Here is a 144,179-nt window from a genome sequence, read left to right on the forward strand (position 1 = left end):
CTTTAGTTTTGTGTCATGTCTGTGATCTGCTTTTTTCTACAAAATTAAACAACTGAATGAACATCCTCTGAGGCCGGTGATTCCATAATTATTGCCAGGGGTTGTACTAATGATCCTGACTTTAATGTTATTGTGGCAACTCATAATATGTGGAAAAAACCCAGTTATGTGATACCGTGATGCGGTTGTGTGTGAGACACATACAGGACTGTGCAGATAAGAGGAAAACAGGAATAGCCAAAACAGCAGGGGGGGGAATGTCACTCGTGTGGCCAAAGTCCACCAGCATTCTATAAAATCAGCTGCTCACCTTTAAAGGACTTAAAAGGTGCACAGAGTGTCCATGGATTGTCGGAATGGTCTCAGAGAGGACAAAATAGAACTAAGTATTACATGTAAAGTCTTACATATACATATGTGTGCGTGTGTGTGTTTGTGTGTTATACAGAGAGAGAGAGATGGCCATAGATGGATGGTATTTCCGTATACATGTTTACTTTTTACTGTGTTGCTGTGATATTGGATCTTATATTTGATTTTTATTTGAATTTTTTTTTATGGTTTTGTGGGGCACTGGTAATTTTAGTCAGACCTTCCATTATCATATTATTAAATTTATACCACTTGGCGATTGCTGCAGTACAATTGGTCATGCTGCTGACACTGTTTACTTCAAATTATAGTACGAAAAAATTTTATACTGTGTTTGTGTTCTGTCTATTCGGTATTTATTCTATTTATTATTAATTTTCATTGTGGCTTCTGAGACCTGAGTAAGTAATTTAGTTCTTTTATGTTTTACATGATTAGAATGACAATAAAGAATCCGACTGCATACACGCAACATCTCATGCGTTTCCACGGTTTATTGTTAAAGTAAGTACTTAAATGGAGCGGCTCATATGACACGCGTTTGTCTCTGAGCAACTAAAACCTATTATGTGCTCAATACATTTATTTTTATTGTTATGAACCAACACCCGTTTTGACACACAGGGTGTCATGTCTGGTATCATGTCTTTGTACACACTTAGCAGTTTAGCAGAGCGCAGACACATTTCATGCATGAACTAATCAAACTTGGGCCATAACTGACTTTCACAAACACAGAATTTTGTCTGTCACAACTGAGCTCTGCAGTAGAACTCACACTGTGCACTTTCTCTTCACTGGACAAACGACATGATTTTCTGCTTGATATTTGTTTAGCTCATACACACAGACACACAACAGTGGCCACCAGAATCCTGCGACTAGCAATGAGCCTTCATAGATTTTAAGTAAACAAAAGGTCGACTTTACATTTGCCTGCCTTGATTCACCCAACCTGTGCAACTCAACCTGAGTCCAGGAACCAGGAAAAATAAATGATTAGATTGATAACTCTGTTGATATCAAGCTCTGAAACCAACGTATAAGCATGTAGGTTCCAGACCACTGCCCCAGCCTGAAACAGGAGAGATAATCCAGCCTTGTATGAATTACAAGACAGCATTAATGCCCTGCACCAACCAAACAATCCCAGCACCCCTCAAACACGCACATTTCAGAGTCAGACTCCACCGAGAGCCTCCACCAGGGCCTGGTTTCATAAAGCGGTCTAATCTTTTAGTCTACTAAACTTACTTAATTAACTGAGGTTAGTGTCCCAACATTAGCTGTCAAATCTCTGTTTCACATCGACGGCTAAACTTGTACATTAACCATCTGATGTTAGTCGACGATATTCACATGGCCTAACGAGTGCCGTTGCCAAGAAACTCCTCCAATGCACGAGAGTTTTGTTTACTTGCTACAAACATGGCTGGAACTGGGCCCTGAGGAGAAGTGCTCCCAGCCTCTGCGTTCGTAAATATCTCCAATGGATTGTGGTCCTGGAACGCCTGCTCCCAGTGCAAGGCTCTCTTTCCTAACTCCTCCATCAAGTGACAGTACATGATAGCTGCGATTTTTCAGGTAAGACGCTCATGTTTTGTCGACTAAAATGAGATTTGTCTCCTCTGTAGCAGGCAAGAAACTTTAGTCGGGTCGTGCAAAACTTTAGCCGACTAAGCGCTTTTTTAAGCTAGTGTAGTTTGTTAGTTTTTCCTCCAAATGGTGCACTCGTAGCCGTTTCTCAGCTACTGCGCTTCACCACTCATCATGGCCGCACACCTGCTGAGTATGAGCGGCAAAATGTTTAAACTCAGACTTTGTTTACCTGTTGTCAGATACTTGCAGATTCTTCCAGAGACTTCCAGATCTTTGCAGGCGCTTGCAGATCTTCCTCGGCAGCCTCAACTGCAGATTGTTCCAGTCCCGCCTAGTGCTTTCCGAAGCTCCTGACAAGACCTCGTCTTCAGCTGCTCCCACATGCCAAGAAGTCAAAGCTTCCCACATCTTAACTCAAGGTAACCTGGCCAGCTCTCCCGTATTATTCCCGTATTAGAGGGAACTGTCTTTTCTGGTGTTCCAGACGCTTTCCTGCGTGGCTCCATGCTGTGCAGGAAAGCGCAGCATGAGAGCTCTTAAATGGAGAAGATTATTTCCAGAACTGTGAACACTCCTGTTTTAAGCCTCCTATGAACTGTTAAAGGCATCCTGTGTTACGAGTGCAATCACTCACCATCTTTCTCCTCCGTTTTCCAAGTTCCTTATCTCGGCTTTGTGCGTCTGTGCATCCCACCTGGTTCCTGGCTTTGTATATCTCAAGTCCTCAGTGCATTTACAAGCTTGGTTCAGGAACCTGCAGCTCCCCGTTTTCAACCGCGACGAGGGGGCTGACTCTCCACTCTGCTGGCACCCGCAGCACAGCAGTATGATTTGTCCTTATTGTAAATAAATATCTTTTCGTTCACAAACCGCTCTATTCCTTGCTCCCAGCATTTGGGTCCATAGCCTGAACTGGTACAGTCCCGTCCGGACCTCGAACCATAACATTTAGTCCACTAAATAAGATTAGACCACTGTATGAAACCAGGCCGAGGACTTCATTCAGTGAACACACTACACACCTGAACAGAGAAATAACCCAGGAACGCTCCAATCTGTGGCCAGTGCAGAAGTGCTGCTTCATGCACCTACCAGCCCCACTAATGAGTGTAGTCTGACAGGCAGAGAGTAACCACCACATAACAAAACCTTCAGCCTAAAAGTAAGGCTCTCCCACATAAAACAGACACCAATCTGCCACCCCCACTCATGTTAATGCTTAAGTGTGTGTGTGTTTTATTTGTGTGGCAAGTTATGCCCTGGACATGAGTTCTGTAGACTGGATCTATTCTATCTATACTTTCTTTACTGCTGAAGCAGAGCCTTAACATGTATATAATTTTGTTTGTCAATTACGTTTAAGAAAAAAAAATATGTAACATATTAGTAATTTGGCATTTAAACCTTGTTTCCACTCTGGTTTCCTGCCCACAGTTGGCCAATGTTTTTGGGAACGTCTTCAGCATCCAAGTGGGACGTGACAAGATGGTGTGTGTGTGTGTGTGTGTGTGTGTGTGTGTGTGTGTGTGTGTGTGTGTGTGTGTGTGTGTGTGTGTGTGTGTGTGTGTGTGTGTGTGTGTGTGTGTGTGTGTGTGTGTGTGTGTGTGTGTGTGTGTGTGTGTGTGTGTGTGTGTGTGTGTGGCTACAAGATGGTAAAGGAGGCCATAGTGACACAGGCTGACAACTTTGTGGATCGACCATACAATTCAATAGCTGACAGGTTGTTATATGGCTGGGGGGGCCTGGCTGCCGGTTTGTTTGTCTTTTTGTTTTCCTCCCAGGTGGCGTGCATTTGGGAATGAGTGGCTGTGTTGCTGAGGCTGTCAGGACCTCACCCTGATCACCTGCGACTCGTCAGGACTCACAGCTGAGGTGCATCTGGCTGGATTGGAGCATGTTGGCATTTAAGACTGGAGTGCACAGTGTGTATTTGCCAGAGACTCGACCTTGTGACCAGACGGGTGAGATCGTCGTCTTGGGAGCCATCTCATCAGCAGCGGACGCTGAGAATGTCCAGGTTTGATGCACGGTCTGTGAAAGAGGAGGGGGTGAGGTCTCACGCTCGTCAGCACACTTCCTGAGGTACGTTGGATTTTGTGACTAACAGTTATACAGTCAGTAAATGTGGTGTCCCTCACACCTTATTGTATTGAGCTGTATGTTAGTCATGTATCAGCTTCCACTGCGGTGGAGTTTTGTGAACGGGATGTTCCATGCCTGCAGGTTGGGAAGCTGATCAGTAATCAAGCCAGGAAGTGTTTGCTGTTTGTACACCTTTAAGTGTTCTGTGTGTAGAGTGTGGACTCACATAATGGTTCCTTCTTTCACAGACTCGGTTGTTGCGGCCACCTGGGGGGTGTCGGCGGGGTCCTTGGGTCCGAAACAGCTTCTGGCTCCGGACCGTTAGCGCTGCTGGGAGCGCACCACGCCAGGCCGCACCTTTCTGTTATTACATTTTCACTGTTATGTATTAAATTCAGTTAGCCTTTGTACCGTGCTCTGCTTATTTCATACTGGGTCCTTCAAACGCTGGTCGGTTCTCCGAGCTGCGTCCGACACATAACAGTAGTCTCTGGCCAAACATCACGGACCCAGCGTTAGCAGAGACGGTAACGCGCCGGGAAGGCGGCAGCAGACGTTCAGTGGTTCTCCGGATCAGTTGCGGGGCTCTCCGCCCGGAAGGTGCGTGTTTGAGACCCATTACTGGATACTAATTTGTGCTCTCTTGCAGCCGTGTTCCTGTGTTGTGCCTCATCCGTGGATCGTGGTGGAGTGTGACTGGCGACGGCTTCGCGTCACACTCCGACCGGATGGGAGGTGTAAACGGGAGCTGCAAGAGTGCGTTTGTAATGGGTTCACGCGCACGGCGGAGCTCTGTTAGCACGGGTCGCTGGGCTTCCTGTGTTACAGTCGTAGCCCCGTTTCCCCGGATAAAGGTAACTACTGCGTCTGTTGTATCAGCTCCGGCGTTATTTAGTTGAGCACATTTTGGTTGTGTGTTGCACTCAGCTGCGCACACAAAAGCAGCTCGTTTGTTTTTTTCTGTCGCCCAAGGGGTTTTTTCATTTTTAGCACTCTGGTTCCCCCTTGTGGTGACTGAATCACGGTACTGTCAAGCTCTGGAGTAGGAACAGGTGTGTTCCATTTGGTTGAGCTTGACGGTATAACTCACTGATTTGTTTTGTGTTAGTTCATTTTGTGTGGGTGTTTTTTTGAGTTGGTTTTTGTGTGGGCTTTTCTTTTTTGTTGTCCACTATTTGTCTGGGGGTGTGACCCTGTAGCCTTTGCTAAACAAGAACAAAAAAAAAAAAAAAAAAAAAAAAGAAAAACGGGGACCCAAACAACTGTGTGTTGGTCTGTTTTTTTTTTTTTTCTTTTGTTTCTTTTTGTTTCACATCCCCAGGGTTAGATGGAACGGTCCCCTGGGGGGTGATGGGGTGGTATTTGGGTTGTTTTTTCTCTTTGTTTTTTGTTGTGCCCTCTCTTCTCCTCTGACTCCAGCCGGGTGTGCCGTAGTGTCGGCATTGCTGGAGGGGTGCAGTTAGGTTGTGCTGGGCGTTTCCCAGGTGGCCTCTGCACCCGGGAGGGGAGGGGGGGGGGGGTTTGGGTTTTTTTTTTTTTGTTTTCCCTCCCCCAGTTTCCGCCCTCAGGGTTTGACTGTGGTGTCCTCTGGGGGGGAAAAGGCGTTGGGTCCATCTAGCCGTGGACGGCCGGGGCTGGGTCCATTGGTCGTGAGGGGAGGCGTCTCCTGGGGTTGACGAGTGGTCCTCTGGGGGGCGCTGGTAGTCCCCGTGGGTGACGGTGGATCCCAGAGGGACCTCGGCCGTGGTTATTACTCCTGGAGCTGGCGGGTGGCCCTCTGGGGGGTGTTGGTCCCTGCGTGTCGTTTGGGGGGGAGGAGGGGGGGTATTTTGGCATTTTTGTTTGTGAGCTTACATGTGGGTTGTTTTTCTTTTCTCCCCTTCCCTGGGGTTTGATGGAACGGTCCTCTGGGGGGTGTGTGTTTTAGTATTTTTGTTTGTAGGCTTGGGTTTGGGTTGTTTTTCCTTTTTCCCCTTCCCTGGGGTTTGATGGGACGGTCCCCTGGGGCGGGGGGGGTGTTTTGGTTGTTTTGTGTTATGACTAATCACACATGTTTGGTTAAAGGCTGACCGCACAGGTGTAGGAACTCCTGGCCACACCTGTGCTGAGACTGTCAAACAAGGGCAAAGATGCAGCCAGTTCAACCAGTCTGTTGGAGGACGAACGCAGACGCGGTTTCCAGCCATGGTCCCTGGAGGGGGGTGTTTCTCCTGGGCCAGGTGTGTGTGGTCGCCGGGAGGCTTCCCGTGAGGGTGGGGTACTGTTATATGGCTGGGGGGGGCCTGGCTGCCGGTTTGTTTGTCTTTTTGTTTTCCTCCCAGGTGGCGTGCATTTGGGACTGAGTGGCTGTGTTGCTGAGGCTGTCAGGACCTCACCCTGATCACCTGCGACTCGTCAGGACTCACAGCTGAGGTGCATCTGGCTGGATTGGAGCATGTTGGCATTTAAGACTGGAGTGCACAGTGTGTATTTGCCAGAGACTCGACCTTGTGACCAGACGGGTGAGATCGTCGTCTTGGGAGCCATCTCATCAGCAGCGGACGCTGAGAATGTCCAGGTTTGATGCACGGTCTGTGAAAGAGGAGGGGGTGAGGTCTCACGCTCGTCAGCACACTTCCTGAGGTACGTTGGATTTTGTGACTAACAGTTATACAGTCAGTAAATGTGGTGTCCCTCACACCTTATTGTATTGAGCTGTATGTTAGTCATGTATCAGCTTCCACTGCGGTGGAGTTTTGTGAACGGGATGTTCCATGCCTGCAGGTTGGGAAGCTGATCAGTAATCAAGCCAGGAAGTGTTTGCTGTTTGTACACCTTTAAGTGTTCTGTGTGTAGAGTGTGGACTCACATAATGGTTCCTTCTTTCACAGACTCGGTTGTTGCGGCCACCTGGGGGGTGTCGGCGGGGTCCTTGGGTCCGAAACAGCTTCTGGCTCCGGACCGTTAGCGCTGCTGGGAGCGCACCACGCCAGGCCGCACCTTTCTGTTATTACATTTTCACTGTTATGTATTAAATTCAGTTAGCCTTTGTACCGTGCTCTGCTTATTTCATACTGGGTCCTTCAAACGCTGGTCGGTTCTCCGAGCTGCGTCCGACACATAACACAGGTTTTATTTAGAAGGAAATACGAGGTCTGTCAATAAAGCAACGGTCCTTTTTATTTTTTTCAAAAACTATATGGATTTCATTCATATGTTTTTACGTCAGACACGCTTGAACCCTCGTGCGCATGCGTGAGTTTTTCCACGCCTGTCGGTGACGTCATTCGCCTGTGAGCACTCCTTGTGGGAGGAGTCGTCCAGCCCCTCGTCGGAATTCCTTTGTCTGAGAAGTTGCTGAGAGACTGGCGCGTTGTTTGATCAAAATTTTTTCTAAACCTGTGAGACACATCGAAGTGGACACGGTTCGAAAAATTAAGCTGGTTTTCAGTGAAAATTTTAACGGCTGATGAGAGATTTTGAGGTGATTCTGTCGCTTTAAGGACTTCCCACGGTGCGAGACGTCGCTCAGCGCTCTCAGCCGCCGTCGTCAGCCTGTTCAAGCTGAAAACCTCCACATTTCAGGCTCTATTGATCCAGGACGTCGTGAGAGAACAGAGAAGTTTCAGAAGAAGTCGGTTTCAGCACTTTATCCGGATATTCCACTGTTAAAGGAGATTTTTTTAATGAAAGACGTGCGGACGGGTCCGCGCGTCGGGACGCAGCCGACGCGGTGCGGCGGCACAGGAAAAACACCTCCGTGTTGATAACCATTTGTAAAATCCAGGCGGCTTTTGATGGCTTTCAGTGGAGTGAGTATATGAGAAATTGTTTAACAGCAGGACATGTTCCAACTTGTCCTTAAGGCTTTCAACAGGGGTGTTTTTCCTGTGGCGGAGCGTCGCGTCGGCTGCGTCCCGACGCGCGGACCCGTCCGCACGTCTTTCATTAAAAAAATCTCCTTTAACAGTGGAATATCCGGATAAAATGCTGAAACCGACTTCTTCTGAAACTTCTCTGTTCTCTCACGACGTCCTGGATCAATAGAGCCTGAAATGTGGAGGTTTTCAGCTTGAACAGGCTGACGACGGCGGCTGAGAGCGCTACACGACGTCTCGCACCGTGGGAAGTCCTTAAAGCGACAGAATCACCTCAAAATCTCTCATCAGCCGTTAAAATTTTCACTGAAAACCAGCTTAATTTTTCGAACCGTGTCCACTTCGATGTGTCTCACAGGTTTAGAAAAAATTTTGATCAAACAACGCGCCAGTCTCTCAGCAACTTCTCAGACAAACGAATTCCGATGAGGGGCTGGACGACTCCTCCCACAAGGAGTGCTCACAGGCGAATGACGTCACCGACAGGCGTGGAAAAACTCACGCATGCGCACGAGGGTTCAAGCGTGTCTGACGTAAAAACATATGAATGAAATCCATATAGTTTTTGAAAAAAATAAAAAGGACCGTTACTTTATTGACAGACCTCGTACATCTGGAAAACATGATTTGTCTCATTGTCACGCTGTGTAGAAATAAGCTCCCTGTGGAAATTAACATATTTTAACTACCCTATATTTGTTCTGGTACTGAGTAATGGTGAAAAATGGAAGAAGCAGCGGCGTTTTGCCTTGTCGACTTTGCGTAGCTTCGGTCTGGGCAAAAACATCCTGGAGCAGAGTATCTGTGAGGAGGTCCGATACCTACAAAAGGAGATAGAGAAGGAAAATGGTGCTTTAGAATGACCACAACATATGATTGTGGCCCCATAGGATCAATCACCACATATTCTCAGTAATACAGTGTTGTTTAAACAATGGCATTGTGTTCTGCAGGAAAACCTTTCAACCCAGTACGCTACTTCAACAATACTGTATCCAACATAATTTGCCAGCTGGTGATGGGCAAACGATTTGATTACAGTGACCATAACTTCCACACTGTGTTGTTTGGTGATTGAATTGGTGACAACAGTATCACAAAACAGAATGATAATCATGACTGGAATTTTGACTTGTTTGTTGTCTCCAGTTGTATGAGTCATTTCCTGGAGTGATGAAGTACTTGCCAGGTCCTCACAACAAAATGTTCAACAACTACAACTTCTTGATGGATTTCCTCAGTCAGGAGATAAGGATACACAAGCAAAATCTGGACCATAACAATCCTCGGGATTACTTTGATGCCTTTCTCATTGAAATGGAGAATGTAAGAACATCATCTGAATATCTGGGTTTTCCAAGTGCTCGTCTGCACTGTGTCCGTCTTCTTCACTTGAGTCACCAACCATTCCCAACTGTTTTCTCTTTACTTCTGAACAGCACAAACACATGTCTGATGAGAGATTCACTGAGACCAACCTGGCTATGTGCTCATTTGATCTCTTTTTGGCTGGAACTAAGACAACCTCAACCACTTTGCTCTGGGCATTAGTTTTCAACAATCATCCAGATATTCAGGGTAGGTGACATGTCAAAATGTTGCCACTGACTGGCCATTACAAGATATGAGCTTTTCTGTAAGTTTGACAGGCAGCACCATGGCTTAGTGCTTAGCACTGTTACTCCACAGCAAGAAGGTCCTGGGATCGATTCACACCTGGTCCTTACTGTGTGGAGTTTGCATGTTCTCCTCATGTTCATTTCCCGGCTTTCTCCCAATTCCAAACGTGCAGGTTAGGTGAATTGGAAACTTTAAATTGACCGTGGATATGAATGTGTTTTTCTGTCTATATGTTGCACTGCGGTTGACTGGTGTCCGGTGCAAGGTGTACCCCACCTCTCACCCTATGACCGCTGGGATAGCCTCCAGCAACCCACTCCACGGTCATTATTGGAATAAGCAGGTGTATAAAATGAATGAATGTAAATCTGCATGGACGGTGGGCAGTGAGACTCAGAGTATGTCCCGTATTTTCCAGACTATAAGTTGTGGGTGCTTTCTTTTTTTTCTTTTTTTTTTTTGGTAACTCCTTTGGCTGATGCCCAGACATGTTTCGATGCAACATATATATGAAAAATACTGCATTATTTCCTATGGCTACAAGATGGAAAAATCTACGTGTGAGAAGACACCAGTGTATACTGATCAGAAAGAGATACTGTGACTAACACTCTGGTGCAGAAGCTGGCAGTAATGCACTACTAAGTTAGAAGTCCACTGCCATTTTTAAAAAATGAAGTTGAAGAAGGTCTGAGTGAGAAGTACATGCTGGGTCTTAGAAAATGAATGAAATGTATAAATCATGCTCTTAAACTGAAAGACAATTCTCTTGAATGAAGATTGGGAATATGAGTTTCATACTTCTCAGCTCTCCACTTGTTTGGACTCTCTGGGACACCACTGCCTTTGTCTAATCCCTCTCAGATTACTTTTGTGTGTGGACCTCCTGTACTGTGCCTTTTGATTGATCCAGTTGTTTGTATGGCAGAAAAACCAGATACCAGTCCCTTATTTTATTTTTATTGTACACCTTGTCATGCATGAGTGATATGCATTTGATGGAGAGGTGTAAAATGATTTTATTTTTAATGCCTCATAAATTTGAAAATTTTATTTATTTCTGAAAAATGTTGTCACCAAAATATTACTCTACTATACTTATATTACTATGCTTACTTTTCATTGTACTTGTTACAATGACAATAAAAGATTTGAATCTGAATGAAAGCCCCAGTCACAATGACAGATCAACGAAAAGTATGAGCAACCGATTCTATATGTTAATGTTAATTTTTGTCTGACAAAAGTCCTTTTCCCATCTGCAAAATGCGCTCCTTGTCAGCTGATGTCTGCCAACTTGGTCAGAAAGTTTTGGTCGTGTTCAAAACTTTGAGCAGAGAACAGGCAGAAAACTTTCCTGCTATTTGCACATTTGTTTTTCATTTCATCCTCTGCATGTAATTTACTTTACTGTGGCTGTCTGACAGTTCATTCTGGTATTCTGATTAGTCAAATGTCCAGCGAGTAGAGAAAGGATCTACACAGTAAGCACAGCTCTGTGTCTTTAAGAAATGCTCTCATCAGCTCTCAATACAGCTCTCAGCACATACTCTCTCTCTTTCTGTCTATCCCGTTCGCTGTCTGTCTCTCGCTCTCTTTCTCTCTCTGTGAGGAGATGCAGTGGAGTTGTTCAAGTGAGGAAACATGACGTCATGCTTTCAAAGGGCCAAACTCTGCTCAAATGCAGCATATTTGTCTGTAAACTGTGAAAAATCCTTCTGTGCAGTACAGAACTCTGTGGAAATGCAATCATCTGTCCATTTGCACCCCTACTCCAAGAGAGTCTGAAGAATTTGCCAATGGAGAATATAAATGTGTAATCAATCCTTTTTCTGCATTTGACAGAGTGTGGCTCTGCCTTTAACTTGATTAAATTATTCACCACCACAATGTTGAGTAACGATGATTGTCAAAGACAATGAGCAACCACTCCCCTAATCAGCAGATCTGGCTGGAGAAATGTCACACCTGGGCACACCCTTCTAGAGTCCAAAGTCAACTACAACATGAAAGTCAGGATTTGGACTGCATCTGGATGAGGAATTTGTGGGGGCTTCCATCTTAATTAATATCCTTGCATTTTCAGAGAAGGTCCAGGCAGTGATTGGCAGAGTGATTGGATGGAGCCGTCAACCCACTATGGCCAACAGACCCAACCTGCCCTATAGTGACGCAGTGATCCATGAGGTCCAGAGGATGGGAAACGTGCCTCTGAATGCACACAGAGTGGCTGCAAAAGACACAACACTGGGAGGTTACTTTATCCCCAAGGTGCATTAATCACACAGCATAACTGTTCAAAAAAATAAATACAGACTTGTTTCTAAATCAGTTTTTGGTGGGATCAGCCCCTGTTGGTGCTTATGTCGCATTTGATGTTGACCTGAGTATTTTACTTTTAGGGCACTGCCTTGATGCCCACCTTGACCTCTGTCCTGTTTGACGAGACTCAGTGGGAGACTCCACACACATTCAACCTTGGACACTTTCTTGATGCTGATGGAAATTTTATGATGAGAGACGCATTCCTGCCTTTCTCGGCAGGTAAACTATATTGTCCACATACATGCCAAACCCTGCAGGACGTGTAACCAGATGAATCCAGAGTAATAGTCCAGAGCTCTCACGTGTGTGTTTGTGGTTTCTTCAGGGAAACGTGTGTGTCTTGGAGAAAGCCTTGCAAAGATGGAGCTGTTCCTGTTTTTTGTGGGGCTAATGCAGAAATTCTCTTTCTCAACACGTGACGGAGCAGCTTTGAATACAGAAGGAGTGACTGGGGTTACACGTATCCCCCATCCTTTTAAAGTTCAGGCCAAATGTCGCTGAACAACACTATGTAACCTGAACATTCAATGAGTTAATTTGTAAAAAATGATCATTACAGTCAGCAGCATTGCTAAAAATTTCGGCCTTATTATGACACAGTGTACTCTTGGGTCCCTCTAAGCTTGGGCAATGGTAAATGAAATGGTAAATGGACTGCATTTATATAGCGCTTTTCCATCTGCATCAGACGCTCAAAGTGCTTTACAATTATGCCTCACATTAACCCCGATGTCAGGGTGCTGCCATACAAGGCGTTCACTACACACCGGGAGCAACAGGGGATTAAAGGCCTTGCCCTTATTGATTTTCCGGTCAGGCGGGGATTTGAACCCATGATCTTCTGGACTCAAGCCCAACACCATAACCACTAGACCATCACCTCCCCTCCCCGCACTCACTTCGCTGTAACCTGTAATCCATCAAACCAAAACTTTGAGGGTCCCTTTCGATAGTCTGACTGAATAAAATGAGTGTTGTAATAATTTCCTATGTTGAGCATTTGTACACTTTTTAGCTGTAGTGTCAAAATTATTCATTTAATGCTTTACACATAGCCTGCCTAAAACATTTCCATTTAACTCTGTACTGAAGGCCCCATGTAACCTAATGAGCTAAGCAGCTGCATTAATAACCACATTGTTTCAGCCTGACGTTCCATTCCATCTCCTGTAAAACAGAAACTGATAACATTCATTTTCAGTGAGAGTTTTCATGGGAAACTCAAAGTTTCACTTTCTGAAAAATGTGTACGTGACTGTTTGCTGTGCCCCCGCCTTTCTCTTAATGTACAAATGAGCTCCTTGGAAATGCTGTGCACACACACATATTCAAACTCCTGCTGTTCAGATTTTTGACTATTATGTGTGTCTTCAAGGCCTCAAATTAAAAGCCTGTTATTTAATCTGTTCATTTCTTGATTTCATTTCCACAAACAGCCTCAGACACTTTGACTTAAAATCAAAGTTTGCCTCCACAAAGCCTCCAATTTCCCCAGATGCTATTTATAGTAGAGAAGCTTGAATCTTCAACTGGACTGGGTTGCTTGATGCGAGGACGTTTCGCTTCAACTCGCAGAAGCTTCCTCAGCTAAAATTCTTGCTCTGGTGGTCTGACTTCTGTCTTGACTCTTGTAGAGAAGAATAATCAAGAAGTCACAAAAGCTGGAGTTTTAAACCTAACCAGACCCCTCCTACCGAGAGGCAGACTGCTATAGGCTGGTGACTAAACAATAGCTCTAATTAGCACCTATTGTGCTCTAGTTAGCACCCTCCTAATGACAGGACAGCTGTCCCTCTCCTGATGGCTCCCTTGACGACTCTGCTGATGACGTGAATGACTCATTACCATGAACAAAAGACTGAAACTGCTTTGACCTGAGTACCCCATTGTAAACAGGGGATAAAGCGTGTCTCAGACCCCCTCCCCGGTTAAAGCTGGGTTTCAAACATTTCACAAAGAATGCCTCTTTGACCCCTCTCTCAAACCATTTCTTCTCTCTGGCTAATATTTTAACTTCCTTGTCCTCAAATGTGTGGTTAGTGTCTTTAAGGTGGAGATGAACTGCAGACTGAGGTCCACTGGAACCCTCTCTGCGGTGCTGGTATAGCCTTTTGTGTAAAGGTTGCTTATTCTCACCTATGTAGTGTTCGTTACAGTTTTCCTGACATTTGATAGAATACACTACATTGCTCTGTTTGTAACTAGGGATCCTGTCATTAGGGTGAACTAATTTCTGTCAAGGTGTTAACCGGTTTAAAGTAAACTGGGATTTTGTGCTGTCTGAAGATCCTCTGTAGTTTTTCCCCTACTCCTGCTAAATAAGGGAGAGACACTCCTCTTCTTCTTGTCTCCGTCTCCTGTCTATCTGGTCTCTTTGTTCTCTGGGACTTCTGCACTTTGTCCAGGGAACATCGTGGGTACCCACATACTGTGAGGGCTTTCCGGACAAGTTGTTGTTCTTTAGCCCTTCCCTCTGCAGTTGTGGGCACCTGTAGGGCTCTGTGTTGAAGCATCCTGATCACCCCGAGCTTGTGTTCAAGGGGGTGGTTTGAGCCAAAGAGCAGATATTGGTCAGTGTGAGTTGGTTTTCTGTAAACCCCTGTCTGGAGCTGCCTGTTCTCTCCAATCATAACATCACAGTCCAAGAAGGCTAAATGGTTGTTTCTGGCATCCTCACGTGTGAACTTGATATTGGCGTCCACTGAGTTGATGTGGAGAATTCGCGTGACGACGGAGACAATGCGAACAACGGCGTTTGATAATTTTTTAATCGCCGTTTCATCCTGCCCCTTCCTGTAGTGCCGCAGTTTACACTGCCATAATTGGCGGCCGGTGTTGTATCCCTAACCAACGGCATGTAAAACGGTGATAGAGCCCACATCGGCGTCCTCAAAGGCGTTTTAACCAGCAACAGAGGCAGACAAAACGGCGGTGCTAGCGGACAGTACGCCATTCTAAATACCACCTCCCGGTTAACGGCGTTCCAAACAGCCGATAGGCGGCCGTCAGTATAAAACGCTAGCGCGCTGCAAGCAGGCCTCTCACTCGTGGCCAGCTCCAGATATTTTTGCAGAGAAGCTCCAGTATGCCTCCTAAAAGAAAATTGGCAGCGGCAAGGACTTACCAAGAGGTCTGGTTCAGAAGCAGAGGGTAGCCCTGTGGTGGAGACGAGCAACACGCTGAGGAGGGGAAAAGGAAAGGAGAAGAAAAGGCTGAGAGATGAGCTCCCTCCCCCTGCAGTGACAGCTGCTTCAGCCTATTATACTCTGGGGGCGGTGCCTATATGCAAAAGTTCCTGGAGTAACGCAGGATTTGCCTGGATAAATCCAGCGGTACACAGGGCATTATCGGCGGCAGCAGAAAACCGCCGTTCTCACGCGCATCTTAACCTGCGATTGTAAAGGATAGAACTGAGTATTAACCCCCGTTGCCTGACGTGTGCCGGATGCTACGTTGTCAAAACTCCGCTTTATTCAGCGGATTTAGCTGCGTTTTATCTGCGTATTTGCGGCTAGTACAGCGCTCAAAACGCCGGCGAAATGCTCCGCCCCTTTCCTCCGCGAAAACAGCCGGAACTACCGCGAACTTCGGTCTACGTACTACCCGCCGACAAAACCGTCTATGTGTAACCTGGGCTTTAGTGCTTGTATCACCATTTGCACGATTGTTTCAGTTATCTGCTGCACTAGTATTGTCAACACAAAAGTCTGATATTTTCCTGTACAGACCTCGTAGTCAATTAATAATCCTTTAATATACTAGCATGTTGCCCGTGAGGATCCACAGGCTCTAGACTGAGTACTGTTTTTAAAACAGCTAACATTTTTCAAGGGTAGTAATAAATTAAGCAAATTTCTATATCAAGTTGGAATGTTGAGAGTCCAGACTGGTTTTAGAACCTTAGACCTCAGCAATGTTTACAAAAGGAACTCAACCCTTTTATTTTCTGTTAATTATGTAATTTTTTAATGTTAATTAAAAAACAATTAATTGGGGCAACTGTTTGTTGTGATTTGGCGCTATATAAATAAAATTGATTTGATTTAATTTACTGTCTTAACGTATTTACAAATTGTTTTGGTTCTTGTTATCATATACACACTATTATTATCATTATTAGGCAACACGGTTGATTAGTGGTTAGCACTGTTGCCTCACAGCCAGAAGGTCATGGGATCAATTCCTACCTGTGGCCTTTCTGTGTGGAGTTTGCATGTTCTCCCCATGATTGTGTGGGTTTCATCTGGGTGCTCAGTTTTCCTCCCACATTTAAAGCCATGCAGGTTAGGTGAACTGGAAACTTTATAATTGTCCAGTTCTCCCTTGCAAAAGAGATTTCAATCTCAGTGGGACTAACCTGGTTAAAAAAAATAGATACAACTCTGTGGTTTCTCCACATCAGGTTTCTTTTTTTAATGCACGTATGTGTGATTTTTATTCAGTGGATTCAAATACTGTATATTCTCATTTTTAAGTTTTTTTTATTTTTTTATTTTTTATGCTATGATGATGCTTAGTGCATAAATTGGCATCACTGTCATCTCATAAATTCAGTATAATTGTTTCAGACATGCACACATGGAGTGAACAGGACGGTACCGTTGGTACTGCACCGGCATTAAAAGTGGAGTGAGAAATAAGGTGGATTCACAGTTTTGTTTTTACTTAAAATGTTAATCCACACTTGGGCTAAAATCCTCCCTCTCTGCTCTGCGCTCACTGTCTCACATGCACCAATGTTCTCACCCTCACTCAACAGAATGCAGCCTGAAATCCTCTGAGATTTTCAAATTAAAAGATGCTGCTGCACACCAGGGGGAAAAAAAGGACTCACTGATATGGAGCCTTTAAGGTACAGGGAGCTGCTGTAGAAGTTTAAAGAGCCGCAGGTTGCTGACCCCTGCCCGAGAAAATTGGTCCTCTGACGTATCGAGTGTTAATACTAACTGTACTTCTGAGTTATCCTTGAGAAGTTTTTGCTCTTTTGAGTTCATGTATTGTGTTTTGACTGTGGCAAGTTTGTTGGCTGTGACGACACTTGTCTTTTGGAAAACTGTGGACCTGGCAATTTGGGACTGCTGCATACTTTTGTCTGCAGTTTGCACTTTGAGTTCTGACTCTGAGTGACTCTGCCACCTCCATATATGGAGTGTTCAACAAGTTTAAACTGGCTTCAGGATCAGATGTCCAGCCAGACATCTGACTCAGCAATCCGTTTGCCCCAGACATCCCCCCCCCCATGCCTCTTCTCGAAGCCCTTTCCCCCGCCAACTTCCCGAAGACCTCTCATGACCTCCTGGTCTCCCCCGGTTAACCAATCAGAAGACGATAACACCCCAGCTGAATTGAACTGAACCAACTCTACAAAGACTGTGGGTTTCCAGCATTCGAGGTTCTTTGCTGTAATAAATGTTCTTTGCTGTTCTTTGCGTAATAAAGTGTGTTGCATTGAACCCACCCTGCGCTTGGTGAATGACAATCCGCTGATCTGTTCTGCTGTATTCTTCAATAAACCCTTTAAGGTCTGTATTATTGCAAATTGAATTCTGATTTTTTTTTGTGTCTCTCACAATTCATGAACACGCAAGGAACACTTCCAGGTTCCAGGGATGTGGGAAGGGTGGTATCCTTAACATAACAACACTCAATAAGCGTTTGGGAACTGAGGACACTAATTTTGAGTGTAATGATTGGGTATAAAAGGCGCATCCCCAAAAGGCTCAGCCTTTCACAAGCAAAGATGGGGCGAGGATCACCACTTTGTGAACAACTGCATGAAAAAAATAGTCCAACAGTTTGAGAACAATGTTTCTCAATGTTCAATTGCACAGAATTTAGGGATTCCATCATCTACAGTCCATAATATAATCAGAAGATTCAGAGAATCTGGAGAACTTTCTACATGTAAGCGGCAAACATTGAATACCCGTGACTTTTGTTCCCTCAGGCGGCACTGCATTAAAAACCGACATCATTACGTAAAGGATCTTACCGCGTGGGCTCAGGAACACTCAGAAAATAATTGTCAGTTAACACAGTTCATCGCAACATCTACAAGTGCAAGTTAAAACTCTACCATGCAAAGTGAAAGCCACACATCAACAACATCCAGAAATGCCGCTGCCTTCTCTGTGCCCGAACTCATTTGAAATGGACAGCCGCAAAGTGAAAAAGTGTGCTGTGGTCTGATGAGTCCACATGTCTCATTGTTTTTGGAAATCATGGACATCGTGTCCTCCGGACAAAAGAAGAAAAAAATCATCCAGATTGTTAACAGCGTAAAGTTCAAAAGCCAGCATCTGTGATGGTATGGGGGTGTGTTAGTGCCCATGGCATGGGCAACATGATGGTGGTGATGGCACCATGAGTGCTAAAAGGTACATCCAGGTTTTGGAGCAACACATGCTGCCGTACAAGCAACATCTTTTTAAGGGATGTCCCTGTGCACAGGTGTGCCTTAGACTGTCCACAATAAAAGGCCACTCTGAAATGTGCAGTTTTGTTTTATTGGGGGGGGGGGGTACCAGTCAGTATCTGGTGTGACCACCATTTGCCTGAGATACCGTGATGAGATCCTGAGGCCCATTGTTGTGCCATACATCCAAGAACATCACCTCACGTTGCAGCAGGATAATGCACGGCCCCATGTTGCAAGGATCTGTACACAATTCTTGGAAGCTGAAAATGTCCCAGTTCTTGCATGGCCGGCATACTCACCGGACATGTCACCCATTGAGCATGTTTGGGATGCTCTGGACCGGCGTATACAACAGCGTGTACCAGTTCCTGCCAGTATCCAGCAACTTCGCACAGCCACTGAAGAGGAGTGGACCAACATTCCACAGGCCACAATTGACAACCTGATCAACTCTATGCGAAGGAGATGTGTTGCACTGCATGAGGCAAATGGTGGTCACACCAGATACTGACTGGTATCCCCCCCAATAAAACAAAACTGCACCTTTCAGAGTGGACTTTTATTGTGGACAGTCTAAGGCACACCTGTGCACTAATCATGGTGTCTAATCAGCATCTTGATATGGCACACCTGTGAGGTGGGATGGAGTATCTCAGCAAAGGAGAAGTGCTCACTATCACAGATTTAGACTGGTTTGTGAACAATATTTGAGGGAAATGGTGATATTGTGTATGTGGAAAAAGTTTTAGATCTTTGAGTTCATCTCATACAAAATGGGAGCAAAACCAAAAGTGTTGCATTTATATTTTTGTTGAGTGTAGGTTGAAGAGGATTTGCAAATCATTGTATTCTGTTTTTATTTAGATTTTATACAACGTACCAACTTCATTGGAATTGGGGTTGTAGGTAAAGCTGAGGCCGCGGCATGCTCCATTTCCTAATAAAATGAATTAAAAGAGTAAAAAGCGTAGAACGATACTATGCCAGTATGCTAGCCATATGAAAGGGAAAATACAGTGAGGAAAATAAGTATTGAACACCCTATGGTTTGTAAGTTCTCCCACTTTGAAATCATGGAACGGTCTGAAATTTCATCTTAGGTGCATGTCCACTGTGTATGGAAGCCCGTTGTGCCACTTGAAAAAAAAGGTTTTTTGATTAATTGCGAGCTAGTATCTCGCAATTCTGACTCATATCTCACAATTCTGACTCATTATCTCACAATTCTGACTTATTATCTCGCAATTCTGACTTATTACCTCACAATTCTGAGTTACTATCTTGCAATTCTGACTCATTATTTGGCCCACGACTAACATAAACACGACGTCTTAAGCGATGCCTTGCTCATAAATCTACGCCACCACCATCCATGAGTCTTAACAACAAACTGACAGTTTCGCTGTCCGTGGTTATGCCAGCCATCCAGCACTTCTGGTGCATCCATCTGTAGCCGTGTTGTTGACCTGACATCTGTAGCTGCTGATGGATGAACTCTGCCACCTCAACAACATCTGTTTTATTTTGCCTGTGCCAGAGATGGTTCCCTGCCAAAGTTCTTTGTAAAGTTCGGAGGCTTATTTCAGTGTCATGCTCCTCATGTAATAGCGTCTGAATCTCACTGTTTGTGAAACCACACCGAAAATGGCTTTCAGTAATCGAATCCATGGAATGACCATGTGGGGTAGGGGGCAATGCATTTCGTAACATAAAGTATCTCAGAATTGCAAGATAGTAACTCAGAATTGTGAGATAAGTCAGAATTGTGAGATACTATCTCGCAATTAATCAAAAAAACTTTTTTTTCAAGTGGCACAAACGGACTTCCATAACTGTGAGAGACATAATCTAAAAAAAAAAAAAAAAAAATCCGGAAATCACAATATATGATTTTTTTTAATAATTTATTTGTATGTTACTGCTGCAATAAGTATTTGAACACCTACCAACCAGCAAGAATTCTGGCTCATACAGACCTGTTATTTTCTTTAAGAAGCCCTCCTTATTCTGCACTCGTTACCTGTATTAATTGCACCTGTTTGAATTTGTTACCTGTATAAAAGACACCTGTTTCACACACTCAATCAATCACACGTCCAACCTGTCCACCATAGCCAAGACCAAAGAGCTGTCTAAGGACACCAGGGGACAAAACTGTAGACCTTGCACAAGGTTGGGATGGACTACAGGACAACAGGCAAGCAGCTTGGTAGAGGAAAACAACTGTTATGATTATTTATTAGAAAGTGGAAGAAACACAAGATGACTGTTATTCTCCCTCGGTCTGGGATTCCATGCAAGATCTCACTTTGTGGGGTAAGGATGATTCTGAGAAAGCTCAGAACTACACAGGAGGACCTGATCAATGACCTGAAGAGAGCTGGGACCACAGTCACAAAGATTACATTAGTACACATGATGCTGTCATGGTTTTAAAATCCTACAGCTGCTCAAGCCAGCACATGTCCAGGCCCATTTGAAGTTCACCAGTGACCATCTGGATGATCCAGAGGAGGCATGGGGAGAAGGTCATGTGGTCAGATGAGACCAGAATATAGCTTTTGGAATCAACTCCACTTAGCATTTTAAGAGGATGAGAACAACCCCAAGAAAACCATCCCAACCATGAAGCATGGGGGTGGAAACATCATACTCTGGGGGTGCTCTTCTGCAAAGGGGACAGGACAACTGTACCGTATTCAAGGGAGGATGGATGGGGGTCATGTATTGTGAGATTTTGGCAAACAACCTCCTTCCCTCAGTAAGAGCATTGAAGATGGGTCATGGCTGGGTCTTCCAGCATGACAATGACCCCAAACACACAGCCAGGGCAACTAAGGAGGGGCTCCTTAAGAAGCATTTCAAGGTCCTGGAGTCTCCAGACCTTGGCCAGTCTCCAGACCTGAACTCAATAGAAAATCTTTGGAGGGAGCTAAAACTCCAAACCTGAAAGATCTAGAGAAGATCTGTATGGAGGAGTGGACCAAAATCCCTGCTGCAGTGTGTGCAAACCTGGTGAAAAACTACAGGAAACATTTGCCCTCTGTAATTGCAAACAAAGGCTACTGTACCAAATATTAACACTGGTTTTCACAGGTGTTGAAATACTTATTTGCAGCAGTAACATACAAATAAATTATTAAAAAAATCGTACATTGTGATTTCCCGGATTTTTTTTTTTTTTTTTTTTAGATTATGTCTCTCACAGTGGACATGCACCGAAGATGAAATGTCAGACCCCCCATGATTCCTAAGTGGGAGAACTTGCAAAATTGCAGGGTGTTCAAATACTTATTTTCCTCACTGTATCTGCGGTTTTCACACATATGCTAGCAGCCAATCTAAATACAAAATAATGTTGCAAAATTGAGTTTTTATGGATATGTGGACCACAGTCACAAAGATTACATTAGTAACACATGATGCTGTCATGATTTAAGGGCAAGGCAGCAAGGTCCCCTGCTCAAGCCAGCACATATCCAGGCCCATGTGAAGTTCAACAGTGACCATCTGATGATCCAGAGGAGGCGGGGGAGAAGGTCCATGTGGTCAGATGAGACAAAATAGAGCTTTTGGAATCAACTCCACTTACCATGTTTAGAGGATGAGAACAACCCCAAGAAAACCAACCCCAACCGTGAAGCATGGGGGTGGAAACATCATACTCTGGGGTTCTCTTCTGCAAAGGGGACAGGACGACTGCACCGTATTGAAGGGCGGATGGATGGGATCATGTATTGCGAGATTTTGGCAAACAACCTCCTTCTTCATTAAGAGCATTGAAGATGGGTCATGGCGGGTCTTCAAGCATGACAATGACCTCAAACACACAGCCAGGGCAACGAAGGAGGGGCTCCGTAAGAAGCATTTCAAGGTCCTGGAGTGGCCTGGCCAGTCTCCAGACCTGAACTCAATAGAAAATCTTTGGAGGGAGCTGAAACTCCAAACCTGAAAGATTTGGAGATAATCTGTATGGAGGAGTGGACCAAAATCCCTGCTGCAGTGTCTGAAACCTTGTTCAAGAACTACAGGAAACCTTTGACCACTGTAATTGCAAACAAAGGCTACTGTACCAAATATTAACATTGATTTTCACAGGTGTTCAGATACTTATTTGCCGCAGTAACATACAAATAAATTATTAAAAAATCATACATTGTGATTTCCGGATTTTTTTTTTTAGATTATGTCTCTCACAGTGGACATGCACCTAAGATGAAAATTTCAGGACCCCTCCAAGATTTCTAAGTGGGAGAACTTGCAAAATGGCAGGGTGTTCAAATACTTATTTTCCTCACTGTAAGCGTGTCTTAAGTCTGACTTGAAAGTCTTCACAGAATCCGACTGTTTTATTGACGCAGGGAGATCAATTCCACAGAACAGGGGCATGATAGAGAAACTCTATGACCCACAGACTTCTTATTCACCCGAGGGACACAAAGTAGTCCTGCACCCTGAGAACATAAAGCCCGGGCCGGTACGTAAGGTTTAATTAGGTCAGTAAGGTAGGGAGGTGTCAGTGTGTGAACAAATTTATAGACTAGTAGCAGAACCTTAAAATCTGATCTCACTGGGACAGAATGCCAGTGAAGGGATGCCAAAATTGGTGTAATGTGGTAGAACTTTCTGCCTCGTGTCAAAAGTCTGGCTGCAGCATTTTGAACCAATTGGAGAGCCCTAATGCTGGACTGTGCTAAACCAGAAATAGAACACTGCAGTAGTCTAATCTTGAAGAGATAAACTCATGGATCAGGGTCTCAGCATCAGCCATAGACAGGATGGGACGAATCTTTGCTATATTTCGCAAGTGGAAGAAAGCAGTCCTTGTAATATTTCTAATGTGGAGGTCAAAGGACAATGTAGGATTGAAAATTAACCCAAGGTTCCTCACTTTGTCAGTGTGATGTATGACACACAAGCTGAGCTAGCGTTAACTGGTCAAATTGATGCCGATGTCTCACTGGACCAAGAACCATCATTTCAGTCTTATCAGAGTTTAAAAGTAGGAAGTTTCTAGACATCCAATTTCTCACAGATGCAAGGCAATCTTCTAAGGGTTTTATGTGAATGAGATTAGCAGCAATCGGCATGTATAACTGAGTATCATCAGCATAGCAGTGACAGGTAATCCCAAAACGCCGCAATATGTGCCCAAGGGGTGCTATACAAAGGGAGAAAATTGGTGGACCAAAGACGGACCCCTGTGGAACCCCAAATTCGTGTCACTAAGGTTAGAGTGCAAAACACAGTGAGAACGACTGGTCAAGTATGACGTCAACCATGCAAGGGCAATCTCCCAAAATGATTTTTCAGCCTATTAAGTAGAATTGATGATAATATGTGGACAAAAACCCAGTTATGTGATACCGCGATGCGGTGTGTGTGAGACACGTACAGGAGTGTGCAGATAAGAGGAAAACAGGAATAGCCAAAACAGGATGGGGGGAATGACACTCACTTATGGCCAAAGTCCACCAGCATTCTATAAAATCAGCTGCTCACCCTTTAAAGGACTTCAAAGGTGCACAGAGTGTCCATGTATTGTCAGAATGGTCTCAGGGAAGACAAAATAGAACTAAGTATTACATGTAAAGTCTTACATATACATATGTGTGCGTGTGTGTGTTGTGTGTTATACAGAGAGAGAGAGATGGCCATAGATGGATGGTATTTCCGATACATGTTTACTTTTTTACTGTGTTGCTGTGATATTGGATCTTATATTTGATTTTTATTTGAATTTTTTATGGTTTTGTGGGGCACTGGTAATTTTAGTCAAACCTTCCATTATCATATTATTAAATTTATACCACTTGGCGATTGCTGCAGTACAATTGGTCATGCTGCTGACACTGTTTACTTCAAATTATAGTACGAAAAAATTTTATACTGTGTTTGTGTTCTGTCTATTCGGTATTTATTCTATTTATTATTAATTTTCATTGTGGCTTCTGAGACCTGAGTAAGTATTTAGTTCTTTTATGTTTTACATGATTAGAATGACAATAAAGAATCCGACTGCATACACGCAACATCTCATGCGTTTCCACGGTTTATTGTTAAAGTAAGTACTTAAATGGAGCGGCTCATATGACACGCGTTTGTCTCTGAGCAACTAAAACCTATTATGTGCTCAATACATTTATTTTATTGTTATGAACCACACCCGTTTTGACACACAGGGTGTCATGTGTGGTATCATGTCTTTGTACACACTGAGCAGTTTAGCAGAGCGCAGACACATTTCATGCATGAACTAATCAAACTTGGGCCATAACTGACTTTCACAAAACACAGAATTTTGTCTGTCACAACTGAGCTCTGCAGTAGAACTCACACTGTGCACTTTTCACTCTGTTCATCGTTTGCTGTGCTAATAAAGGCGCACATAGTAACATGTATGTGCTTTGTACTGCAGTTCTTCTAAAATGTGTTTCTGCACATAAACACCCATAAACTTCACAAAGGTGCAAGAAGTGTCAGAAATCATGAGATAGGTGACAGGGCACCAGCACTGGGCCCAAGGTTCCCTCACTGATCAGGTTCCCAGAAAGTGAGAACAAGCAGGGGGAGGCTACCACCCCCTGGACTCTGAGACCAGTTCTGCTGGGAGGCTGCATGTACGCCCCAGATGATGCAACAAACCACACTACCTCCAGGCGCATCAGGCGCAAAGAAAACTGGACAAACAACATGATTTTCTGCTTGATATTTGTTTAGCTCATACACACAGACACACAACAGTGGCCACCAGAATCCTACGACTAGCAACAAGCCTTCATAGATTTTAAGTAAAACAAAAGGTTGACTTTACATTTGCCTGCCCTTGATTCACCCAACCTGTGCAACTCAACCTGAGTCCTGGAACCAGGAAAAATAAATGATTAGATTGATAACTCTGTTGATATCAAGCTCTGAAACCAACGTATAAGCATGTAGGTTCCAGACCACTGCCCCAGCCTGAAACAGGAGAGATAATCCAGCCTTGTATGAATTACAAGACAGCATTAATGCCCTGCACCAACCAAACAATCCCAGCACCCTCAAACACGCACATTTCAGAGTCAGACTCCACCGAGAGCCTCCCCCAGGGCCTGGTTTCATAAAGCGATCTAATCTTTTAGTCTACTAAACTTACTTAATCAACTAAGGTTAGTGTCCCAACATTAGCTGTAAAATCTATGTTTCACATCAACGGCTAAACTTGTACATTCTGATGTTAGTCGACGATATTCACATGGCCTCACGAGTGCTGTTGCCAAGAAACTCTTCCAATGCACGAGAGTTTTGTTTACCTTGCTACAAACATGGCCGGAACTGCACCCTGAGGAGAAGCGCTCGCAGTCTCTGCGTCCTAAACATCTCCAATGGATTATTGTGGTCCCAGAACACCTGCTCCCGGTGCAAGGCTCTCTTTCTAACTCCTCCATCAAGTGACAGTACATGATAGCTGCGATTTTTCAGGTAAGACGCTGATGTTTTGTCAACTAAAATGAGATTTGCCTCCTCTGTAGCAGGCAAGAAACTTTTGTCTGGTCGTGCAAAACTTTAGCCGACTGCAATGACAAACATCAAGCGATTCATCAACTAAGTGAGTTTAGTGTCAGGGTTTGCCTCCTGTCCATGTTTTTAAGCTAGGGTAGTTTGTTAGTTTGTCCTCCAAATGGTGCACTCGTAGCCGTTTCTCAGCTACTGCGCTTCACCACTCATCATGGCTGCACAGACTTTCAGTTTACCTGTTGTCAGATACTTGCAGATTCTTCCAGAGACTTCCAGATCTTTGCAGGCACTTGCAGATCTTCCTCGGCAGCCCCGACTGCAGATTGTTCCAGTCCCGCCTGGTGCTTTCCGAAACTCCTGACCTAGACTTCATCTTCAGCTGCTCCCACATGCCAAGACATCAAAGCTTCCCACATCTTAACTCAAGGTAACCTGGCCAGCTCTGTAATTCCCGTTTTAGAGGGAAATGTCTTTTCTGGTGCTCCAGACGCTTTCCTGCTCGGCTCCCATGCTGCGCAGGAAAGCGCAGCATGGGAGCTCTTAAATGGAGAAGATTATTTCCAGAACTGTGAACACTCCCATTTTAAGCCTCCTGTGAACTGTTAAAGGCATCCTGTGTTACGAGTGCAATCACTCACCATCTTTCTCCTCCGTTTTCCAAGTTCCTGGTCTCGGCTTTGTGCGTTTACAAGACTGGCTCAGGAACCTGCAGCTCCCTGTTTTCAACCGCTACAAGGGGGCTGACTCTCCACTCTGCTGGCACCCCCAGCACAGCAGTATGATTTGTCCTTATTGTAAATAAATATCTTTTTGTTCACAAACCGCTGTATTCCTTGCGCCCAGCATTTGGTTCCATAGCCTGAACTGGTCCGGTCCCGTCCAGACCTCTAACCATAACATTTAGTCCACTAAATAAGATTAGACCACTGTATGAAACCAGGCCGAGGACTTCATCCAGGGAACACACTACACACTTGAACAGGGAAATAACCCAGGAACCCTCCAATCTGTGGCCAGTGCAGGAGTGCTAATTCATGCACCTACCAGCCCCACAAATGAGTGTAGTCTGACAGGCAGAGAGTAACCACCACATACCAAAACCTTCAGCCTAAAATTAAGGCTCTCCCACATAAAACAGACACCAATCTGTCACCTACCACTCATGTTAATGATTAAGTGTGCGTTTTATTTGTGTGGTGAGTTATGCCCTGGACATGACTTCTGTAGACTGGAATCTATTGTATCTATACATTCTTTACTGCTGAAGCAGAGCCTTAACATGTATATAATTTTGTTTGTCAATTATGTTAAAGAAAAAAAAGTAACCCATTAGTAGTTTGGCATTTAAACCTTGTTTCCACTCTGGTTTCTTGCCCACAGTAGGCCAATGGTTTTGGGAACGTCTTCAGCATCCAAGTGGGACGTAACAAGATGGTGTGTGTGTGTGTGTGTGTGTGTGTGTGTGTGTGTGTGTGTGTGTGTGTGTGTGTGTGTGTGTGTGGTGTGTGTGTGTGGTGTGGTGTAGTGTGTGTGGTGTGTGTGTTGGCTACAAGATGGTAAAGAAGGCCATAGTGACACAGACTGACAACTTTGTAGATCGACCACACAGTTCAATAGCTGCCAGGTGTTTAGAAAGAAATACAGGTGGAAAACATGATTTATCTGATTGTCACACTGTATAGAAATAAGCTCCCTGTGGAAATTAACATTTTTTAACTACCCTATATTTGTTCTTAGGTGGTCTGGTACTGAGTAATGGTGAAAAATGGAAGAAGCAGCGGCGTTTTGCCTTGTCGACTTTGCATAGCTTCGGTCTGGGCAAAAACATCCTGGAGCAGAGTATCTGTGAGGAGGTCCGATACCTGCAAGAGGAGACAGAGAAGGAAAACGGTGCTTTAGAATGACCACAACATAAGATTGTGGCCCCATAGGCTAAATCACCACATATTCTCAGTAATACATTGTTGTCTAAACAATGGCATTGTGTTCTGCAGGAAAACCTTTCAACCCAGTACGCTACTTCAACAATGCTGTATCCAACATAATTTGCCAGCTGGTGATGGGCAAACGATTTGATTACAGTGACCATAACTTCCACACTGTTGAAGTATATGTCTGAAGTTGTTTACCTGGAGGGCTCCGTATGGGGTCAAGTAAGTCCAGAACACACTATATAGTTCATACAGTGAGAGTTGTTGGTGATTGATTTGGTGACAACAGTATCACAAAACAGAATGATAATCATGACTGGAATTTTGACTAGTTTGTTGTCTGCAACTGTATGAGTCATTTCCTGGAGTGATGAAGTATTTACCAGGTCATCATAACAAAATCTTCAGCAACTACAACTTCTTGATGGATTTCCTCAGTCAGGAGATAAAGAGACACAAGCAAAATCTGGACCATAACAATCCTCGGGACTACATTGATGCCCTTCTCATTGAAATGGAGAATGTAAGAACATCATCTGAATATCTGCATTTTACAAGTGGTCGTCTGCTGCAATGTGTGTCCGTCTTCTTCACTTGAGTCACCAACCATTCCCAACCATTCTCTCTTTACTTCTGAACAGCACAAACACATGTCTGATGAGAGATTCACTGAGACCAACCTGGCTATGTGCTCACTTGATCTATTTTTGGCTGGAACTGAGACAATCACAGTCACTTTGCTATGGGCTTTGGTTTTCTTCAACAATCACCCGGATATTCAGGGTAGGTGACATGTCAAATTGCAGCCACTGATTGGTCATTACAAAATATGAGCTTTTCTGTAAGTTTGACAGGCAGCACCATGGCTTAGTGCTTAGCACTGTTACTCCACAGCAAAAAGGTCCTGGGATCGATTCACACCTGGTCCTTACTGTGTGGAGTTTGCATGTTCTCCTCATGTTCATTTCCCAGCTTTCTCTCAATTCCAAACGTGTAGGTTAGGTGAATTGGAAACTTTAAATTGACCGTGGATATGAATGTGTTTTTTCTGTCTATATGTGGCACTGCGGTTGACTGGTGTCTGGTGCAGGGTGTACCCTGCCTCTCACCCTATGACTGCTGGGATAGCCTCCAGCAACCCACTCCACGGTCATTATTGGAATAAGCAGCTGTTGAAAATAATTGGATGTATATCTGCGTGGACACTGGGCAGTGAGACTCATAGAGTGTACCGTATTTTCCAGACTATAAGTTGTGGGTGCTTTCTTTTTTTTTTGTAATTACTTTGGTTGATGCCCAGACATGTTTCGATGCAGCATATATATGAAAAATACAGCATTATTACCTATGGCTACAAGATGGAAAAATCTACATGTGTGAGAAGACACCAGTGTATACTGATCAGAAAGAGATACTGTGACTAACACTCTGGTGCAGAAGCTGGCAGTAATGCACTACTAAGTTAGAAGTCCACTGCCATTTTTAAAAAATGAAGTTGAAGAAGGTCTGACTGAGAAGGACATGCTGGGTCTTAGAAAATGAATGAAATGTATAAATCATGCTCTTAAACTGAAAGACGATTCTCTTGAATGTAGATTGGGAAAATGAGTTTCATACTTCTCAGCTCTCCACTTGTTTGGACTCTCTGGGACACCACTGCCTTTGTCTAATCCCTCTCAGATTACTTTTGTGTGTGGACCTCCTGTACTGTGGCTTTTGATTGATCCAGTTGTTGGTATGGCAGAATAAACTTAATACACTCCCTTATTTTATTTTTATTGTACACCTTGTCATGCATGAGTGATATGCATTTGAAGGAGAGGTGTAAAATTATTTTTTTTTTTTCATTTTTAATGCTTCATAAATTAAAAAAATATTTCTGTCTGAAACATTTTTAGTCACCAAAATATTACACTACTATCCTTATATTACTATGCTTACTTTTCATTGTACTTGTTACAATGACAATAAAGAATCTGAATCTGAACTAAAGCCCAAGTCACACTGACGGATCAACGAAACGTATGAGCAACCGATTCGATATGTTCATTTTTGTGTGACAAAAGTCATTTTCCCATCTGCAAAATGCGCTCCTTGTCAGCTGATGTCTGCCAAATTGGTCAGAAAGTTTTGGGCATGTTCAAAACTTTGAGTAGAGATCAGGCAGAAAACTTTCCTGCTATTTGCACATTTGTTTTTTATTTTACCCTCTGCATGTCATTTATTTTACTGTGGCTGTCTGGCGGTTCATTCTGGCATTCTGATTAGTCAAATGTCCAGTGAGTAGAAAAAGGATCGACACAGTAAGCACAGCTCCATGTCTTGAAGAAATAGACAGCACATACTCTCTCTCTTTCTCTTTCTGTCTATCCCGCTCGCTGTCTGTCTCGCACTCTCTTTCTATCTCTGTGAGGAGATGCAGTGGAGTTGTTCGAGTGAGAAAACATGATGCCATGCTTTCAGAGGTCCAAACTCCGCTTAAATGCAGCATAATTGTCTGTAAACCGTGAAAATCCTTCTGCTCAGTGCAGAACTCTGTGGAAATGCAATCATCTGTCCATTTGCACCCGACTCCACGGGAGCCTGAAGAATTTGCCAGTGGAGAATATATTTAAATGTGTAATAAATCCTTTTGCTGCATTTGACAGAGTGTGGCTCTGCCTTTAACTTGATTAAATTATTCACCACTCAAGGTCAATGTTCAATAACGATGATTGTCAAAGACAGTGGGCAACCACTCCCCTAATCAGCAGATCTGGCTGGAGAAATCTCACACCTGGGCACACCCTTCGAGAGTACAAAGTCTCCTACAACATGAAAGTCAGGATTTGGACTGCATCTGGATGAGGAATTTGTGGGGGCTTCCATCTTAATTAATATTCTTGCATTTTCAGAGAAGGTCCACTTAGAGATTGACAGAGTGACTGGACGGAGCCGTCAACCCACTATGGCCGACAGACCCAACCTGCCCTACACTGACGCAGTGATCCATGAGGTCCAGAGGATGGGAACATTGTGCCTCTGAATGCAGACAGAGTGACTGCAAAAGACACAACACTGGGAGGTTATTTTATCCCAAAGGTGCATTAATCACACAGCATAACTGTTCAAAAACATAAATCCAGACTTGTGTCTAAATCAGTTTTTGGTGGGATCAGCCCCTGGTGCTTATGTAACATTTGATGTTGACCTGGATATTTTAATTTTAGGGCACTGCCTTGATGCCCACCTTGACCTCTGTCCTGTTTGATGAGACTCAGTGGGAGACTCCACACACATTCAACCCTGGACACTTTCTAGATGCTGATGGAAAGTTTGTGAAGAGAGATGCATTCCTGCCTTTCTCTGCAGGTAAACTATTTTGTCCATACATGTCCGACCCTGCAGGACGTGTAACCTGATGAATCCAGAGCAACAGTCCAGAGCTCTCACGTGTGTGTTTGTGGTTTCTTCAGGGAAATGAGCGTGTCTTGGAGAAAGCCTTGCAAAGATGGAGCTGTTCCTGTATTTTGTGTGGTTAATGCAGAAATTCTCTTTCTCAACACGTGACGGAGCAGCTTTGAATACAGGAGTGACTGGAATTACACGTTTCCCCCATCCTTTTAAAGTTCAGGCCAAATGTCGCTGAACAACACTATGTAACCTGAACATTAGATGAGTTAATTTGTAAAAAAAAAAAAAAAAAAGATCATTACAGTCAGCAGCATTGCTAAAAATTTGGGCCCTATGACACAGTGTACTCTTCGTCCCTCCAAGCTTGGGCACTCACTTCGCTGTAACCTGTAATCCATAAAACCAAAACTTTGAGGGTCCCTTTAGATAGTCTGCCCTACCTCCTCACTACAACACTCCTGATTACATTGCCACTTTGTAAATTCAAAATGTGATATCTTCTTTTACAGTACCAGTCAAATTTTTGTACACAACAGGCTTTCTTTATTTCAGCAATTGTTGCTTTTTAAACAAGAGCAATCAGAGATTTCTGATGTCCGCCAATCCTGATCCGGGTCGCCTCCAAATTGCCAAGTCTTCCATGCCTGAATATCTGTCTGTGGTGCAAATTTGATGAGAATCAGTGAAGTAGTTTTGAAGTAATCCTTCAACACCAATATGAAGGGAAATTTTGTTCCTGAATCCAGATCCAGATCACCTCCAAATTTCAGTGGAGTTTTCCATGACCTAATCTCTATCTAGGGTGGAAATTTGGTAAGAATCCATGAAGTAGTTTTGATGTAATCCTTCAAAGTGTGTATAAAGTAAAATCTTGATCCAGATCCCCTCCAAAGTTTACTGGAGTCTTCCATGGCATAATATGTGTCCATGGTGAGAATTTGGTGAGAATCCGTGAAATAGTTTTGAAGTAATCCTTCAAAGACTAGTTTTTGTACCATTCCACTCTGCGCGCACACACACACACACACACACACACATGCATGCATACAGCGTGCACGCACACACAAAATAAATCCACTGCGCTGTTTGGAGGCTGTTAGCAGGAAGTGAGAATGAAAAGCTGGACTAATATCTGTGATTTTTTTTTTCATTGCACTGAGGATGTACACAGTCTTCTTTTTTTTGTAGTAGTAGTAGTAGCAGTAGTACAAGTACACACGTGCACAAGTGCCGACCCAGTTGTGTGAATGCGCGCGCAACTACCTGATGTCTCTATGACTCCTCCATTCCTATTTCAACAGTCTGGGTTGCCGAAACACCGAAAGAGAGAGAGAGAGGCAGAAATGTTAATTTCACTACTGTTATTTCTCTGGTTACCTCCCAATCAAAAATCATCTATTTCAGCAAAGCAATGTTTCACTAATTTTATATGATGATAACAACTGTAAGCTGTAATACCTACAAACTGTAACTTTACGAAAAGCTAAAATAACACTGTAAGTTGGACACCAACCCTACTCATAGCATTATTTGAAAACAAACGCTATAAAGGCAGTTCTCTCTCTCACTCACACACACACACACACACACACACACACACACACACACACACACACACACACACACACACACTAGGGTGACCACCTCCAAACCAGCAAGGACAACGGTTGTGCACAAAACTCTATAAGTTAGCATGTTTTAAGTCTGACTGAATAAAATGAGTTGTAATAATTTCCTATGCTGAGCATTTGTACACTTTTTAGCTGTAGTGTCAAAATTATCCATTTAATGTCTTACACTTAGCCTGCCTAAAACATTTGCATTTAACTCTGTACTGAAGGCCCCATGTAACCTAATGAGCGAAGCAGCTGCATTAATAACCACATTGTTTCTGCCTGACCTTCCATTCCATCTCCTGTACAGCAGAAACTGATAACATTCATTTTCAGTGAGCGTTTTCATGGGAAACTCAAAGTTTCACTTTATATATATATATATATATATATATATATAAACGATTTATTAACCTCGCTTGCTTGGTCTGTACGGAAATATCAGACCAAGGTGTTGACAGCACGGACCAAGCGTTAGCGAGGTCTGTGCGAAAAATACCGCTAACGCTTGGTCCGTACTGTCAAAACATCAGTCTGATATTTTCCTGTACAGACCTCGTAGTCAGTTAATAATCCTTTAATATACTAGCGTGTTGCCCGTGAGGATCCACAGACTCTAGTTTGAGTACTGTTTTTAAAATAGATAGCTGACATTTTTCAAGGGTGGTAATAAATTAAGCAGAGTTTCTATACCGAGTTGGAATGGTGTAAGTCCAGAATGTTTTTAGAACATTAGACCTCAACAGTGTTTACAAAGAGAACTCAACCCTTTTATTTTCTGTTAATTATGTAAGTTTTCAAGATCCCACTAGACAGCGCCGAAGTGCACACATGATGACATCACAACTCTATCCAGTTTGGGAGACAAAGTTTCTTTCAATAACAAGAACTGTCAAAAAACTTTCTTGTGTGTACAAGTAGTTGCTGGAGTTGTGTGGCGATAGGAATCGCCTTTGAATGCTTGAATAACTATGTCAGTCACACAAAGAAATCAAATAATAGTGAAAACATGTTCGTTGCAGTGTATGAACAGATCAGTCAGTTGCTCCGTGAGGCATCATAACATCAAGGCTGGTTCACATGACAAAATAATTAGGCCGATATCGGACCCGATCTTCCCCTTCCGACAATCTTAAGGACGTCCCAACAATCGTGATGATGCTAAATATAATCTTATCAAATATTCCTGCCATGTGTGGTGTGTTAAGAAGGACATGAGGAGCTAAATATGGCAGCCAATCAGAAAGCAAGGTGTCTGACCTGGGAATGTTAGTGTGTGTTGTTTTTACCGTGTGGCTGACACCACACACTGTACAACTAAACCTGTCAGATCTATGATTTTTTTTTTTTTTTATCTCCACATGTGGGGTCTCTCTGGTTTTGGAAACCTACAGATAATTTTAAAATCCTGCAGTCGACAACACTGTGATATAACTGGTCGCCAATAGATGGCAGTGTTCTATGCATTTTGATGCTGGTTGGATCACACTGTCTGAATCACAATTAAAACAGACTTTCGGCATTTTTGCATAAAACAAACACAATAACAATGTCTATAAACCCAGAGAATATATTCACAAGAGTTTAATGCTTTTGTCCCTATGGAGCCTGATGAGAGCATCTCAAATGCATTTCTTCTGTCGTGCACGGTTCTGGGCACAGTTCGATAATCCAATAACCAATAATTAACAAAGATAATGTTTTCATTATTGGATTATCTTTTTAGATAACTTTAAAAACCATTATCGGACTAATTATCTTGCGATAAATTTTGTCCAATAATTTTTAGAACGATAACGTGGTAAATAAAGCTGAACAGCTACAAACATTTCTAAAATTTAAAATCAGTTGAGCACCTACCTGTTAAATGTTTCATAGCAGATGTGTAGTTCTATCCTCTGCAAAACAGAGGAGAACTGCTTCTCAAAGAAACCACTCTATCCTCTGCAGTCAAAAGAGAACTGTCCCAAAACAAAAAAAAAAAAAACAACTCATTTCTTTTAACCCCATACTAATACGAGGGCAATATCACCCAAGTCATCCAGAGGCATACATTTCTAACTTATGGTTTGACTCGTGAATACCCATAATGCACTGCGCACAAGGGCGCAGGTTTGGTCTCAGCTTTGGTAGGGACAATACCACCACCACCCCCTAACCCACTCATACCATTAGACGCACAAGTACAGCATAATACATAACATATGACGACATAATGCTGAATAATTTAACACTTTATTTACATTATTAAGTGTGTAGGCAAACAGCTTAAATAACAAAATTGCACCCAAAATCACGAATCTATTCTATAGGCCTACACCTGAGAGAACAAGACAACAAAAAATACTTGTGGAGCTAACAAAAAAAAAAAGTTTTTGCAACCAAAATGTATAATCTATTCTCTTCATCAATAATGCAGTTGTAGGTATCTGGCAACCTAATTTGCCAAAAAAAAAAAGGGCTTTACAATGATATATATGGTGTATTACGTAAGCGTAAGCCTGTGATGTCATAACGCAGAGGAAAAACACGGAAGTTTCACACTAGTGCGCCGCTGATTCTCATTACCGTAAGTTCTCATGTAAGCCCTCACTCTGAAAAATTTCAACACTGACAGCAAGCCAAGAACCGTGCTTTCCAACAGTGTGCTATATGTTGCATATATTACGGTAAAGTGCGTTCGGTGACTTTTGAAACGAGGGAAAAGTATGAAAAACAGCGCAAAAGTGACAGAAAAGTACAGAGACAGCAAACATAAATGTAGTAATTTTTGAGGAAAAGGCAGGGTGTTAGTGTCATTTGTGAAGGTGTGTTTGTGTGGGCACACAGCATTGTTCGCAAGCCCCCCCACCCTTCTTGTTTTTCTGCACCGGAGCCACCCATCCTCTGCGCTCCTGGACCTCCCACTTTACAAATGAAGCACTGACTGCCACCACGAGATGCGCTTTGTTTACGTCCATGTGAGAAGAACGTGAGCTAATGAAATTGCAACATGGGTAACCCTGTCACTCTGGCACGTCGAAAACACAAAACGTGACGACTAAAGTTATAGTATCGAGTTCGCAAAAAAATAGTGAATGATTTTGTTATATAAAAAAATGCTAAATATTGGTAGGGACTATTTTGCCATCCCAAAATATTGGTTGTGACTTGTCCCTATGGTCCATATGCAAACCTACGCCCCTGACTGCGCACACACCATGTCCACACTAAAACCTTCAAAATTAGTGTATTACTTTAAAAATGAAATGAAAATAATTATCTTCGATAATTATCTGTTAGTGGATTAGGGAACTGTGCCCACCACTGTGTAATTGGCAATGTCAGCTAATATCTGTTGTTTCTCCAAAAATATTAGTCGTATCAATGTGACATTTTGGTGCCGTTCAACCTTGACCCAAAATACATGTTGGGAAGGTGTCGTAGCACGGACCCACAACAGGGGGCGCTAAAGAACGGACAATGAATAAGCCAAAAAGTAACAATTTAATGTTGTGACAACACACAACTAAACACACAAATTTGTAAAGTTAATTACACCAGGTGACGTGTGGGCAGGCTCGAAGATAGAAGACCCCCGACGAGAGAGAAGCCGCGTCCCACCACCATCTGAAGAACACCGGAGCCACCAAGTCCCGCGTCCCCAGGTGGCCTCTGTCTTCGGCTGTCGACCCTGGTACTGCTGGCAGAAAGCAGAGACAATATGAATGAGTGTGAGTCCGCACACTCAGTAGTCCACAGTCTGTAGGAGGGAGCACCTCCACCTCCAATCACACACTTGTGCAGCTCCTGATTAACCACTTATCTGGTTTGGGGTGTGAGGCGAAGCCGTCGCTGTCACACCAAACGCTAATTCCGCAGATAAGAAAACCACCAGGAAAACGGCTGCAACAGAAGTTCAGATTATTACACAACGTATGTGTCAGCAGAGAAATTACCTGCCCGGCAAATTACCTTGCCGGGCAGGAGGCGGCGTAGGTCCCGGAGCACAGAGGGGCGAGGTGTGGCGTGGCTTCAGACGGGAAACATGAAAAACAGGGTGAATCCGCAGTGAAGCCGGGAGTTGGAGCTTCACTGCGGCCGGGTTGATGATCTTGAGGATACGGAATGGACCAATGAACCTGTCTTTCAGTTTTGGGGAGTCACACAAAGAGGGATGTCCTTGGTCGAGAGCCACACCTCCTGCCCGGGCTGGTATGTGGGGGCCGGGGAACGCCGGCGGTCCGCATGGGTCTTGGCCCTCGTCCGGGCCTTTAACAGGGCAGAGCGGGCGGTCCGCCACACCCGGCGGCACCTCCTGAGGTGGGCCTGGACCGAGGGCACACCGACCTCTCCCTCCACCAGCGGGAACAATGGGGGCTGGTACCCCAAACATGCCTCAAAAGGGGAGAGGCCGGTAGCAGACGAGACTTGGCTGTTATGGTCATACTCGATCCAGGCCAGATGGTGACTCCAGGCCGCCGGGTGCGCAGAGGTGACGCAGCGAAGGGCCTGTTCCAACTCCTGGTTAGCCCGCTCTGCCTGGCTGTTTGTCTGGGGGTGGTACCCGGACGAGAGACTCACGGTGGCCCCCAGCTCCTTACAGAAACTCTTCCACACCTGCGAAGAGAACTGGGGACCACGATCTGATACAATGTCCGATGGTATCCCATGCAGCCGCATGACGTGGTGGACCAGGAGGTCTGCCGTCTCCTGGGCCGTCGGGAGCTTCGGGAGGGCCACGAAGTGGGCCGCCTTGGAGAACCGGTCCACTATCGTGAGAATAACGGTGTTGCCCTGGGACGGCGGGAGGCCCGTGATGAAGTCCAGGCCGATGTGAGACCAGGGGCGATGAGGCACCGGCAGGGGTTGGAGGAGTCCCGAGGTCCTCCGATGGTCTGCCTTGCCCCTGGCGCAGATGGTACAGGCCTGGACGTAGTCCCGGATGTCGGTTTCCAGGGACCCCCACCAGAAGCGCTGCTGGACTACTGCCACGGTCCTACGCACTCCGGGATGACAGGACAGCTTGGACGCGTGACAGAAGTCCAATACGGCAGCTCTTGCTTCTGGTGGGACGTACATTCTGTTCTTGGGGCCGGTCCCCGGGTCCGGGCTCCTTGCCAGGGCCTCCCGGACGGTCTTCTCCACGTCCCAGGTGAGGGAGGCCACGACAGTGGACTCGGGGATGATGGTCTCGGTGGGGTTCGACAGCCCCGCTTTGGCTTCTTCTTCGTGCACCCGGGACAATGCATCTGATTTTTGGTTTTTGGTCCCGGGGCAGTACGTGATCCAGAAGTCAAAGCGCCCGAAGAACAGAGACCAGCGGGCTTGCCTGGGGTTCAGCCGCTTGGCGGGCCGGATGTACTCCAGGTTCCGATGGTCCGTGAAAACCGTGAAAGGCAACGATGCTCCCTCCAGCAGGTGTCTCCACTCTTCAAGAGCCTCCTTCACCGCGAGGAGCTCCCGATTGCCGACGTCATAGTTCCGTTCAGCTGGGGTCAACCTGCGGGAAAAATAGGCACAAGGATGGAGAACTTTATCAGCCTCCACGCTCTGGGACAGCACGGCTCCTATCCCTGAGTCAGAGGCGTCCACTTCCACTATGTACTGGTGATCAGGATCAGGCTGCACCAGAACTGGTGCAGTCGAGAACCGGCGTTTCAACTCCTGGAACGCGGCTTCGCACCGATCCGACCAGGTGAAGGGGACCTTGGTGGAGGTCAGGGCAGTCAGGGGGCTAACTACCTGACTGTAGCCTTTAATGAACCTCCTGTAGAAATTTGCAAAGCCGAGGAACTGCTGCAATTTCCTGCGGCTTGTTGGTTGGGGCCAATCTCTCACCGCCGCAACCTTGGCCGGATCAGGGGCGACGGAGTTGGAGGAGATGATGAACCCCAGGAAGGACAAAGAAGTGCGGTGGAACTCACACTTCTCGCCCTTCACAAACAGCCGGTTCTCCAACAACCACTGTAGGACCTGACGTACATGCTGGACAACGTATGTGTCAGCAGAGAAATTACCTCTTGGTAGTCGATTTCTCGGCGGGGAGGTGGAGTTGCAGTCCGGCTTATGTATTGGTGTAGATGAGTGACAGCTGGTGCGATGAGTGACAGCTGTCACTTCCTCTGGGTCTGGCGCCCTCTCGTGCTTGGAGCCCGCACTCCAAGCAGGGCGCCCTCTGGTGGTGGTGGGCCAGCAGTACCTCCTCTTCAGCGGCCCACATAACAATACATAAGCATACCAAATGGCAAATGTCAGCTGTCCTCAGCTGCACGCATGCAGGGCTTTTGGGGGGGGGGGGGGGGGGGGTCTGCATTCTGCTGCAAGCAGGAGCTTTTAATTTTTACACATGCACAGAGACAGTGGCTGAAGACATCAAAGCAATACTCATTTCACTCACGGTAACAACAACATGACACTTAACTAAACTGACTAAACCAATTGAACTGCAAAAACACAATAAATCAATAACATCAACAACACTAATAAACCAACATGAACCACAATAATAACATTTAAAACCTCAAAACTCCAATCTCTCTTCTTGGTGCATTGCAGGATAATGTCCATTGTTTACTGGTTAACTAAAATTACAAATTTCTCCAAAAAAAAAAATTAGTCCCATCAACTTTCCATTTTCACAGCATTCATCCATGACCCAAAATACAGGTGCTGGTAATATAATTAGAATATCATGAAAAAGTTGATTTACTTCAGTAATTCCATTCAAAAACTGAAACTTGTATATTATATTCATTCATTACACACAGATATATTTCAAATGTTTATTTCTTTTAATTTTGATTATTATAACTGACAACTAATGAAAATCCCAAATTCAGTATCTCAGAAAATGAAAATATTGTGAAAAGGTTCAATACTGAAGACACCTGGTGGCACACTCTAATCAGCTAATTAACTCAGAACACCTGCAAAGGCCTTTAACTCGTCTCTCAGTCTAGTTCTCTAGGCTACACAATCATGAGGAAGACTGCTGACTTGACGCCTTGCCTAGGCTAAAGACAAAAAGGTGGTCTGCTGCTGAGTGGTCCAAAGTTATGTTCTGTGATGAAAGTAAATTTGCATTTCCTTTGGAAATCAAGGTCCCAGAGTCTGCAGGAAGAGAGGAGAGGCACATAATCCATGTTGCTTGAGGTCCAGTGTAAAGTTTCCACAGTCAGTGATGGTTTGGGGTGCCATGTCATCTGCTGGTGTTGGTCCACTGTGTTTTCTGAGGTCCAAGGTCAACGCAGCCATCTACCAGAAAGTTGTAGAGCACTTGCATGTATCCTGCTGCTGACCAACTTTATGGAGATGCAGATTTCATTTTCCAACAGGTCTTGGCACCTGCACACAGTGCCAAAGCTACCAGTACCTGGTTTAATTACCATGTTATCCCTGTTCTTAATTGGCCAGCAAACTCACCTGACCTTAACCCCATAGAAAATCTATGGGGTATTGTGAAGTGGAAGATGCGACACGCCAGACCCAACAATGCAGAAGAGCCGAAGGCCACTATCAGAGCAACCTGGGCTCTCATACCACCTGAGCAGTGCCACAGACAGATCGACTCCATGCCACGCCACATTGCTGCAGTAATTCAGGCAAAAGGAGCCGCAACTATGTATTGAGTGATGTACATCCTCATACTTTTCATGTTCATACTTTTCAGTTGGCCAACATTTCTAAAAATTCTATTTTTGTATTGGTCTTAAGTAATATTCTAATTTTCTGAGATACTGAATTTGGGATTTTCATTCGTTGTCAGTTATAATCATTAAAATTAAAAGAAATAAACATTTGAAATATATCAGTCTGTGTGTAATGAATATAATATTCAAGTTTCACTTTTTGAATGGAATTACTGAAATAAATCAACTTTTTCATGATATTCTAATTATATGACCAGCACCTGTACAGTTGTATGTAAAAGTTTGGGCACCCCTGATGATTTCCATGATTTTCCTTTATAAATCATTGGGTGTTTGGATCAGCAATTTCAGTTAAATATATTATATAGCAGACATACACAGTGATATTTAAGAAGTGAAATGAAGTTTATAGGATTTACAGAAAGTGTCCAATAATTCTTTAAACAGAATTAGGCAGGTGCATAAATTTGGGCACCCCAACAGAAAAAATACATCAATATTTAGTAGAACCTCCTTCTGCAGAAATAACAGTCTCTAAACACTTCCTATAGCTTCCAATGAGAGTCTGGATTCTGATTGAAGGTATTTTGGACCATTCCTCTTTACAAAACATCTCAGGTTTGTTGGTTTCCGAACATGGACAGCCCGATTAAAATCACACCACAGATTTTCAATAATATTCAGGTCGTAGGAGTGAGATGGCCTTTCCAGAACATTGTACTTGTTCCTCTGCATGAATGCCTTAGTAGATTTTGAGCAGTGTTTAGGGTCATTGTCTTGTTGAAAGATCCAGCCCCGGCGCAACTTCAACTTTGTCACTGATTCACGAACATTGTTCTCGAAAATCTGCTGTTATTGACTAAAATCCATGTAACCCTCAACTTTAACAAGATTCCCAGTACCTGCACTGGCCACACAGCCACACAGCCACACAACATGATGTTTCGAGGCTCTCATGTTGCCACTCATTTGAAGAGATGCAAAGAGGAAAACATTTGCAAAAAATGACCTCCTTAAATACCCTTTCTCATGATTGGATTCATCTGTGTAAGGAGGTCAAGGGTGAATGAGCTTACCAAACCGATTTTGTCTTCCAATAATTAGTGCTAAATGTATTCAAATCAATAGAAAGACAGGGGTGCCCAAATTTATGGACCTGCCTAATTTTGTTTAAATAATTATTGCATACTTCCTGTAAATAGTAGAAACTTCATTTCACTTCTCAAATATCAGTGTTCCTCTGCTATATGATAGATTTAACTGAAATTTCTGATCCAGACAACCAATGATTTATGAAGGAAAATCATGAAAATTATCAGGGGTACCCAAACGTTTGCATACAACTGTATATAAGCATACCAAACGGCAAATGTCAGCTCTTCCCGATTTCTGCGTGATTGAAGCCATACGCACACACGCATGCACACAGAGGCCACTTGGCTGTTGCTATTATTATTATTATTATTATTATTATTATTATTATCATTATTATTATTATTGTTGTTGTTGTTGTTGTAAATCAAATAGTTTTGTTGCTTGAAAGGTTTGCTTTTTCTTCAGTTGAGGTCTGGCAACATGAGCAGTGGGTGTGACCACAAAAGAACCATATCAGGTGTGCAGAAGAAGAAATTCTTTTTAGAACTGATCTCCTGCTGGTTTGACACCATCTGACCATGTGGCTGACTGATTTTTTCTTGGTGTCTGACTTCAAGGCTCTTCTCCTTTTACTCTTTCTCTTCCTACTCTTCGTAGACTACCTCAAAAACAGGAATCCTCCGAATTATCCTCCAGGTCCCCTACGTCTCCCATTCGTGGGGAATTTCTTCAGTGTTTACAGCAAACATCCACACGTTTCTTTCACAAAGGTAAAGTTTTTCGTGCAAAAGCCGTTTACGTTTTCATCAGGAACCAAAAGTTATTTTATTACGAAATATTTTTTAAGCGTTTTCAGATTCTGTTTTACTTTCCAGTTTTTCATCTTGATTTCTTGACAAGTCACAGAAAGGGTATTTCCACTTAAATAGTTTAAGTTTATTCATTTTTTTAAAAATCATTAAACTTTTATAAATTCAACAATGTATTTAAAAAATACATTTGGAATGTTTTCTGTTTTTTTTTAATTCAAAACCTATTTTTCCATTTTACAACCTTTTCTTATTTTAAGATCGTATTTTTAACCCCTTAACGCCTGAATTTATATAGCTGTATATAAAAAATGTTTTGTGTGTGTTTTTGCCTTTAAGTAGATGGTAAATAATGTTGAGATTATTAATTTCACTTTTGCACAAAAAATAAATAGTAATTTTGGTATTTTGGTAATAATTTATGTTATAATGTTATAATAATAATACTGGTATGTTGCACATTTGCAACAACAGGCATACTGGGTCAATTGGTATGCTGCATATTTGAATCAAATATTGTAGCATATATGCGACAATAGGCGTTAGGGGTTAATGTCAGATCTTCTGTCCATTATTTTGCTGAGGTGTGGGTTGCATGATGTTGCCTCTGGTATGCTCAGGCTCAGAGTCATGTTGAGAATTGCGGCCCTCAAAAAGACCTGGCCCGTATTCACAAGGCGTCTCAGAGTCCATTCAGAGAGTTAACCTCTGATCCAGTAAGTGTCTGAGAGCAGGTCTGAGCAAGGAGGGGACAGAAACTTTTATCTTTGTGAGGAGGCGGATTTGACCCCATTGCTTGGTATGACACAGTCATCTAAGAGCTGTGATTGGTTGTCACAAATAGAGACAGAGAAAAAAACAAATGCACTCCGCACCCCAAGTTATTGATGGACAGCAAAATCAGCTGATCATATAACCTGAACTGTGTTAAGAAATGTGTAATCGTGAAAATAATTTGTCATGATGAGGAAACTCAGCAAAATTAAATGACTTGTTAAACAGTTTCAAAATGTTTGCACATACCTCATTCACATGCCGTTTACTATACTGATTAGCTTATTGTTGTGTTTACTCCCCATGCTGGTAATTGCACACAATGGAATTATCGGGTCACAATGGAAAGAAGTGCATCTGTTGCTTTTTTGTGTTACCCTGTATATTAATGTATTTTAGTTTTTACATTTTTAAATGAATTAAATAAAATCAAATTCCAAGTGATGAGTGTGAGAAGCGGAGGTATAGTGAGGAAAATAAGTATTTGAACACCCTGCGATTTTGCAAGTTTTCCCATTTAGAAATCATGGAGGGGTCTGAAATTTTCATCTTAGGTGCATGTCCACTGTGAGAGACATAATCTAAAAAATAAATGCCGGAAATCACAATGTATGATTTTTTTAATAATTCATTTGTATGTTACTGCTGAACACCTGTGAAAATCAATGTTAATATTTGGTACAGTAGCCTTTGTTTGCAATTACAGAGGTCAAACGTTTCCTGTAGATTTTCACCAGGTTTGCACACACTGCAGCAGGGATGCTGGTCCACTCCTCCATACAGATCTTCTCCAAATCTTTCAGGTTTGGAGTTTCAGCTCCCTCCAAAGATTTTCTATTGAGTTCAAGTCTGGAGACTGGCCAGGCCACTCCAGGACCTTGAATGCTTTTTATGGAGCCCCTCCTTAGTTGCCCTGGCTGTGTGTTTGGGTCATTGTCATGCTGGAAGACCCAGCCATGACCCATCTTCAATGCTCTTACTGAGGGAAGGAGGTTGTTTGCCAAAATCTCGCAATACATGACCCCATCCATCCTCCCTTCAATACGGTGCAATCGTCCTGTCCCCTTTGCAGAAGAGCACCCACAGAGCATTTGGACACTTGATCTCACCAGACCACATGTTGGTCTCTCCAGAGGATCATACACCCAGCCATCAGGTGATGCTCCAAGCCACGGTGCATCTGGATGAATAATTAGAATACATGGTGTTAGGTTGAGGTTCTTCATGGTCGCATAATCTTCTAAAGCTCCTGCTTCCATGTTGAGCCCTCTCCTCATCAGTGCAGTTTGTCTTGTGCCCTGGATGATCCTCTCTGCCAGATTCTCTGCAGCTTTGTCTCCTCGCACATGACAAACCTCTCGAAGTGTGATGCTGTTAGCCTCTCTCTTCGAAGAAGATGCCACTCTGGTGTTGCACTTTGTTTTCTGGGTTGAGGCTTCAATGTGCGGGATTGATAAAAGTTGATGTACAGTGAGCGCACATGAACAGCTCCTGGGATGTTGCACAAACTACAGTCACTTGGAGAATATGGGTAGTCATCAAGCGGTAGTCTTGGAAAAGGCGGGGCATCATGGTGCATGGTAAGTCCTTGAGGAGATGGTGGAGGATGATGATTAGGACAGGATGCAGCTAGCTTGAACTTTACCAAACACTGAATCAACGAGAGGTTTGTCAGCTGATATGTTCATGCCTGCAGATATCTGGGAGTTCTCTGGCTTAAAAGCAGCATAGTGAGCTGCAGGGTTCAGAGTTGAAGGAGCTGGACGCTCACCCCGGTATGCTCTGTAGTGTGTTGATCTGGGGGGGGGAAAAAAAATGATGTATAGTATTTAATTAATGTATCTTATTTATTGACTTATTATTTATTTATTAACTATTTGCTAACTTATTTATTGACTGATTCTATTTAACTATTTGCTAACTTATTTATTAACTTATTCTATTTAACTATTTGTTAACTTATTAACTTATTCTATTTATTAACTATTTGCCAACTTATTTAATTATTAACTTATTTTATTTATTAACTTTAAATTAACTTATTTCTTGACTTATTATCTATAAAGGCATACATCTTTGCTATAACTCATCTTAAGGTGATTTTGTTATTAGGTGCTGAGCCAATTAAATTAAATTGAAAAGTGAAAGAAACCTTATTCCAGTGGTTGCAGTAGCCCCTGGTTTGGCTTTAACAACTACCATGTTGTCCACTGGGCCAGGCTTTAAACCCTGTAAAATAACAAATTGTTAATAACAAAAACTATTGCAACTGAAATGGTACAACATTCAGTAATTTCAACCATGGTCCGAGGTTTATGCCACTTTTGCTCTGTTTCGGTGCATGACAGGACAGGTGGGACTACTGACATTCCACTCTCTGAGTAATGTGCAGTCTGATAGAGCAGGGCAACCAAATGATTACATAATGCCCTGCCAGCCACACAAGAACAGGAACTCCTTGCCATCACAACTTGAGATGAATCACGCAGGGCCATCTGCAGTATACTTTAAAAAAAAAAAAATCAGACAATTTAAGTGTAAAGGCAGCTGAGTAGTTGAAATAACAAATTACGAGGTCTATTATAAAAGAAACCGACAGTTTTATAAAGAAAAAAAGAACTATATGGATTTGAATCACGTGCGATTACACCAGCCAAGCTTGAACCCTCGTGCGCATGCGTGGGTTTTTTCACGCGTCGGTGACGTGATTCGCCTGTGGGCAGGCTTTGAGTGAGCACTGGTCCAGCCCTCTCAGCTGAAATCCTTTGTCTGAGACGCTGCTGGAGACGGCGCGTGTTGCTTTATCTAAATTTTTTCAGGACCTGTGAGGGATATCCGAGTGGACACTATTCGAGAAATTCTGCTGGTTTTCGGTGAAAAGTTTAACGGCTGATGAGAGGTTGTGGAGTTCTTTCGCTTTAAGGACAGCTCACAAAGCGGATCGGCGCGGCGCGGTCCGAGGTGGTGTCCGTCTGGCTGTTTGGAGCTGAAAACATCCTAATTTAAGGCTCTGTTCACCCAGGACGTCGTCAGAGAACAGAGAAGTTTCAGAAGAAGTCGGCATGAGGAGTTTATGCGGACATTCCACTGTTAAAAGAGATTTTGTAATGATAAAACGTGCAGGCAAATTCGCCGAGTCAGTTCCGTGACGACGCTGCAAATCCGTCTGCGCCGCAACAGGAAAAACACCTCCGTGTTGAAAACCATTTGTAAAATTCAGGCGGCTTTTGATGGCTTTCAACAAGTGAGTATGTGAGAAATTGTTTAACAGCTGGGCATGTTCCAGCTTGTCCGTTAAGGTTTCCAATGGAGGTGTTTTTCCTGTGGCGACCCCCGCGGTCGGGTCCGGCCCGACATGCGAATCTGCCCGCACGTTCTTTCATTACAAAATCTCCTTTAACAGTGGAATGTCTGCATAAACTCCTCATGCCGACCTCTTCTGAAACTTCTCTGTTCTCTGACGACGACCTGGGTGAACAGAGCCTGAAATGTGGAAGTTTTCAGCTTGAAACAGCGAGATGACGCCGCCTCGGAGCGCAGATCGCCGTCAGGTGCCGTGGGTCGTCCTTAAAGCGACACTTACACACCAAAATCTCTCATCAGCCGTTAAAATTTTCACTGAAAACCAGCTGAATTTATCAAATGGTGTCCACTCAGCTGTGCCTTACAGTTTTTGAAAAAATTTTTATCAAACAAAGCAGCAGTCTCTGAGCCATTCCTAAACAATGAAAAAAACGACGAGAGGGTGGGCGACTCCTCACTCAAAGCCTGCCCACAGGCGAATGACGTAACCGACAGGCGTGAAAAAACTCTCGCATGCCCACGAGGGTTCAAGCATGTCTGATGTAATCACACGTGATTCAAATCCATATGGTTTTTGAAAAAAATAATAAGGTCGGATACTTTTCTAACAGACCTCATATATGAACTGGGATAGTTTAAGTCAAAGAAGAAAACAGATCACATATTTTTAAATAAAACACACTCCTAATTATACTCAGTTTGCCCATGATCTGCATCACCATTTCAGCTGAATTCAGAGCTCATCTTAAATATAAATGTTTTAGAACGTAGAACAACAGAACAAGTCCAACCGGACTATGAACGTGACAGTTTGACAGCTCATCGTACTCTCAGTGTGTGTGGAGCCTCTGACTTCTTCATGGACCGATAACACAGCGCTCTAATGGTCACTTCTCCTAACAGACTGTTTTTACCTGACACTGAAACATTACAAATACATCATGTGATATCATTAAACGCGTTAACATAAGTCTATAGGTGAGCTATCATTGTGAAAAGTCTGAAACATTTTCTCAAGTTACGAGTTAGCGTTAGCATTAGCATTAGCAACTTACCTTCAAAGCCGGTTATATATCACATAAAATTTAAATCCCTTCTCCATCAGGCTCTGGGGTGTTGAGGCAGACAACCTGACAATCCGCCTCACATCATTTACTGATACTTGCGGAAGCTCCAGTAAACAGCGTGAAAACTCTGTAACCTCAGCCATGTTTGAAGTGCGCTCTTCTATTGTGTTGCCTCCACCGGAAGTTCCGCCGCAATCGAAGGTGGAATGCGGAAATAGACCGTGCATATAGACCATACAGCAGAATGGGGAACCTCAGGGTGTGAGCAGGGTTTCCCAGGTGTCATACAGCGCCCCCTGCTGTTGTTTTCAGTCACAGTTGAGCTGGTCCAGCTATCCAGTGTTATGATTCTTCAAGAGAACTTCATTATTTCGGACAGGTTTTTTTTTATAATTATTTAACTAATGTACATAACTCTGCACACAGGGCTTATAGGAGCTCATTTAAGCAGAGATTGTTGATTGTTTTATTGTTGTTCATGTCTGGTAATGTGCAGCCTAATCCTGGCCCTGGCTTTGATACACCTGCAGATTTTAAAGCAAGATCTGGTTTTGGCTTTCTCCATCTTAATGTAAGATGCTTGGTTAACAAAATGGACTTAATTCGAATCTGGGCACATTCTACAGATGTGGATATTATGATTCTATTTGAAACTTGGCTTAAATCTGCTACAGATAAGGACATTCATATCGATGGTTACAAGGTTTTTAGGGCAGATCGACCCAGGCGGGGTGGAGGTGTTGCAGTTTTTATCAAAAATAGGTTCCATGTGAATGTATTGGTCTCAAAGTCTAGTAAAGCAGTAGCACTGGACATTAAGGTATCTAAAAACTTGCACTTAACTGTTGTTGGCTGTTACAGGATGCCATCAGCTCACAGTACTGCTCTCATTTCCTTAATACAGCTTTTGTCAGAGCTGAAATTCAATGAAATTGTTGTTGCTGGGGATTTTAATCTGAACTGGTTGCAACCAGTATCCGATGAGTTTAAAGCCCACTGTGATGCACTGAATCTTTCTCAAATTGTCGGCAGTCCCACAAGACCAAACCCCAAAAATCCAGAAAAATCTACTTTAATCAAATTAGTTTTGACTAACGTTCCACATAAATATACTCCTGCTTCAATATTTGCAAATGACTTGAGTGATCATTGTGTCATTGTAATTGGAAGAGATACAAAAATACCTAAAACAAAGCCTCGCATTATCATAAAGCGCAATATGAAACATTTTTCAGAGCAGAGTTTCTACCACATTTTGTACAGTTTTGATTGGGATAGGATTTATTTGATTGCTGATGTTGAAAATGCCTGGAAGTATTTTTATGATGGTTTTAACAGCATTCTTCTGTTATCGTATTATTAAATTGATACCGGTTGTGGATTTCTGCAATACTATTGGTCGTGCTGCTGACACTGTTTACTTTATATTATATTACAGCCTAATTGTTTATACTATGTTTGTGTTCTGTCTATTCGGTATTTATTCTCTTTATTATTAATTTTCATTATGGCTGCTGAGACCTGAGTAAGTAATTTAGTTCTTTTATGTTTTACATGGTTAAAATGACAATAAAGAATCCGACTGCATACGCACAACATCTCATGCGTTTCCACCAGTGGTGGGCACGGATAACCAAAAAATTAACTTTGATAACAGATAATCTTTGATAAAGCTAAAACGATAAACCACCCAAAAATGTTGCGGGAGTTACAGATAACCAATAAATTCCAGTATTGTCTCCAGTACACTTGCAACTACTGTAGTAACAAGCTGATTTGGACTTTTAACACCACGATTGCTTCTGGAAGCATCAGAGTTGACGACAGACCCAAACAATGAGTCAGCACTTCTGTCAGCATCCTGCCCCTTGTGGAAGCTCCTGTTGACTACCTGGTTTCCAGCACAGAAGCAAGCTGAGAGGAGCCACAAAGCTCAATGCTCTAATCAATCACAATGCTCACATCAGGCGGAGGTCTTGGAAAATAAAGCAGTGCTGAGTTATGGTTTGGTGTATAAATAAAATGAATACTGATAGAATAACTCCACCAATGTCAATTCTGTCATTTGTGCAAAGTTAAAATATAACATATTAGATATTTAGATGTACCTTAGTATACTAGCATAGTTCCACCTTAGAATTGGAATATAATATATAAGATATACCTTACTGAATTTTCATATATCTTTTAATGTTGAATAATCCACTAATTCTGAAGTTTTGTAACAAACACAGACAGATGGCATTCTGGGTAAAATGTGCCTCCGCTAACACTGATTGGTTGACTCATTCATTATGTAAACCAACACGTTAATGTGAGGTGTGTCGTGTGTTGGTGTTTACAGATAAATGTGCTTTTGTAAAATATGCCATTTTTTATTTGTAAAAAAAAAAGGCATTTTCAAAAAAAAAAAAAAAAAAACGTCTGATATAACTGGTGTTAAAATAAATAGAACACTGCCATGATCTACTGGTGCCAGTACGAGTTTTGGCCCTTTTTCAGCTGATTTTTCATTCATGCGAGAATTCTTTGGATCGCACCGAGTTTCAGGTTAATTGCGCGTCCTGCATCATTTAGTATACATGGAGTAACGAACTGCATTTAACATCTCACAACCACCTCCTGATCGCCAATCGTATGTGATGTAATTTTGAGACATTCTTTTTGCGAAATCCACACAGATCCACAAACAAATGCCTACTGATTCGCAAATACACACTCACGCACACTGGATATCCACTAGATGGCAGTGTGGTTCCATTCATTGATGTGGCAAGCTGAAACTATATGCTCCCGGATGAGAGAAGACCGACATGATGACAGGTGTTTTACCAAAACACCCATCATCATTTTATACAACAACACATCATAATTTTAAAAAATAATTGACCTTGCAGACAATATCACCACATACATACCCATCCATCAGATGCCTCCATTATGGTAATGTGAAATGATTTACTCTGAAATGTCGGTCTTCTCTCATCCGGGAGCATATAGTTTCAGCTTGCCGCATCAATGAATGGAACCACACTGCCATCTTGTGGATATCCAGTGTGCGTGAGTGTGTATTTGTGAATCAGTAGGCATTTGTTTGTGGATCTGTGTGGATGTCTCAAAATTAAGTCACAGAGGAAAGCGATGAATGCGTGTAATTGGTGATCCACAAATGCTGAAACTCAATTCACAAATACAATTTCCAGTTTCACAAATGTAATTTTTTTTTTTTTTTTTTTTTTTTACAAATTAAGTTTTATATTTGCAAATACAACATTATTTGCAAAGAACAATTTACAAGTTACAAATATGAAATTTGTATTTGTGGATATCTGAACACATTTGCAAATCAATGATTATTTGTAGATCACCCTGAGTGCATTTACAAATATTAATGAGACAATTTTAACCCCATATTCAAGTCCCTACTTCACCAGACTGTGAATTCCTCTGATTATATTGGATTGTGGATCTATTGGACTACTATTGGATTAACCATGGAATTGATCAGCTGGTCTCTGAACGCTATTGACACCATTTTTTTTCGACAAGAAGGTCAGGACCGGGGGATCCTACCTTCCCAGATGGAACGTATTCTGCGGGCTATGTTCTCGATTCCTGGAGTTCCTGGCATGTGGCATGCTTGGCGCCTTTCTCCGTTAAGGACGTCGAGGATTTATTCATTTTTGGTCTTATGGTAGCAGGGTTGGTACTTTTTGGCTTATGTGCTGCCCTGATCTACCGGAAAATTGGCAAGACGGCGGCATCAAGAACCACGGCCCCTCGCTTGTCCGTCATGATTAACAAGGTTGGCAAGGCAGTGCATTCTCAGACTGCGATGACTCTTGAACTCAGACGCAAATTGGATGACATCTTGGAGCAGATGCGTGCCTTGCAGTTGAAGTTGAAGATTTCAGAGGCTGGTGAATATTCTTAATTCATTATTGGGATTTGGTTGTGCAAGTGAAACTGTTAAAAAGTGTTTTTCACTGCTCAAACCATAACATTACAGGCTTATCAAGCCTGAAGGTCAAATTGCGCGACTGCTTTCCTCCAGAGGAATTGTTTTCGGCCTGGGGAACATTGGCATTCTTATCTCAACTCACAAAGACAATAAACTGTTTTTCACAAGACTGAAGCATGCTACATTCCCTCCCCCCACCCGCCTCCCTGCCCCCAGCAACACTCCCCTTTCCGGCGCCTGCTTATCGTCACTCCCTTCCCCTTCAGCGGGGGCGGTGCAGTTTTAGCTGCAGCCCACGTTCCCCCCCCCCCCCCCCCGCCAAAGCTGACGGCTGTGCATCTCAGGGTTGCTGCGTGGCCTTCACCCACTTGCCTCAATTCGGATAACGGACTTCTTCAAACTTAGTGCACATAAACAATGTCAAATGTGTATGTGATGTCTTTAATTCTGATGTGTGCCATTATTACGGTAAACAAGCAATAACTGTGGACTGATTGCTGTCTGAGGTAACTGGAGTGTAAATATAATTTCTCCACTGTGAGATCAATAAAGTATATATCTATATCTATCTAAACCAAGAGAGTTTTAGGCACTAGAGTTTAATGCTGTTGTCCGTGAAGCCTGATCAGGGTGTCTCAAATGCATTTCTCCTGTCGTGAACATACCGAGATTACCCTAGCCTACCCACAATGCACCTGGACACAGCATTTCCGCACTAAAACCTTAAAAAGTAGTGCATTACTTTAAAACTAAAACATATATCTGATATTTTCACTTTATAAAACTGGCGTTAATTTAAATAACTTGTCCGAAATTAGTTTGAGTAAAATTTGAACCATAAGTTAAAAATGTATGCCTCTGGATGACTTGGGTGATATTGCCCGCCTCAGTATGGGGTTAAAAGACATGAGGGTTTTTTTTTTTTTTGTTATTTTTGTTTGTTTTTGGTGACCAGTTGTCCTTTGCCTGCAGAGGAGAGCGGTTTCTTCTAGAAACCTCTCTCTTCTGCTTGTAGAGGGTAGAATGACACAAAACATTTAACTTGTAGGTGCTCAACTGATTTTAAGTTTTAAGTGTTTGTAGCTGTTCAGCTTTGTTTACTACGTTAACGGTCTAAAAATTATCGGACAAAAATTTATTAGAAGATAATTTCGTCTGATAATGGTTTTCAAAGTTATCTGAAAAGATAATCCGATAATGAAAACATTATCTTCGATAATTATCGGATTATCGGAACTGTGCCCACCACTGGTTTCCACGGTTTGATTGTTAAAGTAAGCACTTAAATGGAGCGGCTCACATGATGCACGTTTGTCTCTGAGCAACCAAAACCTATTATGTGCTCAATACATTTATTTTTATTGTTATGAACCACACCCATTATGATACACAGGATGTCATGTCTGGTATCATGTCTCTGTACACACTTGACAGGTTAGCAGAGCGCAGACACATTTCATGCATGAACTAATCAAACTTGGGCCATAATTAACTTTCACAAACAGAATTTTTTAAGATGGCACTGCCGATGCAGCTGCTTGTTACTTCAGCTCTGCCCCCTCTTTTCCTACTTTCGCTATTTTTAATACTTCTTAATAGTGCTTTATTGTTTTTATTTGCAGTAGGTGGTACCCTGTGCAAGTGTGCACATGGGAAACCCACTTTTGTAACTCTTGTAATTAGTTTTCTGCTTCTTGCTGCACTATTTGAGACAGCGCGGCGAAATCCCTTTGTCTGCGACCTTGAACGTCCCATTGTTTATAGCCGGGATCAGCTGCTTGGACTAAGAGACTCTATGTACAGTGGGCCGGGTCCCCACTATGCTGAGCACCTGGACATACCTGGAGACATACGGAGGAGATGGAGAGGCTGCAGGGGTGGATGGACAAAGCGGGGGAAGGACTTATATTCCATCTGTGGTCATGGAGAATGTAAGTTCTCTCTGCAACAAGACAGAGGAGCTAGCAGCTCTAACCCGTTTCCAGATGCTGTATAAGGGCTGCAGTCTCATGTGCTTCACGGAGACGTGGTTGGATGAACATGGACCAGACTCGGTCATTAACATGGAGGGCTTTACACTCATCCGCGCGGACAGGACATAGGCGGAGAGTGGTAAGAAAAGAGGAGGAGGGCTCGCCGTTTATGTGAGTGAGAGATGGTGCAGCGCAGCTCATGTTCACATGAAGGATCAGATCTGCTCCTCGGACATGGAGCTACTCGCGGTGAGCATGAGGCCGTACTATCTCCCACAGGAGTTTGGAAGTGTGATTATCCTCTGCACGTATATTCCTCCCTCTGCAGACGCCACTACTGCCTGTGAGCGGATCCACAGTACAGTCACGTGGCTGCAGACACAACACCCCTGCACCCTCCTCCTCATCACCGGGGACTTTAACCATGCCCCCTCTTCGCCACCTTCCCGACGTTCACCCAGTACGTCACGTGTAAAACCCTGGACAATAGAATAGTGGACCTTTTTTATGCTAATGTGGAGGATGCTTACACCTCCGCCCCCCTCCCCCCGCTCGGACCCTCGAATCACAATCTCGTCTACCTGCTCCCCCAATACACACCCAGGGTGAGAAGCGAGCCAGTGCAGAAAAGGTCAGTGAAACTCTGGACTGAAGAGGCCACTGAGAGGCTGAGGGACTGTTTCAGAACCACAGACTGGAGCATGTTTCAAAACTCTTATGGTGAAGACATCAACGGCCTGACCCAGCGTGTCACTGACTACATGAACTTCTGTGTGGAGAGCACTGTGCCTACCCGGAGGGTACGGTGCTTTCCCAACAACCACCCCTGAGTGACCCCCGAGCTGCAGGTCCTGATGAACCAGAAGAAGAGGGCTTTCAACTCGGGAGACAGAGAGGAGCAGCGTAGAGTCTAACAGGAGCTCCAGTAGAAGATCCGGACAGCCAAGAAGGAGTATGGAAAGAAGATGGAGGAGCAGCTGGCCCGGAACAATGTCAGGGACATGTGGAGATGCCTCAAGACTGCCCCTGGATTTGGGCAGGGTGCAACTGCAGATGGAGATTCTTAGTTTGCAGAGGAGCTAAACAGTTACTTTAACCGTTTTGGCTCCTCCACACCTGCCCCCCTGCCTGCTTCCGGCTCTCCACACATCTCCAGCAGCCAGCCCTCCAGTCCCTCTGACCACCCCCCCCCCCCCCCACCTCCTTCCCCCTGTTTACCTCCACTGCACCCCGGACATTGTCCCTCCTCCCCCCGGACTGTATTCAGCACCAGCCCACCTCAGCTCACACCTCAGCCCCCCCCCCCCCCCCCCCCCCCCCCCCGTAACTCCGACTGAGGTGAGAGGCCAGCTCCTGCAGCTGAAGCAGAGGAAAGCAGCAGGACCTGATGGGATCTCCCCGAGGCTGCTGAGGACCTCTGCAGGTGAGCTCTGTGAGGTCCTCAGCCACATCTTCAACAAGAGCCTCAGCCTGGGAGTGGTCCCCACCCTGTGGAACACCTCCTGTGTGGTCCTGGTTCCCAAAACACCGCACGCCAAGGAACGCTGTCATCTACCTGCTGCAGCGAGTGCTCGCCCACCTGGAGACCAGCGGGAGTGCTGTGAGAGTCATGTTCTTTGATTTCTCCAGTGCTTTCAACACCATCAGACCAGCGCTGCTGGAGGTTGCGGGTGTGGATGGACATCTCGCTGCCTGGACAATTGACTACCTCACTGACCGCCCGTAGTACGTGCAGCTGCGTGGCTGTCAGTCTGAGGTGGTAAGGTGCAGCACCAGGGCCCCCAGGGCACCGTCCTCTCGCCTTTCCTCTTCACCCTCTATGGCCCGGACTTCACCTACAACACGGACAGCTGCCATTTCCAGAAGTTCTTTGATGACTCCACCATTGTGGGTCGTGTGTCTGAGGGGAACGAGCTGGAGTACCGGTCGGTCATCACAGACTTTGTGGACTGGTGTGAGTGCAACCACTTGTGTCTCAATACCAGTAACACCAAGGAGATGGTGATCGACTTCAGGAGGAAACCACCACCACACCCAGCGGTGAACATCCAGGGGGAGAACATAGAGACTGTGGACAGTTTCAAATACCTGGGTGCTCAGCTCAACAACAAACTGGACTGGACTCACAACACTGACGCCCTGTACAAGAAAGGACAGACTGAGATCCTTTGGAGTGACAAGGCCTCTGTTTAAGACCTTCTATGACTCTGTTGTAGCCTCTGCTCTCCTCTATGTTGTCGTCTGTTGGGCCCCGGGCAGCACAGAGCGGGAGAGAAAGAGACTGAATAAGCTGGTCAGGAAGTCCAGCTTTGTCCTGGGCTGTCTTCTGGACTCTCTGGAGGAGGTGGCTGAGAGGAGGGTGTTAGCCAAGTTCGCATCCATCATGGACAACTCCTGTCACCCTCTACACCGGACTGTAGTGGAGCTGAGTAGCTCGTTCAGTGACAGACTGAGGCACCCTCAGTGCAAGAAGGAACGATACCACAGGTCGTTCCTCCCTGCTGCTGTCAGACTGTACAATAACACTGTGAAATAACCACATGCAATAATATGTCCACAGATCACATGTATTATTAATATGTCCACAAATCATGTGCAATAACAATTCGTTTACAAATCCCAGCACTAATGTCACCTTATCACATCTAAATTCCACTTCACATATTGTAAATAAGATGCTCCTATCTTTTTTCAATTCCAGTCATGTTTATATATGCATATGTACTTCATATATATATATATATATATATATATATATATATATATATATATATATATATATATATATATATACGAGGTCTGTTAGAAAAGTATCTGACCTTTTTATTTTTTGCAAAAACCATATGGATTTGAATCACGTGTGATTGCATCAGCCAAGCTTGAACCTTCATGCGCATGCGTGAGTTTTTTCACACCTGTCGGTTGCGCCATTCGCCTGTGAGCAGACTTTGTGTGAGCAGTGGTCCACCCCTCTCATCGGGTTTTTATTGCGAATAAATGTCTGAACGATTTGGAGCTGTGCTACATCAAATTTTTCCAGAAACTGTGAGAGACCTCCAGCTGGACACCATTCGGAAAATTTAGATGGCTTTCAGCGACGATTTTATGGGGATTACACATATTAAGGAATGCTCCAGCCGGTTTAAAGACCGGCCGCAGCGTCTGAGAGCGCGGCGCGCTCCGAGCGCCGATCGACAGGCTGAAACCCCGCTGAAACAACCAGATCATTTCCAACATGAAGGCTTTGTTGATCCAGGACATCATCTGATTTTCACAAAAAAGGCAGAAGGCGTGGACATCAGCACTTTTTCGGCACATTCTACTGTCACAGGAGTTTTTTTCATGGAAAGAGAAGCGGAGGATTGCGCCACCGTGCCGCTCATGGCGCGGGACAAAACCACCTCCGTGTTGGTCTCACAGGACAGCTTTCAGGTGGCTTTCAGACAGCTTCCGGTGGCTTTTCAGTCGTGTGAGTATCCGAGAAATTGTGCATGAGCTGGACATGCCCCAACATGTCCTGTGAGGCTTCATCACGACGTTGCTTTGCGCCATGTGGCTCCGCCGCGACACGCAGAATTCCTCCGCATGTCTGTCTCAATGTGCCGAAAAAGTGCTGATGTCCACGTCTTCCGCAATTCCTGTGCTAGTCAGACGACATACCGGATCAAGACAGCGTCCAGTTTAGAAATAAACGGCACATTCCACTGTTACAGGAGTTTTTGTCATGGAAAGAGGAGCGGAGGAACTCCGAGCGTCGCGGCGGAACCGCATGGTGCAAAGCAATGCCATGATGAAGCCTCACAGGACATGTTGGGGCATGTCCAGCTCATGCACAATTTCTCGGATACTCACACAACTGAAAAGCAACCAGAAGCCGTCCTGTGAGACCAACACGGAGGTGGTTTTGTCCCACGCCATGAGTGGCACGGTGACGCATCCTCCTTTTCTTTCCATGAAAAAAAACTCCTGTAACAGTAGAATGTGCCAAAAAAGTGCTGATGTCCACGCCTTCTGCCTTTTTTGTGAAAGTCAGACGACGTCCCGGATCAACAAAGCCTTCACGTTGGAAATGATCTGGTTGTTTCAGCGGGGTTTCAGCCTGTCGATCGGCGTTCGGAGTGCGCCGCGGTCTTTAAACCAGCTGGAGCACTCCTTAATCTGTGTAATCCCCATAAAATCGTCCCTGAAAGCCATCTGAATTTTCCGAATGGTGTCCAGCTGGAGGTCTCTCACAGTTTCTGGAAAAATTTGATGCAGCAAAGCTCCAAATCGTTCAGACATTTAGTCGCAATAAAAATCCGACGAGAGGGGTGGACTACTGCTCACACAAAGCCTGCTCACAGGCGAATGGCGCAACCGACAGGCGTGAAAAAACTCACGCATGCGCACGAAGGTTCAAGCTTGGCTGATGCAATCACACGTGATTCAAATCCATATGGTTTTTTCAAAAAATAAAAAGGTCCGATACTTTTTGGACACACCTCATGTGTGTGTATATATATATATATATATATATATATATATATATATATATATATATATATATATATATTAGGGCTGGGCAATGTTAACGCGCTAATGTTGCATTAATTATTGAGGTTATTATCGCCGACAATTTTGTTTCTCCCCTTAATGCTGCAGGTTTTTTTTTTTTTAGCCTTTTATGACTGTTGCTCATTGCCTTTTATGTTGAAAGCGTCAGTCGGGGGTGAGCTTATGCTGCTGCTTCCTGCTGATAGCTGAGTTCACACAGAAAATGACATGAGGATCGAGAAAAGTACAGGCTATGCAATGCACAACAAAACAAAATGCAGAAAGACACCGAACTTTTGAATGGACATTTTCGGTACAAAGTTCTACAGGATCAGGCCCGGATCCAGACCGGGTTGGATCGGTCAAATTTTTTTTTACACATCGTTCGTCATCGGTAAAAAAAAAATCTTGAGAATAATCTCGAATAGCCGAACGTGTCCCCGCGGTGAACACAGCTTTTCGGTGGTTTTCATGTCAACCTATAGTCCATAAATTATACGGATTTTTCCAAGTTTCAGAGTCATACGGACGTACAAATAAAGTCGGATATTCAGGGTTTGGTCTGTAATAAACTATTTCTGCCGCGCGGCTCCACTTTGAAACCATGAACCATTGAAGCAATGCTTCGATCCAGTAGCTCGTTGGTTCTTTGATTCACTGCTCTTCAGAAAAGGCAAGCCGCTTCTTAACCCCTCGCAAAGCCATTAAAATATCGTCAGTCACTTTTGTGTGGATTAAAGTCACTAACTGGGACTCTTGTCTTGTTGCTGTCAGGAAACGAGAATCGCCCTCCGTTCCGTTCACACATCTCAAAACGCTGCACGGCTGAGACAGAGTCCGGTCGGAATTAATAACTTCAAAATGAATCGCCGCTTTAAATAAAATGACACCTCTTTCCAAATGTAATACAGACAAGAAACTACAATCAACTAAAACGTTTTTTTTTCCTCCCAAAATGAAACGTGCTGTATTTTCTTTTCTAATTACATCCTGAAGTGAAGCACAGCAGCTGTAAGCTCAGCTCAGATATATGGAAACATATTCATGCCAATGTCTGAAAGGAAATGCTTTTGACAAAAACTACAGATTTTGTTTATTCCTATTTATGTCCAGAGATCAAGGATTCACCATGTAGAGTTCATTATGTACAAAGTTTAAGGATCCAGTGACCAAATTCATATTTATTTACTTTAAGACTCAATAAAATGTTCAATTTCAATTCAATTTAATTGGCTTATAAAGTGCCAAATCACAACAAAATCTAAATATACTAAAACAAATACACCACAATTGTACACATATCAAATTGTGGTATGTGTACAATTGTGACGTATTTGTTTTAGTACATTTAGTCATGGACATGAATATTGTTATTTTGATATGAAACAAGATAACAAATGACCTGCCAGTGGTTTTATATTTGATTTCATTAGTGTGCTTCAGTTGAAATTTACATTTTCAAATTTATGCAATGTTCATTTACATTTTCAAATAAAACTGCTTTTAAGCAGCTTTTGAATTCATTTTTGGGTTTCACATATACCATGCGATTAATCATGATTAATCACAGAAAGTCATTGAGTTAATGCTATTAATATATATTGTGTACAAGGTCTGTTAGAAAAGTATCGTACATTTTTATTTTTTTCAAAAACTATATGGATTTGATTCATATGTTTTTACGTCAGCCAAGCTTGAACCTTCGTGCGCATGCGTGAGTTTTTCCACGCCTGTCGGTTGCGTCATTCGCCTGTGGGCAGGCTTTGAGTGAACACTTCTCCACCCCTCTCATCGTTGTTTCATTGCGAGGAAATGGCGGAATGATTTGAGCTTTTTTCCATCACAATTTTTTTAGAAACTGTTAGAGACAGGCAGCTGGAAACCATTCAAAAAATTTATCTGGCTTTCAGTGAAAATTTTACGGGCTTCACAGAGAATAAGGAGTGTTACTACAGCTTTAAGGACAGCCCACAATGGCGCACGGCGCGCCGCACTCCGAGCCACCATCGAGAGGCAGAAACCACCACATCATTTCTAAACGGATGGCTGTGTGGAGCCGGGACCGGCGTGTGCAATTTCTCTGCTTATCACAAGAGCTGGACATCAGCCATTTTCCGGCAGATTTCACTTTTAACAAGAGATTTTGTCATGGAAAGCCGCGCGGAGGCTTCGTGCGTCACGACCGATTCGCTGATGAAGCGAGACAAAGGAACACCTCCGTTTCGGAGTGCCAGAGGACAAGTTGGGACATGCCTATCTCGGCTTTCAGTGCTTACCAGTCGAGTGAGTATAAGAGAAATTGTGGAGAGCCGTAACGTGAATTTCTCCACTGTGAGATCAATAAAGTCTTATCTTTTTATGTCTGTCACAACTGAGCTCTGCAGTCGAACTCACTCACTCTGTGCACTTTTCACTCTGCTCATCCTTTGCTGCACTACTGAAGGCGCACACAGTAACGTGTATGTGCTTTGTACTGCAGTTCTTCTAAAATGTGTTTCTGCACATCAACTCCCATAAACTTCACATTCTCAGTCATGTTCATGCTCAAGTGGGCATTTTATTTGTGTGGTGAGTTTTGCCCTGGACATGAATTCTGTTGACTGGAATCTATTCTGTCTCTACTTTCTTCACTGCTGAAGCAGAACCTTAACATGCACATTATTGTTAGTCAGTATGTATGTTTGTTATCTTGCAAAAACAAAGTTTTGCAAGATATGATAGCATGTATGTTTGTTTTTTGTTGTTTGTAATTATTGCATTTTTCACTTTCAACTCACTGTGCAGCACAGAGTTTACATCGCGGACTCTTGCAACTTCACATATAGCAGCCCAAGCAAGGTATCTTTCACCATACAAAAGGATCAAGGTCAAGGTCACAGCAAGGTTGAACACTAAATTCAACGAAACAACTTTCTGAGTCGCAATTTTTTAACTCTGCCTCCAAATTTGGCATGGACACAGTGATTGGGATAAGCGATTGACTTTGACCTTCAGGGTTTCGCTAAAGGTCAAAGGTGACCTAAATAAGGAGAAATTTCAGATTTCAGTAATACATGTTGTGTAATACACCAAATCAAAGGGCTTGATGAGGGGATCCAGAATATATCCAGAATTGCTTTAGGTTATGACATCATTTGATGATATCACCATGAAAAAAACTTGCAAAATGTAGATTTTTTTAAGGGTGTGACAAAGCATGTAAATCATCATTGCAGACTCCTGGAAGTTCACATATAGCAGTCCTCTGAAGATACCTTTTAGTACACAAAATGATTACCCTCGGGGTCAAAGGTCAAGGTCACAAGAAGGTCATACACTAAATTCAACAAAACAACTTTGCTGGTCACAATTTTTGAAATTGTACTTCCAAATTTGACATGGATATAGTGATTGGCCTTACCCATAAGCTATTACCTTGGATAAGTGATTACCCTTGACCTTCATGGTTTACCTTGAGGTCAAATGTGATGTAAATTATGTCAAATTCCAGATTTGAGTAAAACATGTCGTGCCATAGACCAAATTAAAGGACTTGATGAGAGGATCCAGAATATATCTCCATCCAGAAATAGGTGTTGGACTCCCAGAATTTCCCAAAATTTTCTGTAAGTTGTGTTGGTAGCATTTACCCCTTTGAGTCTGGTCTGCTTGAGGTTTCTTCCTCAAATCATCAGAGGGAGTTTTTCCTTACCACTATCGCCTGTGTGCTTGCTCTCGGAGTTGGTAAGGTTAGACCTAACTTGTGTGAAACACCTTGAGACAATTTTGTTGTGGTTTGGCGCTATATAAATGAAAATAAATTGAAATTGAAAAAATAAATCAAAGGGTTTAAGTTATGATGTTATTTGGTGATATCATAATGAAAAAAACTGCAATATTTTGATTTTTTTAAGGATGTGAAAAAGAGTGCAAATCATTATTCCAGACTCTTGTAAATTCACATATAGCAGTCCTATGGAGAAACCTTTAAACACACAAAAGGGTCAAAGTCAAGGTCAAAGATCAAGGTAACAAGAAGGTAAAATGGTAAAATCACAAAAAAAATCTGCTGGTCGCAAATTGTGCTTTTTGCCTTCTCATTTGACATGAGTATAGTGATTGGCCTTGCCCGTCTTCATGGCAGTTGTTTCTCATGGTAGTCTCTCTTGTTCATCTTTTGGCAAGATACCCATCACCCACAGGGTGACAGTTTTCATTTTGTTTGTCAATTATGTTTCGGAAAAAAAATTATGTAACATATTAGTAGTTTGGCATTTAAACCTTGTTTCCACTCTGGTTTCCTGCTCACAGTTGGCCAGTGTTTTTGGGAACGTCTTCAGCATCCAAGTGGGACGTGACAAGATGGTGTGTGTGTCTGGCTACAAGATGGTAAAGGAGGCTGTAGTGACACAGGCTGACAACTTTGTGGATCGACCATACAGTTCAATAGCTGACAGGTTTTTCCAAGGAAATACAGGTAGAAAACATGATTTATCTCATTGTCACGCTGTACAGAAATAAGCTCCCTGTGGAAATTAACATTTTTTAACTACCCTATATTTGTTCTTAGGTGGTCTGTTTCAGACTAATGGTAAAAAATGGAAGAAGCAGCGCCGTTTTGCCTTGTCGACTTTGCGTAGCTTTGGTCTGGGCAAAAACATCCTGGAGCAGAGTATCTGTGAGGAGGTCCGATACCTGCAAGAGGAAATAGAGAAGGAAAACGGTGCTTTAGAATGACCACAACATAAGATTGTGGCCCCATAGGATCAATCACCACATATCCTCAGTAATACAGTGTTGTCTAAACAATGGCATTGTGTTCTGCAGGAAAACCTTTCAACCCCGTCCGCTTCTTCAGCAGTGCTGTATCCAACATAATTTGCCAGCTGGTGATGGGCAAACGATTTGATTACAGTGACCATAACTTCCAGACTATGTTGAAGTATTTGTCTGAAGCTCTTTACCTGGAGGGCTCTGTATGGGGTCAAGTAAGTCCAGAACACACTGTTTAGTTTGGATAGTGAGAGTTGTTTGGTGATTGATTTTGGTGACAACAATGTCACAAAACAGAATGATAATCATGACTGGAATTTCAACTCATTCGCTGTTTTGCTGTCTGCAGCTGTATGAGTCATTTCCTGGAGTGATGAAGTACTTGCCAGGTCCTCACAACAAAATGTTCACCAACTACAACTTATTGATGGAATTCCTCAGTCAGGAGATAAAGAGACACAAGCAAAATCTGGACCATAACAATCCTCGGGACTACATTGATGCCTTTGTAATTGAAATGGAGAATGTAAGAACATCATCTGAATCTGTACTTTACAAGTGTTCGTCTACTGCAATGTGTGTCCCTCTTCTTCACTTGAGCCACCAGCCATTCCCAACTGTTTTCGTCATGTTTCCACCCCGTTATGGTTGCTGTCATTGTTTGTCCTCTTTATCCACTGTCTGCCCCAATCTAGGTTTAGCAGTTGTTTTATTTTAGCCACTTAAGTCTCAATTTAGAGCCCCTTCACACATAGCTCGATAGATGCACAATGGCACACGAAGGAGAAGTCAAATGCCACTCGTGAAAAATCGGAGTCTGCCTATACCACCTCATATACCTGTCGCTACAACCATTCGCGCAAACCAGCAGCCGAAAGACAGTGAGTGCCCTGCTCGTGCTCATTCGATCCCCCTCTCGGCATGTGTTGGCCAAATTCCACGTGTCACACATGAACATCCAACACCACTCGCTGGACACTTAGAAAAGGTGGGGCTATTCGCAGTCCCGGGACGATAATAGAGAGCAGCTGAGCACATTCGACCTGTTTGTGCCCCACAAGTGTGTCGTCACCAAGCAACACACGTGGGTGTGGATGAAACAAACCCACCACCACCACCAACACGTGGTGTGCGTGTGTCACAGCGTCTCCACTCCCCCTAACACATGTGGCATGCCAGTGTGTCAGCTCCCCCCTCAACACATGTGGCATGCAGGGGAAGCACACTTGCATGTCATGCTGATATGTATGTACAGACAAGATCACCGGCTAGCCACTTCTGAGCGCACATGGCACAGAAAGCCATCTCACAGCTAATCACCTGGCAGCCACTCACTGACAGCTGGAAATGATGGCTCAGTGCACACGACGTTGTTATATGAAAAACACAGAGAACAAAGCCAGGACAAATATATAAATGAATACCTCAATAACTACATACATAATTACATAACAAATAACTAAAATAATTGATCACAGAAACAGAGAGTGACACTTTGTTCTGTGTGCTGCATGAACAGGTGGGCATGTCTGCAAGGCGCAGCAGCTGTTGAGATCTCTGGACCCACAAGTCAAAGTTGGAGAACACGTACCGTGTTTTGAAGGACATGACCTTACAACTCTACGCTGTGAGGCGCATTTGTGTGCTTGCTGTCCTCACATGGAAACACATAAAACATATATCGCCTTTGCCACTGGCTTGAGCAGCTGCTCAGTGTGCGTGCACACCAGCAGACTGCTACATGTGAAAGAGACCATATGATCATTTGAAAACTCAGCTGGCGATCTGAATGTCATGTCACCCACATGAGCTATGGTCCAAATGATGTGGTCTCTGTCCTTCGCCGCTCGATGGACACGCGCACGAGTCACTGGACACGCATGTGGGACCGGGTGGACATGCGGGCCAGCAGATGTGGACATCATCTACAGAGGAACAGAAGGTTCATACTTGTATTGGCCACTCGATACTAGGGATTCAATAAATTGCACTGTTTTTTAATGCTGAGTGTTTTTTTTTTTCTCCACAGCAGTGGCGTGATGTGGTGCCACACATTCCAGCTGCTTGCACTATGTTTGTGCACACGCATGCGCATGCACGAAAGGGTCACCGCTGTATCATTCACGCCTGCCCAACCGTGTGTCCCTCCCGACAGCAGGTGGAATGTTTCGCGCTTCCCCATTTTGTTTTTTTGTTTGCGGATTTTCTTCCGGTTTCTGCATCTTTTGCTCAACATTGTGTTATGTGTGATGGGGCCCTTAGTGTGGTTCTGATTGTCCCTTTTCTGTGTGTAATACTTTAGTCACTTGTTTTATTTTCTGTTCATAATTTGTTATCTGTTTATCATACTTTAGTCACGTGTCTAGTTTCTGTTCAGCTGTTTCAGTATTTTTATTTTTACTTTTGCCACATGTGAGTTCTGTTCTAGTTTTGTCGTAGCATCTATTTTCTTGTTGATCTCTTTTCAGGTTCATCTTTTAGTTGGGTCCTGTTCACTTTGCTTTGGTCTTACTGCACACCAGACCACTTGATGACACAGACTGGACTTGACCTGAATGTTTTGCGTACATACCTGAAAAATGTAATCACTTGCGTACAGTCTAAACTCATAAAACTAAGGTCTTTGTATCTCCGTGTGGGACAACAGGTGTCATGAAATATTCTGTTCTTTGCTTATCACGTTGACACAAACACAGGCAGCACAAAGTTTTGATATAACACACAAGCACAAGTTCAGATATAACAGTGTGAACCTGTCACCCGCATACAATGTCAAATGCAACACTTCATCCAATCACATATCTGCAGTGATCCACACAATAGGGCAAGGCCCGCCTACCTGGGGTCGACCGAGTGCAGGCTTAAAACGTATGGGGGCCGTAATGTCGGGGTCTTGTTTGCAACGTTGGGTGGGGTGCTTGTTTCAAGACTCCAGCGCTGTCGTAGTGACACTCTGTTCATTCAGTGAAGGCATCTTTTTAATACAACATCTGATTTTGAAGTCCGTTATCTGTCAGTCTTTTGAGTCTTTGAGTTTGCTCACCACATAAAACTAGCAGGAGGGGATTTGCCAGTCTAAACTCATAAAACTAAGGTCTTTGTATCTCCGTGTGGGACAACAGGCATCATGAAATAGTCTGTTCTTTGTTTATCACACTGACGCAGGCACAGGCAGCACAAAGTTTTGATATAACACGATTGTCTGTTCATATGTGACCCTGTCGCGTTTTCTGACCGTGTCTTTTTCTCAGTCTCTGTACTCCGTTACGCCGTGCTTTTTGAACTACACTTGTATGACCTCACCTCTGCCTTGCTGACTGCCTGCCTGTGTACTGCACCATAGCCTGTGATTTTTGGATAAAGCTTTTTTACTCCGACACCTGTTTCTGTGAGTCTAAGATTTGCATCCAGCCACTTAGTGCCTGTAAGTGTGACAGCTTTCTCTTTACTTCTGAACAGCACAAACACATGTCTGATGAGGGATTCAGTGAGACCAACCTGACTATGTGCTCACTTGATCTCTTTTTGGCTGGAACCGAGACAACCTCAACCACTTTGCTGTGGGCTTTGGTTTTCATCAACAATCACCCGGATATTCAAGGTAGGTGACATGTCAAAATGCAGCCACTGATTGGTCATTACAAAATATGAGCTTTTTCTGTAAGTTTGACAGGCAGCACCATGGCTTAGTGGTTAGCACTGTTACTCCACAGCAAAAAGGCTCTGGGATCAATTCACACCTGGTCCTTCTGTGTGGAGTTTGCATGTTCTCCTCATGTTCATATGGGTTTGCTACAGATTCCCCGGCTTCCTCTCAGTTCTAAAGATTTGCAGGTACGGTGAATTGTAAACTTTAAATTGATCACAGTTGTGAGTGTGATTGTTGACTAGCGTCCTGTGCAGGGTGCACCCCACCTCTCACCCTATGACCGCTGGTACAGGCTCCAGCTCCCAAGTGACCCTTTATTGGAACAAGCGGGTGTAGATCGCGGCTGCTTGTACCCACGATCTAATTATTTTGGTCATGACCCAACCCACATGACCATAGGTGAGATTACGAATAAAGATTGAACAGTAGCTCGAGAGTAGAGAAGCTTGAATCTTTGACTAGACTGGGTTACTTGACACAAGGATGTTTCGCTTCTAATCGCAGAAGCTTCCTCAGCTAAATTTCTTGCTCTGGTAGTCTGACTTCTGTCTTGACTCTTGTAGAGAAGAACAAACAGAAGCCAGCAAAAGCTGGAGTATTAAACCTAACAAGACCCCGCCTACTGAGAGGCAGTCTGCTATTGGCAGTGACTAACAATTGCTCTAATTAGCACCTAATGTACTCTAGTTAGCACCCTGCTAATGACAGGGCAGCTGTCCCTCCTAACGATGGGACTTACGCCTCTCCTGACGACTCTCCTGACGACGTGAATGACTCATTACCATGGACCAAAAGAGTGAAACTGCTTTGATCTGAGTACCCCATTGTAAACAGGGGACGAAGCGTGTCTCAGACCCCCTCTCCGGTTAAGGCTGGGTTTCAACTGTTTCACATACAAAGCTTCTTTCACAGCTCTCTCAAACCATTTCTTTTCTCTGGCTAAGATTTTAACTTCCTTGTCCTCAAATGTGTAGTTAGTGTCTTTAATGTGGAGATGAACTGTAGACTGAGGTCCGCTGGCGCCTTCTCTGCGGTGCTGGTATAGCCTTTTGTGCAACGGCTGCTTCGTCTCACCTATGTAGTGTTCGTTACAGTTTTCCTGACATCTGATAGAATACACTACATTGCTCTAATTTCTGTCTCAAGATGTTAACAGGTTTAAAGTAAACTGGGATTTTGTGCTGTCTGAAGACCTACAGTAGTGTTCAGAATAATAGTAGTGCTATGTGACTAAAAAGATTAATCCAGGTTTTGAGTATATTTCTTATTGTTACATGGGAAACAAGGTAACAGTAGATTCAGTAGATTCTCACAAATCCAACAAGACCAAGCGTTCATGATATACACACTCTTAAGGCTATGAAATTGGGCTATTAGTAAAAAAAAAGTAGAAAAGGGGTGTTCACAATAATAGTAGTGTGGCATTCAGTCAGTGAGGTCGTCAATTTTGTGGAACAAACAGGTGTGAATCAGGTGTCCCCTGTTGAGGCCGAAGGACTTTTAGGCTTGTCTGTGGAAGAAGAAAGAGTCAGAACATTGACTGTTTGTCAAGTAACAGGCTTTAATACAAAGCTTTGGATGCTATTTCAACCAGAGAGTGTGCTCTGATTGGAACAGTGTAAAGTGTGGCTTTCTGAGCACAGCTTTTATACATACAGTGTTAACACAATACATTTATTCACACATAAACACAGAGTTAGAGGGAAAGGACGTAGTGGCTGTTCTATCTATGACAGTGACAGGGCTGTGATGATCAAAGGGTCCTTTTCATTTACAAGTCCTTGGGGGTCTCGAAGCCACATCCCACTGTGAGACTGTCTGTGTGGATCAGGAGTTCTTGGGGGTCCCGAAGCCATGTCCCACTGTGAGACTGTCTACAGTGCTTTTTCTTGCATTGTGATTGATCAGGGTTTTAGCAGGGTAACACAGAGCCATTTGGCTGAGGAGGCAGCCTAAGGAATGGTTTCTATCAAATGTGTCACAAAAGGCTGTTGATCAGCTGTTTGAGTTAATTCAAAATGCTGCAGCTAGAGTACTGACAGGGACTAGAAGGAGAGAGCATATTTCACCCATATTGGCTTCTCTTCATTGGCTCCCTGTTAATTCCAGAATAGAATTTAAAATTCCTCTTCTTACTTATAAGGTTTTGAATAATCAGGTCTCATCTTATCTTAAGGACATCATAGTACCATATCACCCCAATAGAGCGCTTCGCTATAAGACTGCAGGCTTACTTGTAGTTCCTAGGGTTTGTAAGAGTAGAATGGGAGGCAGAGCCTTCAGCTTTCAGGCTCCTCTCCTCTGGAACCAGCTCCCAATTCAGATCAGGGAGACAGACACCCTCTCTACTTTTAAGATTAAGCTTAAAACTTTCCTTTTTGCTAAAGCTTATAGTTAGGGCTGGATCAGGTGACCCTGAACCATCCCTTAGCTATGCTGCTATAGACTTAGACTGCTGGGGGGTTTTCCATGATGCACTGAGTGTTTCTTTTTATTCACCTCTTTTTGCTCTGTATGCACCACTCTGCATTTAATCGTTAGTGATTGATCTCTGCTCTCTTCCACAGCATGTCTTTTTCCTGATTCTCTCCCCTCAGCCCCAACCAGTCCCAGCAGAAGACTGCCCCTCCCTGAGCCTGGTTCTGCTGGAGGTTTCTTCCTGTTAAAAGGGAGTTTTTCCTTCCCAGTGTCGCCAAGTGCTTGCTCATAGGGGGTTGTTTTGACCGTTGGGGTTTTTTTGTAATTGTATGGCTCTTGCCTTACAATATAAACTGTTTTTTTGTGATTTGGCGCTATATAAATAAAATTGATTTGATTTGATCAGTAACTTTCAAACCAAGCGAGTCTTTAGCATTTAAGTAACAGAAGGGTTACAGTCGGTCAAACAAACAGAACTTTAAACATTTGGTCAAACATTTAATAGAAGAAGGAACATTTACTTTAATAGAAAAGCAATATTTATCATTTTAGTTTCCACAACCCTATTTAAGGATGAAGCCAGCACCTGTTGAACATGCTTTTCTTTTTGAAAGCCTGAGGAAAATGGGACTTTCAAGACATTGTTTAGAAGAACAGCATAGTTTGATGAAAAAGTTGATTGGAGAGGGGAAAACTTATACGCAGGTGCAAAAAATTATAGGCTGTTCATCTACAATGATCGCCAATGCTTTAAAATGGACAAAAAACCAGAGACGCGTGGAAGAAAATGGAAAACAACCATCAAAATGAATAGAAGAATAACCTGAATGGCAAAGGCTCACCCACTGATCAGCTCCAGGATGATCAAAGACAGCCTGGAGTTACCTGTAAGTGCTGTGACAGTTAGAAGACACCTGTGTGAAGCCAATTTATTTGCAAGAATCCCCCGCAAAGTCCCTCTGTTAAATAAAAGACATGTGCAGAAGAGGTTACAATTTGCCAAAGAACACATCAACTGGCCTAACGAGAAATGGAGGAATATTTTGTGAACTGATGAGAGTAAAATTGTTCTTTTTGGGTCCAAGGGCCGCAGACAGTTTGTGAGACTACCCCCAAACTCTGAATTCAAGTCACAGTTCACAGTGAAGACAGTGAAGCATGGTGGTGCAAGCATCATTATATGGGCATGTTTCTCCTACTATGGTGTTGGGCCTATATATCGCATACCAGGTATCATCAATCAGTTTGGAAATGTCAAAATACTTGAAGAGGTCATGTTGCCTTATGCTGAAGAGGACATGCCCTTGAAATGGGTGTTTCAACAAGACAATGACCCCAAGCACACCAGTAACCGAGCAAAATCTTGGTTCCAAACCAACAAAATTAATACCTTGCAGATGTGAAATCATGAAAAACTGTGGTTATACAACTAAATACTAGTTTAGTGATTTACAGGATTGCTAAAAAAAGCAGTGTGAACATAATGGTTGTGAGTTTGTAACGTCAACAGCAGTTGCTACTATTATTGTGAACACCCCCTTTTCTACTTTTTTTACTAATAGCCCAATTTCATAGCCTTAAGAGTGTGCATATCATGAATGCTTGGCCTTGTTGGATTTGTGAGAATCTACTGAATCTACTGGTACCTTGTTTCCCATGTAACAATAAGAAATATACTCAAAAACCTGGATTAATCTTTTTAGTCACATAGCACTACTATTATTCTGAGCACTACTGTATGAAAATTTAGCTGAGGAAGCTTCTGCGATTATAAGCGAAACGTCCTCGTGTCAAGCAACCCAGTCCAGTTGAAGATTCAAGCTTCTCTACTATGGAAACCACCTGGACAACTGAGAGCCTTCACAGAAACATTGCAACCAGTAGCTCGAGAGCTTCACCTTTTGGCTCTGCTGCCGTTTCATCACAACAGTGCAGTAGAGCAAATGCAACACCGCCCCTGCTGCGCTTATTCTCCAGCCAGTCTCACGCTCCATTGAACCCCTCACTCATGAAGAAGACCCTGAGGTACTTGAACTCCTTCACTTGGGGCAAGAATGCATTCCCTATCCGGAGTAGGCAATCCATTGGTTTCCTGCTGAGAACCATGGCCTCAGATTTAGAGGGTCTGATCCTCATCCCAGCTGCTTCACACCCGGCTGTGAACCGATCCAGTGAGTGTTGGAGGCCACCAGCCGATGAAGCCAACAGGACTACATCATCTGCAAAAAGCAGTGATGAGACCCTGAGCCCAGCAAACTGAAAACCCTCCTCCCACCGACTATGCCTCAATATCCTGTCCATGACCATCACAAGCAGGATTGGTGACAAGGTGCAGCACTGGCAGAGTCCACCCTCCACCGGAAACAAGTCTGACTTACTGACAAGCACCCAAACACAGCTCTTGCTTTGCGAGTACAGAGATTGGATGGCCCTGAGAAGGGACCCCCTAACTCCATACTCACACAGCACCTCCCACAGTATCTCCTGGGGTACGTGATCATATACCTTCTCCAAGTCCACAAAACACATATAGACTGGATGAGCATACTCGCAGGCACCCTCAGGACCCCTGTGAGAGTGAAAAGCAGGTTAGTTTCGGTCGATGCAACTTGCATATGAAAAATACAGCATTACCACCTATGGCTATAAGATGGAAAATTCTACATGTGTGAGAAGACGGCAGTGTATACTGATCAGAAAGAGGTCCTGTGATTGACACTCTGATGCAGAAGCTGGTAGTAATGCACTACTAAGTTAGATGTCAGCTGCCATTAAAAAAAAAAAAAGTCAAAGATCTGAGTGAGAAGGACATGCTAGGTCTTAGAAAATGAGTGAAATGTATAAATTATGCACTTAACCTGCTAAACGATCGGGAATATGAGTTTCATACTTCTCTGCCCTCTGCTTGTTTGAACTCTGTGGGACACCACTGTTTTCGTCTGATCCCTCTTGGATGTGTGTGGACCTCCTGGACTGTGCCTTTTGACTGATCCAGTTGTTGCCAGGCAGAAAAAACTATTGATACCAAACATGAGCATTGTCTGCTCAAGGGTCTCCAGTCCAGGCTTTACATTGTCCACCCAGCCTGGAGAAGACGGAGGGATCTCCTGGATTGCAATAACAGCGGTGGTATTACATTGCTCTCTGTGCCAGGAAAGGTGCTTGTGTAACCAAGTGACATGCAATGAGGCAAATAAGTATTTGATCCACTGTTGATTTTGCAAGTTTTCCCATCTACAAAGAATGGAGAGGTTTGTATTTTTTATCGTAGGCACACTTCAACTGTGAGAGACAGAATCTTTAAAAAAAAAAATAATAATAATAATCAGAAAATCACCTTGTATGAATTTTAAATAATTAATTTGCATTTTATTGCATGAAATAAGTATTTGATCACCTACCAAGCAGCAAGAATTCTGGCTCTCACAGACCTGTTAGTTTTTCTTTAAGAAGCCCTACTGTTCTGCACTCTTTACCCGGGAAGCAAGACTATTAAAAAAACAGAAGCACATTGTTGCTACATGGGTCTGGAATTGTAGGGTGTGGATTAGAGTAAAAGAAGGAACAAACGGTATACAAATCAAAAACATGGAGGACCTTACAAAATACAGACCTGAATAGACAATCAAATATGACGTCTGTTGGTAAGTGGACCAACAAAAAAAAAAATCTGATCAGACATGGAAACAGATGATAAAATATATGACATAGACACTAATATTGATGAAAGTATATTTGACTTAAAAACGATTGGTTGCGAGTATTATACGGTAGAACAGCTAAATAGTAAAAAAATTGCAGAAGATACCCTGTCACTCTTACATATAAACAGTCGAAGCTTGTATTGTAAAATGTCACAAATAAAAGATTATTTAAATCAGTTTAAAAATAAATTTAATATTGTTGCAATCACTGAATCTTGGCTTAATGATGATCTCATGACTGATGTTCAAATAGAGGGATATGAGCTGTATTTTTTGAACAGAAGAGATAAAAGGGGCGGTGGTGTTGCTCTGTACATAAAGGCAGATCTGATATGTACAATTGTAGAAGAAATGACAACTGTGGATGACATCATAGAAATTGTAACAGTGGAACTTGTACATGAAACATCTAAAAATATTTTAATCAGTTGTGTATACAGAGCACCAGACACTTGTGTTGTGAAATTTACAGATAGAATAATAGAGCTATTCCATCAAATTAAAAACAAAACGCTTTTTATATGTGGAGACTTTAACATTAACATAGAAAGCTCCAGTTGCCAAAGAATAAGTGATTTTGTGAATTCAATGTATAGTTTGGGGTTATTCCACTTGATAACAAAGCAACCAGAATCACATCGCAAAGTGCAACGGTAATCGACAATATATTTACAAATAGAACAGATGAAATTATCAGGAATGGGATCTTGATGACAGATGTTAGTGATCATTTACCAGTCTTTTCAATATTTAAATATAAAAATAGGTACAAGAAAAAAACTGTTATAAACTTTAAAAGAGACAAGTCAGTAAAAGCCTTAGAGGCATTAAAATATGATCTTAAAAATCAAAATTGGGAAGAAGTTTATGTCAGTGATGTTAATGTAGCATATAACTCATTTATGAAATATTGATGAAATCATATAATAAAAACTGTAAATTAATAGAAATTAGTAAGAAAAGAGTAAATAAACCATGGCTGACAAAGGGAATAAAAAATGCTTGTGCAAAGAAAAACTATTTATACAGGTGCTTTTTAAAAATGCAAACAAAGGAAACAGAACACAGATACAAAAAATATAAAAATAAACTATTGACAATAATTAGGAAACAAAAAAAAAGATTATTATAGTGAACAATTAAATAAGAATAAAGATAATATGAGGGCAACATGGGGAATTATAAAAAGTGTGATTGAAAGTGATGGAGCGAAAGCAACTTTTCCAAATTACTTTGTCAAAGAAAATAAAGAGATATATGACATAAAAGAAGTGGCAAATGGGTTTAATGATTATTTTTCAAATGTAGGATCAAGTCTGGTGGGAAATAAACCAATAGTAGAAGATACATTACATACACTTGTAAATACGGTCAATAGTATTTTCCTGGACAATGTGGATAAAGATGAAATAAGAAATATTGTAAAAAACTGTGTAAGCAAAAGATCAACTGACCATGAAGATTTAGACATGATGACTGTAAAAAGTATAATAGAAACTGTTATTGAACCATTTACTTATATTTGCAATCTGTCTCTGTCAACAGGGATTTTTCCAGATGAAATGAAAATTGCCAAGGTAGTCCCATTATATAAAAATGGAGACAAACATAAATTCTCTAATTACAGGCCAGTATCATTGCTTCCACAGTTTTCTAAAATTATGGAAAAAGTTTTTGTGACAAGGTTGGATAAATTCACTGAGAAACATCATATTTTAAATAATGCTCAGTATGGATTCAGAACAAAACATTCGACAGCTATGGCAATTATGGAATTAATAGAGAAAATATCAACAACAATAGAAAATAAGGATTATTTTGTAAGTATTTTTATTGACTTGAAAAAAGCTTTTGATGTTATTGACCACTCAAGATTGCTTCACAAGTTACAACAATATGGAATAAGAGGTATTGCACATCAGTGGGTAAAAAGCTACTTAGAAAACAGTTTGTTCAGATAAATAATATCAAATCAGAATTGTGTAATATTGCTTATGGAGTACCACAAGGATCAGTACTTGGACCCAAACTGTTTATTTTGTATATCAATGATTTTGTGAATGTATCTAATGTGCTTGGTAGCATTTTATTTGCTGATGATACAACGCTGTTTTACTCTGGATCAGATATACAGGAAGTAGCACAAGTGATAAAAACAGAATTGGAAAGGTTAAGCATTGGTTTGATATAAACAGACTGTCACTAAATATTAATAAGACAAATTTCATATTGTTTAATGACAGAGCAAAAAAAAAAAACGTGTCATTACAAATAGATGGAATGGATATACAAAGGGTAAAAGAAATGAAATTTTTAGGAGTCATAATTGATGAAGATCTTACATGGAAGTCACACATAAATTACATAAAAGGAAAAATAGCGAAAGCCATTGCTGTTTTGCATAAAGTAAATATTCATTAAATAGTTATGGTTATTAACATTGTACAATTCATTGATTTTCCCATATTTAACTTATTGTGTAGAAATCTGGGGATCAACATATACAACTTATATACAACCTTTGTTTATTCTGCAGAAAAGGGCTTTAAGGGTGATTAGCAACAGTGGTTTTAGAGATCCATCTAATCCATTGTTCATTAAGTACAGGGTACTTAAATTTCGTGATTTGGTCGATTTGAAAATATTACAAACAATGTACCAAGCAAATAAAAATACTTTACCAACAAACATTCAAAATATGTTTGAGAAAAGAGTAAGTAGTTATAAACTGAAAGAAATAGAAGTCTTTAGAAAACCAAGATACAGAACCAGAGTAAAAGAGCGGAGTATTGCAGTAAATGGTGTAAAATTATGGAACAATCTCAACAAAGAAATTAAAGAATTAAGGTCGCTTAAATTATTTAAAAAACATATTAAACTAGATGTATTAAGTAAGTATGAAACTATAAAATAAGTTAGTGGGCTGTAAGGAAGTTAAAAAAAAATGTAATTTGTTAATAATGTATAAAATGTTTTAAGTTTAAAAATGTAACCTGTCAGAGATGTAATCTATTTAATAATGGTCATAATTATGAAATAAGTCAGTGGTATGTGACAAGTTAAAGAAATACAATCTGTTAAATAATGTTGAAAAATGACGCTGGATATTGAAAGATTGTATTGTAAAAAGGGGCAGAAAATATAAGACTTGTTCTTCTCTCTGCTCCTTTTCATTCTGGTAATGGAGATGCTTTATTTCTGCTTTTCTGTTTTTTTTGTTTTTTTTTTTTCTTTTAAATGAATGAAATAAATAAATAAATAAATAAATAAATTGCATCTGTTGAATTGTTGACACCTATTGTTGTATTAACACCTGTCCACACACCCAGTCAATCACATTCCAACCTGTCCACCATGGCCAAGACCAAAGAGCTGTCAAAGGACACAGGGACAAAATTGTAGACCTGCACAAGGCTGGGATGAGCTACAGGACAATAGGCAAGCAGTTTGGTGAGAAGACAACTATCAGGCTTAGCAATCAGTGACGTCTGGACACAAATGCAAGACTCAAACTCACAGCTCTGAATTTTAAGACAGTTTACTTGAGGCGTATGCTGGGTCCGGTACACAGAAAGGCAGTCAAAAATCTGAAACTAAATCAGGAACATCAGGCGAGAAGGTGTGGTCAGAAAAACAGGCAATAGGTCAAAACAATGATTATCAAAGACAATGAGCAACCACTCACATAATCAGCAGATCGGGCTGGAGAAATCTCACACTTGAGCAATGCCCAGGTACCCTTCTCGAGTACAAAGGCTCCTACAACATAAAAGTTGGGATTTGGACTCCATGTGGATGAGAAATTTGTGGGGCCTTCCATCTTAATTAATGTCCTTGTATTTTCAGAGAAGGTCCAGGCAGAGATTGACAGAGTGATTGGACAGAGCCGTCAACCCACTATGGCTGACAGACCCAGCCTGCCCTATACTGACGCGGTGATCCATGAGGTCCAGAGGATTGGAAACATTGTGCCTCTGAATGGACCCAGAGTGGCTGCAGAAGACACGACACTGGGAGGTTACTTTATCCCCAAGGTGCATTAATCACACACTATAACTGTTCAAAAAGTAAATACAGACTTGTTCCAAAATCAGTTTTTGGTGGGATCAGCCCCTGTTGGCGTTTATGCAGCTTTGATGTTGACCTGGATATTTTACTTTTAGGGCACTGCCTTGATGCCCACCTTGACCTCTGTCCTGTTTGATGAGACTCAGTGGAAGACTCCACACACATTCGACCCTGGACACTTTCTAGATGCTGATGGAAAGTTTGTGAAGAGAGACGCATTCCTGCCTTTCTCTGCAGGTAAACTATTTTGTCCATACATGTCTGACCCTGCAGGACGTGTAACCTGATGAATCCTGAGTAACAGTCCAGAGCTCTCATGTGTGTGTTTGTGGTTTGTTCAGGGAAACGGGCGTGTCTTGGAGAAAGCCTTGCAAAGATGGAGCTGTTCCTATTTTTTGTGGGGTTAATGCAGAAATTCTCTTTCTCAACACCTGATGGAGCAGCTTTGAATACAGAAGGAGTGACTGGAGTTACACATTTCCCCCATCCTTTTAAAGTTCAGGCCAAATGTCGCTGAACAACAGTATGTAACCTGAACATTAGATAAGTTATTTTGTGAAATATATATATATATAATTACAGTCAGCAGTGTTGCTAAAACCTTTGGGCCCTATGACACCGTGTACTCTCAGGACCCTCCAAGCTTGGGCTGTCACGTCGCTGTAGCCTGTAATCCAGAAAACCAAAACTTTGAGGGTCCCTTTAGATAGTCTCCCCTTCCTCCTCACTACAACACCCCTGATTACATTGCCACTTTGTAAATTCAAAATGTGATATCTTCTTTTACAGTATCAGTCAAAATTTTGGACACAACAGACTTTTTCTATATTTTGACAATTGTCGCTTTTTAAATACCAGCATCTTGACAACTAGAAAACACTCCAACCAAAACCCTCATTTGGTAGACCTTTGAAGTGACATAATCATCCCTATTAAGCATGAAGTTCTGGGAAGAGATTAATATACAACTTTTTAGTGTAGTCCTCAGTAATCACTGTGAAACATATATCAGTATACATTTCTATTTAGACTCAAAATACCAGTGCCCACACCTTTGACTTTTGCCATTATCTATTTATTATCCCCCACTCACAATGCCAGGAGGGTGACAATAAATACATAGAATTACACTTCATCTGTGCATGCATCTTTCAGCACTAAAACTTATGAACACCTTATCAAATTAATTCTGAATTTGGTATACTTGGTATACTTGGTATGTTTCTTCACTTTATGAACTTTTGGGCCATCTATTAGTCAGGATTTTTACAGTGGAGTCACTTGAAATGTGGTGGACTCTGTACATTATATCACTGTTTTATCATTATGGAACTGTTGATCTATAACCTCTGTATAAATGGCTCCAAGCTGGAGAGCAATGACAATAAAGCTTCTATCTATCTGCAGTTCATCCAAAAAGTATTTACAACTCTTCACTTTTTCCACATTTTACTGTTACAGCCTTATTCCAAAATGGGGTAAATTCATTTTTCCCCTCAAAGTTCTACTCACAACACCCCATAATGACAACATGAAAAAAGTTTTTTTTTTTTTTTTTTACAAATTTATTAAAAATAACAAACTAAGAAACCATGTGTATGTAAGTTTTCACTCAATACTTTGCTGATGTATCTGTGGCAGCAATTTTAAAGCCTAAAGTCTTCTTGACTATGATGTCTTGACGGCATGATGCTGCCAATTTCAATTCGATTCAATTTTCAATTTATTTTCCTTTATATAGCACCAAATCACAACAGAGTTGCCTCAAGGCGCTTCACACAGGTAAGGTCTAACCTTACAAACCCCCAGAGCAACAGTGGAAAGGAAAAACTCCCTCTGAGGAAGAAACCTCAAGCAGACCAGACTCAAAGGGGTGACCCTCTGCTTGGGCCATGCTACAAACATAAATTACAGAAATACTTCACAGAACAATTCAAGGATGAATATACAAGAATTGCTGTTGGTGCACAGGACAGGAGGGTCGCCAACACAAACACAACTCCCATCTCTGGATGGAGCTGCACCTTAAACAGAGAAAAAACAGAATCAGGCATCAGAAAGACAAAAAATACTGTATAATTTGCCAGCATTAATCAACAAGAAAAACAGAAGAAATACTTAGGTGATCGCCGGCCGCTAGTCCTAAGCTTCACTAAAAGACCCAGAATTTAGGTGAAGTTGAGGCCGTGGCCCACTTCAATTACTAATAACATGAATTAAGAGTGAAAAGCGTAAAACAAAACTGTACCAGTATGCTAGCCATATGAAAGGGAAAAGAAGTGCGTCTTAAGTCTGGACTTGAAAGTCTCCACAGAATCTGTTTTATTGACGCAGGGACATCATTCCACAGAACAGGGACACGATAAGAGAAAGCTCTGTGACCCGCAGACTTCTTATTCACCCTAGGTACACAAAGTAGTCCTGCACCCTCAGAACGTAAAGCCCGGGCTGGTACGTAAGGATTAATTAGGTCAGCTAGGTAGGGAGGTGCCAGTCCATGAATAATTTTATAGGTTAGTAGCAGAACCTTAAAATCTGATCTCACTGGGCAGGAACCCAGTGAAGAGACGCCAAAATGGGTATAATGTGGTTGAACTTTCTGCTTCGTGTCAAAAGTCTGGCTGCAGCATTTTGAACCAATTGGAGAGCCCTAATGCTAGACTGCGGTAAACCAGAAAATAGAACATTGCAGTAGTCCAGTCTAGAAGAGATGATCGCATGGATCAGGGTCTCAGCATCAGCCATAGACAGGATGGGATGAATCTTCGCTATATTTCACAGGTGGAAGAAAGCAGTCCTAGTAATATTTCTAATATGGAGGCCAAAGGACAACGAAGGATCAAAAATTACCCCAAGGTTCCTCACTTTGTCAGTGTGATGTATGACACATGAGCCTAGGCTGAGTGTTAACTGGTCAAATTGATGCCGATGTCTCACTGGACCAAGAACCATCATTTCAGTCTTTTCAGAGTTTAAAAGTAGGAAGTTTCTAGAGATCCAATCCATCCATTGCTGCAAGACAATCTTCTAAGGATTTTATGTGAACGAGATTACCAGCAGTTATCGGCATATATAACTGAGTATCATGTGCATAGCAGTGAAAGGTAATCCCAAAATGCCACAATATGTGCCCAAGGGGTGCTATATAAAGGGAGAAAAGCAGGGGGCCTAAGACAGACCCCTGAGGAACCCCAAATTTCATGTCACTAAGGTTAGAGGTAGTGTTACTGTACAAAACACAGTGAGAAGGACTGGTGAAGTATGACGTCGGCCATGCAAGGGCACTCCCAGTAATCCCAAAATTATTTTCCAGCCTATCAAGTAGAATATGATGATCCACTGTATCAAATGCAGCACTGAGATCTAACAGCAGCAGAACCGTAGTGGTGTCCGAATCCATTGTAAGCAGAAGATCATTCACCACTTTAGTGAGAGCCGTCTCTGTGGAATGATATTTTCTAAAAGCAGACTGCAGTGGCTCAGAGATTATTCTCAGTAAGATAGTCTATGAGCTGTCATGACACCACTTTTTCCAGAATTTTAGAGCAAAATGAGTGATGTCGGCCGATAGTTTTTCAATACACTAGGCTCAAGATTAGGTTTCTTAAGTAATGGTTTAATCACTGCAGATTTGAAACATTTCCGAACAGATCCAGAAGTTAAAGAAAGATTAATAAATTCCAGCACAATCGGCCTAAGAGTGGGCCAGAGCTCCTTAAACAGTTTTGTTGGTATAGGATCAAATAAACAGGTTGTGCTTTTTGTTGACGTTACGAATTTCGTCAGCATGTCTAGAGAGATACTATCAAATTCTGTAAATCTAGGTAATACCTCAGTAGTGGCGCCCACCTCAATAGCACCTCCAAACATTATGCCTGGTATTCACACCAAAGAGTTCAATCTTTGTCTCATCAGACCGAAAAATGCACAAAGCAGAGTGCCTTGTTTTATTATAATCATAGAATTACACTCCATCTGTGCATGCATGGATTTGTCTGTCAGATTATTCTTTCAGCACTAAAGCTTATGAACACCTTATCAAATTCATTCCAAATTTGGTATGCATTGTCATGTGTTTCCTCACTTTATGAACTTTTGGGCCATCTATTAGTCAGGATTTTTACAGAGTGCCAACTTGGTGTTGGCACCTCAACACCTCAGTGTTGGCACAATGTTTTTTTTCACTGCATTCCACCACAGGTCAACTCTGGTGTCATGCATCATAGGAGACAACATCATGTCACTTGCATATCTAAGATGAGAAACAACATAATTTTTCATTTTGCACACAGAAAGTACATTTTCTAGCACTCTATTCAGTAAAATATCTTTTCATCTGTGATATCCTATTTATTAATAATGAGTCAGTGTTAAGCTGATTATACGGCACAATGACTTAATATGGGCAGTGACTGTAAGTAAAATTTACATATTGTCCAGTAGATGGTGCACCTACACTTTGGATAGTGTTTCGTTCTACAATACGTTAATGCAGACATGTGATCCGTTAAATTCATATTCAAACTGGACAACAAAATCTCTTTTAGTTTTTAACTATTCCTTAATTATCTCCATTATCCCTTCTGTATGAATTTGAGCTTTTAAAGGAAATGTAATGTTCATTATTATCATTAAGAGTAACTTCAAAGTGTATTTGTCAGGTTAAGAAACTTTATGTTTCATAGTAGATAGTATAGTAGTGAGTAGAGATTTCTTTAGCAAATTTCAACTTTAAATTCAATAGAACAATATTTAGTTCTTTTTGTAACTGAATTTATGAACATTCCAGACAAGAACATAGTGGTGACAAAAATAACTAAATGTTGTTCTACTGTATTTAAAGTTGACTTGTCACGAAAAATTACGACTCACTACTATCTTGCTTTATCGCCCTTCATTTGTCCTTTTCTTTTATTTATTTATTTTTTAACTAGGGATGGGGCTGATCCAATCCAGTATCTGAATCGGATTCCAATATCAACAAATTCACACATCGGAAATTTACGATCCAACCTGCAGAGATTTCCAATCCAGGAGCCACATCTGTGTGTGTATGTTTCCTGTTAAAATGTCTCCAAAAGTGATTTCCAACTGGCTGCTCTGCTAGCTGGCTGCAAAATGTAGAATGGATTTCCTGAACGGAGGTGCGTCTCAATGAGACGAAGATTAATAAGACGTGTTTCCGTTCAGAACATCCCTTCCACAGTTTGTAACCAGCTAGCAGGCGAGTGTTGAGGAGCACTGACTGTCGCTGACCAACTTTTCATCACAACATGTCTGCTGTGTGGAAATATTTTACACTAGAACCACTGCAAAGCAAGACAGCAACTTGCAATGTTTGCAAAGCTGTTTTACTGGGGCGGAATCTCCATTGCGACCTACAATACGACTTAATCAACCATTTGAAAAAGTGCTAACTTCCACAAGACAACGTGAAAGCTAAAGAGATGACCAAGAAGTTGCTCAACTTCATCATGCTCGATGACCAAACATTATCAGTTGAAGAAAACGAAGGATTTTGCAGCCTGATTGAACATTTGCAGCAAAGATATACAGTGCCCTGCAAAAGTATTGGAACACTTGGTATTTTACACATTTTAATTTGTTTATGCCATTTCAAATACAAAAAACTAAAATTTCTAAAATTATCTTCCAAAAACTCAAGCTGAAAGCAAACCTCAACAACTTCTTATAAATTAATAAAAATATAAAAGACAAGATGATGGGTTGCATAAATAACGGAATGCTTTGGTATAATACCTGTAAATAATTCTGTTTTATTGCCATTTTTCTTCAAGTCGGGATGGATACATGAACATTTCCAAGTCACTGAATACAGTATGTGTTAGATTTTACATCAACTATGAAGAAATACAAACAGTATGGCACTCTATGGTAAATCTGTGTAGAGTAGATAGTCTTCAAAAAGTGATTGTGTAAGAAGGAGAAGAGTGAGGAAAGCCACCAAGAAACCCAGACAACCCAGAAGAAGGTATAGGCTTCTGTGGATGTGACTGGAGAAATGGTGCGTATTGTACATGTTTTGTATTTTGCATCACCAGTTCAGTGAGGTGCCATCAGGGGAGGCAGGTGAGGTTATATTTACCCAGTGATTTGTACTACAAAGTTATTTACCTTTTAACTTCATTTGCTGTTCAAATTCTGAGAAGAGATGTGCGGTGCTCACCTTGGATTGTGCAATCACTGGACTAACTGCTGGCATGCTATGCAGTGAGACACTGTCTCTCTGTATGTCACTATTAAAATGGGAAAACACTTTGGCTATATGAGCTTAAATTCCATGCACACTGTGGGAATGTGTATGCACGATCAGGTTGGTTCAAAGGTTGAGAGGTGTCAAAGCGTAAACAGACGCTAGGTCGGTTAGTGACAGCGTCAGTCAAACAACTGTCTAAATCCATAATAAACATAATTTTACAGATGCTTATAAGAAGGAGTGAAAATGCAACTGTTTTACCAAGCCCTTACAATATAACTATAAATAATTACCTTTGAGATGATCCCAAACACTTTCTCCATACCCATGAAGCACACTTAAGAAAAATTGCTGGAGAAAATTCCTCTGTGCTTCTGGAGTGATTAGAGATGGTTTTATCAGCCAATCACTGAGAGCAAATGATTAATCTGCTACGAAATAATTATTTTATATAACGCAGCATCCAGCAGAACACAGCGCAGCATCCAGCAAGTTGCGTTGGCCCGGCGATTTGTGTGGCAGTGCGCCGGTTAAATGCACGTCAGTGCCATTGTGTCATGCCGCTCTTATCATCCAGCCAGCCAGACTCGAGTTCAGATATCAGGTCGGGGAATGATTTGCCATCATCATCTTTTAAAAGGGCAGCGCCTTGCTCTGTTGTGATACAAATCAGTGTGTTTTATCCCACCTGTGTTCATTATTCATTGATCCAAATAACAGGCACATGAAACAAAAAAAGCAGATTTGCATGATTCACAACAGCCTCATTTACTGGTCGGAAAAGCCGGATTTCCAAATTTATCTGGAGGAATCCCACCTCTGCTTTTACTAAGAAGTGGCTTCCATCTGGCCAGTCTACCATACATGCCTGATTGGTGGATTGCTGCAGAGATGGTTGTCCTTCTGAAAGGTTCTCCTCTCTCCACAGAGGAATGCTGGACCTCTGACAGAGTGACCATTGGGTTCTTGGTCACCTCCATGACTAAGGCCCTTCTCCCCTGATCACTCAGTTTTGATGGGTGGCCAGCTCTAGGAAGAGTCCTGGTGGATCCCAACTTCTTCCATGTATGGATGATGGAGGCCACTGTGCTCATTGGGACCTTCAAAGCAGCAGAAATGTTTCTGTACCCTTCCCCAGATTTGTGCCTCAGGACAATCCTGTCTCTGAGGTCTACAGTCAATTCCTTTGACTTTATGCTTGGTTTGTGCTCTGACATGCACTGTCAGCTGTGGGACCTTGTATGTAGACAGGTGTGTGCCTTTCCAAATCATGTCCAATCAAATGAATTTATCCTAGATAGACTCCAATTAAGCTGTCAAAACATCTCAAGGATGATCAGTGGAAACACGATGCACCTGAGCTCCATTTTGAGCTTCATGGCAAAGGCTGTGAATATTTATGTACATGTGATTTCTTAGTTTTTTATTCTTAATAAATTTGCAAAAATTAAAAAAAAAAACTTTTCATGTTGTCATTATGGGGTATTGTGAGTAGACATTTGAGGGGAAAATGAATTTACTCCATTTTGGAATAAGACTATAAAATAAAATGAAAAAAATTGAAGCGCTGTGAAAGCTTTCTGGATGCACGGTATATCTGAGAGCAAGCATACAGTTTGAGCAGATGCAGAGCAAATCATGCTTAAACAGGGACTATTATAGTGCAAGAACTCAGAACTCAGAAGAACTCAGAAGAAGTTTATTGCCATTGCCAATGAACAGGATTCACAGACTAGGAATTTGCTTTGGTATGATGGTGCAACATTAAACAGAGAGCAATATAAAATGCTAAGATTATAATAATATGTGCTAAAATAATATAAAATATAAGATAAAATATGAAATAGAAATATGAAATATGAAAGGCTATGTACAACCACACAAACAGAACAAAAGTGCAGTGGGAGGAATGCAATTAAAAACCAAAGTACATTGTCTAAAGTGACCCGTGATAAAATGATAAAGTGACAGAGTTAAGCTTAAGGTGACTGAGTTATGAAGTGTTCATGAGTTTAACGGCAGAGGGGAAGAAACTGTTCTTATGGCGGGAGGTTCTGGTCCGGATGGACCGTAGCCTCTTGCCCAAGGGGAGTGGTTTGAATAGACCGTGTGCAGGGTGAGAAGGGTCAGCTGTGATCCGACCTGCTCGGCCCAGAGTCCTGGAGACGTGCATGTCGTGGAGAGATGGAAGGCTACAGTCGATCACCTTCTCAGCAGAAGCCACAATGCGCTGCAGTCTGTATCTGTCCCTGGCTGTGGCCCTGGCATACCACACCATGATGGAAGAGCAGAGGATGGACTCGATGATGGCCGTGTAGAACTGCACCATCAGCTGAACAGGCAGCTTGGCCTTCTTCAGTTGCCGCAGGAAGTACATCCTCTGCTGGGCCTTCTTGATGAGGGAGCTGATGGTTGACTCCCACTTGAGGTCCTGGTTGATGGTGGTGCCGAGGAAGTGGTGACAGTCCACAGTGGTGATGGGGCTGTTGGTGAGGGCGAGGGAGGGCGGGGGGCTGTGGCTTTCCTGAATTCCACGATCATCTCCACTGTTTTCTGGGCGCTGAGCTCCAAGTTGTTGCTGCTGCACCAGGTCACCAGCCGGTCTACCTCCCTCCTGTAGGCAGACTCATCCCCATCCGAAATGAGTCCAATGAGGGTGGTGTTGTCCGCAAACTTGATGAGCTTTACGGAGTCGTGGCTGGAGGTGCAGCAGTTAGTGTACAGGGAGAAGAGCAGAGGGGAAAGGACACAGCCCTGTGGAGATCCTGTGCTGAGAGCCCGAGTGTTCGAGACATTTTTTCCCAGCCTCACACGCTGTCTTGGGTCCGTCAGGAAGTCTGTGATCCACCTGCAGGTGGAGTCGGGCACGTGGAGCAGAGAAAGCTTGTCCTGGAGCAAAGCCGGAAGGATGGTGTTGAATGCAGAGCTGAAGTCCACAAACAGGATCCTAGCGTAGGTTCCTGGGGAGTCCAGGTGCTGCAGGATGGAGTGCAGGGCCAGGTTTATGGCGTCATCTACAGACCTGTTGGCTCTGTAGGCAAACTGCAGGGGGTCCAGGAGGGGGTCGGTGATGGACTTCAGGTGGGATAAAACCAGGCGTTCGAAGGTCTTCATGACTACAGACGTGAGAGCCACAGGCCTGTAGTCATTAAGTCCAGTGACGCGTGGTTTCTTGGGGACTGGAACTATGATGGAGGACTTGAAACAGACTGGAACGTGGCATGACTCCAGGGAGGTGTTGAAAATCCCCGTGAAGACTGGGGCCAGCTCATCAGCGCAGTGTCTCAGGGTGGCGGGAGAGACACAGTCTGGGCCCGGGGCCTTACGTGGATTCAGCCTTATGAAATGTCTTCTCACATCCTCCTCTTGGACCGAGAGGGCAGCGGGGGGAGGGGGGGCAGCAGTGAGAGGGGAGAGGTCCAAAGTGTTTGAATATCCAGTTGTGTGGGGGGTGGGGAGGTGTGAGTCCATGACTTCAAAACGTGAATAGAAGACGTTCAGGTCGTTGGCCAGCTTCAAGTCGTCAAAAGAACGAGGTGCTTTGGGCTTTTAGTTGGTAATCTCTTTCAACCCCCTCCACACAGAGGGCAAGTCATTGGCAGAGAACCTTTGCTGCAGACGTGAACTGTACATGGATTTAGCCTTTGCCACCTCCTTGCTAAATCTGTACTTTGCACCTCTATAACTGTCTCTGTCTCCTTCTCTGAAAGCCACCTCTTTCTGCTGACGGACCTGCTGGAGTTTAGGTGTGAACAAGGGCTTGTTGTTGTTATATCTCACCCTGGTACGCTGTGGGATGATGCTGTCTTCACAGAAATGAATATACGACTTCACAGTGTCCGTGTAGTCATCTAGACTGTCTGTTGAAGCCTCAAACATATCCCAATCCGTGGTGGCCAAGCACGCGCGTAGCTCCTCTACAGCTTCATTGCTCCACACTTTAGATGTCCTCACAACAGGTTTGGAGAGTTTTAGTCTCTGTCTGTATGCGGGGATCAAGTGGACCATCACGTGGTCTGAGAGTCCCAAAGCTGCACGGGCCACCGTGCGGTAGGCACCACTCACTGTCGTGTAACAATGATCTAATGTGCTCCCTTCTCTGGTCGGGCATTTAACAAACTGTATTTTGGTAATTCCTGACTGAGATTCCCTTTGTTAAAATCACAGAGAGTTACAACAAGGGAGTCCGGAAAGTCTCTCTCCACGCTCATAATCTGATCCGCGAGCACGCACTTGACCTCGTGCACGTCCGCGCTCGGTGGAATATACACGGAGCAAACTATGAAGGAGTTAAACTCACGTGGAGAGTAGAACGGTCTGCAGTTTATGAGGAGATATTCCAGAGAGGGAGAGCAGTGTTGGGAGATCACAGGCACATCAGAGCACCAGGCGTTGCTGATATAGAAGCAGAGTCCTCCACCTCTTATTTTTCCACCGGAGAGTGCTCGGTCTCTGTCTGCGCGGAGGAGTTGGAATCCCTCTAGTTGGAGCGCGCAGTCCGGTGTCTGTGCATTTAACCACGTCTCCGTGAAGCACAGTACACAAGATGAGAAGAAATCTCTATTCTTCTTCATCAGCAGTGCCAGCTCATCCATCTTGTTGCCGAGTGAGTGGATGTTGGAGAGAAATATCCCAGGTAGGGGCATGCGCGTGCCCCTTTGTCTGAGGCGCATGAGAGCTCCAGCTCGTTTTCCTCTCCGCCGGCGTCTCACTCTTTTGGCCAAAAAGTGAACCAGTTCAGCTGCAGGCACTAAAAAAACTGGCGTAATGTCCGTGGGTGTTGATGATCTGATGTCTTCTTTTCTGAAGAAGAGGATTTTGAGGGAAACCATTGTAAAATTTGATTGTGAAATGAATAATCTGAAATCAATGATACATTAGGTCAATTAACCACACAACACACCATATTATCATGGCTATTGGGTACCTATTGGGTCATACTAACGTTAGCAATTAGCATAGTGCTATGTGGTACTAGCAACTAGCAAAATGTTTTCAAGACATATGAATGATTAAATCCATCAGGAATTACTGCTTTAAGGCACTCACCTTGGTCACATTCTCAGCCACAGTCTGAAAATAACACAAATGAATAAAAATGATACTTCTTTATGATCACAAACCAACTTTTTGGTGTATACCATCACCTACTGTATCGGAGTGTGTAGAATCATGGCATTACTTACTTTAAGTCAGTACAGTACAGAAAATGGAAAAAAATCACAACTTGGTCACTACTGTTGACTCAAGTGAAGCCAGATATCTCTCCTGGTGATGTTAATGTACTAATAATGTACTGAAGCATGGTGTAAATCAAACAACGAGGGTTTGAGAGAAAATGGTGAGTGCAAGAAGCTAACAGAATGCATCAGCAGAGACCACAATGACTTTGAAAATGTAATCCAATTACTGATTACTCCTTGAAAAAGTAACTTAGTTATTTTACTGATTAATCAGTTTTAAAAGTAACTTAGTTAGATTACTAGTTTCTTTATTAGTTACTTTCAGCAGCTTCTGACAACATCGCCCCGCCACCTCAACATGAAAATAATAACCAGTTTTGCCAGTATTCCCTTAATAGTCACCCTTTCTTGACTTCAATGTACATAAGACATCTTTCTTGACCTCATATTTAACTGTTGACAGCACTGTAACAGTAAAACTTATCATTTCTAACCTACATTGTTTGGAAATGTAACTATTAAATTCTAACATTTTAGTTGTTGAAATTATTATTATTATTATTATTATTATTATTATTATTAAGTCGTATTGGTAGTAATAATAGTATGAAAAAAATGTCTTCAAAAGTGGACCTTTAATCTACGGCTGTGGTGGGGAGCCGCGTCCCCCTGCCCATGTTTACTTCCTGCATGGATTCGCCCCTGGCTTGCTGTTTCAGCAGAAGAATGGATAACATTTATTTATGCAGAAAACATCACCAGATTAACAGGTAAGAAAGTTTTTATCAGCATTTTTTACATCATGTTGTCCTCAGAAAGAGACTTAGATGCATTTGGGTGGATCAGCTGTTTTTAACGAAGACACCCACAGAGCGGCACAGAGTTTTAAAGGGAAAAAAGAGTAAAAGATATCTTTGTAAAACCATAGCTCTGAGCATCACCGTGCTTTGAGAGACAACTGTTCTTCTACTCGGAGCTGAGCTGCACAGTGGATGTAGCTCTGTGCAGCAGCTTGCTGAAAATGGACAGTTCAGACCATTTCTGCATCTTGTTTTAAATGTTGTGAAAGTGTAGTGACACGGACCCACAACAGGGGGCGCAAATGAACGGCCAATAGATGAGCCAAAAAGTAACAATTTAATGTTGTGAAATGTGCACAACGAATATACAGACAATCTCAGAATATAATTACAGTCAATCCACAAAGGTGACGTGTGGGCAGGCTCGAGGATAGAAGACGTCTGTCCTGAGAAGAGCCGGAACCACACGATTTCCGCCGCCACAGAACCTGGTGAATACTGGAGCCGCCAAGTCCCGAATTCCCAGGTGATCACCGTCCCCGACTGTCGGATCTGGTACTGCTGGCGAAAACAAAGACAGTCAAGTGTGGGTGTGTGTACACCCAGTAACAACAACGGTGGGAATGCCACCTCCACCTCTCACTCAATATGTTGCAGAGGACCGCAGTGATTCCTCAGGGGAAAAGAGTGCCGTCCTGCACTCACTCAGCCTCCACAGAAAGAGGGACCGGTACTCCTGCAAACACAATATACAGATATAGATAAACACAAATGGCTGAGGATATTACCTCCAATGAAGTATGATATCTCGGCGATGAGGTGGAGATGACGTCTGGGTTTTATGGAGTGAGATGATGAAGAATGAGTGACAGCTGTCAGGAAGTAATGAGTAACAGCTGTCACTCCCGGCTGTGTCCGTGGCGGCAGCGCCCTCTCGTGCCTGAAGCCCGCACTTTAGGCAGGGCGCCCTCTGGTGGTGGGCCAGCAGTACCTCCTCTTCTGGCGGCCCACACAACATTAAAGCTGTGATTGACCCACAATACAAAAATACAGTAATAGTAACGCACAGTGACTCCGAGAAGTAACTTTATTCAGATTATTCATTTGGAAAGATTAACGCGTTAGATTACCCATTACTGAAAAAAGCGGTCAGATTAGAGTAGCACATTACTAAGTAGCATGTTACTGGCAGAGAGACGCCATGTGGTTGCGCTGTCTGTTAAAAAGTCAGTACAACTGAAATGGATGAAGGGGAGAGAAACCATGTGGATGAACCACCCAGAATTGCTTGGGGGAAAAAACACAATAACCAGGGGCTACCATGGCAGTAGAGAGAGAATCCAGAAGGGGAAACCTGTACACTGCACGTGCACTGTGGGAAACATAACCAGAGAAACCAAAACCTAATAACGCTAAAGAAACAAAAACACGTAACCCCAAAATCAGAACAGGAACAAAACACAGACGAGAAACCACCCACTCCTCCTACATGAGCACATGGGTGGACGCAGATCATGACATACGTCTGCTGCTACAGAACTAACCAGGAGAAGGTATTTTGACCGTTTTCCCCTCACTTCATTTGTTCCCTATTTGTATGAGGTCAGATTTTAAGATTCTGGTTTTGACTAAATCCTCGTATCTGGTAGACCTTATTAACACTTGTGTACCAGCCCATGCCCTGTGTTATCAGAATGCAGGATTGTCATGTATTCTTATTGTAGTCTTAGCCAAAGCTAGTTCCTGGGACATGTCAGTGGGGCATAGGCCTCTGTTGCAGAGCATGTCAGCATTTTGTATGTTAGCTTGTTGTGATGTTGCTGTGAATTATTCCTTCTGATGAAACAAGAGTGTGACATCCAGTAAACTGCCAGAGCAAGGAGGAATCAGATCGTGTGAGAACGAGGGATTGTCCTATTTCAGTGGCCAATCCGGTATCAATATATTCACTGAATTACTAATGCAGTCTATTTTTCTGGAACTCTAGGCTTCACCTCCTGCTTGTCATTGTGAACACTGGACTCTGTGTGATTGCTTAGCTGCAGTATTTACGCCCCTGCATGGTCTGTCGTTTCTGTCTTGTGCTTTTGTGCTATTTTACTCTTATGGCCAAAGCAGATGGTCACCCCACTGAGTCTGGTCTGCTTGAAGCTTCTTCCTACAAACAACAAATGCAATGGGAATTTTTCTTACTGCTGTGGTCATTGTACCTCCTCATGGAGTGGTTTAAGTATTCACCTTACTCATGTGTTGCACCTCAACTTGTGTTGTGATTTGGTGCGGTATGAATAAATTGAAACTGAAGTTACGCTCACAAATTGAAAGTGCACATTGCTGAATAAAAATGGGGAAAACACTCTATATATTACTGCCACCTGCAAATTCCAGATCCTTGCACTGCCAAATCTCGATTATGTAACTATGTATATCAGTACTTGAGACATGTGAAATCTGACCTTCATGCAATGGGTTAGTTCAGTTAATCTTTTATTAAAGTGAACTTTGTATATTTGTAATTCCATTCTGTTTGCGCAGAAAACATGAGATATCTTTTAAGTCTATGTTGTATTTTATCACACTGATAACCTCTGATACAAATCCACAGCAAAACTTCAATGTTAATATTTTACCATCAAAGTGAGTTTTTTTAGGGGGAAAGTAGGCAGTGACTCGACATGCTATATAAGTTCGCATTACAGTGATATTTTTCAGAGTTTAGAGTTGGAGATTGCAAGTATATGAATTATTTACATCAGGAGTGAACACAGGCTACAAAAGCACAATTTATTCGAGCCAGAAAGAAGAATTTCTTGAAAAGAAAACCGTTTCTGATCGTCTTTCTCCAGCTGCTGGTTCTGTTCTATTTGACCATGTGGCTTCATGATTTTTTACCAGGTTCTGACCTCAAGGTTGTTCTCCTGTTCATTTTTTTGTTACTATTTATTGCTGACTTCATCAAAAACAGGAATCCTCCAAATTATCCTCCAGGACCGCTGGGTCTCCCCTTCGCAGGAAATTTCTTCAGCGTGAACAGGAAGCATCCGCATCTTTATTATTATAAGGTAATTTAAATGCAAAGACAATTACAATTTAGGTACATTTGGTTACGATAAAAGATGAAAATTCAAATATTTCTGAATGTTTTTCATAATAGTTCATTTTTTCTTAATGTGTTTCCAAACTTTTGTTTCTATATGTATTTTATTGAGAGCTAAAACATGCATCTGATTTGATATAAATTGAATTTAATATAATTTCAAAGATCCTTAACAAATGCTACTTTTTGACAGAAAAATTACAATATGGAGGAAGTTTTGAAGAAAATAATAGATCTTTAGAGTTTTGCATTAAATTTTGTTTAGTGAGAAAATCTTCTTTTTTTTCCCCCCCACAAAGAAATTGCTTTTAAATTAATTTATTCACAGTTTATACTTATGTAAAACAGTGCTTTGGGGAAATAATTCTGCCTGTAACCACCCTGTGTACTAAAGAGGCCATTTTTGTAATCAGTCAACTTATTATACAGTTAGTCTTTTGCAGAAGAGGGACAGAGACACTGTCAAAGTCATCAATCTGCAAGTCCTAAGTCAGCTTGCAATCAGTTGGTGGTCATTATTATTACTTGAGAGTGACTTGATGGTGACTTCGTCCCACCCATGGTCCTTTGTGTAACTGACAAGGCCTACATGTTGCCATCTATCCTTTCAATGGCACAGATGTTTAGCAAAATAGCCACTAGATGGCACTCCAGACCATCTTGAAAGTTTGTGGCATCAAACATGGCAACAGTCTGAGAAGTTGTAATAATGGTTGTTACCCCATTCACCCTATTGAGGTTTCAAATCCCGCAAAATCTCAGAGAGGTTGTCACTCTGCGAGATGTCAAAAACATTGAGAAATGCATTGAGACGTTCAAATAAGGCTGCAATTTAACCGCTGCACACAGACAACAGCATCAACATCACAAGGTAAAACTCTTTGTATATTGAGCCAAAAACTCTTGTGAATGTATTTTCTGGGTTTTTAGATGTCATTGTGTTTGTTTTATGTAAACATGCAAGAATCTCAAGTGATTTCTCTGTTATTTTCAATAGGAATTGCTGTGAGCCGCGATCGCTTCCTGTTCATGTTCATGTTCACCCAAGGGGAAAGTCAAGTTTGTTCTTTAATGCCCTGCTTATTGTCCTTTACAACACTGTTTGTGCTGTTTGTCCCAGAAAAATATATATAAGATGTTTGAGATTCAGTTTGCGTTTACGAAGTTCCACGCAGGTTGAAGGTAGCAGACACGGAATATTTGGAATATTTGTTTTAGCAAGTTCTCAGGGGTCTCATGAATGCAGTCTCAGAAATGTTATGAAAGGCATAAAAAATACATTTCGGTCATATAATGTTTATTTGCAATTATCGTCATGTGTTGTTTTGACCACAGCTCCTTTCTGGCACGCAAGGGATTATGGGATATTTCCAGTCTTGTATAAAGTACCTCAAAGTGATACTTGAGTGAAGGTACAAGTATCTTACCATAAAACTCCTTTGTAAAAGTTCAAGTCTCCTTTAAAAATATTACTTGAGTAAAAGTCTTAAAGTATCTGGCATTTACTGTACTCAAGTATCAAAAGTAAATTCCTCATATAAAATGTACTTTTATTAAAAGTATTAATTAAAAGTAATGTTCAAAACTACTGGAGAGTGAAACAGTGACAGAAAAGAAAGTCATTGTGCTGTCTGGAGAAACCAGGAGGGGGCCTTAGCCCCTATAAAAAACCCTGGATCCGCCTCTGGCAGAGCAGTAGGTGACAGGATCAGTGAGCAACAGGTGGATGTATATAGCTGTAAATAAAGGTTCCGTTCTTTTTCTGAAGACACGGCCTTTTTCCTGGAAGACCCAAACGCACTTTTCTGTTCAACACAACAGCCAGGCTCTTGTGAAACAGAACAGTCATTTATAGCTACACAGTTGTGCCAAATTTAGGAAAAAGTAAAAAAAAAAAAAAAAACAACAACTTTGCAAGCATCAACACCACCAACCACTGCAAAACAACTAAACATGGCGCTCTTTGCGCTCTCGAATCCAAAATGCAATTGTTTGCTTCAGATTTAGAAACTCAAAAACTATTTGCTCAAATATGACTGGTCCAAATATTATGCTAAAATTCAGATTTGAACATCTAGGATGGATGGAGTGTGAATTATTGATCCTGAATTTGAGAATAATAACGGCAATATATACCAGAAACATAGTTTAACGGTGTGAAACAATTGGAAGCCAGCCATTGAGTATTTCACCAAATGAAATCAAACTGTGTGAATTAAGAAAGGTGTTTTTCAAAGTCAGACATTTCAATCAAATAACTTAAGTGGTATTAAAATTTCAACATCGAACCTTTATCACAAACTGAATGTTCATGGCAGTGAGTTGCTTATACATGCAAATATGATACCCCGCCCCAACCCCACTCCCAAAAAAGGACCGAGTTGTTAATTTATATTTGCATTTAAATTTATATTTGCAAATTGTTTTTTTTTACTTTCACTTTTGATGCTCTGTGTGCTTCTTACGTTTGTGCTGCTATACAATGCTGCTGGAACCTCAATTTGAGGGAGTCTTCCGAAGGGATAAATAAAGTTCTAGCTAATCTAATCTAATCTTCTCCTTCAAAAGGGCAATCCTGCCATCTAATGCTCAAAATGTGATTATACAAAGAAAGAGTTGAATGCTGATTTATTGTCCACAGCTGGTAGATATCTATGGGAGTGTGTTCAGTGTCCGCCTTGGAGTTGAAAGGATCGTGGTTGTGTCTGGGTTCAAAATGCTGAAGGAAGCCATAGTGACACAAGCTGAGAACTTCGTGGATCGACCACACAATTCTATTAATGAGAGATATTACAGAGGAACCTCAGGTTTAAACATCTTTCTTTTACATTATCATATGGGGTAATATGTTCTCTTAATACGGTGGGTGTTTTTTTCCTTAGGTGGTTTGTTCATGAGCAATGGTGAACAATGGAGAATACAGCGACGTTTTGCTCTGCATACCTTACGTACCTTTGGCATGGGCAAAAACAGCCTGGAGCAGTGTATCTGTGAGGAAGCGCAACACCTTCAAGATCACATAAAGAAAAAAAAAGGTATTTTTGAATAACAGCACACCTGATAATATGTGAATCAGGTGTGCACAGAGGGGGAACATCTGCCTATATGAAACAAATATACACCGTAAACCCTAAATTTGTCTTGACCTATATCATTATTGATATATAAACTGCAAGTCTGTCAAGAGTCTGCTGTTGTTGGGAAAGTGTAGTGACACGGACCCACAACAGGGGGCGTAAATGAACGGACAATGGAAGGAGTTAAATTAGAACACTTTACTGTTGTGAATGTCACAACCAAACACAGCAGATTACAGAATGTACACAAGTCAATTAATAAAGGTGTCGTGTGGGCAGGCTCGACGATAGGAGACGCCCGTCTGGAGACGAACCGGAACCACACGATTTCCACCGCCACCGAACCCAAGGGATACTGGAGCCGCCAAGTCCCGAAGTCCTCAGGTGGCCACCGTCTCGGCGTGTCGGATCTGGTACTGCTGGCAGAAAACAAAAACAGTCAAGTGTGGGTGTGTGTACACCCAGTAACAATCCTGGTGGGAATTCCACCTCCACCTCTCACTCAATACGTGTTGCAGCGATCCCTCAGAGGAAAAAGAGTGCCGTCCTGCACAGCCTCCACAAACTAAGGACCGGTACTCCTGCAAACACTCACAATAGATAGATTTAGAAAATTACCACAAAGGCTGAGGATATTACCTCTTGATGAAGATGATATCTCGGCAATGTGGTGGAGGTGTCTTCCTGCTTTTATTCCAGATGTGGAGTAGATGATCAGTGACAGCTGTCATGGTTGATGGGTGACAGCTGTCACCACGGCTTGTTCCTGGAGGCGGCAGCGCCCTCTCGTGCCTGAAGCCCGCACTTCAGGCAGGGCACCCTCTGGTGGTGGGCCAGCAGTACCTCCTCTTCTGGCGGCCCACACAACAGGACCCCCCCCTCAACGGGCGCCTCCTGGCGCCCGACCAGGCTTGTTCGGGTGGCGACGGTAGAAATCGGCCAGGAGGGCCGGGTCCAGGATGAAGCTCCTCTTCACCCAGGAGCGTTCTTCGGGTCCATACCCCTCCCAGTCCACCAAATACTGAAAGCCCCGGCCCATTCGACGGACGTCCAAGAGCCGGCGTACTGTCCAAGCCGGCTCCCCGTCGATATTACGGGCAGGAGGCGGCGCCGGACCGGGTGCACAGAGGGGTGAGGTGTGATGCGGTTTAATCCTGGAGACATGGAAGACCGGATGGATCAGCAGTGAGGCCGGGAGTTGGAGCCTCACTGCGGTAGGACTGAGGACCTTAAGGATGGTGAATGGTCCAATGAAGCGGTCTTTTAATTTGGGTGACTCGACCTGGAGTGGAATGTCCTTGGTGGATAGCCATACCTCCTGCCCGGGCTGGTATGCGGGGGCCAGGGACCATCAACGGTCTGCATGGGCTTTTGCCCTCGTCCGGGCCCTCAACAAGGCCGAACGGGCGATGCGCCACACCCGACGGCATCTCCGCAGGTGGGCCTGGACCGAGGGCACACCGACCTCTCCCTCCACCAAAGGAAACAAAGGGGGTTGGTACCCCAGACACACCTCAAACGGGGAGAGGCCGGTGGCAGAGGACACTTGGCTGTTATGAGCGTACTCGATCCAGGCCAGATGTTCACTCCAAGCCGTTGGGTGTGCGGAGGTAGTACACCGAAGGGCTTGCTCCAACTCTTGATTGGCCCGTTCGGCCTGTCCGTTAGTCTGAGGGTGATACCCAGACGAGAGGCTCACGGTGGCCCCCAGTTCCCGGCAGAAACTTCTCCATACCTGCGAGGAGAACTGGGGACCGAGATCTGAAATGATGTCTGTAGGTATCCCATGCAGCCGGACGACATGGTGGACCAGGAGATCCGCCGTCTCCTGGGCCGATGGGAGCTTCAGGAGGGCCACGAAGTGGGCCGCCTTGGAGAATCGGTCCACTATCGTGAGAATGGTGGTGTGACCCCGGGACGGCGGGAGGCCCGTGACAAAATCCAGACCGATGTGGGACCAGGGGCGATGAGGCACAGGAAGTGGCTGTAGGAGTCCCTGTGCCTTCTGGTGGTCCGCCTTGCCCCTGGCGCAGGTGGTGCAGGCCTGGATGTAAGCCCGGACATCAGTCTCCAGGGACGCCCACCAGAAGCGCTGCCGGACCACTGCCACGGTCCTACGCACCCCTGGGTGGCAGGAGAGCTTGGACCCGTGACAGAAGTCCAGGACGGCAGCCCTGGCTTCTGGTGGGACGTATAGTCTGTTCTTCGGTCCAGTTCCGGGATCCGGGCTCCGTGCCAGGGCCTCCCGGACGGTCTTCTCCACGTCCCAGGTTAGGGTAGCCACGATAGTGGACTCCGGTAAGATGGGTTCCGGTGGATCCGACACCTCGGTCTTGACTTCCCGTTCGTGCACCCGGGACAGGGCATCCGATCTCTGGTTTTTGGTCCCGGGCGGTAGGTGATCCGGAAGTCAAAACGGCCGAAAAACAGTGACCAGCGGGCTTGCCTGGGGTTCAGTCGCTTGGCGGTCCTGATATACTCCAGGTTCTGGTGGTCAGTAAAAACCGTGAAAGGCACTGACGCTCCCTCCAGCAGGTGTCTCCACTCCTCAGGAGCCTCTTTCACCGCAAGGAGCTCTCGATTGCCCACGTCATAGTTCCGCTCTGCTGGGGTCAACCTGCGGGAAAAATAGGCACACGGGTGAAGAACCTTATCGGTCTCTCCGCTCTGGGATAGCACGGCTCCTATCCCTGAGTCAGAGGCGTCCACTTCAACCACAAACTGGCGACTAGGATCGGGCTGCACCAAGACAGGTGCAGTCGAGAAGCGCTGTTTCAACTCCCTGAACGCGGCATCGCACCGATCCGACCAGGTGAAGGGAACTTTTGGTGAGGTCAGGGCTGTCAGGGGGCTAACTACCTGACTATACCCCTTAATGAACCTCCTGTAAAAATTTGCGAAGCCGAGGAACTGTTGCAGCTTCCTACGGCTCGTAGGTTGGGGCCAGTCTCTCACCGCTGCGACCTTGGCTGGATCCGGGGCGACGGAGTTGGAGGAGATGATAAACCCCAGGAAGGACAAAGAGGTGCGGTGAAACACTTCTCGCCCTTCACAAACAGCCAGTTCTCCAACAACCGCTGCAGGACCTGACGTACATGCCGTACATGGGTCTCAGGGTCCGGAGAAAAGATGAGTATATCGTCCAGATATACGAAGACGAATCGGTGCAGGAAGTCCCGCAAGACGTCATTAACCAAAGCTTGGAATGTCGCAGGGGCGTTAGTGAGGCCGAACGGCATGACCAGGTACTCAAAATGACCTAACGGTGTGTTGAATGCCGTCTTCCATTCGTCTCCCTTCCGGATCCGAACTAGGTGGTATGCGTTCCTAAGATCCAATTTTGTGATGATTTTGGCTCCATGCAGGAGGGTGAACACCGAATCCAACAAAGGCAACGGGTATCGGTTGTGAACCGTGATCTCGTTCAGCCCCCGGTAATCAATGCATGGACGAAGACCGCCATCTTTTTTGCCCACAAAAAAGAAACCTGCTCCCATCGGAGAGGTGGAGTTACGGATCAGCCCGGCAGCTAAGGAGTCCCGGATGTAGGTCTCCATCGATTCGCGCTCAGGTCGGGAGAGGTTGTACAGCCTGCTGGATGGGAACTCCACGCCTGGCAACAAATCGATGGCACAATCGTACGGACGGTGCGGGGGAAGGGTGAGTGCCCGATCCTTGCTAAAAACGTCAGCAAGATCGTGGTACTCAACCGGCACCGCCGACAGATTGGGGGGAACTTTGACCTGCACCTTAGCCTGGGAACCGGGAGGAACCGAGGATCCCAAACACACCCGATGGCAGGACTCGCTCCACTGTACCACCACCCCGGACGGCCAATCAATCCGGGGATTGTGTTTTAGCATCCAGGGGAACCCCAGAATCACACGGGAGGTAGAAGGAGTCACAAAAAACTCAATCTCCTCCCTATGATTCCCTGACACTACCAGAGTTACTGGTAGTGTCCTGTGTGTGATTAAAGGGAGAAGGGTGCCATCTAGTGCTCGCACCTGCAATGGTGAAGGAAGCGCCACCAGAGGGAGCCCTACCTCCCTGGCCCATCTGCTGTCTAGCAGATTCCCTTCTGACCCTGTGTCTACCAGTGCTGGGGCCTGAAGGGTTAAATCCCCGCTAAGGATTGTAACTGGGAGCCGTGTGGAAATGTGTGTGTGTCCCACGTGAATTTCTTGGTCCACCCTAAGCCCAGTTTCTAGGGGCGGGCGTTGGTGTTTAACCGTTCGGGGCAATTGCTCAATTGGTGCTCCATTGAGCCACAAACAAAACATGCCCCGTGGGGAAGCCTCCTCTGTCTATTCAGTGGTCTGAATGTGGCCCTGCTCGTGTCCATAGCTTCGTCAGCAGGGGGAGCTGTCGCCCCACGGGACGTAGAGGCCAGGGAGCGTGGGAAGGGCGGACCTTTCTCGGACCCGGAAGGAAGAGGGACGGTGCGCGCCCGGCCACGCCCTTCGTCTCGTTCCCGACGGCGTTCCTCCAACCGATTGTCTAACCGTATAACAAGATCGATAAGTCCATCTAATTCCCGCGGTTCATCCTTGGCCACCAGGTGCTCCTTCAGGACCGACGACAGTCTGTTTACGAAGGCGGCGCGGAGCGCAGCGTTATTCCAGCCGGACCTCGCAGCCGCGATGCGGAAGTCACTGCATAAGCGAACGAACCGGAACCACACGATTTCCACCGCCACCAAACCCGAGGGATACTGGAGCCGCCAAGTCCCGAAGTCCCCAGGTGGCCACCGTCTCGGCGTGTCGGATCTGGTACTGCTGGCAGAAAACAAAAACAGTCAAGTGTGGGTGTGTGTACACCCAGTAACAATCCTGGTGGGAATTCCACCTCCACCTCTCACTCAATACGTGTTGCAGCGATCCCTCAGAGGAAAAAGAGTGCCGTCCTGCACAGCCTCCACAAACTAAGGACCGGTACTCCTGCAAACACTCACAATAGATAGATTTAGAAAATTACCACAAAGGCTGAGGATATTACCTCTTGATGAAGATGATATCTCGGCAATGTGGTGGAGGTGTCTTCCTGCTTTTATTCCAGATGTGGAGTAGATGATCAGTGACAGCTGTCATGGTTGATGGGTGACAGCTGTCACCACGGCTTGTTCCTGGAGGCGGCAGCACCCTCTCATGCCTGAAGCCCGCACTTCAGGCAGGGCGCCCTCTGGTGGTGGGCCAGCAGTACCTCCTCTTCTGGCGGCCCACACAACAGCTGTGCCAGTGTTGCAGATCGAACAGTCTCCCCTAAAAATGCCTTCACTCCGCATGCGTCATTTCTGAGCGTCAGCAGCAATTCACCCATTATTGCCTCGTTTTTGGCTTAAAACTGCACCCCAGTCATCATCTATCTCAGCGACAGATATCTGAAGCTTTTGTAAAACAATCATTTCCACATAAATTTAGCATCATTTCACAATAAAAGACAGAGGACCGATCAGAGTGCACAGCAGCTGATGCTGTGCCTACGTCATTTCAGAGGGTCAATAACAACTCGCCAATTATTGCCTCATTTTCTGCTTAGAACTGACTTTAGAATGATTTAAGAGGTTTTACTTTGTCATCTGATGGTTAACAATCACATTATTTCCTTTGATCACTTTGGGTGTACAGAGTCAGACTCAGAGAGTCAAATTCAGACGTGCTGCTGTGGTCCAAAATGATCCACGTGCAGTGAAGGCAGGGCAGACAATTTTTAGGGGGAACCCTTCAGTCTGCGACACCACGTTTACAAAGAACTTGCAATGGCCATGGCTGGCCACCTCATCTGTTTCATAATGTCACATGTATCTTTATCAGGTGATGCATAATTCCACCTGAAATTCCAATCTTCAAATTGTGCTTTTCTAAATGTTTTTTTTTTTTTTTTTAACAAATGGATGCCGGCAGCACATTTCAAAAAAGCTGGGACAGGGCAACAAAAGACGGGGAAAGTTGATGAATGCTCAAAGAACACCTGTTTGGAACATTACACAGGTGAACAGGTTAATTGGAAACAGGTGAGTGGCATGATTGGGTATAAAAGGAGCATCCCCAAAAGGCTGAAATGTTCACAAGCAAAGATGGGATGAGGATCACCACTTTCTGAACAACTGCATAAAAAATAGTCCAACAGTTTAAGAACAATGTTTCTCAACGTTCAATTGCAAGGAATTTAGGGATTCCATCATCTACAGTCCATAATATAATCAGAAGATTCAGAGAATCTGGAGAACTTTCTAAACGTAAGAGGCAAGGCCGAAAACCAACATTGAATGCACATGACCTTTGAGCCCTCAGGCGGCACTGCATTAAAAACCGACATCATTGTGAAAAGGATCTTACCGCGTGGGCTCAGGAACACTTCAGAAAACCACTGTCAGTTAATGCAGTTCGTCGCCACATCTACACATACAAGTTAAGACTCTACCATGCAAAGTTAAAGCCATACATCAACAACATCCAGAAATGCCGCCGCCTTCTCTGGGCCCGAGCTCATTTGAAATGGACAGACACAAAGTGGAAAAGTGTGCTGTGGTCTGATGAGTCCACATTTCAAATTGTTTTGGAAATCATGGACGTTGTGTCCTCTGGACAAAAGAGGAAAAAGACCATCCAGATTGTTACCAGCGCAAAGTTCAAAAGCCAGCATCTGTGATAGTACGGGGGTGTGTTAGTGCCCATGGCATGGACAACGTACACATCTGTGATGGCACCATCAATGCTGAAAGGTACATCCAGGTTTTGGAGCAACACATGCTGTCATCCAAGCAACATCTTTTTCAGGGTCGTCCCTGCTTATTTCAGCGAGACAATGCCAAACCACATTCTGCACGTGTTACAACAGCGTGGCTTCGTAGTTAAAGAGTGCAGGTACTAGACTGGCCTGCCTGCAGTCCAGACCTGTCGCCAGTTGATAATGTGTGGCGCATTATGAAGCGCAAAATACGACAATGGAGACCCGGACTGTTGAACAACTGAAGTCGTACATCAAGCAAGAATGGGAAAGAATTCCACCTACAAAGCTTCAACAATTAGTGTCCTCAGTTCCCAAACGCTTACTGAGTGTTGTTAGAAGGAAAGGTGATGTAACACAGTGGTAAACATACCACTGTCCCAGCTTTTTTGAAACGTGTTGAAAATAAGCAAATATTTGCACAAAAACAATAAAGTCTATCAACTCAATCAATCAACTTTTTTTTTATATAGCGCCAAATCACAACAAACAGTCGCCCCAAGGCGCTCTATATTGTAAGGCAAGGCCATACAATAATTATGAAAAACCCCAACGGTCAAAACGACCCCCTATGAGCAAGCACTTGGCTACAGTGGGAAGGAAAAACTCCCTTTTAACAGGAAGAAACCTCCAGCAGAACCAGGCTCAGGGAGGGGCAGTCTTCTGCTGAGACTGGTTGGGGCTGAGGGAAAGAACCAGGAAAAAGACATGCTGTGGAGGGGGGCAGAGATCGATCACTAATGATTAAATGCAGAGTGATGCATACGGAGCAAAAAGAGAAAGAAACAGTGCATCATGGGAACCCCCCCACAGTCTACGTCTAAAGCAGCATAACCAAGGGATGGTCCAGGGTCACCTGATCCAGCCCTAACTATAAGCCTTAGCGAAAAGGAAAGTTTTAAGCCTAATCTTAAAAGTAGAGAGGGTATCTGTCTCCCTGATCTGAATTGGGAGCTGGTTCCACAGGAGAGGAGCCTGAAAGCTGAAGGCTCTGCCTCCCATTCTACTCTTACAAACCCTAGGAACTACAAGTAAGCCTGCAGTCTGAGAGCGAAGCGCTCTAATGGGGTAATATGGTACTACGAGGTCCCTAAGATAAGATGGGACCTGATTATTCAAAACCTTATAAGTAAGAAGAAGAATTTTAAATTCTATTCTAGAATTAACAGGAAGCCAATGAAGAGAGGCCAACACGGGTGAGATATGCTCTCTCCTTCTAGTCCCCGTCAGTACTCTAGCTGCAGCATTCTGAACCAACTGAAGGCTTTTTAGGGAACTTTTAGGACAACCTGATAATAATGAATTACAATAGTCCAGCCTAGAGGAAATAAATGCATGAATTAGTTTTTCAGCATCACTCTGAGACAAGACCTTTCTGATTTTAGAGATATTGCGTAAATGCAAAAAGGCAGTCCTACATATTTGTTTAATATGCGCTTTGAATGACATATCCTGATCAAAAATGACTCCAAGATTTCTCACAGTATTACTAGAGGTCAGGGAAATGCCATCCAGAGTAAAGATCTGGTTAGACACCATGCTTCTAAGATTTGTGGGGCCAAGTACAATAACTTCAGTTTTATCTGAGTTTAAAAGCAGGAAATTAGAGGTCATCCATGTCTTTATGTCTGTAAGACAATCCTGCAGTTTAGCTAATTGGTGTGTATCCTCTGGCTTCATGGATAGATAAAGCTGGGTATCATCTGCGTAACAATGAAAATTTAAGCAATACCGTCTAATAATACTGCCTAAGGGAAGCATGTATAAAGTGAATAAAATTGGTCCTAGCACAGAACCTTGTGGAACTCCATAATTAACTTTAGTCTGTGAAGAAGATTCCCCATTTACATGAACAAACTGTAATCTATTAGACAAATATGATTCAAACCACCGCAGCGCAGTGCCTTTAATACCTATGACATGCTCTAATCTCTGTAATAAAATTTTATGGTCAACAGTATCAAAAGCAGCACTGAGGTCCAACAGAACAAGCACAGAGATAAGTCCACTGTCCGAAGCCATAAGAAGATCATTTGTAACCTTCACTAATGCTGTTTCTGTACTATGATGAATTCTAAAACCTGACTGAAACTCTTCAAATAGACCATTCCTCTGCAGGTGATCAGTTAGCTGTTTTACAACTACCCTCTCAAGAATCTTTGAGAGAAAAGGAAGGTTGGAGATTGGCCTATAATTAGCTAAGATAGCTGGGTCAAGTGATGGCTTTTTAAGTAATGGTTTAATTACTGCCACCTTAAAAGCCTGTGGTACATAGCCAACTAACAAAGATAGATTGATCATATTTAAGATTGAAGCATTAAATAATGGTAGGACTTCCTTGAGCAGCCTGGCAGGAATGGGGTCTAATAAACATGTTGATGGTTTGGATGAAGTAACTAATGAAAATAACTCAGACAGAACAATCGGAGAGAAAGAGTCTAACCAAATACCGGCATCACTGAAAGCAGCCAAAGATAACGATACATCTTTGGGATGGTTATGAGTAATTTTTTCTCTAATAGTCAAAATTTTGTTAGCAAAGAAAGTCATGAAGTCATTACTAGTTAAAGTTAATGGAATACTCAGCTCAATAGAGCTCTGACTCTTTGTCAGCCTGGCTACAGTGCTGAAAAGAAACCTGGGGTTGTTCTTATTTTCTTCAATTAGTGATGAGTAGAAAGATGTCCTAGCTTTACGGAGGGCTTTTTTATAGAGCAACAAACTCTTTTTCCAGGCTAAGTGAAGATCTTCTAAATTAGTGAGACGCCATTTCCTCTCCAACTTACGGGTTATCTGCTTTAAGCTACGAGTTTGTGAGTCTATCAGTCTGAACATTAAATATCTTGTCTTTGTGGTGTATTCAATTGAATATAGGTTGAAGAGGATTTGCAAATCATTCCTTCTTTATGTTCTCTAATGCCATATACCAACACAGTGCAGAGTAGCTACCTAAACTCTGTAAAGGAGATAGAGTATCTCGTCAATAGTTTTACATCCTCATTGAAGACAACTTTGGATGCTGTAGCTCATCTGAAAAAGAGAGCTTTAAATCAGAAGTGCCTGACTCCGTGGTATAACTCACAAACTCGCAGCTTAAAGCAGATAACCCGTAAGTTGGAGAGGAAATGGCGTCTCACTAATTTAGAAGATCTTCACTTAGCCTGGAAAAAGAGTCTGTTGCTCTATAAAAAAGCCCTCCGTAAAGCTAGGACATCTTTCTACTCATCACTAATTGAAGAAAATAAGAACAACCCCAGGTTTCTTTTCAGCACTGTAGCCAGGCTGACAAAGAGTCAGAGCTCTATTGAGCTGGGTATTCCATTAACTTTAACTAGTAATGACTTCATGACTTTCTTTGCTAACAAAATTTTAACTATTAGAGAAAAAATTACTCATAACCATCCCAAAGACGTATCGTTATCTTTGGCTGCTTTCAGTGATGCCGGTATTTGGTTAGACTCTTTCTCTCCGATTGTTCTGTCTGAGTTATTTTCATTAGTTACTTCATCCAAACCATCAACATGTTTATTAGATCCCATTCCTACCAGGCTGCTCAAGGAAGCCCTACCATTATTTAATGCTTCGATCTTAAATATGATCAATCTATCTTTGTTAGTTGGCTATGTACCACAGGCTTTTAAGGTGGCAGTAATTAAACCATTACTTAAAAAGCCATCACTTGACCCAGCTATCTTAGCTCATTATAGGCCAATCTCCAACCTTCCTTTTCTCTCAAAAATTCTTGAAAGGGTAGTTGTAAAACAGCTAACTGATCATCTGCAGAGGAATGGTCTATTTGAAGAGTTTCAGTCAGGTTTTAGAATTCATCATAGTACAGAAACAGCATTAGTGAAGGTTACAAATGATCTTCTTATGGCCTCGGACAGTGGACTCATCTCTGTGCTTGTTCTGTTGGACCTCAGTGCTGCTTTTGATACTGTTGACCATAAAATTTTATTACAGAGATTAGAGCATGCCATAGGTATTAAAGGCACTGCGCTGCGGTGGTTTGAATCATATTTGTCTAATAGATTACAATTTGTTCATGTAAATGGGGAATCTTCTTCACAGACTAAAGTTAATTATGGAGTTCCACAAGGTTCTGTGCTAGGACCAATTTTATTCACTTTATACATGCTTCCCTTAGGCAGTATTATTAGACGGTATTGCTTAAATTTTCATTGTTACGCAGATGATACCCAGCTTTATCTATCCATGAAGCCAGAGGACACACACCAATTAGCTAAACTGCAGGATTGTCTTACAGACATAAAGACATGGATGACCTCTAATTTCCTGCTTTTAAACTCAGATAAAACTGAAGTTATTGTACTTGGCCCCACAAATCTTAGAAACATGGTGTCTAACCAGATCCTTACTGTGGATGGCATTACCCTGACCTCTAGTAATACTGTGAGAAATCTTGGAGTCATTTTTGATCAGGATATGTCATTCAAAGCGCATATTAAACAAATATGTAGGACTGCTTTTTTGCATTTACGCAATATCTCTAAAATCAGAAAGGTCTTGTCTCAGAGTGATGCTGAAAAACTAATTCATGCATTTATTTCCTCTAGGCTGGACTATTGTAATTCATTATTATCAGGTTGTCCTAAAAGTTCCCTAAAAAGCCTTCAGTTAATTCAAAATGCTGCAGCTAGAGTACTGACAGGGACTAGAAGGAGAGAGCATATCTCACCCATATTGGCCTCTCTTCATTGGCTTCCTGTTAATTCTAGAATAGAATTTAAAATTCTTCTTCTTACTTATAAGGTTTTGAATAATCAGGTCCCATCTTATCTTAGGGACCTCGTAGTACCATATCACCCCAATAGAGCGCTTCGCTCTCAGACTGCAGGCTTACTTGTAGTTCCTAGGGTTTGTAAGAGTAGAATGGGAGGCAGAGCCTTCAGCTTTCAGGCTCCTCTCCTGTGGAACCAGCTCCCAATTCAGATCAGGGAGACAGACACCCTCTCTACTTTTAAGATTAGGCTTAAAACTTTCCTTTTTGCTAAAGCTTATAGTTAGGGCTGGATCAGGTGACCCTGAACCATCCCTTAGTTATGCTGCTATAGACGTAGACTGCTGGGGGGTTCCCATGATGCACTTTCTTTCTCTTTTTGCTCTGTATGCACCACTCTGCATTTAATCATTAGTGATCGATCTCTGCTCCCCTCCACAGCATGTCTTTTCCTGGTTCTCTCCCTCAGCCCCAACCAGTCCCAGCAGAAGACTGCCCCTCCCTGAGCCTGGTTCTGCTGGAGGTTTCTTCCTGTTAAAAGGGAGTTTTTCCTTCCCACTGTAGCCAAGTGCTTGCTCACAGGGGGTCGTTTTGACCGTTGGGGTTTTACATAATTATTGTATGGCCTTGCCTTACAATATAAAGCACCTTGGGGCAACTGTTTGTTGTGATTTGGCGCTATATAAAAAAAATTGATTGATTGATTGATTGATTGTATTCTGTTTTTATTTACATTTTATACAGTGTCCCAACTTCATTGTAATCGGGGTTGTACATATACTATTCGTGCCCACGTCACGAAAAGCACCCAATTTTCATGACAGTTTTTTTGTTTTGCTATTTATAATCCTCCCCTTCTCCTAACTCTAACCATAACCATTTGCATAAGTGTCTACCCTCCCCTAACCCTTAACATAACCCCCCAGACCCACATCACCTCACATTTCGTGGCCCATCAAAGAAACACGCCCCATTTTCGTGCCCCTGTCATGAACCCATAGATTGATGTACTTTTCATAATGTCACCATGAACTGCCGTGAGACTGGGTTGGGGTACACTGCAACACGGGAGCTCAGTTTCCATGGCAATGTATGGACTGTTTTCATCCTTGTGTACAGCAGAGATGAATTAAACAATTAAGGTAGTTATCTATAAACACTGTTATTTTGTCCTTCAGGACAAGCTTTCGACCCTGCAAGCATCTTCTACAAGGTTGTGTCCAACATCCTTTGCCATCTTGTAATGGGGAAAAGGTTTGACTACAATGATCACAACTTCCTGGTTCTCCTGAAGCATGTGAGGGAAATGTTGCAACTGCAAGGTTCTGTATGGGGTCAAGTAAGTCTATGAAACAAGTCAATTCAGTAATTCAGAGAGACTTCTGGTGAATGTCAGCAATGATTTTACCATCTGTGAGACCTGTGTCATTTTTTTCTTCTTCCCATATGACTTCATATGAACAGTTTTATGAGGCATTTCCAGGAGTGATGAAGTATTTGCCCGGAAAACACAACAAAATGTTCAACAACTTCAAATGCTTAGTACGTTGTATGCATCATGAAATACAGAGTCACAAACAGAACCTGGACCCCAACCATCCTCGGGACTACATTGATGCTTTCCTCATTGAAATGCAGAAAGTACGTATGTGAACTCCATTTTTCTCTCCAATTACAACTGCTGTCACTCCTTGATCCCCTGCTGTACAAACCAGTGTGTGCTGTGGGGACCGATGAGCTCAGAGCTTTATTGACACCAAAATCTATAACCTCACACTATATACTAGTGATGCACAGGTCCTACGTTCACATGTTGGCTGTAAGCAGCAGACGGTAAACTGGATATTGTTTTATGTTTAACAACAAGGAAAGATGAACTGTCAGAGATGGATTATTTAAGTGCAGAGAGTCATCTAGTTTTAATAATGTAAACGTAAATAATTTGTATGATGTTACTGAGAGGAATTAATCTGTAAACTCACAAAAAAGTTATATTTTTAAGGTGTCATAACAGCCAGGGCTTACTGGAATATTACACTGTGCAAATGTGTCTTTCAATGAAGTCACCTGCTACGGGAGATGACAGGAATTGTAGTATGACAACAAATATAATGGTTTTTCTACCAGCAATCTGGCACAAGTGTGTGTGAGAGGGAGAGAGGAAGAGAAAATGGCTGTAATCGTATTTTAGCCTATTGTATGCTGTATAGAGAGCCAGAAATATATGTATATGTGACAGTAGGACCTTTGTGGCTGGGACGGCAGTGGGATCGAACCGCGGATGGCTCGCACTAATGACCATTCCCCTACCAGGTCAGCCAAAGGGGAATTCCACGTTAGCCAAGCTAGCAGGAACGTCTTTTCAATCAGGACCCATGACCTTCATCCTGCTGCATATCTCCCCACCATTTTTCACTTCGTCCCGAAGTCACAGGTGCATTTAAGCATGTTCTGTGACTACCCACATCCTGCCGACAATGCCAACTGTGACCGTAGGACCTTTGTGGTTCAGACGGCGGTTGGATCGAACCCTGGGCGGATCGCACTACAGACCATTCCTCTACCAGGTCAGCCAAAGGGGAATTCCCCATTTTGCCAAGCTAGCGGGAAAGTCTTTTCAATTTTTTATTTATTTTTTTTTTTTTTGCCAGCTTGCACTCGGCCGAGACGGACGCATTTTTCTCTTCTCCCTCCCTCCTTATCTTTCCTGCTTCTGTGGCGTGTTGTCTGTGAGGCTGCAGCTTTGCTCTTCTGGAAAACAACAAAAATGGATCTGTTAAAGTGGTCTCTGAACGCAATTGACAGTATTTTTTCCACAAGACATTCGGGGGCGGAGGACCCGACCTGTCCTGCCGCTACGCATGTGATGGGTTACGTGATGGACTCGTGGAGGAGATGGCAGGTCATGTGCCTTTACACGTTTTCTGTGGAGGACGTCGAAGATGTGTATATATTTGGCTTGGTGGTGACCGGCTGTGCTGTGTGGAGCGGGCATGGCGCTGGTTTCCCTTACCAAAAAATAGTACTGATAAGTATATAAAAAGTAAACTGGAAGTATACTTGAAACATACTTGCATGTACTACTTTTTGGTAAGGGTTATCGGAAAATTAAGAAAGTGGAGGCAGCATTAATTGGGCCGTCCAGGCTGCCCTACATGATTGATTTGATTGGAAAGGCAGTGGCTGCGCAGTCGGCGGGTGTTAACCGCACGCTGGAAAACATCTCGGGCAGGATTGCAGCTCTGGAAACCCGCTTTGACCGTCAGTAAAGACCACATACTACATTCAGATGTATTGAGAGCCACTCTGTTCTCAGAACTGTGGAATCTTTCAGGCGTCTGCTAATCTGGATATTCATTTGGCTTCCCCAAACACAGCTGCACTTCAAGGCCGCTGTGATAAAAAACCTCCTCAAGAAGATCAACACTTAAACCTCGCTCCCTGGTCATCCCCCTCCCCTCAGCTTCTCCAGCTCTGACGTTGACTGTGGACAGTGGACTGCTCAGGGCTGAGCCCCTCCCCCTTCCAGGATTGTCGGACAAGGCCGTTGACGGCGCCTAATAGGCTGCCTCCGGAGTGTTCTGATAAACTGGACCTTCAAATCTCGGTTGTCGTCCTGCGTCTTTGTTTGTCTGTGTGATTATTGTTTTTCTGTGCTGATGAGGGTTTTTTCCTCATTGCTACTGTGTAACGCAGCGGCTATGAGGGTTTTTTTTCTCTTTCTTCCCTCGTGTGTGCTTTTTATATGTGTTTATGTACCGGGCCGGCCTATGTGTGTTGTTTGTTATGGGTCGGTCTTGGTTTGTTCAGCCCTGCTGTTGACCAAGGCAGGGATGTACATCTGGAGCTGGTCCCCGGGGGTTAAATGCAGTAGACACATTTCATTGTGCAGGGAACATGTTCTTTTGTGCATATGACAATAAGATTATTTTGAATCCTTTGAATCCTTTTAATTAGGACCCAGGATGTTTATCCTGCTACATATAAATGCTTACTTCAAAGGGGGTCTGTTTGGTCACTTTTTTTGCCCACCTCACCCACAGCTGCGATATTTTATGACCTAGATTACCCACACCCATGTGACTCGTAGGTGCCTGTAGGTTAGGGATTGTCCTGTGCATCACTACTCTATACAGTATTCCTAAATAAATATATACATTTTCTGACTGAAGTGTTTCTCCACATTTCTAAACAGAACAAAGACCAGTCTGAATCTGTCTACAATGAGGAGAACCTGGCTGTATGTGCTGGAGATATGTTTATTGCTGGTACAGAGGGAACCACCTCTACTTTGCTGTGGGCTTTGGTTTACCTCATCAACTACCCCAATATTCAGGGTAGGCAACATGATATGCCTCCTTTGTCTGAGGACTACACACCGGATCATGATTTGAATGAGTCTGCTTGGTTTATTTACTATTTTTTATGCTTGCCCAAGCTCCTATAAATATACATTCTTGACATTTAATGGCAGTACGCATGACTATGTTAAAAAAACATGTAGACATCAGAGGGAAATCTTTGGAGTACGAGCATCTCTCCCAGTCACTGATTCAGATATGTCGATGACACATGGGTTAAAACCAAGCAACAGGAAGTGGAGGCCTTTTCAGAGCACATCAACTCGGTGGACTCCAATATCAAGTTCACACGTGAGGATGCCAGAAACAACCATTTAGCCTTCTTGGACTGTGATATTACAATTGGAGAGAACAGGCAGCTCCAGACAGGGGTTTACAGAAAACCCACTCAGACTGACCAATATCTGCTCTTTGGCTCAAGCCACCCCCTTGAACACAAGCTCGGGGTGATCAGGACTCTCCAACACAGAGCCCTGCAGGTGTCCACAACTACAGAGGGAAGGGCTAAAGAACAACAACATGTCCGGAAAGCCATCACAGTATGTGGGTACAAGGGCTGAAACGATTAATCGAGTAATTTGATTACAGAAAATGTTCAAGGCAAATTCTTTGCCTTGATGCTTCGTTTAAAGCTGTAGTACATATGCCAGGCCTGTAGGTGGCACTGTAACACTCCCACAAAAAAACCGGGAAGAAGACCGTAGAGCATGCCATTAACTAATGTAAGTGCTAATCAATGTAGCAGGCGATGCTACAAGTTTACAAAGCCACATGCTGAGTAAAATAAAGCCTTTTAAGAGAAAGGGATCTGTGCTGATCCTCTGAAATGGACTTATTATGCATTTAAAGTGAAGCAGTGTGTTTATATATATATACATATATATACACTCAACAAAAATATAAACGCAACACTTGGTTTTGCTGCCATTTTGTATGAGATGAACTCAAAGATCTAAAACTTTTTCCACATACACAATATCACCATTTCCCTCAAATATTGTTCACAAACCAGTCTAAATCTGTGATAGTGAGCATTTCTCCTTTGCTGAGATAATCCATCCCACCTCACAGGTGTGCCATATCAAGATGCTGATGAGACACCATGATTGGTGCACAGGTGTGCCTTAGACTGCCCACAATAAAAGGCCACTCTGAAAGGTGCAGTTTTATCACACAGCACAATGCCACAGATGTCGCAAAATTTGAGGGAGCGTGCAATTGGCATGCTGACAGCAGGAATGTCAACCAGAGCTGTTGCTCGTGTATTGAATGTTCATTTCTCTACCATAAGCCGTCTCCAAAGGCATTCCAGAGAATTTGGCAGTACATCCAACCAGCCTCACAACCACAGACCACGTGTAACCACACCAGCCCAGGACCTCCACATCCAGCATGTTCACCTCCAAGATCGTCTGAGACCAGCCACTCGGACAGCTGCTGAAACAATCGGTTTGCATAACCAAAGAATTTCTGCACAAACTGTCAGAAACCGTCTCAGGGAAGCTCATCTGCATGCTCGTCGTCCTCACCGGGGTCTTGACCTGACTCCAGTTCGTCGTCGTAACCGACTTGAGTGGGTAAATGCTCACATTGCCTCATGCAGTGAATGCGTTTGGCACGTTGGAGAGGTGTTCTCTTCACTGATGAATCCCGGTTCACACTGTCCAGGGTAGATGGCAGACAGCATGTGTAGCGTCGTGTGGGTGAGCGGTTTTCTGATGTCAATGTTGTGGATTGAGTGGCCCATGGTGGCGGTGGGGTTATGGTATGGGCAGGCGTCTGTTATAGACGAAGAACACAGGCGTATTTTATTGATGGCATTTTGAATGCACAGAGATACCGTGACGAGATCCTGAGGCCCATTGTTGTGCCATACATCCAAGAACATCACCTCATGTTGCAGCAGGATAATGCATGGCCCCATGTTGCAAGGATCTGCACACAATTCTTGGAAGCTGAAAATGTCCCAGTTCTTGCATGGCCGGCATACTCACCGGACATGTCACCCATTGAGCATGTTTGGGATGCTCTGGACCGGCGTATACGATAGCGTGTACCAGTTCCTGCCAATATCCAGCAACTTCGCACAGCCATTGAAGAGGAGTGGACCAACATTCCACAGGCCACAATTGACAACCTGATCAACTCTATGTGAAGGAGATGTGTTGCACTGCATGAGGCAAATGGTGGTCACACCAGATACTGACTGGTATCCCCCCCCCCCAATAAAACAAAACTGCACCTTTCAGAGGGGCCTTTTATTGTGGACAATCTAAGGCACACCTGTGCACTAATCATGGTGTCTAATCAGCATCTTGATATGGCACACCTGTGAGGTGGGATGGATTATCTCAGCAAAGGAGAAGTGCTCACTATCACAGATTTAGACTGGTTTGTGAACAATATTTGAGGGAAATGGTGATATTGTGTATGTGGAAAAAGTTTTAGATCTTTGAGTTCATCTCATACAAAATGGGAGCAAAACCAAAAGTGTTGCGTTTATATTTTTGTTGAGTATATATATATATATATATATATATATATATATATATATATATATATATATATATATATTTTTTTTTTTTTTTTTTTTTTTTTTTTTTTTTTAAACATGGTTTGCTCCACTGGCTGCTCTCCACCTCCGCAGATGAAGCGAAAGGAAGCACTTTAAATTAATCATGTTTAACTATTCAAAAAAAATGCCTCTATTCAGATTTGAAAAGAGTTTTTATCAACAGGCTGTAGAGTTAATTTATCAGTGCAGCTGTTGTGGAAATGTTGCACTCCACAGCTGTTTTTTCAAAGGCTTTGTTATTCGCCAAGTATCCACAGAAAACAAGGAATTTGACTTCGGTTTGAGCTGCTCTGTACAGCATGAAGAAATATACACTAAACACTGAATAAATCACAGTAATAAAAAGTGCAAATGAAATGTGTAATAAGAAAAAAAAGAATGTCCTGTCAGCAGACTGAAGATTTCACAGAGCGCCTGGGCTTATGGTTCGGCAAAGCTCCAAAACTCTTAATAATGTGAAAAAATAAATAATTACCTTGGAAAACAGAGAGAGGGAACATCCTAAACTTAAAAATCTGCATGATGGCACAGCGACATTGTGCCATTGCTTAGGGAGAGCCCTGCCACTACTGATATTGTTTAAAAATACAAAAGTACTTTTTTATCCGATTGTTCGATTAATCGATAAAATAATCGATAGAATACTCGATTCCAAAAATATTCGATAGCTGCAGCCCTAGTAGGTACCCACGTTGGTCCCTGGATAAAGTGCAGAAGTCCCAAAGAACAAGGAGACCAGACAGACAGGAGATGGAGCCAAGGAGAGGAGGAGTGTTTCTCCCTTATTTAGCAGGAGTAGGGGGAAAACTACAGAGAATCTTCAGACAGCACAAAATCCCAGTTTACTTTAAACCTTTTAACACCTTGAGACAGAAATTAGTTCACCCTAAGGACAGGATCCCTAGTTACAAACAGAGCAATGTAGTGTATTCTGTCAGATGTCAGGAAAACTCCAACAAACACTACATAGGTGAGACTAAGCAGCTGTTGCACCAAAGGCTATACCAGCACCGCAGAGAGGGCGCCGGTGGACCTCAATCTGCAGTTCATCTCCACCTTAAAGACACTAACCACATGTCTGAGGACAAAGAAGTTAAAATCTTAGCCAGAGAGAAGAAATAGTTTGAGAGAGGAGTGAAGGAGCCATTGTATGTGAAACAGTTGAAACACAGCCTCATCCGGGGAGGGGGTCTGAGACACACTTTGTCCACCGTTTACAATGGGGTACTTAGGTCAAAGTAGTTTCAGTCTTTTGTTCATGGTAATGAGTCATTCACATCGTCAGAAGAGTCATCAGGTGAGGTGTCAGTGCCATTGTTAGGAGGGCCAGCTGCCCTGTCATTAGGAGGGTGCTAACTAGAGCACAATAGGTGCTAATTAGAGCAATTGTTTAGTCAATAGCCAGCGTATCGTCTACGCTGCAATGAGTAGCTCTCTGCCCCAGTTTATGTGGAGTTTTTTCTCAATACACAGCAGTATGTTGAGGGCTACACACGTAGGACGGAAGAAATTAAGCATGTCTAATTTTCTTCGGCATACAGCACAGCTGTACACTGCGATTAGAAGCAAAACGTCCTTGCGTCAAGCAACCCAGTCCAGTCGAAGATTCAAGCTTCTCTACTATGATGATTAAATTGTACAATTAAGGATTTTGTTAAATTTGTACTGTGAAAAACTCTGATGGTGTCATAACACATCAGGTCCTTATATAAATGCCCCTTCTCTCTTAAAAGCTATGAAGACGTGAAATTTTCTATGTATAAAACCCAAGATGAGCAAGACACCTCAGTGAAAACATGAAGTACTGGGTACCTTCAGTTTCTCCTTCCCCCACTCAGGGTCACCAAAGCGGATGTATCGCAGATGTTAGTGTTGATTTGGCACAAGTTTTACACAAGATGCCCTTCCTGATGCAATTCCACAGGAGGTCTTGAACCTGAAACCGTCTGTTCTGGATACAAGTGCACTGGCCACCTCCTTGGAAGTTATAAATTATTCTTTTCTTGGCAGCTAAATATTTGATGGCAGTGAGATGGATATTTCTGATAACGGGAGCTATAACAATGCCAGATTCACATTTGGAAGATTACATACCTTTGTCTGAATACAAATGACTATCATCGCCAACAATCTACAGAGGAAGACAGTGAAAATTCTGTTTTACTTCATCAGATCCTGGTGATGTCATAAGGCATGAATGTTAAAGTGAACAAAAAAAAAAATGAAATCACAAAACAATCCCCTCCTCCTCCACTATTCCATAGTAGTTGGCACCATGTACAGTGCATCAGTGAAAGTCAATCTGTTTTCGATAAAATCCGTGAATTAACACACTGCTCATGCTCTGAACTGAAAAGTAAAACAAGTCTGTTTAATTAACCAATATGAAATCATTAAAAACAACAACAACAAAATTCTAAGTATATGCTCTTAAAGATGTAACATTGGAATTATTTTTACAATCTTCAAACAATAATTTCAGTTCAATTTTTTTTTCAGTTTACTTTCATTTATAGCACCAAATCACAACAAAGTTGCCTCAAGGTGCTTCACACAAGTAAGGTCTAACCTTACCAACCTCCCAGAGCAAGCACACGGGCAACAGTGGTAAGGGAAAACTCCCTTTGAGGAAGAAAACTCAAGCAGACCAGACTCAAAGGGGTGACCCTCTGGTTGGGCCATGCTACCGACAGAGATTACAAAAAAATTCACAAAATGAATGTAAAGGAAATGTTGTCGGTGCACAGGACAGGAGGATTTCAGGAACAGATACCACACCCATCTCTGGATGAAGCCACACCTCAAACAGAGAAAAAAGAAAAAAACAATCAGGCATCAGAAAGACAACAAATACAGTATAATTTGTCAGCATTAAGCAACAAGAAAAACAAAAGAAATAAGGTGATCGCCGGCCAATAGCCCTAAGCTTCACTAAAAGACCCAGAAGTTAGATAAAGTTGAGGCCGTGGCCCCCTCCGTTTCCTAATAAAATGAATTTAAAAGGGTACAATAGTGCTCCACAGTTGTGTGAAATTTAATTGAAATCCACCAACTGGTTTAGTAGTTGTGCTTACAAAACTCACAGGCAGATGGATGAATAGACAGAGTGACTCCTATATACCCCCCAAAACTTTTGTTGGTAGAAGGAATTAAAAACTTTAATGGTTCTGGTTTGTGTCATCCATGCTATAATTTTATACTGGGCTTTATCTTTGCTGGCAAGCAGCACCAAGATGATGCCAGCCACAACAGGGAATGTCTGGAGTTCAGCTGGGGTGAATGAGGACATGAATGGGAACATTCAGTTTTCATAGGAAGTCCTGACTTTAAATTTCAATTTTCCTCTCAAAAATGTGGGGTTCTGGTACAGAGAAGTGAGGACCAGTGAAGCTGGTATGACTATTTTAGACCATGTTAGGATCTATTAACGTGCACAATGACTATAATATAAAATAAAGGCAGTCAAGCTGCTTGTGAGATGTTGTTACCAATCGCAGGGTCCTGGTATCTGCCAACACCACTGTTGCTTGGTACATATATATATATATAGCATGATCTGGATCCTGCCAAAGGATGAGGGAAAATACCCATTAGTGATGTGGAGAAAAAAGCCAAAGCTCAGGAATAACAGCTAGAGAGGACTCTTCCAAGACAACTCTGCAGAAATTTAAAACTGTTTGTCTGCTGAAATGTGTAATGAGTAACTACGTGGTCCACATTATGTCAAACTTTAACATTAGATTTAAAAAGCTTTCTCATGTTAAACATGATCAACTTAAATACAGTAAAAATGGCTTTTTTCCAGAGAAAGTCCAGGAAGAGATAGACAGAGTGATCGGACAGACGCGTTCCCCAACTGTGGCTGACAGACCCAACCTGCCATATACTGACGCTGTGATCCATGAGGTCCAGAGGATGGGAAATATTCTTCCTCTCAACGGAATCAGAAAGGCTACCAAGGACACAACACTGGGAGGTTACTTTATACCCAAGGTGCACATATTATAAACCATTTCTCATGTACATATCGGGGTTGATGTGTGGGGGCTATTTACACCAAAGAACAGATGTTTTTTGGAATAAGTGTCTTGCTGAAGGACAAACCTCAACTGCCCCATACTCTAAGGACCCATGTTGCCCTAAACCAAAATCAGCAATGTTACCACCAACCACTTACAACAATCATCCAAACAGACTTGTTAATTAGACAATTTGCTGAAGATTCATAAATGCTTCTAAAACCAATTTTGCTCTCAATATCTGACATCCAACTGCATTTTTGCCTATATAAGTAGGTTAGACACTGCTTAATCATAATCTACAAAGGTCTCCATTATTTTGTTTATTATTTATTTATTTATTTATTTGGACATTTTTCTTTATACAATCCAGCAAAAGTATAACAGAACATGATTGAATAGGTAAAGCTCTACCACACCATCTATGCTTTGGACCTTAAACTCAAAATATTAACATATATATTACACATATAGAATAAACAGAACAACAAAAAACTAACAACTACAGAACAAAAAAAAAAAACAAACCATCAAAGAATAATAAAAAATTAATAGTTGGAATTTTATATCAACTTAGTCCCATTAACTTAATTCTATCCCATCCCTTCCTTCAAATTATAAAAAGAAGACCATACCCTCCTAAATTTTTCATCACACCATTGTAATGAATATCTAATTTTTTCTACCTCCAAGGTCTCCATTATTTCCTGACCTGAACCTCCTGTACAAGGCGCTTCTTTTTTTTTTCTCAAATGTAGTTTGTAAAAAAAACAAAAAAAACAAAGGTAGTCCATTCTATTTTTGTACAACCCCAATTCCAATGAAGTTGTAACATTGTGAAAAATTGAAATCAAAACAATACAATGATTTGCAAATCCTCTTCAAACTATATTCAACTGAATACACCACAAAGACAAGATATTTAATGTTCAAACTGATAGACTTTATTGTTTTTGGGCAAATATTTGCTCATTTTGAAATGGATGCCTGCAACACATTTCAAAAAAGGTGGGACAGTGGTATGTTTACCACTGTGTTACATCACCTTTCCTTCTAACAACACTCAATAAGGACACTAATTGTTGAAGCTTTGTACGTAGGTGGAATTCTTTCCCATTCTTGCTTAATGTACGACTTCAGTTGTTCAACAGTCCGGGGTCTCCGTTGTTGTATTTTGCACTTCATAATGCACCCCACATTTTCAATGGGCGACAGGTCTGGACTGCAGGCAGGTCAGTCTAATACCTGCACTCTTAACTACGAAGCCACGCTGTTGTAACACGTGCAGAATGTGGCTTGGCATTGTCTTGCTGAAATAAGCAGGGACATCCCTGAAAAAGATGTTGCTTGGATGGCAGCATGTGTTGCTCCAAAACCTGGAGCAACACAAATGAGCTCAGGCAAATGAGCTCAGGCCCAGAGAAGGCGGCGGCGTTTCTGGATATTGGTGATGTATGGCTTTTGCTTTGCATGGCAGAGTTTTAACTTGCGCTTGGAGATGTAGCGATGAACTGTGTTAACTGACAGTGGTTTTCTGAAGTGTTCTTGAGCCCACACGGTAAGATCCTTTACACAATGATGTCAATTTTTAATGCAGTGCCTCCTGAGGGATCGAAGGTCATGGGCATTCAATGTTGGTTTTCGGCCTTGCCGCTTACGTGTAGAAAGTTCTTCACATTCTCTGAATCTTCTGATTATATTATGGACTGTAGATGATGGAATCCCTAAATTCCTTCCAATTGAACATTGACAAACATTGTTCTTAAACTGTTGGACTTATCTTTTGTCTCTAGGACATGACATCCATGATTTCCAAAAACAATTTGAAATGTGGACTCATCAGACCACAGCACACTTTTTCACTTTGCATCTGTCCATTTCAAATGAGCTCGGGCCCAGAGAAGGCGGCGGCGTTTCTGGATGTTGTTGATATATGGCTTTCACTTTGCATGGTAGAGTTTTAATTTGCACTTGTAGATGTAGTGATGAACTGTGTTAACTGACAGTGGTGATGACAATAGATGATGGAATCCCTAAATTTCTTGCAATTGAATGTTGAGAAACATTGTTCTTAAACTACTGGACAATTTTTTTTCATGCAGTTGTTCACAAAGTGGTGATCCTTGCCCCATCTTTGCTTGTGAAGGGCTGAGCCTTTTGGGGATGCTCCTTTTATACCCAATCATGACACTCACCTATGTCCAATTAGGTGTTCTTTGAACATTCATCAACTTTCCCAGTCTTTTGTTGCCACATCCGAACTTTTTTGAAATGTGTTACAGGCATCCATTTCAAAATGAGCAAATATTTGCACAAAAACAACAAAGTTTATTAGTTTGAACATTAAATATCTTGTCTTTGTGGTGTACTCAACTGAATATAGGTCGAAGAGGATTTGCAAATCATTGTATTCTGTTTTTATTTACATTTTACACAACGTCCCGACATCATTGGAATAGAGGTTGTAGGTTACTGGATACAGCTCTAACGTTAAAAAAAAAAAGAAAATGTTTCCTTAATGCATTTATTGTTTAATTACACCCTAAACATGCTTGAAAATGTTTAAAATAAATAAATAAATAAAATCTAGCTCCACAGCCAAAGTATGGAGCACACTTTTTACTTATCAAAGGATTACAATGTTTCAAACTATATTTTTGAATATTACAAAGATGTTCATTTTTAAAATTGTCAGAGTTGCCCCCTTGTAGAAGTAATTGTTAAATATATTTGAAATTTGGTATGCCATTTTGTTTTTTGTTTTTGTTTTTATTGTTGTTGTTGTTGTTTTGGGGGGGAGCTAGAAAAAGGTTCCCCAGAGCATGACAGAGTATTAGAATCAATCATAAAACATCATCCATACTACCAAACACATTTTTCTGAGGTTTTGCTGGACTGGGCAGAGATGGCCTTGAACTGGCAATCTTATATGACTTATATTAATGTCACTAAATGTTCAGCTGTTGCTGCAGAAGGCTTCACAAGTTTTTTAACTATGATAATGTAAGCATTTTGGGAAATGGTTGGAGGGATGTTTTGAGATAGCATGTTCAAATTTGTAATTTAATTTACATTTGATCAGAAATTAATATTTGTAGTTATGTCCATTATTAGTCTTCAGTACATTTTTTCAATAACTGATTTTGAAGTATTTCAAAAGTATTCAGATTACATCACAAGCTTGAACACGTGTAAACTTTTTTTCAAGCTTTTTTTCTTTTCAATTGACTAAATCTGCAGCCACCTGTCATATGCTATCTTGCCAAATTAGGTTTACTCTCACGTACACCTGATACGGTTTGCCCCGATTGACATTTAGTGTTCAAGTCCTCAGACAGACTGGTTTTCTGTGGTCCTTCATGGTCAGTGGATCTGCCAGTTGTAACTCAATGTTTTCATTCGTTTTTTAATGATTTTTGGGGAAAATGTGAATGGTATAATGCATAAATGAAAATTGTTTGTAGGGGACTACCGTGATGCCCACCTTGACCTCTGTAATGTTTGACAAGACTCAATGGGAGACTCCTCACACCTTCAACCCTGGACACTTTCTCAGTGTTGATGGAAAATTTGTGAAGAGGGAGGCCTGTCTTCCTTTTTCTGCAGGTGAACTACATTCTCACCAAATGTACAGCACATGCAGCGTGATAAATCCCAAATATACATTATAATCCTGGGGTCTAATGGCTGTGTCTTTGGATTCTTCAGGGAAACGCGTGTGTCTTGGAGAAAGCCTTTCCAGGATGGAGATCTTCCTGTTTCTGGTCGGATTATTACAGAAGTTCTCATTCTCTACTCCTGACGAAGTAGAACTGAGTACAGAAGGAATTACAGGACTAACACGTGTGCCCCACCCTTTTAAGGTTTACGCCAAAGCTCGCTGAAGTATATGCAAAATGATATAGACAATGTGCACACGGCTTTGTGTACGCAGCCATGTTGGACGGCAAACTCCGTGTACACCACAGCGTGGCTGATGCTGGACTGTCGGCAAACGGCCAAGCTTATTTAACCGATTAGCAAAAGCGCTTGATCCGGAACATCAAAACAGGTATTTCAAAAAAACACAGAGAATCAATGTGGATCCCTACAATATTTCCCTCGAGAAGTTCACCAGTTTTATCGATTTTGAGCGAAAGCCAGATGTGTGATGTCCAGACATTTCCAACTACTTTATCAACACTCTATCACCCTACACAGGAGAAGCCCTGAAGGCATATAAAATTGTGGATGCCTACAGCTTCTTCGCGGCTGGATGGGCACAGAATATGGTCATCAGTCAGGTTCCTGATGACATCTTAGTAATAAAAGCTCCAGTAAGTACAGTAAAATTTGCCTAAACCCTCATTGTATAAACGGGATATTCGCACTCACCGGACAAAAGCAAATGTCCCAATACTTTTGCATGGTTTTCCATGTAATAAACACCATATTTAACGGATTTTGTATAATGGATTTTTGCTAACATTGAACAAAACCGGTCGCATGTACCGGACAAAGCAGTCTAGACATGCCCAGTAACAGAAGTACAAAATTAAAGCTCAGCACTGACACTTGAAGATTCGAGGAAAGTGGGTACCATATTTCCTTGATTAAAAGCCCGGACATTTATTTTTTTCAAACACGGTGCCCACAGTCTGACGTGCACCTGCTAATTCAGACACTGCAAAAGGCTGTGATTTGTCACTTTTATACTTTCACTCCTTCCTCTCCTGTCATATTTAAAAATTTTACGCAATGCGCACACAGATTACATTTCGATTGTGAATCAAATACTTTTGGCAGAAAAGTCTGCCAATATGACTTCACAACACAAGGTTGGAAAAAGACACTCAAATGACCTGCAATTCATAGAGGAAATTGTGCACCTTACATATGATTTGGAGGTTGATGATTGAAGGACAAATTAATCCAGAAAAAGCATAATCCAGAAAAATTGCATAAAGATGCAACAGAGAACTTTAAACCTGTCACACACGTCAACATCACTGCATGGCACAGAGTTGTAGAAGCATAAATCAGGCTTTAGGATTCTAAGGTACCACTCTGCAGCAGACAGAAAAAGGAGTGACTTGACCAAATGTAATCTTTGTAATGCAATAATGGTCACCGCTTATTGAAGGCAAGCGTTTTATAATTTGTGTAGACAGTCGTAAATAAAGTGAAAGAGCACACTTGCTAAACATAAGGTTCAATCATTTGCCGTTCATGCAATGTGGAAGTTGCCATCCAATATGGGTGTGTAAGCACATATCACATGATCCGTGGTATAAAAAGTTCAAATGCTTCTGGAGGAGATGGTGGGGTTGTCTTTTATTTTTGTCTTTTGCTATGTGACAAATGTCTGTCTCAATAAAAGGCCACAGAGAGAACACAGTCCACTTGTGTCATTCCTGAGTCCTGTCCAGTTAGTTAATTGACAATCTGCCAACAGGTCAAAATTCATATACACTCACCTGTCACTTTATTAGGTGCACCTTACTAATTCCTAGTTGGACCCCCCTTTTTTTTAGAACCACCTTAATTCTTTGTCACATAGATTCAACTAAGACTAAGCCACAGAGTCTGGAACAACCCCGGCCTCACAGAGAAGACAGAACCGCACATCTACCAGACTTGGGCACTCAGCACACTCCTCTACGGTAGCAAGGCATGGACTGCCCGCACCAGACGTGAGAAAAAACTCAACAGCTACCATCTGAGGTGCCTTAGACAAATTCTGCACATTGGATGGCAGGACAAGGTGCCCAACACAGAGGTCTTTGAACGCACCAACATGAGCGGCATGTACACCATTCTTGGGAAAAGGTACCTTTGTTGGCTTGGCCACACCAGGAGAATGGATCCGGGCCGCGTTCCAAAAGATCTACTGCACGGTGAGCTGGCAGAGGGCACTCGTTTGGCTGGTCGACCACGCCTGCGCTTCAAGGATGTCTGCAAGAAGGACATGAAAATGTGCAGCATCAATGCCCACACGTGGGAGTAGAGTGCAGAGGACTGTGCAGCCTGGCACCTTACTGTCAGAACAGGTGCCTTTCTGAGCAACAAGCTAGGAGGAAGGAGCGACAGCGGCAGCCTCAGCAGGCATCACAGTACATGTGCAACAAATGCAAAGACTTGAAAAGACTTTGCTGAGTGAATCCAAAGGCTTATTAATATGGATATTAAAGTCTCCAACAATTAAGATCTTATCAGCATAGGTCACCAAATCAGAAATGAAGTAACTGTACTCATCTAAGATTTTGGAATACAGACCAGGTGTGTGAAAGTAAAAATCTGTGCCATCAGAATTTGAATTTTTAAGGTTGAATGTTTTTAGCATCAAAATCAGTGTTTAAAGCTGAATTTCTAAGGTTGAATTTGTTTAGCATCAAAATATTCAGCCTCAAAATCGTCAACCTAAAAAAAATCCAACCTAAAAAAAAAAAATTCAACCTCAAAAATTCAACCTCAAAAAGTCAACCTCAGAAAATTCAACCTAAAAAAATTCAACCTCAAAAATTAGAAAAGCTGGTTATTAGCAATCAATCCCTGTCTCAATCATCCAATGTTTATGGAAGTAAATCTGTGACGTTGTATGATTGAGACAGGGATCGATTGCTTCTAACCTGCTTTTCTATTTTTTTGAGGTTGATTTTTTTTAGTTTGAATTTTTTTAGATTGAATTTTTTTTTTTTGAGGTTGAAGTTTTTGAGGCTGAATAATTTGATGCTAAACAAATTCAACCTTAGAAATTCAACTTCAAACTCTGATTTTGATGCTAAAAACATTCAGCCTTAAAAATTCTAATTCAAACTCTGATGGAACAGATTTACTTCCATACAGGTGGCCTGTATGGAATGCGAAAATAACAACGCTGAAATCAGTCAGTCTGATCACAACTGTTCCTAGCAGCCTGAGAAAGGCAGAGAATTAGATGTTCAAAGAAGGTATATTTAGCACCCCATGACCCATAAAACTAAAACCAGATTTATAGATTAAAACAACACCTCATCATTTAGTATCATGGGCCACCTGAGTAGTATGGATGTATGTGGGTGGACAAGCTTCATTTAAAATCATCTGGATTTAACCACATTTCACAAGTCAGTCATATCTAAATGATGTTGCAAAACAAGATCATTTCTGAGCAATGATTTCAAGGACAGCGATCTAATATTACACACACTCACACTCATCTTCAATGGGTCTCTGGGGGCTGGAGCCTATCCCAATAGTTATAGGGCGTGAGGCAGGATCCATCCTGGACAGGGCGCCAGTCTGTCACAGGGCCACCTTATATTAATAAAGCCTGAAATAAGTCACTTCCTGAATTTCGTCGATGATATGTTTGAGCTAGGAATTTGTCTTAATGTGAGTCAGGTGACTCATTTTATGGTGACAGAATTGTAATGGCTGATACGCACATGCCAAGAGAGATACTGTTGCAGTTTTCCGATGTGTTACAAGGTCTGGTTTTGCAATTTGACCACTTATGTAACTATCAAGCGTGATGATGGGCACTAAGGTTTTGCTTTTTGAATAGATGGCTAGGTACAGGACACCGTCTCATTATGGAGAAAGGTCAAAATCCTAATATCACCATAGTGGTAGTCCTGCCTGAGTTTCCCCACTAAGCCACTGCATTCCACACCAGCAGTAAGAGTAGACCTGGAAATATTTCTAATCACATACATACATCTTCAACCGCTTATCCGGGATAAGCGGGGGCAACAGCTCCAGCAGGGAGCCTCAAACTTCCCTTTCCAGGGCCACATTAACCACCTCTGACTGGAGGATATCAAGATGTTCTGAGAGCAGTGTGGAGATATAATCGCTCCATCTAATCCTGGGTCTTCCCCGGGGTCTCCTGCCAGCTGGACATGCCTCGAACACTTCCCTATACAGAGATGCCCAGGCGGCATCCTTAGCAGATCCCTGAACCACCTCAGCAGTCTCCTCTTTCAACATTAGGGAGAAGCGGCTCTACTTCGAGCTCCTCACAAATGACAGAGCTTCCCACCATATCTCGAAAGGAGACACCAGCCATTCTCCTGAGGAAACCCATTTCAGCCACTTGTAACCATGATCTACTTCTTTCTCTCATGACCCAACTCTCATAGGAGGAGGAATGAAGACTGACCAGTAGATGGAGAGCTTTGCTTTTTGACTCATCTCTAATCACTTGCTCTGTAATTTACTAATGTCATCCCTTTAAACCTCTATATTTCTATATATGATGGCGGTGCCATTCGGTGAAGGCTGTTCAGCATCAGCAAGCCACAGCGAGACCAGAAAGAGGGCCAGTTTGCCAGCCACCTATTTAGAGAGGTAAGCTTACTGTGCATCTGGAAAGTGGTTAACTTTTTTTTTTTTTTTTGCATTTTGCTATGTTACAGCCTTCTTCTAAAATGTAGTAAATTCATTTTTCCCTCAAATTTCTACTCACAACACCCCATAATGACAACATTAAAAAAGTTTTTTTTTTGAAATTTTTGCAAATTTATTAAAATTTAAAAAAACTAAGAAATCACATATACAAAAGTATTCACACCCTTTGCTCAATACTTTGTTGATGCAGCAATTACAGCCTCAAGTCTTCTTGAATATGATGCCACAAGCTTAGTGCACCTATCTTTCCTCTTTGCAGCACCTCTCAAGCTTCATCAGGTTGGATGGGGAGCGTTGGTACTCAGCCATTTTCAGATCTCTCCAGAGATGTTCAATTAGATTCAGGTCTGGGTTCTGGCCGGACCACTCAAGGACATTCACAGAGTTGTCCTGAAGCCACTCCTTTGATATCTTGGCTGTGTGTTTAGGGTCATTGTCCTGGTGAAAGATGAACCATCACCTCAATCTGAGGTCAAGAGCACTTTTGTGGGGCCTGCTTGTCTCCCTCTGACTCCTCGGATGCCCCTGCTGCTCTTAGGTCTCACCTCACGCCTTCCCTGGTTGGGGGACTGCCAGCGGGGTGGCTCATCCTTCTCTGGCTGCCTGGCCCCCTGTCCCCTCTGTTGGTTTGTTCTTCCCCTGGGCTTCCAGTGTTCCTCTGGGACTGCCCGCCGCCTCCCCATCTTGTGGTTGCCCTGGCACCTCCCTTGGGTCCTGCAAATGATGGAATTGAATTACAATGGGAAAAACCCCCTTGTGCCTGATGATTTGCGGACATTCATTTTAGTTATACAGTCACAAATAACGCGTTGTCAGTTAAAGCTCTATTTGCGACCGTATAACCAGCATGAACATCCGCAAATCATCAGAAACAAGGGGGTTATTCCCTAATTGATACAATTGGTACAAATTACTTCATAATGAAGTCACACAGTCTAAATCACCATTACACGTATAGTTGTACTTGTACATTTATATCATGGTGTGTCGAGTGTGCCGGGTACACATCAGCCCTCTAATGCCTTTCGTTCTTTCTTTCTTACATCATTTTTCTTTTCTTCCTTCCTTCCATCCCTCACAGAGGGCTGTGTGACGTGTTCAGGCTGTTCCACCTACATAAGCTGTCAGTCAGCAAAACAGCAGCTTCGCCCCTGAGGAGGAAAGTGGAGACGTTCCTCTCCTCTCCAGCTCTACTTCACAATGTGGATGCGTGACATGATTCAGGGAATTGACTCAAAGAGTGTGCTGCTCTTTATTTTTGTTCTTCTCCTCGTGATGTACTGTCTGAATAAAAACTGTCCACCTCACTTTCCTCCAGGACCACCGGCTCTCCCTTTTTTAGGAAATGTCTTCAGCATCGATGCCAAACAACCTCACATTTATCTAACTAAGGTAAGATGACTGTAGAATTACTCTGTAGACGTGCTGCTTCTAAAAAGGTCTGAATGAATAACTGTAAAAAAGAATGGAAAAGCATCTCATCACTCATCATTTCTGCTCTTTATTACCTATTAAGATGAAAACTTCTCTAAAATATGAGTCTTAAATGACATTTCTGTAACATCATACTGAACACGTTGGGAAACAAGTAGAGCAACAACTGTGTGAAGCAAATATTGTCCTGTGTCCTATCAGAGTCACATGTTGGACAACAGCGCGCTCATTCTTCTTCATTCACAGCTCGCTGACGTTTATGGGAATGTGTTTTGCATCCATCTGGGAAGAGACAAAACCGTGTTTGTGTCTGGGTACAAGATGGTGAAGGAAGCCTTAGTGTTCAAGTCCTCAGACAGACTGGTTTTCTGTGGTCCTTCATGGTCAGTGGATCTGCCAGTTGTAACTCAATGTTTTCATTCGTTTTTTAATGATTTTTGGGGAAAATGTGAATGGTATAATGCATAAATGAAAATTGTTTGTAGGGGACTACCGTGATGCCCACCTTGACCTCTGTAATGTTTGACAAGACTCAATGGGAGACTCCTCACACCTTCAACCCTGGACACTTTCTCAGTGTTGATGGAAAATTTGTGAAGAGGGAGGCCTGTCTTCCTTTTTCTGCAGGTGAACTACATTCTCACCAAATGTACAGCACATGCAGCGTGATAAATCCCAAATATACATTATAATCCTGGGGTCTAATGGCTGTGTCTTTGGATTCTTCAGGGAAACGCGTGTGTCTTGGAGAAAGCCTTTCCAGGATGGAGATCTTCCTGTTTCTGGTCGGATTATTACAGAAGTTCTCATTCTCTACTCCTGACGAAGTAGAACTGAGTACAGAAGGAATTACAGGACTAACACGTGTGCCCCACCCTTTTAAGGTTTACGCCAAAGCTCGCTGAAGTATATGCAAAATGATATAGACAATGTGCACACGGCTTTGTGTACGCAGCCATGTTGGACGGCAAACTCCGTGTACACCACAGCGTGGCTGATGCTGGACTGTCGGCAAACGGCCAAGCTTATTTAACCGATTAGCAAAAGCGCTTGATCCGGAACATCAAAACAGGTATTTCAAAAAAACACAGAGAATCAATGTGGATCCCTACAATATTTCCCTCGAGAAGTTCACCAGTTTTATCGATTTTGAGCGAAAGCCAGATGTGTGATGTCCAGACATTTCCAACTACTTTATCAACACTCTATCACCCTACACAGGAGAAGCCCTGAAGGCATATAAAATTGTGGATGCCTACAGCTTCTTCGCGGCTGGATGGGCACAGAATATGGTCATCAGTCAGGTTCCTGATGACATCTTAGTAATAAAAGCTCCAGTAAGTACAGTAAAATTTGCCTAAACCCTCATTGTATAAACGGGATATTCGCACTCACCGGACAAAAGCAAATGTCCCAATACTTTTGCATGGTTTTCCATGTAATAAACACCATATTTAACGGATTTTGTATAATGGATTTTTGCTAACATTGAACAAAACCGGTCGCATGTACCGGACAAAGCAGTCTAGACATGCCCAGTAACAGAAGTACAAAATTAAAGCTCAGCACTGACACTTGAAGATTCGAGGAAAGTGGGTACCATATTTCCTTGATTAAAAGCCCGGACATTTATTTTTTTCAAACACGGTGCCCACAGTCTGACGTGCACCTGCTAATTCAGACACTGCAAAAGGCTGTGATTTGTCACTTTTATACTTTCACTCCTTCCTCTCCTGTCATATTTAAAAATTTTACGCAATGCGCACACAGATTACATTTCGATTGTGAATCAAATACTTTTGGCAGAAAAGTCTGCCAATATGACTTCACAACACAAGGTTGGAAAAAGACACTCAAATGACCTGCAATTCATAGAGGAAATTGTGCACCTTACATATGATTTGGAGGTTGATGATTGAAGGACAAATTAATCCAGAAAAAGCATAATCCAGAAAAATTGCATAAAGATGCAACAGAGAACTTTAAACCTGTCACACACGTCAACATCACTGCATGGCACAGAGTTGTAGAAGCATAAATCAGGCTTTAGGATTCTAAGGTACCACTCTGCAGCAGACAGAAAAAGGAGTGACTTGACCAAATGTAATCTTTGTAATGCAATAATGGTCACCGCTTATTGAAGGCAAGCGTTTTATAATTTGTGTAGACAGTCGTAAATAAAGTGAAAGAGCACACTTGCTAAACATAAGGTTCAATCATTTGCCGTTCATGCAATGTGGAAGTTGCCATCCAATATGGGTGTGTAAGCACATATCACATGATCCGTGGTATAAAAAGTTCAAATGCTTCTGGAGGAGATGGTGGGGTTGTCTTTTATTTTTGTCTTTTGCTATGTGACAAATGTCTGTCTCAATAAAAGGCCACAGAGAGAACACAGTCCACTTGTGTCATTCCTGAGTCCTGTCCAGTTAGTTAATTGACAATCTGCCAACAGGTCAAAATTCATATACACTCACCTGTCACTTTATTAGGTGCACCTTACTAATTCCTAGTTGGACCCCCCTTTTTTTTAGAACCACCTTAATTCTTTGTCACATAGATTCAACTAAGACTAAGCCACAGAGTCTGGAACAACCCCGGCCTCACAGAGAAGACAGAACCGCACATCTACCAGACTTGGGCACTCAGCACACTCCTCTACGGTAGCAAGGCATGGACTGCCCGCACCAGACGTGAGAAAAAACTCAACAGCTACCATCTGAGGTGCCTTAGACAAATTCTGCACATTGGATGGCAGGACAAGGTGCCCAACACAGAGGTCTTTGAACGCACCAACATGAGCGGCATGTACACCATTCTTGGGAAAAGGTACCTTTGTTGGCTTGGCCACACCAGGAGAATGGATCCGGGCCGCGTTCCAAAAGATCTACTGCACGGTGAGCTGGCAGAGGGCACTCGTTTGGCTGGTCGACCACGCCTGCGCTTCAAGGATGTCTGCAAGAAGGACATGAAAATGTGCAGCATCAATGCCCACACGTGGGAGTAGAGTGCAGAGGACTGTGCAGCCTGGCACCTTACTGTCAGAACAGGTGCCTTTCTGAGCAACAAGCTAGGAGGAAGGAGCGACAGCGGCAGCCTCAGCAGGCATCACAGTACATGTGCAACAAATGCAAAGACTTGAAAAGACTTTGCTGAGTGAATCCAAAGGCTTATTAATATGGATATTAAAGTCTCCAACAATTAAGATCTTATCAGCATAGGTCACCAAATCAGAAATGAAGTAACTGTACTCATCTAAGATTTTGGAATACAGACCAGGTGTGTGAAAGTAAAAATCTGTGCCATCAGAATTTGAATTTTTAAGGTTGAATGTTTTTAGCATCAAAATCAGTGTTTAAAGCTGAATTTCTAAGGTTGAATTTGTTTAGCATCAAAATATTCAGCCTCAAAATCGTCAACCTAAAAAAAATCCAACCTAAAAAAAAAAAATTCAACCTCAAAAATTCAACCTCAAAAAAGTCAACCTCAGAAAATTCAACCTAAAAAAAATTCAACCTCAAAAATTAGAAAAGCTGGTTATTAGCAATCAATCCCTGTCTCAATCATCCAATGTTTATGGAAGTAAATCTGTGACGTTGTATGATTGAGACAGGGATCGATTGCTTCTAACCTGCTTTTCTATTTTTTTGAGGTTGATTTTTTTTAGTTTGAATTTTTTTAGATTGAATTTTTTTTTTTGAGGTTGAAGTTTTTGAGGCTGAATAATTTGATGCTAAACAAATTCAACCTTAGAAATTCAACTTCAAACTCTGATTTTGATGCTAAAAACATTCAGCCTTAAAAATTCTAATTCAAACTCTGATGGAACAGATTTACTTCCATACAGGTGGCCTGTATGGAATGCGAAAATAACAACGCTGAAATCAGTCAGTCTGATCACAACTGTTCCTAGCAGCCTGAGAAAGGCAGAGAATTAGATGTTCAAAGAAGGTATATTTAGCACCCCATGACCCATAAAACTAAAACCAGATTTATAGATTAAAACAACACCTCATCATTTAGTATCATGGGCCACCTGAGTAGTATGGATGTATGTGGGTGGACAAGCTTCATTTAAAATCATCTGGATTTAACCACATTTCACAAGTCAGTCATATCTAAATGATGTTGCAAAACAAGATCATTTCTGAGCAATGATTTCAAGGACAGCGATCTAATATTACACACACTCACACTCATCTTCAATGGGTCTCTGGGGGCTGGAGCCTATCCCAATAGTTATAGGGCGTGAGGCAGGATCCATCCTGGACAGGGCGCCAGTCTGTCACAGGGCCACCTTATATTAATAAAGCCTGAAATAAGTCACTTCCTGAATTTCGTCGATGATATGTTTGAGCTAGGAATTTGTCTTAATGTGAGTCAGGTGACTCATTTTATGGTGACAGAATTGTAATGGCTGATACGCACATGCCAAGAGAGATACTGTTGCAGTTTTCCGATGTGTTACAAGGTCTGGTTTTGCAATTTGACCACTTATGTAACTATCAAGCGTGATGATGGGCACTAAGGTTTTGCTTTTTGAATAGATGGCTAGGTACAGGACACCGTCTCATTATGGAGAAAGGTCAAAATCCTAATATCACCATAGTGGTAGTCCTGCCTGAGTTTCCCCACTAAGCCACTGCATTCCACACCAGCAGTAAGAGTAGACCTGGAAATATTTCTAATCACATACATACATCTTCAACCGCTTATCCGGGATAAGCGGGGGCAACAGCTCCAGCAGGGAGCCTCAAACTTCCCTTTCCAGGGCCACATTAACCACCTCTGACTGGAGGATATCAAGATGTTCTGAGAGCAGTGTGGAGATATAATCGCTCCATCTAATCCTGGGTCTTCCCCGGGGTCTCCTGCCAGCTGGACATGCCTCGAACACTTCCCTATACAGAGATGCCCAGGCGGCATCCTTAGCAGATCCCTGAACCACCTCAGCAGTCTCCTCTTTCAACATTAGGGAGAAGCGGCTCTACTTCGAGCTCCTCACAAATGACAGAGCTTCCCACCATATCTCGAAAGGAGACACCAGCCATTCTCCTGAGGAAACCCATTTCAGCCACTTGTAACCATGATCTACTTCTTTCTCTCATGACCCAACTCTCATAGGAGGAGGAATGAAGACTGACCAGTAGATGGAGAGCTTTGCTTTTTGACTCATCTCTAATCACTTGCTCTGTAATTTACTAATGTCATCCCTTTAAACCTCTATATTTCTATATATGATGGCGGTGCCATTCGGTGAAGGCTGTTCAGCATCAGCAAGCCACAGCGAGACCAGAAAGAGGGCCAGTTTGCCAGCCACCTATTTAGAGAGGTAAGCTTACTGTGCATCTGGAAAGTGGTTAACTCTTTTTTTTTTTTTTTGCATTTTGCTATGTTACAGCCTTCTTCTAAAATGTAGTAAATTCATTTTTCCCTCAAATTTCTACTCACAACACCCCATAATGACAACATTAAAAAAGTTTTTTTTTTTGAAATTTTTGCAAATTTATTAAAATTTAAAAAAACTAAGAAATCACATATACAAAAGTATTCACACCCTTTGCTCAATACTTTGTTGATGCAGCAATTACAGCCTCAAGTCTTCTTGAATATGATGCCACAAGCTTAGTGCACCTATCTTTCCTCTTTGCAGCACCTCTCAAGCTTCATCAGGTTGGATGGGGAGCGTTGGTACTCAGCCATTTTCAGATCTCTCCAGAGATGTTCAATTAGATTCAGGTCTGGGTTCTGGCCGGACCACTCAAGGACATTCACAGAGTTGTCCTGAAGCCACTCCTTTGATATCTTGGCTGTGTGTTTAGGGTCATTGTCCTGGTGAAAGATGAACCATCACCTCAATCTGAGGTCAAGAGCACTTTTGTGGGGCCTGCTTGTCTCCCTCTGACTCCTCGGATGCCCCTGCTGCTCTTAGGTCTCACCTCACGCCTTCCCTGGTTGGGGGACTGCCAGCGGGGTGGCTCATCCTTCTCTGGCTGCCTGGCCCCCTGTCCCCTCTGTTGGTTTGTTCTTCCCCTGGGCTTCCAGTGTTCCTCTGGGACTGCCCGCCGCCTCCCCATCTTGTGGTTGCCCTGGCACCTCCCTTGGGTCCTGCAAATGATGGAATTGAATTACAATGGGAAAAACCCCCTTGTGCCTGATGATTTGCGGACATTCATTTTAGTTATACAGTCACAAATAACGCGTTGTCAGTTAAAGCTCTATTTGCGACCGTATAACCAGCATGAACATCCGCAAATCATCAGAAACAAGGGGTTATTCCCTAATTGATACAATTGGTACAAATTACTTCATAATGAAGTCACACAGTCTAAATCACCATTACACGTATAGTTGTACTTGTACATTTATATCATGGTGTGTCGAGTGTGCCGGGTACACATCAGCCCTCTAATGCCTTTCGTTCTTTCTTTCTTACATCATTTTTCTTTTCTTCCTTCCTTCCATCCCTCACAGAGGGCTGTGTGACGTGTTCAGGCTGTTCCACCTACATAAGCTGTCAGTCAGCAAAACAGCAGCTTCGCCCCTGAGGAGGAAAGTGGAGACGTTCCTCTCCTCTCCAGCTCTACTTCACAATGTGGATGCGTGACATGATTCAGGGAATTGACTCAAAGAGTGTGCTGCTCTTTATTTTTGTTCTTCTCCTCGTGATGTACTGTCTGAATAAAAACTGTCCACCTCACTTTCCTCCAGGACCACCGGCTCTCCCTTTTTTAGGAAATGTCTTCAGCATCGATGCCAAACAACCTCACATTTATCTAACTAAGGTAAGATGACTGTAGAATTACTCTGTAGACGTGCTGCTTCTAAAAAGGTCTGAATGAATAACTGTAAAAAAGAATGGAAAAGCATCTCATCACTCATCATTTCTGCTCTTTATTACCTATTAAGATGAAAACTTCTCTAAAATATGAGTCTTAAATGACATTTCTGTAACATCATACTGAACACGTTGGGAAACAAGTAGAGCAACAACTGTGTGAAGCAAATATTGTCCTGTGTCCTATCAGAGTCACATGTTGGACAACAGCGCGCTCATTCTTCTTCATTCACAGCTCGCTGACGTTTATGGGAATGTGTTTTGCATCCATCTGGGAAGAGACAAAACCGTGTTTGTGTCTGGGTACAAGATGGTGAAGGAAGCCTTAGTGGTGCAGGCTGAGAACTTTGTGGACCGGCCGTCCAGCCCCATGGTAACTAGACTTTACTCTGGAAACTCAGGTGATCTAACACACATACACTCCATCAGAACTCAGCATGACCTCCTGAACCCTGACGTGCGTCTGTGTCTCTCAGCTGGTCTTTTCTTCAGTAATGGGAAGGTGTGGAGGACACATCGACAATTCGCCATGGCAGCAGTACGCACGTTTGGTCTGGCCAAGAGCTCCATGGAGCAGAACATCTGTGAAGAAAGTCGACACCTGCAGGAGGCGATGGAGAAGGCGAAAGGTCAGTAAAACCAACACTCAGGACAGAATCAAACAAGGAGACACACTGTCCGTTGATTGACGATGTGTTTTCTGTTCAGGCGAGCTGTTTGACCCCGTACCGCTCTTAAACAATGCCGTGGCCAACATCATCTGCCAGATTGTGTTTGGGCGGCGCTTTGACTATGAGCACCATCGTTTCCAGGCCATGCTGCAGAGTCTTATTCAGATGGCCTACCTAGAAGGCTCCATATGGGCTCTAGTAGGACGGACACACACACAGCCATGACTCCACCCACTCAGACATCACTGTGAAAAAGTCTGAGATAGAACAAAAACTGATTATTACTGACAAAGTTGTAAAACTGGATAAAATAAGTACAACCCCAATTCCAATGACGTTGGGACATTGTGTAAAATGTAAATAAAAACAGAATACAATGATTTTTAAATCCTTTTCAACCTATACTCAATTGAATACACCACAAAGACAAGATATTAATGTTCAAACTGATAAACTTTGTTTTTGTGCAAATATTTGCTCATTTTGAAATGGATGCCTGCAACACATTTCAAAAAAGCTGGGACAGTGGTATGTTTACCACTGTGTCACATCACCTTTCCTTCTAACAACACTCAGTAAGTGTTTGGGAACTCACTCATCTTCAACTGCTTAGTCCAATTAAGGGTCATGGGGGGCTGGAGCCTATCCCAGCAATCATAGAGCGTGAGGCGGAGTACACCCAGGACAGGATGCCAGTCTGTCACAGGGCCACAAACAGACAAACAAACACATTCACAGACACACCTACAGTCAATTTAAAGATTCTAATTCACCTAACCCGCGGGAGGAAACCGGAGCACCCGGAGGAAACCCACGCAAACACGGGGAGAACATGCAAACTCCACACAGAAAAGCCACAGGCAGGAATTGAACCCATGACCTTGTAGCTGTGAGGCAACAGTGGTAACCACTAAGCCACCGTGCTGCCCGGGTTTGTGAACTGAGGACACTAATTGTTGAAGGTTTGTAGGTGGAATTCTTTCCCATTCTTGCTTGATGTACGACTTCAGTTGTTCAACAGTCCGGGGTCTCTGTTGTCGTATTTTGCGCTTCATAATGCGCCACACATTTTCAATGAGCGACAGGTCTGGACTGCAGGCAGGCCAGTCTAGTACCCACACTGTTGTCACACGTGCAGAATGTGTCTTGGCATTGTCTTGCTGAAATAAGCAGGGACATCCCTGAAAAAGACGTTGCTTGGATGGCAGCATGTGTTGCTCCAAAATCTGGATGCACCTTTCAGTACTGATGGTGCCATCACTGTTGTGTAAGTTGTCCATGCCATGGGCACTAACACACCCCCATACTAGCACAGATGCTGGCTTTTGAACTTTGCTCGGGTAACAATCTGGATGATCATTTTCCTCTTTTGTCTCTAGGACATGACGTCCATGATTTCCAAAAACAATTTGAAATGTGGACTCATCAGACCACAGCACACTTTTCCACTTTGTGTCTGTCCATTTCAAATGAGCTCGGGCCCAGAGAAGGTGGTGGCATTTCTGGATGTTGTTGATGTATGTCTTTCACTTTGCATGGTAGAGTTTTAACTTGCACTTGTAGATGTAGTGACAAACTGTGTTAACTGACGATGGTGATGACAATAGATGATGGAATCCCTAAATTTCTTGCAATTGAACGTTGAGAAACATTGTTCTTAAACTATTGGACTATTTTTTTTTCACACAGTTGTTCACAAAGTGGTGATCCTTGCCCCATCTTTGCTTGTGAATGGCTGAGCCTTTTGGGGGTGCTCCTTTTATACCCAATCATGACACCTGTTTCCAGTTAGGTGTTCTTTGAGCATTCATCAACTTCTCCAGTCTTTTGTTGCCCCGTCCCAACTTTTTTGAAATGTGTTGCAGGCATCCATTTCAAAATGAGCAAATATTTGCACATTTTGAAATGAGCTCGGGCCCAGAGAAGGCGGCGGCATTTTTGGATGTTGTTGATGTATGGCTTTCGCTTTGCATGGTAGAGTTTTAACTTGCACTTGTAGATGTAACGATGAACTGTGTTAACTGTCAACGGTTCCTTTACACAATGATGATGGTTTTGAATGCAGTGCTGCATGAGGGATTGAAGGTCACTGGCATTCAGTGTTGGTTTTTGGCCTTGCCGCTTACGTGTAGAAAGTTCTCCAGATTCTCTGAATCTTCTGATTATATTATGGACTGTAGATGATGGAATCCCTAAATTCCTTGCAATTCAACGTTGAGAAACATTGTTCTTAAACTGTTGGACTATTTTTTCCACACAGTTCACAAAATGGTGATCCTGGCCCCATCTTTGCTTGTGAACGGCTGAGCCTTTTGGGGATGCTCCTTTTATACCCAGTCATGACACTCACAATTAGTGTCCTCAGTTCCCAAATGCTTAATGAGTGTTGTTAGAAGGAAAGGTGATGTAACACAGTGGTAAACATACCACTGTCCCAGCTTTTTTGAAACGTGTTGCAGGCATCCATTTCAAATTGAGCAAATATTTGCACAAAAACAAATTTTATCAGTTTGAACATTAAATATCTTGTCTTTGTGGTGTATTCAGTAGAATATAGGTTGAAGAGGATTTGCAAATCATTGTATTGTTTTTATTTGCATTTTACACAACATCCCAACTTCATTGGAATTGGGGTTTTATATATATATTCAAATCATTAATTGGATACCTCAGAGTCACAGGTGTTATGATCAGGGGATCTAATGTATGCTGAAAATGCAATGCTCCCTGCATGCTGTCACAGCTTTTGTAAGTGCTGCTGTAGAAATTATAATAAAACATTTGTTTGATGCAGGACCTACAGCAGGAATGCATTTCATGTTTTGAAGGAACTGAAATATCACGAAAAGCTTCAAACATTACTGGTGACATAAGAAATGTTTTCTGTGTTGAGCAGCTATATGAGGCATTTCCTGTACCAATGAAACTCCTGCCAGGGCCTCACAACGCCATCTTCAGCCATTGCCAGACCTTACAGGCATTCATTAGAGACGAGATTGACACACACAAATTGGACCTGGATCTAGACAATCCACGAGATTACATTGACTCCTTCCTCATGAAGCAAAAAGTAAGGCCTGATAACTTGAACACAGCACATAGTGTATGAGGCTTACATTGTGTTCGGCGGATGTTTTTGGGTGAAAACAAAATTTCAAACTCGCTCAAAACTTTGATGCAGTCAAGCAAAGGCAGCACAGATGCTTCAGTGTATGCATTTGTATATAAATGTATCATGACAACACAGAATGAAGTAGCTCAGTATTGGCAGATACAGTGGCTTGCAAAAGTATTCACCCCCTTGGTATTTTACGCATTTTAATTTGTTTATTTGATTTCAAATACAAAAAGTAAATTAGGCTTCTCAGTATAAAAATTTGGAAAATTTGTACCGTTTGCATTTCTTCATAATTTATGCAAATAAATTCACTGTAATAAAGAACAAAACTTCGTTGGTGACAACCAGTCAGTAGCAACAATGGTTAAATTAAAAAATAAAATGAAATAAATAAAAATAAAAGAGCAATAAGGTGTATAAGACAACAGATGTTATTTACAAGGGCAGCTTTGTTGTGATTTGGCCCTATACAAATAAAATCAATTCAATTTAATTAAATGCCAGCCTCACTGCAGGTGGAATGCTTCTATGGAACAAAGTATCTTGATGCACTTTAAAAGATTAAAATAACTCGGTACAAAGGAGCTGCATTTTTTTTCTTCCAATGAAGCATGGGCAATGCCCACTGGGTGGGTTTTGGGTGTTGCATTAAATAAACCAGTCACAGTGTCATCTCTTATTCCCTTTAAGATACAAGTGTGCCAGCATCAGGATCGTTGCTATTTCAATGGTGGAGTCAGAATTGAAAGGTTTTCTGGTGAGAAATCTGTTTACATGTTAATGTATGCAAGTGGCTCATTTTCAGGAGCAGCAGTCTTCCACTACAGCTCCACGGGGTGAAACATTTGACCACCTCCTTCAGCAACACCTCCGCCTGATCTCACCTATGTGCATCTGAAATATTGCACCATGTAAATAACAGAAAAACTCTGCACTCAACTTTAGATCAGGTTTTTGATGGTCTATAGTGCAGTCATTTGAATTACGCTTACACAATGTGAGCACTGGACGTGAAAATGAAAGCTGCATCAGCAATCACCTTTAGGCTGTGCTGTTTTGCACTAAGGGATGGGAATCGAGAACTGGTTCCAGTCAAGAACCAGTTTGAAATTTTCTCAACCAATCGGAATTGTATGCATCAGATGTTATTAGCTTCTCTTTTTGATGGCGCCATGTTTTTACTGGTAGTGTTGCAAAAACGTGTGCATTGAGATGCCAAACTCTGCATCTCATAACAAAACCTGTGTAGACCTACATTTTTCCACACAGAAGATTGATCAGTAATCAAAAAGGGGATCAATAAAGAATCAGAGCCCTTAATTGGAGTAAGCGGGTAGATAAAATTAATGGATGAGCGATAATCAGGATTAATAATGACACCCATTTCAATAAAGTCTGATTAATTCACATCCCAATTTGTATCAGGTGGACTGTAGGAGTTGACAAATGTATAATTGTGGGTGTGGCTATGATACCACCAACCGTCAGATTTTGTAAACTTACCGTTTGTCCACTCGCCACCCTTCATTCTGCCTGACAGTACAACAGAAACCCTGAGCTGGGATTTGATGACTCCAACCTGGTTCTGTGTTGTTTGGATCTGCTGTTGGCTGGAAGTGAAACCACATCAAAGACCCTGCAGTGGGGCCTCCTCTACCTCATCAAGTACCCTCACATCCAGGGTGAGAATGATACTGCCTTTAACATGTACTTATACAAAAAAAATTAAGTAAAACAATTGTTTGATGTGTATTTATTCCTGTGTGACAACTCATTCACACACATCTGTATCAATGAAACAATATATATATATATATATATATATATATATATATATATATATATATATATATATATATATATATATATATATATATTTATTATATTTTTTTTTACACTTTTCAAACTGGATTGGTTTACAAAGAAGGCAGATGAATCTGAGCAATATAAATGTTTTTACGTTCTCACCCAGGGAAAGTCCAGACAGAGATAGACAGAGTGATTGGACAGAACCGCCAGCCCACAATGGCAGACAAACCCAGCCTGCCTTACACCAACGCCGTCATCCATGAAATCCAGAGGATGGGGAATGTTGTACCTCTAAACGGACTCAGAGTGGCCACCAAAGACACAACTCTGGGAAAATGTATCATACCCAAGGTGTGTTTACTCAACGTATAGTTAAAACCAAACACCAAAGTGCACTTTGTGATACTTAAAGAAACGAGCGAAACGTTATCTTGTGGTGCTGAAATGAATATTGTACCTTTCTCCATCTTCAGAAAATCCATTAGAAAATTGTGGCAGTGATGTGTATTCACCCTATTGACGTTTCAAATCCCACAAAACCTCAGAGTTTGCAGCGCTGCGAGATCTCAGTAACATTGAAAACTACATTGAGATGCTCTGATCACACTGCACTTTAACCGCTGCAGACAGACACCACCATTAACATCGCAACATAAAACTATTTTTATATTGTGCCTAAAACTCTCATGAATATATTCTCTGGGTTTTTAGATGTTATTGCGTGTGTTTTATGTAAACATGTGAGAATCACAGGCTGTCTCTCCGTTATTTTCAGTGGGAGCTGCTGTGAGCTACAATCACTTCCTGATCATGTCGTTCTGGGGGAAAGTGAAGTTTGCTCTTTAACGTCTTGATTATTGTTCTTTACAACACTGTTTGTCCCCTTTGTTCCAGACTAATATATATGTCTGAAATTCGGTTTGCGCTTATTAAATTCCACGCTGATTAAACGTAACAGACACGGATTATAATTGTTTTAGCAAGTTTTCAGGGTATCATGCAGCAGTCTCTTATTAACGTGACGAAAAGCATAAAAAAATTACATTTTTGTAGTATAATAATTTACAACTGTCATCGTGTTGATTCTCTATATGTTATTGACTGCAGCGACTCTCTGGCACGCAAGGGATTATGGGATACGTCAATAGGGCGAATGTCTCTAGGTCCTCACCGTTTTGAGACTGAGAGGTGCCTGGGTAGAGCATATGGAGACATGGTGTGTGGCAATGTCAATATCTGCAGGGGAATGAAAGTCCAAATCTTTAGTTTCCTGGTGCTGCCCGTCTTACTGTGTTCTTGAGACTTGGACACTATCTTGTGACCTAAGGTGGCAACTAGATGCTTTTACTACCAAGTCTCTTCGGAAGATCCATGGATTCCGCTGCAGTAACGAGCACTTACTTACAGAGATCAAGATGAGAAGTATCACTTACCCTGTGATGGAGCCAAAGCATCAACATTTTGATCATGTGGTGTGTTTCTCTATGCACGATCTAGTGTGTGTTGAGGACACCAGTGGCTGGAGGGGGCCAAGGGGATGCCCACACTTGTGGTCATTGAAATGTAAACCAACTGTTTGAACATCACTGTATTAGGATGTGTCTGATTGTGTGTACAGGGAACATCTGTGATGCCCAACCTGACCTCTGTGTTGTTTGACAAAAACGAATGGGAGACGCCACATAGTTTCAATCCAGGACATTTTCTTGATGAAGAAGGAAACTTTGTGAAGAGAGATGCATTTTTACCTTTCTCGGCAGGTAATTTAACTGAAAAGTATAGACACCGATTTAATACCGTGATTTGACACATATTGTTCACAGAAATTGGGAATTTCGCCATGGCAAAATTCCCAGTTTCCGTGAACAATATGTGTCAAATCATGGCATTAAATGGTCACAAAGAATAAACTTTCATTGCTGTCTTTCTTCTACATTTGTGCTTATTTTTCTTAGGAAGGCGTGCCTGTCTTGGTGAAAGCCTGGCCAGAATGGAGCTGTTCCTGTTTTTTGTTAGTTTGCTACAGAAGTTTTCTTTTTCCACCCTGGCTGGAGATCAGCTGCGTACAGACGGAATCATCGGAGCAACACGTGCACCTCATCCCTACAAGATCTTTGCTGAGACACGCTGAAACACTAAACAATCCAGACAGACTTTACACACAATCACGTCTATCACGGTGCCACTGTAACTACTTCTCAGTCCATTCTAACTAACCCTACAAGGTCCATCAAACCAGTTGCCTCTTTCCACGTCATAACACTGTTGGTTTGGTAGTTTGATTTTTTTTTGCGCTATTTAGAACATCATATTAGAGTTGGAGTAATGCCTGTTTGTTTCCTACTCCTCCCAGGTCCTTGATCCAATTTCCAAATATGGTATGTGAAAAAAGTTTGATTGGGACAAAGATCAAAGTTTTAGAATTATCCAAATTTTGGAGCAATGACTTCCTCCTGAATCAACATCCTTTGAGGCCTTGTGATGGAGTGAGCTCTTCAGAATCAGAATACCTTTTATTTTCCAGGTATACACTGAATACAAGGAATTTGACTTTGGTTTGAGCTGCACTCTCTGTACAGCACGTATGTGCAATAAGAGGAAAAAATGTGTGAAAGACAAACAGATTGAAGTTATGACGTATATGAATTGGTGAGGTTTTTTTTTTTTTTTTGGAAGGTTAAGTTCATTAGGGTGAAGGTCTGTGGAAAGAAACTGCTCCCGTGTCTGGTAGATCTGACGTACAGAGGTCTGTAACATTGAACAGAGGGGAGGAGTTTAAACAGTGTGTGTCCAGGGTGTCAGTGGTGTGCAGAGATGTTACCAGCTCGCTTTCTGGCCCTGGACAGGTATAAGTCCTGGATGGAGGGCAGGCTGGCTCCCATGATTTTTTTCTGCAGACCTGACAGTTTTCTGAAGTCGGTGTCTGTCATGTTTGGAGGCAGAGGGAAACCAAACAGAGATGAAGATGCACAGGACAGACTGTATGATGGTTGTGTACAAGATAATGAGCTGTTCCTGGGGCAGGTTGAATTTCCTGATGATGGTGAGTTCCTCCTTAAGTCTACTATCATATCCACAGTCTTGAGCAGGTTCAGCTCCAGATTGTTCTGACCACACCAGAAGACCAACTGTTCCACCTCCTGTCTGTATGCAGTTTCATCACCATCCTAGATGAGACCAATGATGGTGGAATAGTCTGCAAACTTCAGGAATTTAACAGAGGGGTGCAATGAGGTGCAGTTGTTTGGATAGAGGGAGAAGGGCAGTGGGGAGAGCACACAACCCTGAGGGGCACCAGTGATGAAGATGGATGATGTCACACTTCTATCCAACACTTCAAATTCCATTAATTCTTTCACTGTGATGCTGAGGTTTTGATGAACTTTTGAGACAAATGTTTTTTTTAATACAGCCAAGTGGCCTCTGTGTGCATGCGTGCGTGTGTATGGTTTGTAGCATCAACATCAGATGCTACAACCCCTGGCAAAAATTATGGAATCACCGGCCTCAGAGGATGTTCATTCAGTTGTTTAATTTTGTAGAAAAAAAGCAGATCACAGACATGACACAAAACTAAAGTCATTTCAAATGGCAACTTTCTGGTTTTCAGAAACACTATAAGAAATCAAGAAAAAAAGATTGTGGCAGTCAGTAACGGTTACTTTTTTAGACCAAGCAGAGGAAAAAAAATATGGAATCACTCAATTCTGAGGAAAAAATTATGGAATCACCCTGTAAATTTTCATCCCCCAAATTAACACATGCATCAAATCAGATCTGCTCATTGACATTGACCCTATGTGTCTTTTTGCAAGGAATGTTTTTGCAGTTTTTGCTCTATGGCAAGATGCATTATCATCTTGAAAAATGATTTCATCATCCCCAAACATCCTTTCAATTGTCCAAAATATCAACAAACGTGCAGTTATTGATGACGTAATGACAGCCATCTCCCCAGTGCCTTTACCTGACATGCAGCCCCATATCATCAATGACTGTGGAAATTTACATGTTCTCTTCAGGCAGTCATCTTTATAAATCTCATTGGAAAGGCACCAAACAAATGTTCCAGATTCGAGATAACCTGGATTAATCTTTTTAGTCACATAGCACTACTATTATTCTGAACACTACTGTATGGTTCTCACAATTTTCCTCTTCGGTTTTTCACCTTTGCCTCTTTTCTTTGACTCCATAATGGCTTGTTTTCAGGCAACAACAAAAAAAGGAAAATCCTGCGTGAGTAATCCAAAATCCTGTTGGGTGTGCATGTTCACAGAGCGTAGGGCTGCAATGTGACTGACGCACATCTCTGCGGGAAGCCGAACGTTCATGAACAGATACTTTGTTCAAAAACTGATGCATTTTTCGTTCAAAAAAAAAAATAAATGTTCCTGAACCGATTTGTTGGTAAAAAGCTGTTCGAAGATCAAGGCTCCACTTTGTACAGTTATGGCCATTCACTTGCAATTATATAATGTAACCTAAAATTTGTACCTGCTCCTTTAATAAATGTGAGTAGTGTATGTAGGTGGGCTCCAGAATTGCTCAAATGAGGTCAAATTTGCTAGAGACCCATCATTAGAGTCAAGGTCAAAAGCATGCTGATTTGTAAGTCAAATGCTCTCTCGTCCTTTGGCTGATTTCAACTAGACTTTGTACGTGAAATAAGATCAACTTCAGAATTGCTTTT

At 42.7% G+C, this 144,179-nt stretch overlaps 4 protein-coding genes and 1 pseudogene across 4 annotated transcripts; all 5 read left to right on the forward strand.

The window, feature by feature from the left end:
• Nucleotides 1–3,601: 3,601 nt before the first annotated feature.
• LOC117519074 lies at nucleotides 3,602–31,613 on the forward strand (annotated as a pseudogene).
• A 10,358-nt stretch (nucleotides 31,614–41,971) lies between these two features.
• On the forward strand, nucleotides 41,972–77,004 carry LOC117519073 (cytochrome P450 2J2-like). The gene is made up of 9 exons (XM_034180377.1): nucleotides 41,972–42,206; nucleotides 62,147–62,312; nucleotides 62,406–62,558; nucleotides 62,663–62,823; nucleotides 62,958–63,134; nucleotides 66,068–66,209; nucleotides 76,226–76,413; nucleotides 76,543–76,684; nucleotides 76,789–77,004. Exons 1-9 carry the CDS (start codon nucleotides 42,015–42,017, stop codon nucleotides 76,962–76,964), a joined length of 1,497 nt encoding a protein of 498 aa, XP_034036268.1. The 5' UTR covers nucleotides 41,972–42,014; the 3' UTR covers nucleotides 76,965–77,004.
• A 14,237-nt stretch (nucleotides 77,005–91,241) lies between these two features.
• On the forward strand, nucleotides 91,242–121,150 carry LOC117519075 (cytochrome P450 2J5-like). Its single transcript, XM_034180378.1, has 9 exons — nucleotides 91,242–91,709; nucleotides 94,386–94,551; nucleotides 94,627–94,779; nucleotides 107,470–107,630; nucleotides 107,756–107,932; nucleotides 110,487–110,628; nucleotides 117,033–117,220; nucleotides 120,711–120,852; nucleotides 120,955–121,150. Exons 1-9 carry the CDS (start codon nucleotides 91,518–91,520, stop codon nucleotides 121,128–121,130), a joined length of 1,497 nt encoding a protein of 498 aa, XP_034036269.1. The 5' UTR covers nucleotides 91,242–91,517; the 3' UTR covers nucleotides 121,131–121,150.
• A 6,366-nt stretch (nucleotides 121,151–127,516) lies between these two features.
• Nucleotides 127,517–127,975, forward strand: LOC117519568 (cytochrome P450 2K1-like). Its single transcript, XM_034180853.1, has 2 exons — nucleotides 127,517–127,677; nucleotides 127,780–127,975. The coding sequence occupies exons 1-2, from the start codon at nucleotides 127,548–127,550 to the stop codon at nucleotides 127,953–127,955; spliced, it is 306 nt and encodes a 101-aa protein (XP_034036744.1). The 5' UTR covers nucleotides 127,517–127,547; the 3' UTR covers nucleotides 127,956–127,975.
• Nucleotides 127,976–133,619: 5,644 nt separating this feature from the next.
• Nucleotides 133,620–141,763, forward strand: LOC117519076 (cytochrome P450 2J2-like). Its single transcript, XM_034180379.1, has 9 exons — nucleotides 133,620–133,835; nucleotides 134,124–134,289; nucleotides 134,365–134,517; nucleotides 134,597–134,757; nucleotides 137,456–137,629; nucleotides 139,218–139,359; nucleotides 139,650–139,837; nucleotides 141,105–141,246; nucleotides 141,442–141,763. The coding sequence occupies exons 1-9, from the start codon at nucleotides 133,644–133,646 to the stop codon at nucleotides 141,615–141,617; spliced, it is 1,494 nt and encodes a 497-aa protein (XP_034036270.1). The 5' UTR covers nucleotides 133,620–133,643; the 3' UTR covers nucleotides 141,618–141,763.
• The last annotated feature ends 2,416 nt before the right edge of the window (nucleotides 141,764–144,179 follow it).

Source organism: Thalassophryne amazonica, chromosome 10 (genome assembly GCF_902500255.1).
Source record: "Thalassophryne amazonica chromosome 10, fThaAma1.1, whole genome shotgun sequence".
In the NCBI taxonomy this organism is placed as follows: Eukaryota; Metazoa; Chordata; class Actinopteri; order Batrachoidiformes; family Batrachoididae; genus Thalassophryne; species Thalassophryne amazonica.

Bases quoted from the DNA above. Each gene is read 5' to 3' on its own strand.
- LOC117519076 (XM_034180379.1), top strand. From the start codon at position 133,644: ATGTGGATGCGTGACATGATTCAGGGAATTGACTCAAAGAGTGTGCTG. The intron at 139,360-139,649 runs GTGAGAATGATA...GTTCTCACCCAG, and splicing joins CAAGTACCCTCACATCCAGG to GGAAAGTCCAGACAGAGATA. The intron at 141,247-141,441 runs GTAATTTAACTG...TATTTTTCTTAG, and splicing joins ATTTTTACCTTTCTCGGCAG to GAAGGCGTGCCTGTCTTGGT.
- LOC117519075 (XM_034180378.1), top strand. From the start codon at position 91,518: ATGTGGCTTCATGATTTTTTACCAGGTTCTGACCTCAAGGTTGTTCTC. The intron at 107,631-107,755 runs GTAAGTCTATGA...TCATATGAACAG, and splicing joins AAGGTTCTGTATGGGGTCAA to TTTTATGAGGCATTTCCAGG. The intron at 110,629-117,032 runs GTAGGCAACATG...GCTTTTTTCCAG, and splicing joins CAACTACCCCAATATTCAGG to AGAAAGTCCAGGAAGAGATA.
- LOC117519073 (XM_034180377.1), top strand. From the start codon at position 42,015: ATGTGGCTGACTGATTTTTTCTTGGTGTCTGACTTCAAGGCTCTTCTC. The intron at 62,313-62,405 runs GTAGAAAACATG...ATTTGTTCTTAG, and splicing joins GTTTTTCCAAGGAAATACAG to GTGGTCTGTTTCAGACTAAT. The intron at 76,685-76,788 runs GTAAACTATTTT...TGGTTTGTTCAG, and splicing joins ATTCCTGCCTTTCTCTGCAG to GGAAACGGGCGTGTCTTGGA.
- LOC117519568 (XM_034180853.1), top strand. From the start codon at position 127,548: ATGCCCACCTTGACCTCTGTAATGTTTGACAAGACTCAATGGGAGACT. The intron at 127,678-127,779 runs GTGAACTACATT...TGGATTCTTCAG, and splicing joins CTGTCTTCCTTTTTCTGCAG to GGAAACGCGTGTGTCTTGGA.